A 144,179-nucleotide genomic window follows, 5' to 3' on the forward strand; every position below is an offset into this window, starting at 1 on the left:
GCACATCTTTACTGTGTTGCTCTAATAAACCCATTGTAAGCAACCTGCCTGGCAACAAATGCCAGATAACGTTAGCAGCTTGCTAACTAATGAGCATTTAGCTGCTTAAGAGCCAGATATTTTCCCAGGCAGTTTGTGGACAGCAACATAAAAAGGCTAAAAGGTGACTCAACACTGGACTCTAAAATGAATGCTAATGTTGTGCCACATCTGCCGAATGTGTGAATAAGAAAGACGCCGTCAATGTTATGTTCATAACTCGTTTGTTGCCCCAAGAGTAAAAAATATATCTATTAATGCAGCTGTGAAATAATAATAAATAAAACAATAAAGGTTAACAATTAAATGCCAGATTAAAAAAATAGCAACTTGGTTATTTATGTAGATTTTTTTTAAGAAATACATATAAGTGGCAGTTTGGGGTACAACACAGTACAGCTTCAGTGCTTCAGCTTCAATAGTACTGCTGTAAGATACATTAAACACACCATATTTTTCCATCTACGTCTTCATTAGGTAAATATGTGATTGGCTTAGAAAAATTTTCCTAAAAGAGTTTATCAGGAACAGGAGGATTAGAGATCCGGCTCTACACGCTGCTGTTTCTTAAGCAGAGGTTTCACCATCGCTGTTCTGAAAGCTTTGTGGAAGAGGTCTGAACTCAGAGAACACTTTGTCAAAATGGCTGTTTCCTGGGAGAGGCACTGGACGCTGCCTTTAAACAGCTCGGCTGGAATAGGGTCAAGAACACAAGTGGATGAATTCATCCTGCTAATTGCAACACTGATTGCGTCTTCTGTCATCGTATTATGGAATGACACTCTAGATGGAGGTTCACGGACACGGAAATACCACGGAGATGGTACATCAACATCAGCCTTATTGATTCATACAGTGGCCATTGTTTTGTTTTAACAATATAATAATTCTTGACAGTTGACATTTTGAAGCTTGATTGTTTAGCCTGAAAGCAGAGGATTATCTTATCTTTTACAATGTTAAACCTAAAGGGCTCCAACTTTGACTCTTGGCTTTGCAGCAATTTCTTTTTTTTTCCATTTGAAGCCAGTTTTAGTTTTTGTCCTTCATTTTTTATTAATTTGTGCAGAACAAGTAGGACCTGGTGAGAACTCAAGTTTATTATTAAAGTCTACAAGGTCGTCAACAGCCAGTGTAAGGTAGAGGCGCATTCACCGCGTGTGAAACTGTAGCTTCAGCTTTACAGTCAGGGTCATTTGACTTAAAAAGAAATGGAGTTTAAACACACAAGCACAAAGCTCACACAGTGAGTCACAGTGAATACAAACTGCTGTGATCTAATGATCCGCTAAGCATTAAAGGGGTAAAAAGTCACTAAAGAAACAGCTGGAGCAGGTGGAAGCAACCAGGGGCAATTTCACCTCCTCTTTTGATTATGTCTGGCACAAAAAGCTACACGAAGGCAATGTGACTGAGGCAGTAAAAGAAAGCCAGTGTTGAGTTACAAATTAATGCCATGCTGAGAGATAAAATCCTTCATGAAAAACTCTTAGCAAACAGTGATGTAATATTTAAAACTACTAATTTTATTGGTTCAGGCTTTGGGACTTAGTGAGTCAAGGACGGATTTTCCAGTGAGACCCATGCAGTTCATTATTTGAGGTTCTCCTGTGCAGTGCATCTGAAATTTGTTTTAATGAAACATTTAAGTGTAATTTGGGGGGAAACAAAACGAAACTTAACAATATCAGTGGAGTGTTTTGGCAAAAGTACTGAACTATGGCCAGTAGCTGAGAAGGCCAGTCCAACGCACCACATCAGGTCAAGGTGGATTTATGATGGATGATTGGGATGCCCTTGGAAGGGCACTAGCACAGCCGGCCTCCTCTTTACATGGTCGTGTATATACAGGTGATTATACACAAATAAAAACATAATTGAATAATAATATATTTCTCCCAATAGATTCCCCTAAATCCTACACACAGGTCCTTTCAGCCTATAGAGGCCAACAGCGTGGGAAATTAACTTTTTAAAATGTGAATGTACCAGCCGCTGACAAATAAATGATCAAATTCAGCAGCCACTCAGTAGTTAATCATTATGTTGTATATGAAATCTACCAGCCACTTTCATATTTTACCAGCATTTGGCTGCTGGCTGTTGCTAATTTCCCACCCTGGAGGCCAATATGGATTTTCTTGTACAGTATATCTCTGCAGTTCTCCTCCGTAAAGCCTGGAGAAGCGTTATCACCCAGTTCCCGGTGCATACATCCCATTTTGAGGAATAATATAATCTTCCAACTAGGAAGGAAATAAACAATGTGGTAGAGGAAACCCATTACAAAACATGACTGATGCTCCCAAACAACACTTTTTGAGAATACTTCAGAGTTCTTAATGTATTAATGTATTGTTAGTTTGATGGCCATGTGAAATTTGTGGAACTGCCAGTTGAAATGCAACTAGAGCTCTGAAATGGAAAGCAACATGGACCTTTGGAGATAGGCCTTTTTCACAGCAGACATTTTGACTTGTCATAGTAAGAACACCACAGATGTTACTAATAACATGAACAATGGCTCTGCTCTATTCAAGTGTCCCAGTGAGCCAGGACAGTGTGACAGTGAGCCAGCACGAACAATACCCAAAGCCTGAAACTGAAGCAGCTAAATGGAGCCATCATTTATCAACAAATTCTTGTATTATCTCCAAATGTCAAAATGTCTTCTGTGAAAAAGGCCAATTGTAAAGGGTTGTGTGTAGTGGATGGAGAACCAATATATCTACTGTAGTTTGTATTTTGTGTGAAATGAAATGTAACGTGTTCAATCCTGTGAAATATACAAAGGTTTTGCTCCATTACCAGGGGTGTGGGTTAGAAATGTTTCTTAAGGCGTATGCTCCAGTTGAGGGTAAGGTAAGGGGAATAGGATCAAATATTGATCATTTTAACATTTTAGGAAAGCTGTCAGTTACTGTAAATCATGTATTTATGCTTCGTCGGGCAGTTCTGGCTGGTATGGAGGTCTCGAAATCAAGTGACCTGGTACCTTTACTGTCCATTATGGTCATGTATGGAATTCTTTATGCATGTGCTGACCATGCAAATCACATGATTTCTACAACACACTCTTGAATAACTTAAAGGCAAATGAAAAACGAATGAAGGTTTAATCATATCTCTCTACGGTCTGCGACTCGTGACCCATCTAAATCACTTTTCACTGTTAAGTGTGTGTCATTAGAGAAGTAATTTAAAGTCGTATTCCAGTTGACAGGGCCCGAGTGGGCTTTCAAACCTACTAACAAACATCCTATTGAGTATTAAGTTATAATACATAATTAAACTCTATGACAGCATCTCAGTGTGTGTGCTTAAACTGCATGCATGTATTTTCAGAAGGGGGGGGTGATGCCCTGGAAAGTGCATGACATCTTACGTGCACGTATGGATTAATGGTTCAAATAAACAACTGACATTTGTCGTACATTTTCCATGATTAAATCAGAAACTTGTGAGGAAGTAATACCACAGAGGGAAAATCAATATGGACTGTATGATAGAGGACATTTAAACCTGCAACACGCTCAGATGCTGCTGACTCCATCAAAACTGCTGAAATGAAAAGAAAAAAAGATCTAACATAGATTGACCATGGATGGGCTGATTACTGCTTACTTTGTGGTGTTTTATTTAACATGTTATGATCAGAGAGAATACATTATCATACATTAGAGCCCATCGTGGCCAATCACGTGTTACTTTCATGGCCTGAACGCGCAGGGCTCGCACTGACAGCTGGAGACCTGTCGAGTCTCCCTGAGAAGGAACTTATTCTTATCTAGGACATGCAGAGGTTCACATGTGAAGACAGCAGCTCAAACATGCTGCAAAAAGCAGATGATGACTAGTTTTAGTTGATTTCACCTTTGTGGACATGTTAAAGATCCGATGGCTACCATATATTCTGTGTGTACTAGAGGGCAGCATGATTTGTCGTCACAGTGGTCCACACAATAACCACCTGCAGTTCATTTATGTGGTCTAGTTTTTGTACGTTCTTTTCTCTGATACTGCTTTCAAAGTTCATTTCAGTTGAATTTTACTGTTTTTCTTGCAAAAAGACATAATTGCTCACAATTTGGAGACAAAATATTTGCCTCTCTAGTCTTCATATCGCCACATGCACAGTGGTAATAATCCACATAATCCATAAATTGGGATTTTGAAAAAAACACCACTATGAAACTGAACCCAAATAACTTCCATCACAGCCACACGTCGACTTGTAATTGAATTCAAAATGCAGAGCTTCAGGTGACTTTGGGAGATTTACTGAAAAAGGATGACGTGCGCAGCCTTTACCTCAGGTAACCTGGCGTTTGGAAAGACACTGTGTGAAGACTGGCAGGAACGGGTGGTCCTGAGGGAGAGACGGCAGGTTTGACGCCACATATGCACGGAGCCTTCTGTGGTTATTTTATAACAGTCTGATGATGCACAAAATTTCACCAATGGATTTGCCCTGCGGAATTGTGGCCTGATGGTGTGCAACAACACTTAAGTTAGAGACTACAGATGAAACTGATACTTGCTGCCTTCAGATGGCTGCAAAGAGAGTCACCAGTGTAAAGAGAAGGCATCAGTATAGCCTAATAACTGTCCCAGATGGCAGGGCTGGTAAGAATCACTCATTACTCTTGGCTCTGGCATTGATAAAACGTTCTGTGTGTCACATGTCAGCTGGTTGTAAATCGTAGAATAAAAGTGGAAAGACGAACGAAAGCAGAACCAAAACACTACGGTACAATAGAGGCCTGAGAATTTGTTTCAGCAAAATAAGAAGACAGTGGATTTACAGGCAGCGTATCCAGCAGGCAGCGTAAAAAGCAAAGTGAATTCTGCACCAATGTGCCTGGGGACGGACAGATAACAGCCTCGCTCTCACTACTACACGCATGTGTCCCTTTTTTTCATTTTTCTGTTGGCTTTGGAATATTTTAAGTGAATAAATATGTTATTTTATGTCATTTTCTGTGCCATTAGTTTACTATGGCCAGTTATGTTGAGCAGCTCCCAGAGGAGAGCGATGTAGCCAAAGTCTTCTATCACAGTATATGTTATTTTATATCACTCTAACAGTATATATTATGGTAAATTCAATTCTAGAAATAATAATAATAAAAAAAACATACCACACCATTAACAGTAAAACTTACATCCTATCATTATCACCACCAACTGTTGCTCTCACATCATGTGGGAACTTCATAAACAGTCCTGCTGCCCAAATCACATGACCTTTTGAGGCAGCTGGACTGGTACCTTGCACTGCCAGCCTTGAATATACAGGAGACACACCAAAGCGGTTCTCTCATTTGAACTCCAGACAGCGTCTGCAGATTCAGGTCCAGATGTAGTCTAGAAATGGCCTTTCACACATGCAGCACATTCGTCCATGTCAGACACATTCTCACTTTCAGGAAATACTCCGACTGATTTAAGAGAGGGATGGCGCCTGGGCAGAACGTGCAGGATGAGGAGGACTCATCCACAATGATGACTGTTTTTGCGTTGATATCAATACTACATGTATTTGCATGTATCCGCAATATCAACGCAAGAGTGGAAAGTGATATACAGGCAGGCAGAAAAGAGCATGAAGCAGCTACACTGAGCAGTGTCCTCAAAACGTCCACTCGCTCTCTGCTTGGCCTATTCTGAAATAGTTCAAATCAGAGTATGTGAACTGCGATGGACCATTTAGTATCAAGTGAACTCAACTTAACAGATACATTTGTGGTTGTATTAGCGAATGTGATTCAGTAACCTTTTACATCTTCTGGGGAGGGTCTCAGTTAATAATATGCAAACTGTACCATTAAAATTGGCCTTTGGGTCATGTGAAATGTAAGTCACAATGAGAGAGATGATGGAGAGAGAGCAGCTGATTTCCAGCCCCAGGTTAATGGTTGAGAGAAAATAAAATGTCCTCTCTTCCAAAAAGTGTTCAGGTCTGTCACTCTCCTCATGGCCCCTAAAGGCCATAATGCTGCTTACACTGCTCATGTGACTAAAGTGCTTTAAGCTGACCAGTCCATCAAGCAGCCAATACTGAATTTTTTTCCCCTCATTTCCAAGTGCTGGCCGAAAGGCTTACCTGCAGTCCTGACATACATGAAGGAGATGAGGCACTTCTGGGACGAATTCTGCACGCTCCAGGCCTCCATCAAAGGGCTAGAGTCAATCACCTTTCATATCCTTCCCAATTTAACTCAAAACTACTCTCATTTAGATTATAGGGCACTCTGTAGCATAAAATCAGCTCCTCCCTCCCCTCAGTTTCTCTCCTACTGTCTTTTTTTTTGGCAAAAACTCATTTATGTGACATATTAAAGGTCTTTTTGTTGTTTTCTTCTGATTTTATTTTATGATGGCAGATTTTCCAAAAACAACACTAACTTAATATATCTGAAAAGGTGTCAATGCCATGGAAAACATCAAGGGAGGATGCATCGGCCCATTTATGAAAGCACAATGTCTCATTTTCCTGATTGTCCAAATCCTGAAGATCTTGAAGAATTCCTGCAAATTCTCTGCATTATGTTCACGGAGGGGAAGCTCTTGTGCAGGTGAAAGCTGATGAGGAGTGCATGTAGTGAGTTTGTCCTGAACACCACTCGCTGCTCACGGCGCCTAAATGAGGCGTCTGAAGACATCAAATAAACATTGTTGCTGTAGTCAGTTATTTCGAATGGAGTGTTTTGAAGCCAGCCCTTTACTGCACGCAGTGAAACATGTCTGCAGAATTTGAATTTCAAATCAGGACCCTTTGAAGATGAAAAAAAAAAAAAATCCTCTTACTTTTGAGAGGTGGATATGTCCCAGTGAGGACTGCATGGCGGGGTTTCATGTGGTCAGACAGCAACACTGGGTCAAGCAGGTACGCGAAGAATCTGCTCTGAAAGTGGATGATGATTACAGGGTCGAAGGAGAACGCACCACAATGCAAGCCAGATGAACAGCTGGACATCTGTGATTGAGGATTCAGAGGCAGGCAGAGTCACCGCCGGACGAGGAGGCTGGAGACTTCTCCATCCGATTGCGCCCTCATCTAATTGAGCTCGTTTCAGATGCAGCGGCCACAAAATGAAAACAAGATTAAATCGATAACAGAAACATCTTTTACAGCTGAACCTGTTTCCTCCTCCTGCTCTGATATCACCGCAGATGCTTCTGAAGTTAAAGAGCTTTCTGGAGGTCAGAGGTCATTTTAGGAACACTTCTCTCTTTATGTTTTATTTACTTGCATGCCAGGTAAGGTGAGGGGCTCAATGAGAGAGAGAGAGAGAGCGGGAAGTTTCTGTGGGTACGTTACTGCAGGCAGTATCTGAATTCTCCTTAGGAGTTTTATTGAGCTATAGTGTTGAGTACTGTCAGGTTAAAAGATAAAAAAAAAAAAAAAAAAACCTTAATTTCCGGCGCTAAATTGTCATATATCTAAATTAAAAGGCAACACTTTTGGGCTCAAATAAAAAGTCTAAAGTGAAAATTAAAGATCCAAGTTCCCAAATTACATGTCTGGTGATACAATGGGCAGTTAATAACATGTTCAGGATTACCAGAGCGCATTCTGATTCATAATAGACTCCCAATTTTTTCCCTTCTCTGAGAAAAGGCCGCTCCTGACCTGAGATGTTCAAAGAGAGATTTAGAGCCGGTGGAGGAACAGCGCATGAGAGAACATAATAATTAGCGGCTCAAATGTCACCGTCACTGACGAGCTACCAATTTAGCATGCAGACATCATGTCTCTGACTTCTTCTATTGAGGACAGAGGCAGAGAGGAGACAGATGTGAAATCCAAGTATCACTCTCTGGAAGTTAGATAGAAACAATCATGGGCAAAAACAATGTCTGCAGGGGATGTGACCTCCTGTACATTCCTCCCCGGAGAGGTTTCCCAGCCTCTCTGCCTCCCAGAGGGCTCCCATCTGTAGGCACGGCTAGGCTCTGCCTGTCCTCCGGGGATATGGGCCCCTCCTGCTGCTGTACAAATACTCATCCACGAGAGGATCTCTGCTCTGCGAGGCAGCAATGAGACTACAGCCCATTCACAGTCGGAGCCACAAGAGCAGTGATTCTATTACACAAAGTTCGACAATACCATGTTATCTGCGTGTGTCTGCGAGCAGCACGCCGTGTTCTCCGTGTGACGGGCGTCGTCTGTTTGAAGTGAGGGCTTAGCGTCGGCATGTGTGGCATGTGGCCTGTGCGTACAGGAGTGTTGTGGAGTGCTATCTAGGAGTACAGCTCAGCAGAATGAACTGCACTCACGTTTCCACACTGAGCTCTCGTGATTAGATTCTCTGAGGGCTTCAGTGAAAAGATAACACTTGTGAGGATAAGCCTTTCCATGGCGCGGTATGTACGGTGTGTGTGCGTGTGTTTGGGGGAGGAGCAGGAGGTGGTTTTGGTGGTGGGGGTCACACACCTCACCTGGTGAGCATGTAATGTTGTTGTCAAGGCCACAAACACCTCCACAGAGCACATAGAGCGCAGAGAAGATGAAGCATGCGTCTCCGCTGTCATTTATAAGCAGATTATTTCTCCTCTGTATTGAACTCTCCCTGCGCACTTGTTGTGCCCTCTCCAAAATGCAGACAGGAAGAAATGCTAATCTGGAAAATGAATCGTAAAGGTTAAAACGTCAGAGTCAATATCAAATGAAAACCTATTCAGTGCCCGCCACTGAATCCTGGGGCAACACTTTGTGACATGAAGCCTGGAGCTCCAGCAGATCCAGGCATTACTGGATATCACACTGCTACAGATTTAGAGTATCGCATCTTTATCACGTTAATCGGCTATGGCCATGAGGAGCAGCACCTCCTATTCACCTCACATATTAATTAGCATCAGCATAAGACAGGTGGAGTGGCAGAAGAGGACACGCAGACGCAAGACGAATGAGGCAATGCTGCTTGACTTATTTCCCCACAAGCGACAAGGTATGCTCCTGTACCATTACTTTTCATCTAAAATGGTACAAAATGTTAGCGCTTATTGAAGAGTAACTTAATAAATGAATTTGTGAAGGGGTTCAGGCAAACACCCGGCGTCAGGTTGCTCTTCAATAAGCTGTGCAGTATCTTTTACACTGACATAAATTGTAGCTTTTGCACACTGGATTGTGATGTTTCAGTCAAAGATCTTCTACAGTTTACAAAGAGAACACAGAACAAATGGTACTTAAATGTACAGATGTTCCGGTGAGAACCCCCAATGCAAAACACCCCCCACACCCTCAAATGCTGCAACCAGTTTAACTTATCAAAGAGAAAGCAAAATGTCTTAGCAATGCGTCTTTCTTCTTGCAAGAGACATCAGGGGTGTCTTATCACTGTCACCTATTCAGTTTGTTTTTTTCTAACTGCAAGCAGCATCTCCATTTCCTTTATCAGTAAAGGCACGGGACAATAGTGTCCATCAGCAGCACAGTCAAAAAGGAAAGCAAAACACTGGCAACTTCCGTATTTTGTCAATTTCAGTGTGAGGACACTGCATACTCAATCACAGTCAGCCGTAAAAATGTTGGGGAGAGGATATTTCTGCATCAACAGAGTGAAGTCTCCAGACTTGTTTACTCCTCAAACTTTTTATATATATCTGGCTGGGTGATCATAATTCCATCCTGCCTGGATGGAAACAATTAGAGGTTTGCTGGTTTAAATGTTTATGTTACCAAGCAACTGCTTCAATATCAGCAAGAGTGTAGTGAAATGGCCACACACAAAGTGAAGAGGCCGCTCCGCCTCGAGATGCAACTGATTCAGTGAAGTGCAACCTGGCAGCTGCTAAATGCAATATCCTCACACACCGTCAGCCACGCACACCCTGAGTGAGCGACAATTGGAAAATGTTGGGCCACAACAGCATCCCTCTTCACTTTGGCAAAAAGATGACTCCCTCCCTGATTGTAGATTCAAGCTATTGAAGGTTTGTTAATGCTGCACTTTGAGAAAAATGCTATTTTCAGGAAGTTGCAGCGATCAATCCAAGGCCTGTTCCTCTTAGAAACGCACTCAATTGTCTTTCTCCCCCATGCCTGACCTTCTGAACTAAGTGTATATTTTATTGTAAGAGATGTGAAGTGGACTCTTGCATGCTTCAGCGGCTGAGGCAACCAGGGCTGGTGCAGCTACACACCACGTCTCCATGCTGAGGCCCCAAGGCAGCAGTGTTGGCGCTAAATTGACAAAGCAAGTAGATGTGACAGGAGGAGTCATAAAATTGCATTTTGTAGGATCAGTGTTTTCCCGTCCTCTCTTGTCCCTCAGCACTTCAAAAATTAGATCATTGCTCAATTCAAACCAATATGATTTATCATAGGCTGGATCCACGTTACCCGCTCGTTGAGTGAAGATGGAAGAGAAGGAACCCGCGAGCCTCTGGGGACGGAACATGTAGATGTGCTGTGGCTGTAGTCACTGCACAACAATGCCATTTCTGTCTCGTCACTGACAAATGCACATCATCTTTGTGACTCAATGACTATAAGATGTTTCATCAGAGCCGATATTTTTATCAGCGTCATCTCAGGCCATTTGTGGCTTTCAGGTACATCTTTTTTTTTTTTTTATAAGGTGAGGTGATGACTGCAGGAGACAGCGGCGTGTACAATCATTTTTAGAGGGAATGAAATGTTCGCCATCGGCATCAGATGTGTTCATAATCTGGAAGATGGTCATGTGGTACGCCACACCACAGTTGTGCATGCATTCAATACGATGGAATAATTGTTGCTTCCCAGGGAATAGCTATAAAACCCCAATGGCTTAGCAACAACTCCTAGCTCTGTTTTGCAGGACACTCTGGCTGCTGGGGCCCAGCTTCTTTATCGCATGAGAAAGACAGCCCTCTGAGCAAAGATGAAATGTATCAGCGCTGCTGTGGCTCCCTCCCTTCCCTAATTTCTTGGGTGCTACAGTGTAGTAGATTGCAGAGAGACTCTGTGAAGCATGAAGCCCTGACTGAATACTGGGTCAGCTAACAATCTCAGACCCCATAGATACAGTACAATGGGCCGAGTTTCATATTGGCCCACACCTACTGTCAGGCAAACTGAGATGAGATATAATTGAAAACATTGGACTGAAGCTTTCTGTGTCTCTCAACTGCTCGTGAAAACCGACCCCACACTTGGCCTCTCATTGCCTTTCAGTTGTACGTGTATGTAGGTCAGATTTCCTTTTGCAATTATTTTTTTTAACCGGAAGCTGCACTGCCGCATGCATGTCTTTGCATTGCTTAAACAGCTCATGGTGTGAAAGGGCCAGAACCTCCTGCCTTCCATGATGAATTGTGGTATGGTCTGATCATGTAAATCATCTGCTCTTTATGCAAATCCACTTCCAGTTAATAGCTGCTGATTGCTGTGCTATTACTGATTGTAGGTGTTTAACATGATCGCAGTGAAACACTGCAGCATTTCCATTTATTGTCAGCTGTAACCTAACACCTCTGCACAGCCACGTGCAGGCAAGTGCATTTCACAACATTAATATCAAGGGCTCTAATAAAAAAGAATGATGCGATGAATACGATGTCCACACATTCGCCGAGCTCTGAGACAAAGGACAAATCCATTTCCATTTGTGGTAGGATGTCTACATAGCTGCGAGCATGCATGAGGAGGATGAAGGCACATTGGGCTGCTCAATTAATTTTAAAGGTTTTTACACTATTAAGCACAATGTATCCAGCAGCTATTACATCCTCCCCCTCTCTTTCTTGTTTCTCTTTGATATTTTTGTTGCACTAGCAAAATTCCTGTATTTTAATCTTGTGTATTAATATGTTGGTTGAGAGTCAGACTGTCTGTGGAGCCGGGCCTGTCTGCAGTAGAGCGAATCTGCACTTTGCCGTCATTCTTATGTTGTGGCTGGAACCACCACCAGCACTGCTGCTAACACTACGGCTCCTCATCATTATGATAATCAACATAATGAGTGTAATCATAAACATATTTTAGGGATAAAAATGAACGTCTTCTCTGGTGTATAAACATTTTGACATCTTCACAACAATAGAACGTTTATCTTATCGTCTTGCTATGTGTGAACTCTGCTTTCAATACGTGACAATTTCAAGAGACTTTAAAGAAAGGTTTGCCAAAATGATGAACACAGATGTTGAATGCAGCCTCTCAAGAGGATCACTTTCAGCTTTTCTGTTATGCTATGTGGACTTCTTTGAAATGTAGTATATTTTTTTCCCCACTGCTTTCAGCAACATGAACAAAATGTCAAACCCATTAAAGTCAGCAATTAACACAAAGCAACGTCGCACACATGTAGAAACATGTTTTCTTCTTTCCATTTAGATCATAATTTAGATCCTTTAGCGTTTTCATTTCATTTAGATATCTGTCCTAGCAAATATCAAGTGTTTTCTCAGTAAATCAGATTAATCACATCAACTGATAATAACCAACAAATAGCCAAGAATGCCAGAATTAAGGGAACTGGTAGTGACATCCAAAACTTAAGAAATGATCATTTCACCTAAACACACCAAATGTGCCTTTGTGGTGCCGGACACTGTTGGCCAGCTACTGTTTTTTCTTGACATGCTCATAATGTGTATTTTTACACTGTTTTTATGATTGCTGCTCGTGAGATGAGAAAAAAAGTATACTGAAATGAATTGTCAAACTCTCAGCACGTAAAACTGAAGCTATTTGCAAGGTGAGACGCCACCGAGGGGTGAACAGACCCTTTGATTAAACAATTTTAAAATGCTGCAATTGAGCCTGTTTGAAGGTTTAGGTGCCATGTGTCAACAGCCATTAGTGGTGTCTATAAAGTTTAATGCTACAGACCTCGAAGTAGAGACCAGGGTGTACGTAGCACATCAAAACCACCTTGAAAGAAAATGTGGTTTGGCGTGAGCACACACTGGCATGTCTCATAAAAAAAAATTTAAAAAAAAACGCAGAAAACAACAACAACATAGAGCCACTTGTGAAGCTAAAATGTGAACAACAGCACCACATTTCAGCTGCAGATTTGGTTGTTAGAAGGCACCCCTGACATTTACAGTTGTTTCTTTTTGCTAGTTTTCCTATTCAGCTCTGCGGGGAAGCAAATGCTACACTGAACCATACCTGTCTTCAAGAACTGTGACAGCAGCAGGATGATTGCGAGGGTGATTTGCTTCCGCAGAGTCTTGTTTATTGGCAGCCATTTAGCCAAGCGTGTCATCAAAACCTCAACAGAATAATTTATCAGTTTGTAGTATGCAGCAGTATTCTCACAGAGATACGCTCCTGAGCAAAGGAACTACAGGCAGGAAAAATGTCGGGAGATTAGAGATGATCGTCTGGTCATACTGTGTGCAGCACTGGGGATTCAGCGCCATCCAGTTTTGTAGGAAAATATTCTAATTTCTTTTCTGGCAACAACATGTAAGCTGGTGGAGGGCTGAATAGTAACAGAATCAACCCACATTTGCTGATACCAACACGTGACTCTATTCATTCATTATTCTTCTTTTTTCTTACTTATTTAAGATATCACATTTCATTAGAAAGGACCCTGCCCCTAATCCCAACAACAAAGCCACATAATGGGAAATGGCTCGTGTCAAGTGGTGCTGCCATGAAGGGAAAGATTAAAGGATAAATCCTGCTTTTTGATGTGATATTCACACAGTTCTTTGGCTTGTGAATAGTCTAAGAAGCAGATTAAACTGGAATACAAGTGTTGGCTCTGTGAATGAATAAACTGAACTGCGGTATTCCACATTTGCCAGGTCCTTTGGAAAGGCTCACCTCAGCTTTACGACAAAGTAAAGCTGCAGCATCTCTAAGGAACCATGTTAGCTCTGCAACTCCTGCATTATTTGCATGCTTTAATGTGAAGTGGTGTCAGTGTAAGGAGAAAAAACAAACTGCACTTTGCCATTATATAACATCTCAGTTCTCAAGAAACCATCACAACACATCACACGAGCACGTACCAAGAATGACAGCATTTCTGTTTACAGTTATTTACAATGTGCTGTGAGATGACATACAAACAGCCGTCCTGCCTCATGGCACACAAACAACAGTACGGATTTTATCTCGCTGAAAAAAATAAGGGAAGAAATCTGAATTTCCATCTTAGACTTAATCTGTTCACACTGCCTGGGGCTTGGTGTCCAACCTCAGGGGAGCCCTGGCAATCCCCTGACTCTCTCTGGAGACCAGCAGAGAGAAATGTGCAACAGAATGGAAATCACAACACTCTCAGCCCTCCCAGATTGCTATTGAAAGCATTTACAGTACACTGGTTAAGACACCCAACCAAGCATTGATAATGAGGGAGAGAATGAGAGAGAGGGGGAAAGTGTTACTCGGGCAGTATTTACAGGCAAATACAACAAGTCAACTCTTCTTTTTTATTTACCCCTCAAGTGGACTTGGCTACTGGGCTTTTCTTTTGGCACTTTTGGCCAAACCGGGTCAAACCACGTTGATTTGCATTTCTATTACTAGTTTAAACATGCTGAACATGCTGAATGCTGAGTTGCACCCGAGATGGACCATCTCCTGATTCAGGTCAAACCATGCCCGACTGCCTCCCAGCGGGTTGTGGTGAAGTCAGAGGGGCTTCGTCATCATTCAGAGATGATTCATTAACATGTTGCTAGACACAGCAGATACTTCGTCAGTATAAATCATTCCCATCTCCGTTTTTCAAGCAGTAAGTGGTCGATGGCGAGCAAAATCATAACAACAGCCTGAAAACCTACAATGATAAGTTGCTGGCGACCAACAACTGTTGCACAGTGCAATAGTAAACAGCAAAGAGGGTCCTGCTTTTAAGCACCATTGATTCAAGACCAGCACGTCATCAGCTAAAGCCACACCTTCAAGCAGTGTTCAAATCCCTGCCACACTCTGCTGACTTGAGTCAAACCAAGTCAAACCAGGCCAGCGCGTGTGCATCGAAAAGGGCTATATCAGCAGTGACCTGTGTGCTTCAGCCCTTTGATGCAGTGTTAGTGATCTTATGAATGACCATCATGGGGTAGGTGTCAGGGGATTACAGATGCAGGAGGACTGGGGAAAAAAGCCCTTAACCATAGGTCTACCTGAATTGTGCAATTATCTGCCAGAGAGAGAGAGAATTAAACACCGGGAGAGGAGAGAGAAAGTGAGAGCAGCTTCCATAAAATAATTATCATAGACAGGCGTGACATGCCTTCTAGGGCTGATTGCCTCCCCGTGCTGGTAACAGAGGGGTTTCAGAGGGAGCACACTCTGCAGATGACTACATTATTTATAGATGAAAGAGGATCCAAAACAGGGCGATCAATGCACAGATGAGACCGGCTACCCTGTGACTCCAACCTGGGCGTTTGAGTGCACAGCAAAATGAGATGTGAGCGCTGCCGAACGGGCAGGTGTGGGGCTATTTTAATGGCTCCCTGCCCCCTTTCCCCTAAAAACAACCAGCTATTAAGCGGCCACTTCTATCATTCTGACTGTGGGGGGAAAAACTCCAGTCTTGTCCTCGTTTAGGAGGACCAGTAAATGAGCCAGCGTGAGCACCGAGGAGTTACAGCCATTTGGGCAGATCCATCAGAGCAGTTTGCAGCCACGTTTCCAGGTTTGAACACGTTCCTGCACACAAGCACCCACACAAATCTTTTGTTATCACCCGAGTGGCCGCTGTGAAACCACTACACCATGTGTGATACGGACTGTTCATGCTAGCCAGGGGAGTGCAAAGGGACAGGAAGCGGGACCTCAGAGAGTACATTAACCTGCACCGATCTGCCAAATACAGCAGCAATTTCACACCTGAGTGGATAAAAACATGACCATTCATTTTTGCCAGTGACAGGGAAAACCTCGCGGTTTAAATTCAACCATCATGTATGAGACATATGTTCCCCATCATTCAGCGGAGCGTTTGCGGCGGCTGGCAGAGACATTTATTTCATTGGAATTATCTACTCAATTATTTTCTTCAATTATTCTTCTCACAAGCATCGTCGGCGTTTAGATGTCATTTCACAGATGAGTGTGGTCACATGACTTCATTCTTAGTATGACTAACTCTAATTGGCCATGTCTGATGTGTGCGCTGGTGAAAGGCAAAACAACAGCTTTGAGAGGGAGCATTCATTCATGATTGCAGTCAAACAGCAACTGCAAACAAAGTTTTCAGTATGCTAAGCATGGTGTTCACTTACTTGTCTTATTTGATGAGAGAGTTTGATAAAAACTGTTTAACATTCTTCAGAAAATGGTTACAAATTAGGCAGGACTGTGATTTTCAGGGGCATGAATGCAGTCTGCTGTACCACACAACATTCTGCCTTAAGTAATACAGGAAAATCTTGCTTCTTTAACATTAAAGGGCATGTGTCAAGTCTCATTGGAGTAATAAGTGGCACCACTGTTTTGCTCCTGTGTGATTACAGAGAAGCTCTGAATCACTCTGAATGTGTCAAATCTCTCTTAAATGTGAAATTTCTCTTTCCATTACAACATTCAATACAAACCGTTGTTTGAAATTATTTCACTCCAGTAATTGCAGTTATTTTTTTAACAATAACAAGACAGTGAGCGCGTTCAATATTTTAGAGATTACCTCAAAAGGCCGATGGAATGAACGCTGTGTAAACTTGATGTGTACTGCAGACACAATGCTGGCTGGCCCCAGTTTTCTCCTTTCCCTTTCCTCAAGATTTTTGATGTGCAGCTCCTATCAGGACCTCAGTGGTATGAACTTTAAGTTGACACTGCAGGAGAGGAGGTTTTAGATGCTTTGATGTGTGATTTCAAGTGAACAAGGGCGAATGTGATGTACATGCGAGAAAAGACACCAATTAAGGAAGGCGCCACACTCCCAGGGAAGTCACACCATTATTTCTTTGAGACCCACTCAAACTCTGACAAAGGGCATGAATCAAACCAAACCCTTAGGCGAGGGCAGGAAAGGAAAAGTGTGCGTGTGTGCATGGTGTGATGTGACTGGCCCTGAGTCTGTGTCTATATGTATGTGTGTGTGTGTGTTTGTGTGTGTTTGTGCATGCGTGCGTGCGTGTGTAGAATGTATCTGACACAGCCGAACTCTGAGACTGGGCAGTAACAAACAAGATAAGACAGTCAGTCAGTGAAGGAAAAGAGGAGAAATTTTCAGGGGATCTTCAACAAGAGGAAGCTCTTGAGACATGCCAGATGATACTCTGAGCCATAAGGCACAAAAGCACGTTCACAGCAGGCACTTCAGGGGCTGTTTACTTGAATTCTGGATAGGTTATTACTTTAAATCGAGCTACAGGGCAAAAACAACTGCAAACTACTTAAGGCCACAAGTATAAGGATCTTGACAAATAGTCTTAAAAACTAGAAAAGCTGGAAAACCAAAAATGAATACAGTCTAGAGCGATCACTCATTATGAAATATGGCTGTTTTCAGTTGTGAAGGTAAACGGTGAATCGTATGGTTACATCGTGGTCTGACAGGTCACCAAAGTTCAGTCCAGTGAAGGAGCCCTGTGTGAGGCAGTGGAGCTTTTCTTTGCCCTTTTTGCTTGTTATACAGGAAACATCCTCTCTACATTATACTTCTGCATCGCAGTTCTTCTGAATGACACTCTTCTATGTCCCTGAGACAAATACTTCCACTCATGGCCGCTACAGAAAAAGCCAAGGTTTAATCTTCCACCATTGTGTAAACACAAGCTGCATGTTAACCCGCAACAGCCCAGTAAGACAAAGCTTCATGGAAAACATAAAAGTCAAGGGTAAATCTTTGTTATCCACCAACTCCGCAGTTGACAACATGAGGATCCTGCACACCGCTATTACTGACACAGTGGATTTGGTCATGGGAACCTCCACGAACCAAACATAAAAAAAACCTATTAAGTTAACCTTTCACTATTCCTATTTCTGTCACAGAACACTTCTCGGACTCCTAATGAAAGGATGAGCACGGTTTGCAGTAGTAATGGCAGGGAGTAATAAATAAGGGATGGGAATTTTCAACTGCCAAGTTATTTAAAGATGTCAGCATTGTGAGAGTCAACTTCAAACAGGGGAAAAAAAAGGTTATAAGGATCCCCGCTTTGTAAATGAGCCATGTCCAGGTTAGCAATGATTGGCCTGTGCAGCGGCAGTGACAGCCCATCAATAACCCCAGCAATGGCAGCTGGGCTGGTGTTATCTGAGAGCCGAGCACTTCAGTGCTACTGAGAGTCTGTTTTTCGGTGCTTATTATGCTTTAGTAAGTAGCTGCAATAAATTAGGAGCCAAGCAAAGCCACATCTGTATGGGCTCCAGTTTGGATTCCTTTATATATCAGTTAATGTAAATGTATGTCTAAATGTCAATAATATTAAAGTAAAACTGCATCTCTATCGTAAATATTGTAGATAGTTTCAGCGACATTCACTGTTGTTGACAGTAAAACTACATCAGGACTGTGGAGTGTAAACTGGGGCACAAAGCTTTGGAAGCAGACTGATTCTGAAATTGCACCTTTTTTTTTGCCTACTGACATCAACACTGTTGGGTGCAGTGTACCACAGAAGGCTGTAACAGTTAAAGACAAGGATCTTGTATGAATTACAATATCTTGGTATTAACTCATTACCATAATTTTAGTATGAATGAGTGTCTAATACCCCATGTGATTCACAGTTTTGTGTGTCAACGTGGTATAAGACATATCAGCTAAAACAGTGTCACTAGTTGTCAGAGAGCCCAGAATTCATAGTGGCTCCTCTCCAGACAGCGCTGCATGGTTGTGCAGAACGGACATCAGATATAAGTCACTTACTGCATTTTAATAGCCTACACCTTAATGAAACAATGTACTTTCTATATTTTACATGAAATTACAAGTCAGCCAAGTCAATTTTAATGACTTAACTTCATCTCTAAAGACCTCAAATTAGCATATCACAAAAGGGGTTTTGTGGGTTAGGGTTCATGGAGAGATGGCTCGATAGAAATTCATAATAATGTAGCCACTGCTGGTTTACTTCATAGTTTCCTGAGTTTGAAAGGATAAATAGAGAAAAATAATAACATTTTTCAGAAGCTCTCAAATGGAAGAGGTTTAGCAATTGCTAAGTTACGGTTGCTATGGTACAGGATAATTAGAGAGCGTGCACATGAGGGTGTGACTCAGCACTATCAGTGTACGAATGGGAGCCAGTGAATAAACACTAAGAGGATGTGAAATAAAGCATTGTTTATGCAGCTGCTGCCTCCGTCGAGTAAGTAGCCTATGCCAGAATCTCAATTCTATTCCTGTTCTTCAAGACTGTCCAAGGAAGAGGGAAGTAAAAAGACCAGAAACCAGCTTTTATGGATGCTTACATAAATGCAGATGAGGAGTCCAGAGTCCTTAAATCTGTGAAAAAGTGAGTATACCCTCCAGATAAGATGCAGGGGTTTGTGCTTTGAGCTGGGAGAATGCAGTGATCTGTTCAAAGCGCTGATATATTTAGCAGAGATTAAAGAACCATGTGATGCAACAGTAACACAGACGGCTGAAAGATGCACTTTCTGTTTTGTGATTTTGTAAGGTTCAGTGTGTAATTCATTTCAAAAGAGGACAAGTCGATTCCACACAGTGGCAGGTAACATTTAAAGATGACTCGACACTCCTCTATGTCAAGGTTCCCCTCTTACTTTTTCCCTCCACTTTTTTTCCTCTCCACTTTAGGATGAGCATTACAGTCTCATAATACCTGTCATGCATATGAAGGCAGACCTCCGTTTCCTCAGCTATAATCTCTGTTATCTACCCTTTTCATTTTTGGAGGAATATCCTCTCTAACATTACATTTCACTTAATGGTATGTGAGAATTTATGCCCCAAAGGATTTTTTACGCTAGGACTATGTAATAAGCACACATTGAAAAAGCAGCTCCAAACATCCATCATTCCCTGCTCTGCTATGATCCAGTTAAAACACTACTGGGCTTGGCAGCGAAGCTGCAATAAAAGCAACCTGACATTGTACACTGTCACATGATTCCCTGCCTACAATAGTGTTTCTCTGAGAGCTCAGCTCGAGAGGGATAAATCTGAATGAGCACTGTAAATATATAAATAACGTCTCACGGCAGATTTTCCAGGAGATGATATTTGAAAGTTTTGTTTCATCTCCTCACTGTGTTTCTGTCGTGTAAATGACAAACACTCTAAGGTTTAGGGCACTTTTGTTCATATCTGTAAATCCTCAGGGTCATCCTCAAGGAAAGCATGATGTACTTTAGTGGAGGCAAATGGAGATCCGCTGGTGCATGACCTGATCAATAAGTGAGACACGGGCTCGAGGTTGGGGTGTCACGGATTTCTTTCTATTTATCTATCTAATTCTGCCAGCAGCAACCAATGCTTCACTGTCAGTCTGCAACTGGAAGGCTATAAAAGAGTAAGACTCCAGTTGCAGGTCACATGGGGTGAGGCGCTGGACTTCACAAAATTCTCTGAGCAGGACGGGAGAGAACCGCCGGAGGCAGTTTGCTTTGTGGTGCAAAGCCTCGGATTACACCCTGGTGGAGAAGCTAATTGGCCAGTAGTGCGTTTTAAGTCTAGTCCGCTCACGATTTAACTCCTTCATTAATTGGTGCTTGTGTGTATGCTCTGCGGTCACAAGAAGCTAAAATGAAACGGCCTATGGAAACGATAACCACAATGGACCTCATTTATGAAACAAACCACCAACCCCTTGAGTTGGGCGTTGGCACATTTTAAAAAGGAGTGTATTACTTTACACACAAGGAAATACAAGCAGAGATGACACTTTGAGTGACTCATCTTGTGGAGATTTGAATGAGCTGATTCTTCAAATGTGCCAGTTCAGAGGTACAAAGATGGAACAAGCAACCTTCAGCATGGTGAGAGAGTTTAACGAGGAGTTCAGACCCAATTATTGACTGAACAGATGTTGTATTCTATTTCAGGGCACGGTTGTCATGTCAACCAACAGAAACCCAAAAGAACTCATCCATTTCACTTTTCAGGCCGACACTTATTGAGGGACAAACTAATAAGCTTCTGAGATGTACTGTGGTACTGTTCCCGAACAGAGGCCTGTTTTTAAGGCTTCCTCGCCTGGAACAAGTCTGATGAAAACAAAAACAAGATGAGGACGATGCGTTTGTCCCTTTATAAATGGATACGTCAGCTTTTCAGAATATATTTGGACTTGTTAGACCACGCAGGGAGGCAAAGATGGGCCGCTGACCAGCATTACCGCAGGTCAATTAACCAGTGATTTTTGCTGTCATGGGCACGGAGCTCAGCACAGCATCAGTTATGACATGCAGCGGTTGGCGGTGCAGCTGTCGCGCTGAACACCAGCGAAGTTCAGGTGGCCGCTGCCTGGTCGTGGCTGACTGCTGCAAAACATTACACTACAAACAACACTATCACACCTCACTAAAAGGTAATTTAAAATAGATAAAACCAGATGGCATAAAAATAAATGCATTCAAAGATGAAGCCAGCCGTTTGCTGTTATGGCAGAACTTCATATCGAAAATAAAGTAGACATTTATGCAAATGATCGCTCAGTGTAACGCTTAATTCAGATTGGTGCCTCTGTCCTTATCACATATTCATAGGGCCACTCAGCATGCTATGAAGTATTTACATTAAGACCCTTTGTAATGCATTCTACATACTGGAGCACTTCGAGTTAGTTGCACCGCCTGGGGCAGGAGCAGAAGCAGGAGGCCCTCTGCAGATGCCACCAACTCCCTGATTATAAAGTCCAGAAATCACTGTTGCCACTAGAAACAGTGTGTGCTCTTCATTTCGCTGCACACCTATTACTTTGCACTCCGTCTGTCTGGGCAGAATCTATAGGGCAACAAAAATTACCCGCACGTAGATGTTTGAGTGTTTCTCCGAAGCGTTTAAGGCATGATGTATGCCATTATAAAAGCAGTGTGACGGCGGCTGCATTGTCAGCACTCTGCTGTTCCACTGGCTGATGGGGGCTGGGAGCTGTTTGAGAACTGGCTGACTGAGGATATGACAAGATAGAGAATATTAAATTACACAGTCCCAACAATAATTACATTTTAAATTAAGCATCTACGTATTAAGGGATATTGGTTAATTTTTAATGATTCTCTCGGGACAACTTATACTTGTCTCTTCTCTTTTTTGACGTGGTAATTACAACATCTCCAAATGTGCTTTTCTTTTCCCCACTATTTTTTCAGCTGATGGCCAAAATAAAAACAACACATATTTTCAGCAGGAATGAGTTGCTGCAAAGGAAGCGCAGCATGAATTCACTGATCCTCTGGCATGACAGACAGATATAATATCATCATGTCTGTCATATCGTGAGAAAAAGAAACATCCCACTGTTGCTTAGGAATTGAAGATATGTCTGCAGCATCGTCCACGAAGCGGCGAGAAGTAGTTCTAATGAGGCTGAATCAACGTGTAATATATGACTTCATCCTAAGCCTGTTCCTGTGTGACAGAATCAATCTCCAGGAAAAACAGGATGAGTGTTAGTGTTAGTGTGTGTGTGTGTGTGTGTGTGTGTGTGTGTGTGTGTGTGTGTGTGTGTGTGTGTGTGTGTGTGTGTGTGTGTGTGTGTGTGTGTGTGTGTGTGACATATAACATAAATGATAACATTTTAGGATGGAGACTTAAGGTTAAGTCTAGATTAAGGTCAGGAAAAGTGACAGGCTTTGGCAAGAAGTAGTGATGATTATCTTTAGGGTAAGTCTCCAGAAAATGAATGCAAGTCTATGGAATGTCCCCAGAAGTGATGGAAACACAGCTCTGTGTGTGTGTGTGTGTGTGTGTGTGTGTGTGTGTGTGTGTGTGGATGTAATGCCATGACAAGTTCACTCAACCGTTCGATGAATTTAAGTGTGCTCCCTCCCTCCATGTTCATATTGAACTGTCGTCCACATTACGCAGTCTTCAAGGAACAGAGCAATCAAGGACAGTCACCCTGATTCATTCGCCTTGTAGGTGGGTAGGGGTAAGGGAGGTGGGGTTAGTGTACAAATCCAACTGTAATGCTCTGGATTAAATCAGGAGAGATACATACTTCCATTCTGATAAATACAGTTTGTCAAGTGTGCACAATGACTGAAATCAGGCGTGGAGAAGAGCACCAGGTCGTGCTGTGAGGCTGAGCTGAGTTCACGGCACCATCACCAGCAGAGAAATTATTTAACATCACTTTTAATTAAGTCAGCGTACACAGTGGCTCATTACAATGGAAGGCTGATTTACTCCAGCTCAGCTCAGCGTTTATGCCCGTGTCTGTGTCCACTCAGACTCGCCCCCATGCTCAGCGGTGTCACTGCAGGCTGATGAACATTACAACATACATGACCGCAGTAATACGGGAACTGACAGCAGAGTAACAATATCACTGGTCTTTGTGATGCATTATTCTCAACGACCTCCACAGAGATAGTAAAGGCGGCATAAACATTTTGTGCATGCATTGTTTTTCTGAAGGGTAAACTTGCCCTTCATGGAATTAATTCATTCTTAATGCACCAGCCGGGTCCTGCAAAATGTTGTTGGATAAGGAGGATGATGCGTGCTCCATGTACAAGTGAGAAACTTTTCTCTACATGGGGGAACTAGCACAGCACTGGAAGAAATGCACAAAAAGAAGGCTGTTGTGCTCGGACACATGAGTCACTACACTCTTCAGCGTCACAACCTGCATTCAACTTCCTGCTTGTACCATCAGCGTCTATTATACCTGAGGCAGACCTTTTCACTGACGTATGTAACGCCGACCAAAACCTGACATTTACTTAAGTTGAATTGTTGTAAATGCGTCAAGGATGGTGCAGAGTATTGTTAACCTGAACCTTAGTTTCATAGTTTTGCCCTTGACTTCAGCGTAATAATGTTTAACTATAAATTCAGTGATGTTCCACCATTTTCTTGCTGTTACTGTATGAAGATTAAAGAAAACATCAGAAATGATGAGCCACATTGTTGCACAGGGTAACATGTTCCCTGATTACTGGCAACATGGGAACTTTAATTTATTTTGAGTCAATCCCACAAACACCGTCCTGGTACGATGAATATGCACTCATGTACCAAATCTGCGTCTGAAAATAGTCTGCAACAAATGTACTAATTACTCATTGCCCAGCTTTCTAAGGAAATGATTTAGTCCTGAAAATAGAAACAATGTCCTGTATTTGTGACTTGTTTTTAAAGATTTTTATATCCCGATGGACCTGGAGCTAACACATTGTTGGTTCTTTATGCTTTACAAAATGAAGGAAAAGGGGAAAAGAAAATAAATTTAAAATGAAGTGAATTATTCTTTAATGACAATTTACTGGCCCATAACCACAGTCACCATAACCACAGTTGTTCTGGTTGCTTACACTTGACTGTGAGCTAATGCTTCCACACGCACAGATGGAGATAACTTGTCCAATTTGTGCTGTTGCCACAATCCAATTTGTGGTGGGGGAGCATCGTCATCATATAATTCCTGTCCACAGGAGCTAATTTTCGTCTCAGAGTTTGTGCTCATTTCACAGAATTCTATGACTCTTTTAGAAGCATTGGCATTTAGCTCATTAAATATCGAAATACACATAACGCGTTAACTCCCCACCTGAGGGCTGCATTAGCCACTTTCATTTGGATGCAGATCATTGAGACCAACACGGCAAAATCGTTGCTTCCATAGCTGGCAGAGAGAGCGCTCTTAGTGGGGAAAAATACAGAATAAACAATTCCACCAGTGTAGAGGAGCAGGTTTCACAGCAGATAAAAGTCGAGAACTGAGGTGAGATCATTAAGTGAATAATAGGACGGCTGCTTTCCTGCTGGAGTTATCGTTGCAGGTCTTGCTTATGATAATAAGCAAAAAACGGTATCACAAGGAACGAAAGACCAATTAGTGATTTCTATATCGTCGCTGTCCTTCAGTTCTAATCCTGGCTTTATCAGAAATAGCTCTGGACTAATAAATTGGTTGTCATGTATGTTCCTGCCTGAATGTTACAGGTTTGACAGGTAACCATGGTGACAGAGACAACCGCAAAGATTGGTAAATCATCTCCTCCTGAGAAATGCCACGATGCTGCTCTCCCCCTCTGGTATAGTAATAACCACACTGGATGCTGGGCTTTTCATCTGCACTCTGTGCTGTATTGGATAGCCTTTGCTCCCTATCTGCGAAGGAGAGCCGGTCCCGCTGCGTACTTTGGCCTTTGTTTCACCGCTGGCCGGCCAACTCGCTGCCCACCAGCAGACACACATTTTTGTGGTCTGACTAACTCTCGTCCTAATTAGCCACAAATCACTGAGTGCATTTGAAAATCATCACTAACCTTACCTATAAAGAACACCAATAAAAATGAGCAGGTCTTCGATTAAAGCATTTAAAGCCCATATGTAGAGTGGGGCAGTCAGTACATTAAGTGATTGTACTGGATTTCTATTGCCATTATGCTATGAAGGGAGAGAGAAATGCACACACACACACACACACACACACCGCTGCAACCACACAATACTGCAACCACGAACTATGAGGTTCATGGTTTCTCTGCTAAATGTAGTCCTTCAACTCTCAAAAACAACTCTCAAAGTGCTCTTTTGCTTTACTTTTTTTTACTCTTTTACTTTCAAGGTCCACATAAATACTTCTCTTCTTTCAGGACCAGATGTCATTCAAGACTGCATGTATTCGGTACAGTCTGAACAATATCAGCAGCAATATCAACAATCAATATGTCGCAAAGCATGTTTCCCAGCAGCACACACATATATATAAATAACCCTCACTCTGGCTCCTGTTCAGAGCTCTCTGAAACCCTCTTGCCCTGTCAAATCTGTGTACAGTATGTGTGAGACACTTAACTAATAACGGCGCTGCTTCACAGGCTGTTACCACAGAGGGAGACGTGTCGGACACATTCTCTCAATCTTCAGATGTGGAGAATATGTCTGGCTATTTGATTAATGCTACAGCTGGGAGCGAGATCTAATTGTAAAAGCAGGATAAACACTTACTCAGAGAAAGGAAACAGTGCAAATCAGACCACTCCCCAGAGTACTGAGGAAGGAAATTGGTTTAAGGATGAGACACATGCTTGCGTACCAATGCAGAGCCCTGTCACCCCTCTCTTACTCTCTCTATCTAACCTTCTCCACCCCTACTGCGGCACCTTTGATTCAAATTTTCACAAAAAATTGAGAATGTGACACAGCTCTTTTGCTTTTTCCTCCCAACTGTATTAGCTATGCTTGTCCTGCGAGCACTAAGTCAGATCCTTGGATCTGATTGTAACTGATGACTTGAGAAGATATAAATCACACTTGAATTGCAGCCCTGAGATGTCAGCCATTAAAATACAGTGCTGGGTACCCGGAATACATATGAGATGATTGGTAGTCTGCAATGCTGTATGACACGACTGGGTAACCTTATGCAAAGGTGTTCAACTGAATGTTTAATATCTGGGTCTGTTTAAATAGCTGTCAGGATGTATTTCAAGTAAAGCAACTGAGAGTATCATTGAGGGAATCTTAACACATAGAATAAGGAATATATATTTAAAGCAGTTCTTCCTTGTAGAAATCACTTCCACACAAGAGCTGAAGAGCTGAACGAACGGGTCCAGCTCAAGAAACTGGATTTAGGTGTTTGCAAGTAATCCGCCGGCCTTGACTGAAAACAACGCCGTGCCACAAGGGAGAAGCTGATCGCCACAAATCACTCTAGCCAAAAGTCAATTAAAGAGCTAGCTAAAAAGCATTTTACATCTAATTACATCACACAAATCGTCCTGGACAGCACACACATGTTCACCAGAGCCATTTATTTGCAATACAATGACAGCAGCCCTCACAGCAAGGCTTACAGTATTAAGCTTTTTTCCCCCCAAGCATGCCTAGTGAAAGCAGTTTTTAACATAATTACCTATGTCTGTTCCACTGCTGATTCTATTACTTTTTACTGCCTTTTTTGTGATTCCATGGGAGCTGATTATAAAAGTGACTTTAAATGAAAAGATAGTGCTCTTTTTAATGCTGGCAGCATTTCACTGGATTACATAGCATCCAACTCTACAACGTTTTCAGACCCACAACCCCAGAGATAAGTACCCTGGACCTGCACTCACATTAGAAAGAGGTGATTTTAGGATATAGATTTTATGTAACTGGTCTCAGAAGCCATGCCATAGAAAGAGGAAGGTATGAAATTGTGTTTAGTGAGACAAGCGTGTGTGAGGAGGTTCTTTGTCAGGGGAAAACCGATGGATTATGTGAAAGATCTGGTGTAATTTATTTTAGAACCGTGATTTTCAACCTGGAATCAATGCTTCATTTTCATAATCATCACAAATATCAATATCAGTGCACCAGTGAATGTCTAATTTTAATGCAATTTCCTTACGCTAGTACTCAGTCACTGTCTGACCAGCATAACCAGTCCTGACAGGGTGAGTGGCAGTGCTGCATGTTTTGCTGAATTCCTTCTCGTCTTGGGCTGACATGGCTCGCCATTGGTGGACTCGTGGCAATAAAAAGACTGGCCCTAAGATTCAACAAAAATCTCTGACCAGCCAACAGGGGAGGAATTTTACACTTTATGAGATGAACACTGGGGAGATTGAAAGCCCCGTACCTCATGACTAATCACACTTCTACCAAGAAAAACTAAATGAAATCCCCCAAAGAACAATACTTCCATTAAACATGATAAGTGGGTTACTAGGCTACTATAAACCTGACACAGGCAGGCCAGTATACAATTCAGTACGTACAACAGTTATCATTTCTCCTGCTGGCCTTCCAATAATTAATGTTCTCACGAATTTCCAGCTCTCAGCCTGGAGCTGTGGCTTTGGTGGACTTCTAGAGCCTTTTTCCTCCAGACTGCCCCCGGCAAAAAAAGAAAAAAATTAAGTGAAGATGTTATTAATGACACCATGGAAAGGTTAAACTCATAAGGTAGCTGATGGAAGACCTTCAAATTAGATTAAATAAATCCCATTTACTTCTAACTTTCGGCTCTTTCCAGTCATGCCTGGTGTTTGCTAAATGGAGAAAAGACACGTCATTGTCTGTGCTGCTGAATGAACAGGCAATGATCCAATACCTCGTTTGGTTTGTTATTGTACATGTGGAACCTGTCAAATGATTCCACTACAAAGGAGCTCAGCACAACAAATAAAAGATGCTCTGGTGTGTTTGTAGGACTGGAGAGCATTAAATCTCCCTGGCTGCCCTGGTGGACTCACTGGACTCTTGGATCCTGTGTACAGCTATTGGCGTTTCAGTAAGATGACCTGCTTTGGCATTATGACAATCTGGTACGTGTAGGGTCTGGTTCACTTGGTCCTTTCAACCAGTTTAACACGGTACACCAACAGAGCCAAGTCCATCTATCCGAGACATCCCCCTTGGCTCCGACAGCAGTCTGTGTTTATTGCTAGTTCTCTCCCACACTTGGTTCACAGCTCATACTCCAGCAGCCTCTCTATTCCTGTGTTTATGTTAAGCATATCCCACCCCATCCCCTCCTCACCAACCTGCTCTTCCTCCCTGCCTCCCCCTGTCCTGGCCCTCTAATTTCAAAATAATGGGAATCTCTGGGAAAACTTGCCTCATTGATTAAACTGTCACACTTGGCCACTATGATTGATAAAACTTCATTCAAACATGCCGTGCACTGACAGCAGTTTGACTTTGAGTGACGCAGCAAAACATCAACAGGGGGAAACTAGCAGCAGGGGGTTTGACACGAGGGGCTGCTCTGTGCTGTCACCTTTGCATCATATCTGCATTCAAATGCCTCACACGGCCACACCGCACCGTTTTCTACTTACAAGGCAGTGGAAGATTTAGGTCTCCTGTTTCACATCAGAGTTGAACCCATCTACTTATTATCTGTCAAGATTCGGCAAGTCTGTGGAGACCAGCTGTATTTACAGAGACGTGTTCGTCTGGGGACAACTGCAGTGGGCTCAGGCTTAAACATGAGGTGAGGCTTAGAATCTATAAGCCTATAGCCACACACCACTATGCATACAGTTTTGACATGCCTCAGGCAACTTCAACGCTAATCGTGTTTTGTGTGACTACCATTTTTCTGTCCTGACTGGAGGTCTTGCCCAATAAAGCACAACTTTTTCTGAACAGCTGTGATGGCAGAAACGAAGCAATGAGCCATTTTGAGGCAGGGCCCTGAACATGTGTCCTGTCTTTATGAACTAACACTCATAAAAACTGCAACACCAGGTCTTGCCAATGCATACTCCCTTTCCTACTAGATGGGAATTGTCATGTATGCTTTCGCACTTGCTCGATAGCATCAGTTAAGTCAGATGTTTTCTACAAGTACTCAGGATCACTCTGCATAAGTCAGCTAGGGTTGGGAAATATGGATAAAATTCTCCATAGCGGTATATGAAATTCTGTATTACAATATTAACATGTACCATCATATAGTAAAGTCAATAGATAAACAGTAATGGTCGATAAAATACCTGACATGAATGTCTGTTTTTGGCTGATCCAGTGAATTAAATTCCTTACAAAATCGTGTAAACGTCAAACACTATCACAAACCTGTCCTCACTGATTTGAAGTTTGTAATCTGATATGACCCTACACCTCACCAAGTTATTCTGATAGCTAAACCTAACCAAACTGCAACCATTTAACCCGATGTTAAAAGGGCTCTCTGGCAGGAAGGCATTGTGCATAGCTTTGATAAGAGGAATGTATAAGAGAGCCGTAGCAGTTGCTCTGGGCGTCTCATACAGCTCTGGATGGGTTTACACTGGAGTTAGTTGAAAGCCCGGTGAGTCTCATCCAGACGCTACACAGTACCTTGTGTGTCTGTATGAAGCGCCAAGGGGCGTGACAAAGTGTCTGTATATGATACTGTGGGAATGAGCACAGGTTGTGTAAACATGACAGTTACTGTGCAGGGCCACGGAGGGTTGGACTTGCACTGGTATGGAATTGCACAAAGACAGCAGCCGTGGACAGCTCCAGGGAGAACAATTTGCACAAGAATGCAAAGAGGCAAAAACTATTGCAAGGAACTGCAAATGTAATTCTCAACATTTCATATTGTCTTTTAACAGTATTACAAAGTGTATGCAAACAGTAATGCAAGAACAGTGAATAGTTGTAATGTAAAAATCATAAGAAAAAAATCCAAATGTGACCTCAAAGGCTTAAAAATGTTACTCCATAGAAAGATACACTGTGTGATAATACAGGCCACCACAGCAGCAGAGTGTCGGAAATCTGCATAGCTGTTGTTACATTGAGGACGATTTTCTATCCCTATAATTTTCATTGTACTGTTAATCTTATTATCCAAGGTCAACCTGTGCGTAGTTGAGTGAAAGTCGTTTCAACTTTCACTCAACTTGTTTTCTTCATGCACTGCAACTCTCCGTCAACTCGTGTCAAAGGCTCCACCAACACACCCTGAAATCCACAGGAGATTTATAATTACAATTTACTGATGTGTGATGCCTTTACAGCAGGGGTGTCCAAACTACGGCCCGCGGGCCAACTGCGGCCCTTAGTCCATTTTTAATTGACCTGGAGAAAATTCTAAAAATGGAATATAATGGAATATGGCCCACACATGAAACTTGCACTTAACTGTATCGTACTTCTTTGTTTTAACACAAGGTGGAGCTTCTGTCTTCAACAAGGCACAAAACAAAACTAATCAAAGAAAAAATTTGGCACGGATGAACAAAAATGGCAGAAAGCCAGCAAGTGATTGCAGAAAACAAGACACAGTGGGAAAAGGAATATTTGTCCGTAGAAATCAAGTGTGTCTGTTTGATTTGCAATGAAATGTTCCAGTGTTGAAAGAGTAAAATGAGCGACGACAAAAAGAATCTGAACACCACACCTACACGTCCTACACTGGTGCTGAACGAGAAAGGAAGTTAAGCAAATGGCAGCTAGCCTGCTAGCTCAACAACAGTATTTTTTCCGTGCAAACAAAAAACACAAGAAAATACCACAACAGCCAGCTACGAGGCAGCTCAGCTCAGGACACGAGATAATGTGTCGAATCTAAGGCTTGTCAGCTTACTGAAAATATGACAGTATCACAAAAGCTTGGTTTTGATTTTTACTCAATTGCATGTCGATGCCGATGGTGAATACAGGGACCTGCGCTGGCTTGGTTGCAGCTCCGTGCTGCAGCAGATTTATTCCCTGAGATCAGAAATTGACCAGTTTTTGAAAGAGAGGGACCAACCCCTTCATGAACTGAGTGACCCTCTATGCTTGGCACAACTTACTGATCATCTTAACACACTGGACTAAAGCCTGTAAGGCAAAGACCAGCTTGTACCACAACTTCATGCACACATGAAAGCTTTCTGTGCGAAGCTTCGTCTCTTTGAGACACGACTGCAACTTCAATGTTGCGCATTTCCCCACGCTGTCAGAAATCGAATTTGCTTCTCCAAAGGCCAACCTTTCTGCTCTAAAGGGGAAATATGTGTCTGTGATCACATCTCTTATGACAGAATTCAGTCGGCGCTTCCAAGACTTTTCTATCATTGAGAAAGACATCAAGCTGTTCTTGACTCCCCTCCTGATGGATGCAGAAGAAGTGGAAGAGAGTCTGCAATTAGAACTTATAAAAATGCAGCGTGATAATTCTCTGAGGAATCAACATCAGCTTCTCTCCCCATCCGACTACTACCTGAGCTTGGAAAAGGCCAAGTTTCCTCCGATGAGACTCAATACATGAGCAAACATTTTCTCTGTTAACTCTGAACAAAAGCAGCTTGACAACCAAAATAAATACCCTTTTCTGTGGCAGTCTCTCCATTTTTTCACAAACATTAGTTGATGTGTTAACCCCACTAACTCATTTGCATAACTATCTTATACAGTATACCCATCCCCTTGTCCCCTTATTCCCCCCCCCCCCACACACACACAGATGGATGTGGGATTGCCATCTTGACTAAGAAGCAATCTGAGGCTGCTGTTGAGAATGAGCTGCCAACCCTTCCTGTAACTATAAATGAAAACCCATTGATGGAAAGTTGTGATGTGGGCTGTTTTTTTTTCTTTAAGCACATTCAATAATCGAGCAGAATTTACCTACATTTGATTGATTTTCTTAACTTCAATACACAATATACTCTGGCCACATACCTGAGTGGCCCAGCTGTTCATATATTTTTCTGTTCGCGGTTTGGGCGGCCCTGCTTTACAGTTTCAAACTTTACAGCCTCTTTCCACAGGCAGACTAATTCCAACCACCCTGGATATATTAACATTGTAGGGAGCAGATTTACTCCTGCCGTAGCCACTCATAATAGTCAGTGAGGGCCCACTTTACACAGAGATGAAGTGGAAGATTTATATTTTAAAATTCTATTCATGATAATGAATATGAGTAATACTGAATGGGTCATTATGGGACTCCAGTCCTACAATGAATTTAGGGCATAATCCTAAATACCACTGAGAAATGTACAGCCCATGCTGACGAGGTCTGCCCAGGCAGTCTTTTTCCTTTCCCTCTCTTTTTTCAGACAACAGTGTGTGCATGGTACCACATACTGATTCGATTTATAAAGTGCAAGTTCAGTAAAGATGTCAGGGGCCTGGTGTCACTGACACTTCTGGGGTGAGGAGGATTGTTCAGAAAGTAGCAAGTTAAGAACTATGGATTACAAGTCCCGTGTTCAAGCTCATACTTGAAGCCGCATTCAGACAAACCTAGACTGAACGACTAAATACTGCACACTATCAAATGCACCAGGCATGAGCATCCCACTGTGTCACGACTGCATGAAAAACCAGATTTAAAGAACAGCTTCAAGGCTGCTGAACAAGGAGGATTAAGCAGATTCAAGGCCGCCATGCAGGCTTCTGTCGCCCAATCAGAAACGCACAATAAAACATGCCAAAACACAGTGTAGCACGTGTGCGCATAGTGCAAAAACACAACAGAAGCACAGCACCAGTTGTCAAAGTAAAACCAAAGTTTTCTCACCGTTCAAACTGCTGATGGCAGCGAGTGGGCGTCGGAGCAGCTCAGATAACATCACTCCGGTGTTTGGCGCACTCGCAGGTGATGCTCCTCTCAAAGGTCAGCTGGACCCCCGGCTATCTCGAGCTGCTCCTTCGGGGGGCATGTTAAAGCAACGGCTTACTGATGTTCATTGAAAAGGCTTGTTCAAGTTAAAATGAACATTTCATACAGGGAAATGGAGGTGTCGGCAGTCTGGACATGTTTGCTGTGCTGACTTCAGGCTGTCTGGGTGCACTGATGTCCGAGCAGTGAAGACAGCAAGCAGCAGCGTTTGTTTCACGACCTTGACGGTTCCTCCAGCCAGTCTCTGTACTAACACAACGCACTCACACCAGAGCGCATTTTAACTTTGTGAAAGCAGACTCGTTAGGTGTGACAGGCTCGGTTTATTCGTCCCAATGCTCCCCACAGAGCAGCAGAGGCGGCGGGGGCGGACAGCTAGCCGCCCGTTAGCCCCCAGAGAGTGGAGTATGCTAGCTTAGTGGTTATGTTTGAACTCCGCAGGTTTTCCTCACTTTTTGCTCTGGCCTCCTTCGCCAATGTTTCCTTGAGTGCTACAACAGCTCACACCGCTTTCGGTTTACACTTCTATATGAGAAAAAAAGTCTATGGTCCAAATCTATACACCATGGACGTCGCTGTTGCACATTTTGCGTTGCGCATGCGCACCTACTGACGTAGCTTTGCAGGAAAAGTACTCCAGCAATACTTGACACTACAACAAAATTCAAGTCTCATATGTAAATACATAGACTTATATGTGAGTTATGTACAGTTTATGTACAGTTTAGTTATGTAAAGTTATGTTCATTTTCAAGTCAGTCTATTATCAGCATTGTTGCCATACATTTTCCAAATATCGCATATTGCACTATGTGACTTAATGTTAATTGTTACTCTCCACTTCTGGCTTTGGAACACTAAAATCCATCCCAAAGTAAAGGAAGAACAGTTTGATTAGAGAAGTCTTCAGGGCAGGGTACAGGAATCTTCTCTCACGCCTGCCACAATGCTTCTCTTGGTCTATTTCTCATCCATTTCCTGTGGCTCATTCAAAGCTATTCTGGGAAACTTAAGAAAGAGCAATCTTAAGTGGATGTAGATGAGATAAGGTAAGGGGTCTAACAACTAAATAATTAATCATCAGAAAAAACCCAAACATAGTGATACTTGAAATGACCTGCATGTGTTAGAATCTGAAAAAATGGATTTGTCTTGTTGGCGGCGTCTCAGTGATGACTCAGACCGAGTCTGATGTGCGATTACCGACAGCACTTTGGGAAAAATAGGCCGTTCATTGCAAATACTTTGTAGCTTCAGATAGATTTATCAACACAATGTGCGCTATCTTGGGTCTCCCACTGCATTTTCTTCACAGGCTGATGTTAAAGAAACACCACCAGAAGACAGAATGTGTTTGATGTTAAAAGCTGCACTTATTTCACTTACTTATTATTTTTTTTTTTTTTTAAGAGAAAATAACCCACAACAGCAGTACAGCAACCCAATTACAGAAGTTACAAGAGCATACTGTATATAGCCCTCAAGTCAGTAATGCAGACTATATGGGAGGTATGCATACATGATATAATGCCTTAATTATGCATAGCAGCATATTTGGCTGTGTGCTAAAACTCATTTTACCTTTGAGAGTAGAAATTATTCTTCTGGGATTTCACTTTGCAAGTACTAAACCTTGCTACTACAACTCCAATCTGGTATAATTGTAAAACAAAGCGTATAAGGAGAATGTGAGTTCACAGGAGGGCAGAAAAACAACACTTCAGCCTGCACGACAAATAAGAAAGCAAAAACAGTGGTTACATTTCAACTGTTTATTAAGATGTAAAGCAGGCACATGAATACAAGAAACGTGTGCACTAATAAGTCAGCTCTCAATAATAAAAAATCCACAGCAAAGTAGTTTGATATCACTCAAGAATCAAATCCAAACTCAAATACAGCAAGAGACAAACTGTGAGGAGAAACGCACTGACATACTCTCTCGAAAGGCTTGCTTCTACAGTACAGGGGAAAAAAAATCCACCTGTCAAATAACCTTACATACCCATCCTTCTTTAGCTCACAGATGTCAAACGAGCAAGACAATGATTCGACAGCAAGACCAAAGCAGCAGGATTTCGAAGCCTCACTGTACACCAATGCACCACAATGCAGGAGTATATCATGTATGACAGGACAACAATCCCACCGATGTTACCTGAAGTATCTCCTGCTCATTTTAAAGCTCCAACACCTGGCAACTTGTTTCTAATTTCTTATAAAGACTGTGCATGACGTAAAACCTTGATTAGTGTTCAAGCTTAAGGACAAGGAATACAAACAAAAAGCAAGAGTATAAAGTCAGTGAAATCCCCTCATCTCTTCGCCTAACTCTAAGCTCTGGAGAGAAAACATATTGATCCCTCAATTTGGACACATTCTTACGATTGCGGAGGTGTTTGGTCTCATTGACGGTTAATGAAGCTTGTCGGCTTTGGAAAAGGCCGACATTGGGTCTACTCATTGTTTAGCCCACTGGGTTCTCCCAGACTCTGAGGAGTCGAGGCTTATTTACAAAGTCAGACTGAACTGGGTGGATCTGTGCGCCTTAATTGTAGGATCGAGCACATGTCGCACCTGTGCAGAAAAACAGAAGGCTGGAAGGAATACTCTGCCACCTTTGGTTTGCTTTATCGTGTGAACATGAAAAAAAAAACATTACAAAAAAATAAAACTTGAGATGTTTAAATTACAAAGAAATGATAATTACCGATCCAAATATAAAGGGGTACAAAGTCAGCACTGAAAATAGTGTTAAAGGTCAGTTTAAACTCATTCGAACAGTTTCTAGTGGCATAACGAAGATGTATAAAGTTATTAAAATGCAGGCACACATGGAAATATACTGACTTTGGCTCCTGAAGGCTGAACCAAAACATATTTAAAATCTTACCAGTTAGCCCAGCACACCCAAATGAACTTAAGTTATTGCTCAAGTTAAAACAAGGCAGTTGAGATTTTGCATAGTTGATATTTGCAGAACAGATGATATTTAGCCATAATCAAACATTATAGTGGGAAACATCAGAGACCCCGCAGTATTACTATAAAACTGGTTAGAATACAAAATAATCAAAAGCCTCTTGGAATTAGTTCTTATAACATCTATGAAATCTACTCCTTTTCCTCCCCTAAACAGGAAAGAAAAAATGGGAAACATACAAACAACTGCTTTTTGTCCAGTTGATTTCCCTCTAACTGCATTTTCCAGAGCAGAGACCGTTAATGCTACAGATTAGAGCAAATGTGAACTTATGGGATAGAAATGAGGCAGTGGAGGAATATAGTGGGTCAAACAGACAAGCCGTCTATGCAAAGGTGGATATGATAAAACCTTTTCTTTTCAACTGGAAGACGAGCTCTATCTATCTATATAAACTCATTGGTCATTGTTTTGTGTTTTCTTGAATCAAAAACAAAGGAGTCTAGATGCTATCCATGGCTTTAAACTCGCTCAGAGCCTGCACAGGGTTTACATGCTTCTTGTGAGAGGATCTCTTGACTCTGTTGGTTTGGCCATCATCCTGCTTCTCTCTCTTCACCAGAGGCTTTTTCTCAGGGGCTTTCATCCTCCAGGAGATAGCGGGCATGTTGAGGGCCTCCATGCCTTTGTTCTTCTGGTACTTAGTAGATGCAACGTAGGAGGCCTTGACGGTGGACACCACCGTGTTCATCAGGTTCTTTGCCGCCTGAATAAGGGACATGGCGCTGTCCAACTGAGCATGTGGAGGAGACAGGAGAGAAAACCAGAGAAACAGTTAGCTTTGTACGATGGTGAAAGCAAAGCCTGTTATTTGCATCGGTTTTGAATTCAAGTCTAGTGAAAGTCAACTGTTCTGTCTTTCAAATGTCTTCCAGTTTTGTACTGCAAGTTTTCGGGGGGGGAACCAAGTGTTTGTACAGAAGAATTAACGACCTTTCTGAGTCTGTCTGGCATACAAACAGATGTGAAGAATTTGAGAATAGGGGAAAAGGTCACACTAATTTAATCTCCACAATTTAATAGCCTCAGAGACACTGGTGACACTTGACTGGAAGTGTTGGAAGCATCAGCTCATTTCAGCTCCACGGAAAGGAGGGAGGAATTCATTATTGACTGCACACAGAGGTAACTGGTTTTAATTAATTGGCCTGGCAACTAAGTGGTTAATTACCACTTTAAAGCATCTGTAAACATTGGTCTTGCTGCGTTATCTTAAGTAGTAAAACATTTTGGCAACATTAGTCCTTTCTAGAGCAGAGAAAGCCATTATTTCTGTTTCCTGTTTATTCTATAGAAAATATAAGCTGCAAATTACAATCAGAGAATAAATCGTGTCTAACTATTTTTTATTGATGTGAGCAACACCAGATAATAAAACTTTAGGAAGTAGCCAATGCATTCTATTGATTTAATTATCTTTCTAGGTAGGAATGAGAGGTACCCCCTTGGAGAGTTCACTGTAAACGAAGTTCTGTTTACATTCATTACAACCAATTTACAGCGGGTATATCCTTAAGGCTTCAGAAAAAGTCAACATTTCTAAATTCACTTGACATTCACATTTTGACCCTTTAGTGTGAAAATTTTGAAACCTGCACTATCTCTATGCACTTTTGCAGAATGAAGAATCAAAGACAGTGTGTCCAAGGTTCAAATGGTGTTAGACTTACCCCAGAGACAACCAGCTCTCCTCCCAGGTTCTGCACCTCAGCCTTGACTTTGCTGCAGATGTTGAGCTGGTGGCAGTACAAGGCAATACGCTGCAGGTAGGCAAGCAGGTCCTGCTTACAGGTGGAGTCAGGGCACTGCAACAGAGAAATGCACATGCCAATCAATGTGCGCAGCGCAACAGGTTTGTGATTATAAGACTACCTGCTTGCAAGTCAAACAATGAATCAATTTCTGTCACTTCAGTCATTTGGTGGCACAACTCAATCTGAATATTTATGTGATTCTAGAGATGCAATGATCTCACACTTTATCAAGATGAGTTAGTAGCAGTGTGACAGGTAAGGTAGACACCCACATTAGGGATGTGCTCAGAGCCAAAATGACAAGCGCACGCCTACAACCTGGTAGATTGATAACTCATCTTCACAGGGTTAAGCATGATCAAGTCATGCAGAATGCAAATTCTATTAGGAGGCAAACACGGCTGTCAATCAATTTTCTTTCAGGTGATGGTAATAATCTTGTGTGAAGTCTTTTTGGAAGCAAAAATCCTTGATCTTAAAGTGTAAACAGCAGCCCTGTTTGTAGTCAAGAAACGTTTTCAAAACCATCAAAACAAAGTCATCATTCCAGCTGTCAGTTATCTGAGTTCTTGCAAGAAAAATGTTTGTGAACCCTCCATCCCATGGCAATGAATTCAGGTGTGATGGTGTGAATAATCTGCTTCAGGTTGGAGAAGCACTCAAACAGGCTCCAATACATTCAATTAAATCTCAAAGGACACATGCAATGGATGTGACGAAGTTTAGTTTGTGTGGAAAAACAATTTTGACACCATAGGTTCAATACCAAGTTGGAAAATCCTCTTATTCTTGTGTCCGACAAAGCATTAACAATATTGTCAAGTGTCACCTCCAAAAATACACTGGAGCCATAAAAAAACATCAGCATCAAGAAATCCAATAAATAATCAGAAATCCCACTTGAAAGCAGCAGCATGAGAAGCGTCCCACAAATGCATCTCATTTATCATTGGCAATCTTTTTGAATTATTTCATCTCATAATTACACTCGGGTTTTACCTTGGAAAACCATCTCCAATCCCTCTCTTAGTTTACTAAACAAGCCCCCTGCCAGCAAAGTAATTAGGCCACAGTACTGTTCTTAGCTGCTCATCAAATGAGGGATGTAAACACCCTGATGAGACTCTGACGCTTTACATCAGATGGTAGATCTGAGCAGAGTGACTTGACATACAAATGGTATGTCAGCAAAGATCATGACAGGGTGAGACTGACTCTGTCACACGTAATCAGAGGCTGGCAGCTTTTCGCATAACCTACTAAACTAACTATACCTGTGAAAAGCACTGGGGTGACCATGTGAGTGAGCAAGATAAGACAAAACACTGGCTAAAACACAGTGTGCAGATGCTTGGCTGTCTGAAGGAGGAGTCCTTTAGCAGCTGTTGATGCTGAGTGTCTGTCCTGTGCTGCTGGTGACGTCAGTACCTGTGCTTTAATCAGACAAGAGCACAAGGTGGCCGGGGCGGCTTGTACACAACCCAAAGCTATACTGTCTGGCCCTATATGGTGTGGGGCTGTACTCCTTTCCTTGGAAGGTCTGGCCACGGAAAGAGGACTAAAAATCTACGCCGTAAACTAAGATTACTGAAACCAAATCCACACGCAATTGTTCTCACTTAAATCAAGCAGGCTACGATAGGCCCAGAACCTGGAGAGAGCTAAGAATGCAAGCGTGCAAGACTGTTATGAGTGAGCAAATGACATCTCTCAATCATGCCCATAATCACTATTAAAGTGATCTTATCAACAGAAGCTAAGGAAATCCTAGTTTTCTTTTCTCTGTCCCAAAGGTTTTGGGACAATTCAAACAGACTATGACGTATGCATCTTATGTTGCAGAGCACATTGCGGAGTATCCCTGGTGTAATTGTGCGCGCTCCACTGAATAATGGACTCAGTCCCAGATATGTATACCCATGCATCCAGCATGACTGCACTCACTCATACACAGCAAACGTCAGAGTGATGGGGTGCAAAAGTAGGATAAGGACAGTCCTTTCACTGCTCTCAAAGAAATCCAGCCTGTGTACACGCATAATCACAAAGTAAATGTCAGAAATACAAATACAACTAAACCCATTACAAGGATGCCTTTCCTTACTGAGAGCTTTATAGATGTCCTGTGACAATCTAGTCTTCTCCATCACTCCCATCCATTCCTCATTAATAGCAGGATGGGCTAAGTAGAGAGGAGGGAAATGTAAGAGTTGATATACTATTAAAGAAGGGAATGCAAGAGGAGATGAGGGGAAAGAGTGCTGGAGGGGATGATCATCATACAGGAGAGGAGTTAATACATAGCTGAGACGCTGGAGAAAATGGAAGAGGAAGGAAGGTTAAAAAAAAAAAAAAAGCAGAAAGAACCAGAGAAAAATAAGCAGTTGGAGAAAAGATGAGGATGAAGAATGAGCCAGAGGGGGAACAGTATGGAGGAGTAAATAAGGGGGAGAAATCCAACTGGGGAAACGGGACGCAGACACAAGGATTCAACTGTAGTTGGGAGGGGGCTGTAAGTAAGTAAGAGTGAGTGTATGTGTGCGTTCGCAGACACACACATGCTATAGCAAAGACCTGGGATGAGGCTGAATGCAGGAGCCATGCTAATGAGGGCTTGGGGAAGTATTCAGACGGCTGAGAGCAGGGCACTGTGAAAGCATCACTTGTGCTCATACTCAGCTCAGCTGCTGGCTTCACTCAGCACTCAGGAAACTCTGCAAGGCTGCTCTGACTGTGACATGTGAATACATAAGTTGCACAGAGAAGAGACAAGAACACCTTGGATTGTTTTGGTAATGCATATAGAGGGCCTGTGTGTGATTAACTCGGGTGGTATTCACAAGATGATCATTGCTTCAGAAACCAAAGTACCTCACTGACTACCTTTATTTTAATGTTTCCACGAGCATCATGCTTCAGTAGGTAACTCACATTTCACCAAGTAACCTAAGGGTCTCTTAGGTCTTCACCATGGGAGTGTGCACTGCTACTCTGCTACACAGCAAGCAAGTGGGCGTGTTGATGACATTGCAGAGTGTAGCTGCTTCGTACCCTTTTCTGCTTTCCTGTATATTGGTTTCCACTCCTTCATTGACATGGCCAATAGGTCCAAATATATGCAGCACTGACATCAACGCAAAAACAGTCATCATTATGGATGAGTCCTCCACCTCCTCCTGGATGTTCTACCCGGGCGCCACCCCTCACTTAAACCAAACGGAGGATTTCCAGTAAGTGAGAATGTATCTGACACAGACAAATGTACTACATGTGTGAAAGGCCATCTCTGGACAACTTCTGGGCCCGATTCTGCAGACACTGTCTGAAGTCCATATGCTAAAACTGCTTTAGTGTTGAGCGGTATATATTGAGGGCGGCAGCTTGATGCATCAATCCAGCTGCCTCGCAAGGGGCACTAGAGACTTCATCACACAACTCTGGATATCTTTTCAAGGAAAACTAAAAGAAAAGGTGAGTCACCATGTTTCAGAAGGAGCCAGCAGGACATGTAGAAATGTCAGTGATTCTTGTGGAGTTGCCGTGGTCTCTTCACAGTTGGCTTTAAGTGCCTTCTCCGAAAAATGAAGGTGTAACATCAAAGTTGGGCCAAAGGGTAGTGGATCGTTATTCTCGTTAATTGAATCTCTGAAGTAACAATGGCTTCCATGGCTTGTATTATATTCTGTATTCATGAGGGTATCACTTCTGCATATGTGGTTAGCTCTTCCTTTATTTTGCATTCCTTAACATTTAGGCTGTTGCTCCAGAGACAGCTCAGACTAAAACAAAAGCAAAACTCTTTCCTTTGACAACACAAAGCTCACGGAATGAGAAAAGGAGATGAGGCAATAATATGACAGAGCAGGATGTTGAACAGAAGGATTTCACTGTGCTACGTGTTGGGTAATGTCCATGATATAAATGATGATCAGGAAGGTCAGGTCCCATCATTGGAAATGCCATGCAGTTCCACTGAATTCCATTATACAGAGCAGAGGCAGAGGCAGAGCCACTGCGCTACTGCCGCCCAGCACTGACCTTTCAGGACGCATCACCCTGAGGAAATGCCAATTTCCAATATTTACTGACACGGCAGCATTCTAATGTGCCGCTGCCAGCAAACTGCTGGGGAGTGCCACAGGGCCGTGAACACGGACATGTTTTGTGATACGTTTTGTTTTCCAGTCACTTCCTGTCATGAGAAAAAGGATACTCCCTCTGTTCTCAGATCTAAGCGAGGTGATTCTGAGTAATTTTGCAGAGACTCTTCAATGGAGGGCCTGTTGCTTTATCCTCTAGACTTTGGCCTGGTTATCCCAAGAGCCAGAAAAAGTACATCTAAACAGCTAAAAAGAATCCATTTTTATTTCCAAACGTACACTGAAAACTATGCCTCACCCCTATAAATAATCTCGTATCACACCACAGTGACAGCCCAATTTGTTCTCCTGCCACAGTAAAAAGACAAGCTCAAACAAACACAAAAACTCTGGTTCAGGCGAGCTTTGCTGTGTGGTGTTGTGGCTGAATCTTCACAGCTCAAAGGAGAGAAAACAAATCCAAAACCTTAGACCAGGCAGCACATTTCACCACGCAGCTTTACGAGCTCTGACATATAACACATCTATCAGGTGGAAAGAAAAAAAAATAAGACATTTGTGTGACTGTGTGCGGTAGAGGTGTGTGGATAATTAACTGCACCTAACCGGAGAAAGAAACTTCAGGACAAGAAGCCAACAGGAACCTTAATCTGCCATTACACCTCAGAAACACCACGGGGGTTGCAGGGATGCAGAGATATATATATATGTTACAGTGTGCGGACTGCCCAGGGGAAAACAGGGTGACGTAGATCCATGGCATAGTTTAAGGAGATACAGGAAAAGAAGCACTGGAGAGACCATTCTGTTACTGAAGGCAGAAACTACGTAGAAGACAGGTCTACACGGGGATAGGAAATGATTGATTCCAAGCTGAGGTCGATAGACACTTAAAGATAAATACAATGTAACAGAAAAAAATGTTTACTATATTTAACAAACTTTAAAACTTGAAAACAGTGGCAGTGAATACCATGGTGAAAAATGACTGGAAACTTCAAGTGAAGATAGATGAAATGGCTTCAATCCGCTGAGAAAAGTAAGAAATCTAAAAGTTTTACTGAACAGAACAGATTTCCACAAGACCTCTGATGAAGACGTGCTCATGTTTTCTGTGCACAGCCTGGCTAATGGGCTTTACAGGTAATGTGCTGTACATTAGATTTTGTCCGTCTGGTGCTGATTCGGTTACACTTGATGGCTAAATATAAATCTGCCATGGCCTACCAATATCAAACAAGATCAATTTCAAACAGTGATGACAGCCAGATCCCCTCTCCTCACTGCATTTGCTAAAAAGATGCTCCAGATTTGCGTGGGGCCAATTCAATCACACTGGCACTTTGGAATGTTAATGTGACACTGAAGCGGACAGGGACTCTGGATATGACAGGAGGAAATCAAGCTGGGGGCGAGCCAAAAATGGGCGACGTTCGAGGTAACCACAGGGACCAATTAAATGGCCCTCATCAATGTTTAATGTTCACGCTGCACCTGTCAGTCAGGCAATTCACTGTAGTACTTGTAAGCAAAACTGATAACTTATCACGGCTACTGCAGAATAGACAAGTACAAACAGGCATATTTAAACATTTATATTTTCAAATTTCTGACATTCAGACTTAAACTCGCTTCTTTGGCCAGACCCTTTACTCCTTTTTCACCCACTTGATACCTCTCAATATGATGGTTGGCTGTTCTTATCATTTTCCTTCCAAGCAGAGTCTGCACCTCAGGGAGCTCTTTGGTTAACAGAAGTGGCTCTTTCGAGGCCAAGCTATTTTTACCTTCAGCATTGACAAAAAACATGAAAATATTGACATCGATTGGGACTTGATAATTTTTCTCAACAAGCAAATGAAGAGGGCTTCACTTTGTTGGGCTAAACTTCAGTTAGCTTAGGGCTGACCCTTGAACTGCTGAGCTGAGAATTTGTGGACTCTTCGTGTGATTCTGCTTCTCCAACACTGCAGTAGGTAATTTACAGCCCCTGTCTGCTGTTAAGCGTCTAGGGCCAGAGCCGGGATTAGACTGTGACCAGCAACAGAGGCCATGGATCACCATAAATCTCCACTGATTGAATGCAAATTGGAAAAGTACACTATGTATGTCAGTATACATCATGAGAATAAAGCTTGCACGTACACACACAGGCATGCATACGCACGCACACAAGCACATATACAGCTAGCACGTGAGCCTTCCCTAAATATGCAAGTCTTATTTTATGTGCATGTGTTTGTATGTGTACATGTAAGTGTTTATGTGGTGAGCAGACAAGCAGCAAAAATTTATGAGCTACATACTGGCTAACACATTTGCATTATAAATCTCAATTACATAGCATTATTTGTTTACCAGCCTGCTCAGATGGAATTCTCATAAGGTGCCCTGCAGAGGAGCGTCATAAATTCTTAATAAACTGCAGTGCAGACCTTTGTACGGCTCTGACCTACATCCTGCAGCTCATCTCTGCACTACACTCATTTCTTAAAAAATTAATAAGGCTCTATTACACATATTTAACTGTTTTTCAGAAACCCCGAACTAGACCGTGTCCACCTGCGTATCTCTGTTGAACAGAATATGTATGTACCAAAACACGCTACAACGCAGTCTTAGGGAGGAAAATGTGGAGTGAGACGCTGTGCTATCAGTCTGGGACCATCTGCCGATGTGCTTTATATGAGGAGTAAACCCTCATAGACCCTCCAGGCCAGAGGCACAGAGCACAAGTGATTAATATGCCTAGGTTAATGAGCAGTCCCAGCATTGCATTTGCTCCTCTGACTCTCAGTATGTGTGCATCTTGGTGGTGATTCAGTTCACTATTGCTGCTGGAGAATGTAGACCATCCCAACGTGCCATGCTTTTGCTATAAGTGGGCCTGTGGCATCTCCTGCTTTCTTAGAGATATGGCCCTAAATATAAACTGTCTGTGTAAATAAATAAATAAAAAAATGCCACCTGGCAATTATACTGCTAATTAAAAGGCGAAGCACTCTTAATGGATTCATCTCTCAGGAGGGATGTTCCTCTCCCCACACAAATACACTCCCCCTTTTTTCTACCCTTTCTATCTTTCCATCTCTCTCACCCCCCTCTACCCAATGTCCATCCCTAGGAGCCCTGGCTGATGTGTTACGGGTGAGTGTTGCCTGGTCTGCTAGTGTTTTGGTCTCTGCTGAGAGAGAAAGGCTAAGAGGGACAGCTGGATGGGTTCAGAGGCTGGAGGGGTCCTCACTGTTGGCAAAGACTTCAGTTTCAACAGCCAAAGCTCTTCATTTATTCATACTTTGAGTGCTTCAAACCCCAAAATCCCCTAATAGTGTACACACGCACACAAACATACACATACACAGAAGATAAAGAAACGAGTACTTACAAATAGTTGGGGACGGGAGAATAAAATAGTCACCCAACTCTAACACATCCATACACATGTGCTTGGGGAGAGGCAGGCCATTCAAACGGAAGTGTTTGCATGTAGGCATAAACACACAAATATATGCATGCTCACACACTCACACACCTGCACAGTTGCCCATCTGTTTTCTTTGGGGGATAACACTGTTTTCATTAAAGTGAATAAGCATCTTCAAAAGCGGCAGTGAGGCATAAAAAAGTCACTTTCCAGAACGGCTTATTCCCTATTCAGATGATTCGGATGCAATTAGGTCAGAACAGATCAGACTTTTACTTGGTGATAAACGTGGGCCTGTAATATTAAGGATCTGAGGGCACCTTAAATAAAATATCAGATGTGCAGGGCTCTTGGAGGCCAGCAGCTCATTATGTCAACCTGAGGGAGAGAAGATCTATGCTGAAAGCTAAATGCAGATGTTTCCAGTGTATGTTCGCATAATTGAAACCCCTGATCATTCACCACTGAGACAAAGGTACTTGGCATACCTCTTACGTCCCCTTTGAATCAATGTGCACCAATATCTTTTTTTCTTTGTTTTTTTTTTCTTGCCAATATCAGTACATGTGCAGTATACTTCACAAGTGCCCCAGCAGTCCCATCTTCTCATTACACAAACAACTGATTAAAAAGGCTATGATGTAAAACTAAATAATCAAATCAATGATTAACCACAGCATTGTGTATCTAAACCTGGGCTGTTTAGAGACAAATATTTACTTATGGTGCAAAGCAGATTCAAACAGACTTGTTAATGGCCAATTCATAGCTTTAAAATCCATGCGTTGTAGTCAGCCCTGAAACGCTCAATCAATCTCATTACTTAACAAAGGCTTTCTGCTGTTGGAACGTTTTGCCAACATATCAGTAGAGATGTCAACAAAACCAGAGTAAAAGAGAGACTGCCAAACACCTCTAATGCTATCAAAATTGAAATCTTACAGCAAACATCTAAAGCCATTGTATGCCTGACTGAGCGTGTGTTCTTGGATAGAAATGAAAGAAACCCACAGCTGGTACATCTAAACCACATAAGCAAGCAATGTCTTCGCAGGAGAAGACCTCAATCTGACAACCATGTCTGGTTGTGAACATCACAACTAAACTCTTTCATGATTTAACAACAAAATGTATACATATTGCAGTCACAGAGGCAATGAGTCTCTGCCTAAGAGACGCCCCATGAATAAGTTGGGGGATAAATCATGTACAGTGTCTCCCTGAGGTGTGGTACAGTGCAAGTATTTAAGTGAAATATGAGGCCACGGATAATTGAATGTGTGTTTCCCTATGTCAAGGACTATAGTCTCTGGGGTAAGGGATAGATGTGGAGAGATGATGGAATCGGGAATTGGGAGATGGAAAAACGAGAGAGAGGGGAGAGAGTGTTTGATCCTGAAAGAAATTGGTAAAGACTAGTCAGGAGTGTCTCATGAATAACACAAATCACAGTGGTTTTTAACATCTGAGGGGCTGCACCATGCCAGCTTTTTTCTTAGATTTGCTGCTAAACATGCAAATGAAAAAAAAAAAAAAATAATGAAATAAAAGGCATGTCTGCAAAAAGAAATTGTATGTACTGAATGTTTTTTTTAGCAGCTTCTAGTAGAAAGAGTACAAAATATTCCAAAACAAAAAAAGTTTGCCTCCCATTCTGAGTCTTTAAATCTGCCTCGCATACAGACGCTGTTAAGGAAAACATTTAAAAACAAAAGGAAGGGGTGTCAAGATGCAATCACTATGAAAGCCTCGCTTTTTCAAACTCAGTGTGAGCGCAGCAGCATACAGAAATGTCAGTTCCTTCAGCAACACAGTGTCTGAGAACGAGATGTGCATTTCAGTAATGAAAACCTGCCAACCTATGTACCGCAGTCTGAACATTCATGGCTTGGTAGACAGTATATTTAACGTATGTACTACTCTTGTCTTCTAACAGAGAAATTACACACATTCTGAGGTTCTACATCAGTAATTCACAACAGGGAAGTAAAGTTAATATGATACTGGAGCAGGGTTTGAAAGACGTCACTTTACTGCAGACATCACGGTTATGTCACAAAGTCTGTGGTACAGTTTTTCTACACAAGTGAGTCATTTTCCTTTATTTGCCCTTGCTGCTGCACTTAATGCTAATTTATTGGGCTCTGACAGTGTCGATGTGGCACATTGGTACAATTCTTATTATACTGGGGTAGCTGGCACAAAGGTGTAGTCTATATGAAACTCTTGTGGGACGGAGCTTCATTAATGACTTACATTGTCAGCGATGGTGCGGCCCAGCTTGTCCATTCTTGATCCTGCCTCGGCAATTTTCTTGGCAGCGCTGATGACATCAGAGGTATTCTTCAGTGGTCCTTTCCCCCTGAGAAGAAAACAGTGAAAAGATCAGTCACTGTTTCTGATCTACTGCAACCTCATCCAATATGCAGGAGAAGCATCTCAGTCATGGAGCAGCAGTTTGTTTTGGAAAGTTTTGTTGTTGTTGTTGTTGTTGTTTTTTTTCGGAGAGAGGTAAGCACGTCTGTGGAACTACTCTGGCATCATGCTGTTCAGTCAGAGCTGAGAACGTTTTATCATCCATTAAATGCAGAGGGGCAGCTTCACTCTCAGGGCAGTCTTTAAAGAATGAGACTGTGACAGTGTGCTGTCACACTCTGTTGTAGCACCATCAACTCCACTTAAAGAACAAGGTGTTAAACTCACTTTTTCTTGTAGTTTGAGAATATGATACATAAAATATAGTTGTAATATGATTTTAAGAAACCGGCAGTGCTATCATATTGAAGAACCCCTGATTCATGGTATAGCAGTCACCAGTGCCATAAGCTTTCTATCACAGCAGAAATTATCAGGTCAATTTATTTGGCTCCTTAAATTTAAGCAGCTTTGAAGGGTTATTAGAAGGCTGAGAGGCAAATCGGACTTGTTTCATGTCTCTTGGAGGAGAAATATTGGTTGTCCTGAAAAATGCATCACACATATACACACACTCTCCTCATTTGTATGGTCATTATCATCCAGATGTGGGACACAGAAAGAGAACCAAAGAAAAAAGGAGAGAACTGGAAGCAAAGAGATGAGAGAACAATTCAATTTGAGAGGGTTTGGACATTGTCCTAATGTTCGACATCCAGTCTTGACCCTTGTTGGGCCAAACAAGTCGCGTCCCAACATGGGTCAGTTCGGCCCTGACCTGACCCACTGTAAGCTTGTCAGCCATTTGCCACTTTTTTTCTGCCCCCACAAGGGACTCTGGGACACAGTTGGCAAGAGACACAAATTGGATTCAAAGCTGCTCTCTCTAGGCTAAAAAATGAGCCATCCAACCCAGAACAGATGGAATTTTGTGTTCTGTTCTCTTGCTTCCTCTTCCCTCTGCTCCCATCTCCAACCCTACCCCTCTTTTGCTCTCTCCCTGCTGTAAAGCAAGTCAGGGTCCTAGTGGAAGAGGCCACGCATCAAAACACAGACTGGCAGCTCTCTGGGGACCAGACAACCCCTGGAGACAGCACTGGAGGCATTGTGATGGGCTCCGGCTGGGGGAAAGACCTGCATGGAGTGTTTTAAATAGAATGTTGCTTGTAAAATGTTGCAGTTCGTCCCAATAAAAAATATCCCACCACAATGCACACACAGCAACGACTGATTTCTCCCCAACCACTGATTTCCTTTTTAAAACCGTCCCTTCCTTTAGCCTGAAGAGATGAAGGGCCAGCTGCTTAATTTCCACACCATGTCCAGCCGTGCCTAGGCGGTCAACTAATGCCAGGGAAAAGCACAAAGAGGCCATGAAAACAGACAAGAGGTCTCCTGACAAGAGAACGTCCTTGTAAGATTTTCGTAATGGATTTATACATGGAGGAGGGACTGAGGAATTCAGGTCCGGTGACCGCTGCAAGCCTTCAGGTGGGTGTAAGCCACATCGGGCCAAGCACTCCACAGCACAGAATGCTCTAAGATAGGTGCCTCCCAAATATGTTGCATGTTTCCCAGCCAGACATGCCTTATTCATGAGAGCTGCCATACAGCCAAAAGCAATGCAGGAGTCGAGAAGAATCTCTCTCACTCTCTGCAGATTTGTCAAGAGAGAGGTCTACAACAATTACCTCACACAGCATTAACCTTGGCAGGGCTTTGGGCCAGCTCAAGGTTGAAGGGGCGATAATTTGGGTGCGGGCTGAATTAGCAAGCTACTGACCTTCCATGTGCGACTGCAGCATGTGAGAGTCAAGGCATAATGTGGAGATATATGTTCAGCCTGACAAACATCCATGTGTTCTGTCAGAGATGCACGCACGCACGCACGCACGCACGCACACACAGGCATACACAGAGAACTATCCAAAGTATCAGAGTGCCAAATAAGAAAATACTATACTACTATATACAATACTAAGAAGTGGTATTAGCTCTTAAATTAACAAACTCTAAATGTAACTGTACTATTAACAGCACAGGCACAAAGGCAATTTCCACAGCTTTCTTTTATGAACTCTATTTCTGACAGCAATAACAGAGCACAGAGAATATAATGTACTCATCAACACTGAATTCCGGCCATATTCACCGTCACTAAGGTCAAAGACATTAAAGCTTGACCCAAATTACTCAACAATATTGTATTCAAGGTATTAAATCCCTGAGCTAAAAATTACGACTTCTTCAGAGTTGCCATCTCAGTTAGGTTTCTAAAGTGCAAATCCAGATACTGCACAGACTTTTAGAAGCACATGAAATCAGAAGAACCATGCAAGCAATGCAGATAAGCTCAGGATGTCTTATGAGTGCAGTTTCTAGGTGACAGTGGCACAGATTAGCCATGGTACATAACTTCCAATACATTTTTCATTTGGAAAACCTTAGCTGTTGGCGGGATTCGACTATGGAACAGCATACCAAATTAAAAACATCTTGTTTTTCTAAACAATTTATGGTGATGCTTTGTTGGACCTAATGTTCAGCACCAGCACAATATTTTTTTGGTACCTTGGTATAAACAACCTAAATCTGACCAAATATTCACATTTAGCATTCATGCTTGACAGTTTGATACAAGCATGTCAATACTGGAATCTGTGCTGCAATTCACAAAAATGTTTTCACAATTGAGCCCATACTGGTTTTGGTTTGTTTTCTTTTCTTCTGTCTCTCTGGCTTGGTTGTTTTTTATCGGAAACATCCAACAAAACTAAATTTAAAATACATGTGGAATTAATATTCTTACATAAGTAATGCTCAGCCAGTGATAGTAGGCCTGTAATGGAGCAAATGGACAAAATGTATTCCAGTAAATGCAGTATTGAACAAGCTTCAATGGGCTGTTTTCCCTATGGTTATGGATTTTTTTTTTATGTCACTACAATCAATAACCTCTTAAAATATATATATACACAGCTGACACCATCTAATAAACAAACACAGATTGTACTCTGAGATGGAGGCAGCATCATTTGTATTCAATTTACAAGTGTGTCCAACAGATGAAATGCAACAGACAGAAAATACACAAAATTCTTTTTTCTTGGCTCTTCGGATGAATGAAAAGCAAATTGAAAATTCCAGGGTTCTGTCTAAGTTAGATCTCTGGCTATGTTAATAATCTGATTCTGATATTCTGATTTTGCTGCAGCTTTCCAGTATTGTGTGTCTTTCGCCAAGGAGACTGGATCTTTGACCCATTCAGACGATGAAGACAGAGAGGCAGTATTTCATAGTCATTACAGATGTGACTCAGAGTTAAGCACAAAATGTCCTCTGAGTAATTCACTTGAAAATTTAAAAAGGCACAGTCATACAAATACAGTCAGGCACAAATAGAGTCAGCCACTCAGATTGTCTCCTCACATCCTCCACACACCAACACACAAAGGCACACACCATGTGAGCTAGACGATCACGCAGAGCAAGAAATGCTGTCCAACACTAATCAGAAAGTGGCAATCTTATCAAGAATTCCAATGTTATGCACACAAAGCATGCACACAAAATATTGCTGGGGTCCTCACATGGTCTGCTAGCGAGGCTTCAGTCACATTTACCTAAAAAAGATTTTTGGACTCCACCAAAAACAGTCTTCATTACTGTCATTTTTTTATTCCTTAAAAGTCCCTAGATGTCTTGTTTATCAATGTCATATCCCCTGGCAAAGGGCTGTCAGAGGAAACAAAAACATTAGGTTTTTATTGCTGGTTAGCTACAGGCACAGGCTAGTGGAATGCATAACTATGGTGTATGAAACTGGGATGGCTACACGTGTTTTGGCGTACGAGCATACAGTGCACTAACAGACTTGGCTTGTACAGCCAGTGTACTGTCCAGTGGACACATGCATCTTTTTTTTTCATGATGCAAAGGTGTGTTAGACCTTGAGAGAGTTTAAACACTGTGAAACCATTACATTAATATTGGCTGGGCAAGAGTACCATTTAATTTGGAAGCGGTGGAGAGGTTCCAATCCTCTGATTCCAATCCTTTGTTTACATCTGGATCATCATGTTACGAAGACTGTGTGATGTTGATTAAATTCAAATGCATTCTTCATCTCTCTCAAGTAGTTGGTTACACTGGCAAGATGTGCAAACAACAAGTTTTTCTGGAGAAATCAATACTTGGTGATGTATTAACTATGAAGAAAGTTTTCAGAAAATACCCTGAATGTAACAATCGAAACTTTCAGACACACTCAAAATATGCCTCTTTGCAGAGGCATATTTACATACTTACTGCAAAATTGTTTGATGCTGTTACTTCATAATATGTCATGATTCCTAAGATGTTTTTCCCAACCATCTCTCTATTGTCTCAACAAACCACTGACAAAGGTGAATATGGCCACCCTGTAATAGCTCTGGTGAGTGAGACTGTCCATTTAAGGTTTACAGTGCACACCCATCTTTATTCATGTCCCAGAGAGAGGGAGATTCAACGCGCTTCTAATGGTTGTGCACTTTAAGATTAGGGGAGGATGAAAAAAAAATAATCAAGGAGAAAATCCTACCAACAGTGCTGCTTATGAAAATGGAGAGTGTTGATGCATGAACAGCCATGTTAAACTGGGTGCAGAGTATTGTCTAGATATGGGCAAATGTTTGGAAACAAATGCAGGCTTATTGAGTGATTGTATTTGGCTTAACTTGAACATGCATTCTGTCTTGGGGGCATTTTGGTTGAACTACACAACTACTGGAATATTAATATGAGGACAGTAAGATGACAATACTCAAGACTCAACAATTAATACAGACACTACAAATTTAAAATGTGCAGCCACATTACAAACCCTTCATTCAGATGTCCTCTGAGACCAGAAAAATATCTACACTTCCAAACAGACCATCAATTGCTGGGGAAGAAAAGTGGCTCCGGGTGTGAGCCAAGCTGTTAGTCCAAACTCACCTGGTGAAGTCCGTCATCTCCATCATGATCATGCACATCTGCTTAGCCAACACAATGATGTCATTGCCGCTGTCATCCCACTTGGACACCTCAGCATCCAGCTTGCTCTTCTCTTCCTGGAAGCTAGCCACCTGTTCTGCAATCTTCGCCTTCTGCTCCTGGGGCAACTGGGCCATGATAGCCTGGAGGAGGAATTATGGAAAGCACTAACGGTTAGCACACTAAACCTCAACATACTGTTATAGAGGCCATTTCTGTCTCCAGGGTATGTTGTTTTACATCGTCCCCTATAGCTTCCATGGATGCACATGAGACCTCTTGCCAGGCAGCCTGTTTGAGATCAAAGCAGAGAATCACTGTGGTACCATGATGCACTGCACTACTGTGACCCTCGATTAAACTCTGGCGTGTTAGCTAGTATATAGCCGAAATTATATACTGTAGCTATAAAACGTGTTTCTAATATGATTTATAATATGTTATAAATGGAGAGGGCAAAACATTAGAAACACCTCTTAATATAATGCTGTCCAGTTCAACAACACTGCACACTATAACTTGAATAATAAACATTTAGCTATCAAATGAATACCTCCCTAAAAGTATCAGAACAGGACATAATTAAATGCAGAATTTATGGCTGACCCGTTATATTGGATTACTTTTTTTTTTAACTCTTAAAAAGCTAAAAGCCTAAAAAGCTTTAAGACTGCAATGGCTACATGAATAAATGCCATCAATGTCTCAAATGGACATTTCGCTGATTGGCTAGTTAAGTGGCGACTGTTTTTCTTTTTTTAACTACAAAAGATGGGTTCAATACAGGGTTCACAGCCACTATGTAATATTATGAGACATCTTCAGAAAAAAAGATACATCTATTGAACTCTATGCCTCTGGCCACTGAAGAGGATCAATATAAGAGCATTTGCTTTCACGGTACTTAATATCATGTGCAAATGTGTTTAGCACCATTTCTATCCTGCCTCTTATGCGGGATGGTTAAAGGGCAGCTTCCGAACAGGCAATCAGATATTCCATGAATGAGCTTGTGAGGCCACAGTGGGCAGACACTTAAGAGCAGGAAATCAAATATCATCGCAAGAGCATTCATTCAGTTCCTGGTAAATAGGTTTCTCTCTCTAGAGTCACCTAAGCTTGAACAAAGCTGTTCAGGGCAGTGCAAAGATGAAAAGCCCCCACCTAATAAAACAGTCAGATAATCTGTGGCGAACAAGACATATGGCATGGAAATGTACTGATAGACCACGCTGCTGATAAGGATTTTTTTGGATTAACCTGTCACTCTATACTCTTGAAATCATTAATGCAGTTAACCTCTAAAATTACAATTTAGTGTTAGCTTAAAAGACACAAAAGCTTTTTGGTATCAAGCCGAAGATCGTATAGTACTCAAGACAAAAGAACAGATGTGTGGATAATTTGAATTTTGAAAAATTCTCAAAGAGTAGACTATTAAATGATTGTGTTTACCTACTGCATGAATAGGACAGGAGCAAGCAAGTCATCATGTGAAAGATAAACAATCTCTTATGGGATCAGAGGCTGAAATATACTTTTGGCCTTGTTTCATCCTGAACTTGACTAAGGTGCATGTTTTTCCAATTGTGGGTAATGACTATTTCCAATACAACAAATGAGACCATGCTGTAAACAAGAGTTCTATGAGGACAAACTTTTCACAAATACTTGGGTCACATTTGTTATGGTGGCACCAAGCCAACTGTGCGTAACCAATTAACAGCAAGCATGGGGGTGGAGTGTTTGAAAAAACAACAGTGGCTCCAACAACATTAATATGGGCATACTGTTAAATAGGCCTGCACAGCTACAAATGAACAAAATACAGACTATACTCCTCTATTTTCTAAAACGACAGACATGTGAAAGAGATATCAAACTGCTCTACTGATTATGTAGAATTCTAAGATAGGTTTCACTTCACCAGACAAGTGATTTCCTCTGATACTGTCAAACAGGCCACATGAATTTACTCAAGTTGGATGGCAATATTCAACTCAATAACTAAGGCATATAACATGAGCTTTTAAAGTCAATATCAAATCACCTTCAAGTATGCCTCATTCCCCTTGGGCACAAATGAATGCAATCTCCTCTATGGAAAATATTAATATCAATGCATATATATATATATATATATATATATATATATATATATATATATATATATATATATATATATATATATATATATATATATATATATATATATAGAGAGAGAGAGAGAGAGAGAGAGAGAGAGAGAGAGAGAGAGAGAGAGAGAGAGAGAGAGAGAGCGAGAGAGAGAGAGCGAGAGAGCGTGTGTGTCCTTGGCACATATCTCCCATCTCTCACAAGGTATTTTTGATGGCATCTGAAAACTAAACATTTCAATGGCAGGAGACCAGACTCAGGAATGTCTATAAATACTACAAGAAACAATGGACAACTCACCCGTGCACTCTGGCCAGCAATGAGCTGATCATCCTCTGTCTGCACGCTGGTCCTGCTGCGAACATCAAAGTCTTCGGTCTCAAAGTCAGAGTCGTCCAACTCCTCTGGAGTCTGTAATGGGACAACAGAGAGGGGAAAAAGAGCCAGTGGCCAAATGAACGGGGTGGGGAGAGGAAACAAGAGAAAGGGTAGAAAAAGGAGAAAAGGGTAAGCTGTTAGTTGTAAGTGGAGAACATAAAATAATATTGGCATACTACAGCCTTTTGAGCACTATTAAATAACCAACCTGCTTACTGTCTATGAGAAATGCCTTGGCTCTGCCAGCGAGGGCAGCATCAAATAAATGTCTTCTTCCCCATTGCTTGGTACAAGAAACTGTAAACTCTAAATGAATTTGTAAATCAAGCGTAATGTGCTGCCTGTGCATTTTGAGAGGGAAAATGAAGGAACAAGCTGGTATGAAACATATTGGGAGCAAAACGCTTAAGTCCCATCTGTCACATCTATTTGTAGACAGGCGGGTGAGGCATGAGTTGTGTTCTTCTTGAGTGTTGCTACTTCATCTTTGATCCTTCACCTCTTTCCCAGTTCTGAATGCAAAACAAGCTACAAGTATTCTTCCATAAATATTAATATTCAAAAGAATTTCTATCTCAACAGGTCATGCTTAAGGCAAAATACAATACTGACTGACAGGGAAATGTATTTGGTGGTGATATGGGCACTGGGAAAATGATGTGGACAGATAGAGGTGCATTATCACGCCTGTGCCATACTTGTGCTTATCCAGCTGTCTCAATACCTCCATTCTGTAATGGATTTCGAGCCCTCAGATCTAAAAATAGCTGAAGGTCCCTGAACAACCTTACACTGCTTTATGGGATGTAGAGATGCTCTTGTTCTCAAGGGAAGAGGAGTATGGTTTCGGATACAAAGCTGTAGTGACTCATAGGCATCTCTTTCAACCCAGACAATGTTGTTCAGTGGGGCAGAGATATCACCTGCTGTGGCCTGTGCAACAGATAACCTGTGAATGTGGGAGGCTCAGAAATGATAGCTCATGATGAGCACCCAATGGGATACTACTGTAGAGAAGTGACAACAATAGCCTGCAGTTAAATTAAAAAAGGGTTTTGCCAAGGTGATACTGATGTCACAGAAAACTCATTTTTAATACCATTTTTCATGCTGTGGCAAAAGACGTGGATCAATATTAATTTCTGTAATGTCCTGCATCTCCACTGTGGGTCTGAAAGCTGAAATATGCAGTTCCACCTGTATCGTCTCTATACAGCAAATCTGACCAGATGGGAAGAGGAGACAGTGAGAGACCTGAAATTACAGTATCGTGACAATGCTGGAAAGTAGGCCTTATTCTTATATAGTATTTTTTGTCTGCTGCTGTAGATATGGAAGGGCAGTCCAACAGTAAAATCCCCCATTGTTATTCTTTTTGTGACATTCTGCTTATAGCCTCTGTGAGCACAGCAGATTTTTTTTTTTTTAAGGACAGAGCCAGCAAAATCACCTTGGGCCGTGGAGCACAGCACAAATCATAAGGTAACGACAGCTGCCCCCTGTATCTCGCTGTCAGCAGCTCCCTGACTTCGAGGCAGTTTGATGTCTGGGAGGCATGTTCTCTGATGTCGCTGTAGGTGGGGAGAGGGTCCTGTCCGCCTGTCAAATATCCAAGGGACGTCCAACATAGGCTGCCTCTGTACCACTTACAGAGGTTAAAGACTTGTCTATCTTAAGTAGCCCCGACCACACACTTGTCTGTTCTGATTTAAGAGGAGGCCACTGTGCAGCGCCTGCATGTGAGGGTTTATAGAAAGATGGCTGGAGAGCGATCGTGCAAGTGTAAGTGTAAGTGTGAGTGTGTGAGTGTGTGAGTGTGTGAGTGTGTGTGTGTGTGTGTGTGTGTGTGTGTGTGTGTGTGTGTGTGTGTGTGTGCGCGCGCGCGCGCACGAACATGCCCTCCAGAGAAGTTGTCTCATAGTGCTCAGCTCAGTTGATCTGTGATATTTCATATACTGTGCCACTGAAGGGCAGTTCAGCCAAGCAAAGGGTTCTTTGAGACAGAATGAATGTTTTTGTCTCATCTTTTTACAAACAACCATAATTAAGAGTAGGAAACTGCTGTATAGATGCTGTTGAATATTCCATAACTATCTAAGCAGCTGAGCTATTTCCTGCTGAAAAATCCTGTGATTATTACCCAAAGCACCTCATGAAGAAATCCTGAAAAACCTATGGGGAAATGCACAACTTTCTCCTGTAAGATAACAGATGCAGTTTGAGTTGAGTCTCACCATTATCTCCTGCTCACAGTTAAGAATGCCAGAACAAATCCGACGGATTAAATATAAGCAAGTCAGACTTTTCATAAATCCTGTTATTTTTAACACACATGCATACCTACACACACCCATCCACCAGGTAGTGTTCAGCCCGCCCCACGGGCCCAATATTAACAGCTTAATCAATCTGGATAACAAGAGTGAAGCTGGGGCAGATGGAAATTGAATGGAGCTCTCTGGCTTGCAGTCCAACTAAATAATGCTAATTAAAACCTCCATCTTAAATCAATTGCTTATTATAATGCAAATACTGCATAATGGTCCCCCTCTCATTTGGTTTTTGTCCATGTCTGAGCAGCATTATTCATGGAGCCCAGGCACAGTTCTGGAGCACCACTGTCAACACAAAATGTGCTGTCAAGACTAATGATTCCAATTCAAAAGATTAAAGTGTTGAAAATAATGCAAGATGGCATAATACAACCAACCAGCACATTGTAACTAGATGTAGCAAATACATAATTAGGTAGTGTTACACATGAGAAGGGGTTTAAACAAATCCACTTACCTCTTAATATATAGAAAAATTACATTTGACATTGTTAAGTAGTTAAACTAGTTATACTTAAAAGCAATTAGCAATTTTTCTTTATTGCTGAGGTGGGTTTTGTTGTCGGCACACTGTCAGTCAATTAGGTACCCAACTACCATCTGTCTCAGTTATAGTTCTACTCAAGCAAAAGGCCATTAACACACAGACAACCAAGGCTGCTGTTACACTAGATTGCAAGTCAGGTCAATTAGGTCTGCTCTTGCATGAGACAAGTTAATCATTGGCTTCTAGGGCAGCACGCATGTAACAGTTTCTCACATAATATTAAAAACAGCATCTGGTGCACAGACCAATGGCCATTTATATACAATTACACTACACTACAATAACCAAGGACTCTCACAATGTGTCACAATTAGATGATGTCTGTTGAAATGTTTTAAATTAAAATAAAATTAAAGCTGTCCATTGCAAGTTAATTGTGACCTTCAGAGCGCTTGTGCGGTCTTCAGTAAGTTAGCGCTTCTCAATGTGACCAATAGCAAACCTTTCCATATGAGTGAAAAAATCCAGAAGTGAAACAACATTTATTTACTCCTTACAGTTTCAACTCATGCTCATGCTCTAGGGTGGAAAAGGCAGAAAACTTTAACTCTCCAGACTACAGAGTTGGGAAGAGCGAGCGTTTAAGATTAAATAAAACATTTTTTGTTTTTGCTCATGGCAACGTGAAAATCAAGTCTTATGTTGCAGAGGTAGAAAAAACTTACTCTGATCATGAGGACAGCCTTGCGAATGTCGCGAATGCCATCATACACCAGACGGGATGCATCAATAAACTCATTCTCATCCACGGGTAGTGAGGGGTTTGCACTCAAGGCCTCGACTGCAGACTCCACTTGCTCTGTGAACCGTGGCATGACTGCAGAAGGTGAAAAAGAGGAAAACAACACTGATTCACTCCAAAAAAACACAAAAAGACATGCACATATCTTAAGTGAGGGATGGTATGTGTTGTACTGCATGATTATTAAAAAGCAAATTACAAACAGACCTACGTGTTGCAAAAACCAACTGTCCAGCACCCACTTCCAACACAGAGCCAACACAGAGCCAAAGCGTTTGTGACAGCATTTTACCAGAACAGTGTGCATACTTGACACAAAGCACAACGCAGTCAGTCTAATGAGATAATTATATTTGAGATTATTGTAAATGATCCCCACAAAGACAATAGTAAGGCCTAATTCTCCTCTATGCCAGTGAAGAGTGTCGTCTCTGAATGATTAATTAAAAAGTGTAGTCATTGCATTCAACTTTGGCAGACGGTATTTTGCATCGTTGGTCTACTCATTTACTGCACTCCTCTCTTCCATAGTTGCACGAGAAACAGGGGACAAAATGCTGAAGGGAACAGATCCCAGATTTGACATAACAGAGCTTTCCAATAGAAGGTTTCACAAAGCTGTCCCAGCGGGCATGTATTGTGCCCCACTGACGATAGAATAACAGCTCCAGAGGACTCTCTAGTACATCAGCATTCATAATATTTCAAATTCAGTTTTTACGATTCAGCTCGGCCTTCATCGGAGAGGCATGGACATCAGGTTGCAGATATGGAAGCAAAGAGCAGCAGGAGCAATAAGAAAAGAAAAGAAATGTAGTTGGTTTTGTGCTTACAGACAATTTCTAACCTTCAGGCTTCTGTATGAAAATGCTGTTCAGAGAAGAAAATTGAAAATCTGGTCGTACTGTGACAGCAATCACTTCCTTCAACCAATTACTGATCAGTCTTTCAAATCATTTCACATTAAAACGACAAAAAGCTGCAACAATGTATTGTCATTCAGGTCTAACGTTCAGCTAATGAACTAGAGGGCCACAACCAACCTTCAGTCACATTTGTCTCCTCAGTGGCACAGTCCTTCTACCAAACCCATCACAATATACAGAGAGTATTAGCATGCATAACTTTTTTCAAATAGATGCTATTGCAAAGACCTTGTCATTTTTTTCCCTGCATTCAATATTTTGTGATTACTCAGCCACCTAATTAGGATGAAGATTGCCGTTTTTATTCTTGAAGTGCATTGTGAAATACAGTCATACTCTGGATCTGTCAATGTAATCAGCTTTTTGCAACTAGGATTCTTAATAAATGCTAAGTGCCTATACAGACATTTACATATATAATCTTTAAATTAATGCCAAAAGAAAGGACCTTTCAGGCAGAAAGTATTCAAACCTATGAAATGACATCCTGACTGATGAAATCCAAGTTCACTTAATAATATACAAGTCTCTGAAGCTCGATTACAAGCATACCTACTAAAAACTTCAAATTCATGCCTAGCTTCATGCACTCATACTTGCCTACACAGATGACAGTGCATGTCAGAAGAGAAATTCTACACTGAAAGAGTGGCTCTGTTGAGTTTTAACCTGAAACCCATCATTTTACACTGTGCAGAGGACATGAGAAAATCTCACAAATAAAAATCTCGTGGCAGTCTCGATCTCCAGAGGTCACCGCTTCTCTCAGCCACCACAGAAATCCTGCTTGAACTGCAGCCTGCATTTCTTAACATTTAATGGACGCACCCTCAAGAGGGCCAAGCAGTTTCCAAATCTGACAACTGACAAATCAGTCTGCCATCTTGTTAGCTTGCTAGTTGTGGAAGCTAACACAGCTTGCACTTACTGTATTGCTTCATGATGATTAAGCAGAGCATACAGACAAAAACAGCTTGTAATTATGAAGCTCCAATTTAGTGGAAGATGTAACTCTGATATAACTTTGGTTAAAATATTTTGGGTAAGTATTAACAATTAGCAAAAAAAAAAAAACTTGAGGGTTGGGTGTGTTCACCACATCCACCTTACTGACAGAGACTAAGAAAATAAGGTAAGAAAATGTTGGGATGTTTGACTCTCTTCCTCAGAACACTGGGCCAAAATTTGGTATCACTGGAGGGTCCACTGTCTTCGAGTTTTATGTACGTATTTCGGTGAATATGAAGCATGGCTTCTACGTTTTGGATGTACCCATGAACCCCCTTGTGCATGTGCAGAATTAAAACAATAAAATAACTTTAAGACAAAACATGCAACAATAATTCAAAAGTTAGACAAGTTGCAATCATCTAAAAACTATCCATCATAAGTGTATATAAATGCAGTCTCTTGGCAGAAGGAAACTATTCTGTGGCTCGTTGCATAATTACACTTCTGGGGTACCTGTGTCAGTGAGGAGCTTCGTGGCCTCCAAAACCTTCTCTGTGTAGACTCCAGGTTCATAATTATCCATTTCAGAAGTGACCACATGGACGACTCTGGCAGCACGTCCTCGAATAGCCCCAGCAGTGCGATCCAAACCATCAACATCCTTCTCTTGCAGAGCGATGACACACTTGTTCACATCCTCCAGGATGTGGTTCTCTGGAGACATAAAACAGTGATGCAGTTAGTTGTGTATATTTTGCATTACTCAAACATGACATCAGCCTGCCTGGATGTAAAAGAGGTTAGTGTTGAAGTTTAAATTCTAACAGTATTTTCAGTTTTTCATCCAAGATGAGCATTACTCAAAGATTATATGAGTAATGGGAAAATACATATAGTCAGGGAATTCTCAGCCTTCAGTCTGTGTTTGCATAGACCCAAAATTTTGAGGGCCACTGGGAAGCTTAAGCACAGGATGGGGAGGGCCGAAGACAAATTCTGAGACTGCTTATTAATGGGGAGCCTGTAAAATGTAAATGTCCACTGTGTAAATTACAGCCTGTCCTTGGCTGGAGGTGAGAGAAGTCACTCTGCGTAATGCTTAACGAGAATTCTTAAAGAGTATGCCTGACAAACCATTTGTGTGCTTTAACACACGTGACAGGACGTCAATTTCAGACATAGTGCTGCTGATGCTTCAGTAGATTCCTCTGTTGAGCCCAATCAGCCTTGGTATGTATGGCTTCACCAGAAAAAACTAATACGACAGACCCTTTACTGTTTCACCTCTTCTTAAGAATGGCCTTCAGTGCTTTGTGCAAATATATCTTAATACTCACCCAAATTACTGTCTACCAATCAACGGTGCAATGGCTTTTTCACATTTTTTAAAAATCACAAATCATCAGCGATCACTCCAACATTTCTTTGCTTTTGTATGGCTATGATATGCAAATGAGTAACACTCACCAGACACACAAAGGAAGTCGTCAATGGATGTTATGTCATCAACAGCATCTGTGAGGACACGGACCTGCTTCTCCCACTGCTCCTTGAACAAATCCATATTGTCCTGGGCCACCTTACTGTTGGGCTTGGCAGCAAGGGCTAACGCTGCATTAATCACCTGTAATCACCCAATTACAGCCATTAAAGCTCCATTACAGCATAGCCCTCAGCCACAACATTAGCATAGGCTGATTGTGCAAAGCCCCCCCCCCCCAATCTCCCAACCCAATGTTGGGACTGCAGCATGAAGCCAATTCATTCCTGGGAGTGATTAGAGACACGGAGTGTTTTGAAGGATTGAATGAAATAAAACTAATAGCTGCTTGTTTTGGGGGAAGAAACATCTGTGGATATCAAAGCTCAGGGTGAATGGGAGTCATTAGACAAGATTAAAAGGAGCAGTGGCAGCAAAGTGGAGAGAGCTGGCAAGGCTCAAAGGTACAGATGAGGGACTGGTAGTTAGCATGGAAAGGCTTGAAAAGTTGGGCTCAATGGTGGACAAACCACTTGCAGTTCTGATATGAAATATTGTGCATCAAAACTGTTAAAACTGGAAGTACAGGTTTTTGGACATGGATGGAAGTTTTAGAAATATGGGTGTGGGGTATGCAATTACAGACCCAATGGTGTTCAGAGTTCATAGAGGAGAGGGGGAGGCACATAAAGTGAGTGAATCAATACACTCGCAAGCACACAGAACATTGTTACTACAAAAGACCATTTTTAGACATTTAGTCTTTCTACAGGACTTTTGTTGCATTTCTATTTCTTTCACAGTTTGATACAGTGTGTTGCTCCATGTAAACAGAACACCCTGACCTGTTTCATGCACAATTTGCTGCATATGTTTACATTCGTACTAATAGAGATGGCCTATAGAGAGATATTCACTGCCAGTTTTTCCACTAACTACTTTGCCCACACAGAGCCCTGGAATTCAATTCCAAGGAGCATTACCTTTGGCATGGTTGTATATTCTAACAAACAACAAAAAAGACTGTTTGAAGGTGAGAAACTAGTGGGGGGGTCATGTCTTTGTCACTGCACTGGCAACTCCAACAAGCTATTATTTTGTTTTCCCCCTTATCATTACCCCTAGCAACATTGCTTCTTTTGTGGCATGTTCGTGACTGCTTTCCATCTTTTATTTAATTTCACTGTTGTCAAAATGAACAGACTATGGGAAGAAAGAGAATACCCACACGCAGTATTGTGTCCACTTCACTCCACTACCCTTCTAGCACAAATGCAGATTCACAGCAGCGAAGGAAACGAGACTGCAGTGTATCCATGGTACACTGATTCAAAAGACTTAGTAAGTCATGTAAGCCATGTCTGTTATTTGCATTGTGCTAACTGACTTTGACATTAATTCAATAACCTAGGTGAGGTGTGTACATGGCAAATGCAAAAATGGCATTGTCCTAATCTGCTTATAAAATGACTGCATGTAACTACACATAACAGTCAAAGTCATGAATTGAAAAAAACAAAAACAACATCAGAGCTGCAATTTAAATCATAGTCTGTAAATACTGAACCGCTGTGTGTGTGAACTAATATTTTCTACATTGGCAACACCTAGTGCTCGTAGTAAAAGACAATGTGGCTCCCTCTCAAAGAGCTACATAATCAATGAGCTGGGTGGAAATGTGGGTGAAACAGCCAGGTACCTGGGGGCAAAGACTTTCCAGTTGAGATGCTGCCATGCGGACCAGCTTCACTCCCTCTTCATTGTTGGAAATGGAGCATGCCAGGTTGGCCACCTAAACAGAAAATGCACATATCTCATTTTTAGCAACAGAAAGGGACTGTGACACAGTCTTATTTTGAGAGAAACAAAGAAAGAGCAATACATAGATACATAATTAAACTTGGATAAGTTCATTATGGTATCAGAAATGGAGCAGCACTGCAACACAAGTAATCCCTGTGGAATACAAACCCACTGCTGAGGATTAATTTATAAAGCTGCTAAAATGATACAATATGATGGCCGGGGGGGGGGGGGGGGGGGGAGTAAGAGGGAAAACAAAAGCCAAGCTGTAAATAGATGAAGTAAAAGTTTTGTATTTGTTTCCCAAAAAATAGTAAATGTCTCCAAATGCAAAGTCGTAGGATGTGGCTATTCTCTGTGAACATCTCACAAGGCTGCCAGATTGCCGTTACGCGACTGGACTCAGAGAGGCAAATATTCCTGACACTTTCAAAAACGAGTGAGAAGTGGAACGCTGAGCTAAGCAAGTCTTGCTTGCAGCTGCCAACATTTGTGGTTTGTGAGTATATTTTCTTGTATTGACCAACAAATCAAGCTCTCTCACAATTATTTCTAAATATTTTTGCAGCTTCCAGAGTAACATTATGCATCTACTCATATTCACAAAAATATAGGTCAGAGACTTTGAAGATCCCCATTTGTTAGTTGGGATGCGCTGGCAACAATGCTGAAACAGAATGCCTGGGATGTGAGGAACTGTGCCAAAGTGGGATTATCCAATGGACAGAAAATGTGTTGAAACATTACCAAAAGCAAAAACCAACTCTTGATTGTACTACAGCAGGAACAAGGACTGCAAAGTTATTTTAGCAACCTGGGTATTATTTTCTTACTTTGAGCCATCAGTCTATTCAGTCATATATTAATCATTAATTTCAGTGCTGACATCTGGGTCACACAGCAACATAAGCAGTAAGACCATCACAAAGCATTCACAACCAAAGCCGCAGTTTTACCATATCTAAAATGGAGTGCAGCAGAACTGTCAATTACAATCATGCACCGAGTGTCATGAGTTGGATTTATTGTTTATTACTGATTGATTGCTGCAGATGCTCAGGATCAGAGTGGCTAATTATTTTTATTGCGTGTTGATTTACCACTCATGTGGTCCAAATAATGTCTTTCTAACTGAATCTGCAGAGTTTTTATCTTTTGTGGTTGTTGAACTTGAAAAACTTGCTAGTGATTTAAATATACATGTTTTTTGGTTTTTACTTTGGGCCTGAAAGTTAATGCCCTATGCATTGATGGCTTTTTCGTGTCTACTGGGTTCTCTGCTCAACATTCAAGATGATTAAAGCTATTATAAAATCATAGAAATGTGGAGCACATCTATGAAAATATGACTCACTGGTGGTGGAAGGCATCATCGGCTACATGAGTGGCAAAGTGAATGGGGGTATGAAAGATCCTCTTCACCTCAGTCTCAATTCTACAAGATGACACCCACCCCCACCTTGAAAGTCCTGAGCAATTTTGCTGATGACAAGCACTTACTGCACTGCACTGGTGAAGCACTGAACCACTGATATAAACACATCTACATCACTATGCAAACACAAGCGCGAACCACAGGGAGAGTATTCAGTAACCCAAGAGGAGGGGCAAGAGGGCAGGGACATAGAGAAAAAGCAGCACTTTATGGTGAGAGTTGTGTTTTTACTTTCATGATCTTTCACATAAGTTTTCCCTTCCTCTCAATGTGATACCACTGAGAAAACAGCCATTTCAGCATAAAGGGGCTGTGGCAGTCAAACAAGTAAAAATTCTATCCTCAAGTCAACTAACGCTATTCCACTTGGCATGCTGTACCATACTACTTTAAGTGTCAGGGGAGTCAGAATGTCCTACGTCTGTGCAAACATATACCAATGCACCGGTCTGATTCCTTTCTCTCTCCCTCTCTCTCCAGAAAAACAAAATAATGGAATCATCAAACAAACCAATAATCGTCCAGCAATAGGCATTCCATTACAACACTTGAAATGAGCAAGAACCAGTAATTCAATTATGCTGCCTAGACAGATACTCACAGGAAGGACAGTTCTATAAACTTTATCCTGATTGCCTCAACACAGTGTACCGTTCTACCGCACTCTTTCTCTTCAACTACCATTCACTTCACAGGGGCTTGGCTGAAATACTGTGTGCCTGAGTCCAGAAATAACGTGATGTAACTTTATGCAAGAATAGCATGTTCAATAAATCACACTGTGTCTCAAATATCATGCTAAATAATTTGTATCTGTCTTAATGAACCGAATTTTAAATGCTCAGAAAATGCAGACATGAAAGCTCAAAAATCTAAATAAACAAGGGTAGCTACCAGATCGTAAATACCTCTCCTTCACTGCCAGGAGAGGAGAGAGGACAGGAGGAGAGGAAGAAAAAGAGGAGAATGTGTTTTGGAAACTAAATATGCAATGTCATCACTCTATTAAATAACATTGGAAGGAAAAATCTGTCGCTGTATTTCTTTTTTAGTAGTTCTCTTAATAAACAAAAAGGTTAGAAATTTGATAAAAAGGAAAGTCATTCTAAAAAAACTGACAAGCATTCAAGTTTGCCCTACTGCAGGGAAGGAATTAGATTTTTTGGACATTAATTTTCCAAAATTAAATAAAGATAATTTTTCAATACCTTATTATATTTGGTTATTTTCTTTGGAAAAACAAGTTTTAGCACAGTGTAATAATACTAAAAACAAAATATCACACAATAAATTCTGGCAATTTCCACCACTGACTAACTAACTATCTAATGTCACTACCCTGTCTTCTCCTGGTTGAGAGCCTCAAAGCTCTCTTTTTAAGCTGTTAATCTTTGCATTTCATCTTTTCATTAGGATGAACAGACTCTTGTTTTTGCAATAAGGAGAAGAATTCAAATTGATTTCCAGCATCTGGTGAGGACATTGCAGATGCTGTATCTTTGGCTGTTTTTCTAGCCTACACTCTTTCTCTGCTAACTCAGTGCCATCGTTCTGAGCACCCTGGACCCTTTGAGAACATGGCCTTGAGGCAACATCACTAAGCTCAGTCTGTTTTGCTCCCTGTTCTTAAGATGATGAATTCACTGCTTAAAAATTGGAAAACAGCTAAAACACTGGATGTGACAACAAATATTACATTATCTGTCATGGTTTCCATTAAGATATGGCCACATTTGAACACATGGATGCAAGGTGGAATATTTCAGTCCAACTCCCAAGAGCAAAGGGCTCCAATGGTGGTAATGTCTGCTGTCAGGTCACATAACCTCATTCATTTAGATATGAAGTGAATTTTGTCATCATACAATTACAGTATGCGGTTGACAGCTTGGACAAGGTCTAATTTTGCTTTAACCATATAAATAACAGCTTTCAAAAGAATAATGTCCTGACAAACAAGGGCAGAGGAGCTGCTTAAAGGGGCCGACAAATGAATGTGGGTCAGTCATAATGTTGCTTTCAAACAAATGTATGTGAACTAATGCACCATTTGCCTTAAGGCAGCCTACACTTGCACAACTCATGATCTCATACAAACAGAGCCTGAGATTGGTGGCACTTTGCTGTTCCTATTTCTGAATAGGGGACATAATGTATTTACAACACACTCATTCCTTCTGTGCTAAGCAACAAAACTCTGGGTTATTTCTCACTTTGGACATTGCAACTCCAATCATTCACATCAATTGGCTCTTTTCCAGAGCAACTTACAGTACCATTTAATACCCACTTTGCATGATGCATTTGCTGTGAAATGTCAACTGTTTTCAGTCAGAGGTGGAAGCCAAGAGCACTACTGTGTTTTACCTATTGCTCGGTTGACTGCACTGATGTTGGCTTGTTCTACAGAAAAAAAAGCTAAGAGTTCATCTGAAATGATAATTATATATAATTAATTTAACACAGCCTGCCCCTGAAGTTTGCCACAATGAAGGCACTGCAACTTCTGCATATTTCATTACAAATAAAATATATTGTCTAAATAATGACCACTGCAGTATCAGTTGCTGAAAGTGTGGTGAGCTTGAAATTTGTATCTGAAATCCTACAACAGGATTTTATGAAAAATAAATAAAAACACACGCATGACAGTTTACTGATGACATTATTACTACAATCAACTCATGCAGACACATCTTTGCCTCAATTTACTGCAGCAAGAGTGAACAACCGCCTCATTGCATCTGCTCCTGCCTCTACGCTGCCTTCAGATGCAATCATGCTGCCTCTAGAATTCACTTACCTGAACATACCTTAAGATTAAGTAAGCAGTCAACATTCATGACTTTCATTGTATGTGCATGGTCATCCTCAAATGTCATTAGAATGTGGTCATGAATTTCATATACTGTATAATAGTGGTGCCTGAATGCAAGTGCTAGTTTTAGTGCCAACTTAACTGAACAAGCCAAAAAGTTCTATTGTGACATATTTAGATATCTGAAGTTGGCCAATTCTAATGACACTGAACAGCACTCATGTGCTCTTCAGTGGTGCTCCTCAGACACGTAACTACCATTCCTAATCAATTTGTGAAAAAAGATACTTCTGCTGATGAATATTTTAATAAGAGTCAAACTAAACTAGCAGCTTTGTTCCATTTTACAGACACATGGATTAGCAGGTAGTAAAATTTTGGGCATCTAATAACTTTAAAAAGTATATTTACTTAATGATGCTCATCTGTAATGTGAGAAATTTCTAATCAAACCCATGTTTCTTTGTGTATCCCAAGTGTTATAAGTACACGCACCACCGAAGCATTAGGGGAGTCCACCAATGCCATGCTCTAATGCCACTTCTGACACTTCAGGCCTTCAGGAGCTACTTAAGGGCCTACTCCTCCTCCTCCTCCTCAGCAAATTCTCCAGTGAATGCTTATGCTGCCCTGCTTTCAGTGGACCAACGGATCCAGCTAAAATCATGGTCATCTGCCCTTGGGAAGAAGTCACTTTCAAATGTCAGAATATGATGCGAATATGATGTTCTGACACAGGCATTCAAGAAATGGAAGGAAAGTCCTCTAATAAGGGACAGCTGATGTTTCTGTTAGCTTGTTGCCAATCCATCCACATCACTTGTTCCTCACACCTGCATTCTTGTTGCTGTCTATACACTGGAGATACACAAATCCTTCCCAAAATATGCTCATCTCTTTAAACACAAAACCAGCCACAGACGCACGCACGAACGCACACATGCGCACACGCGCGCACGCACACACACGCACACACACGCACACGCACACACACACACACACACACACACACACACACACACACACACACACACACACACACACACATTCATTTCCTGGAGACTTACCCTAACCAGCAGACACAGAAAATAATTTCAATGTTTACAGCTTTCTTTTCATTAGGGAAAAAAAGATCCCAGATTGCTGTTTTCTGAGGCACTCTAATCCTAAAGCTGCATCACAAGGGAATCTCTGAGAACAGAGCACAGATATTGAACAAAAAAAAACTGGACAGAGCCTGATATTTTCACTATAAATTAAGCTAAAATGTCCATCACTGATGGGACGGAATGGGTACAAATATGAATGCTCTATATTTCGGTCACATCAGGTTTTGACTGTGAAAGCGTTGAAAATCCGGCATTACCTCAATCAGCTTGTTGGCGTGCTCACGGAACACCTGTGCATATTCCTTGACTTCTTTCTCGTTGCCATTCTTGGCAGCTTCAATCAGGACCAGGAGGGGAACATTGGTCTCCAGGAAAGAGTCAGAGACATGGTCCATTACAGCTTTACGCAGCTGTGAAGTAAAACATTTTAAAATTAAAAAAGGGCACTGTTAAAATAATACATCATCCTGATAATATGGACCAACATCTACAGTACACACAAAATTAAAAATGGCAAAAAAAAACAAAAAAAAACAAAACACCAAACCTGTCTGCGAAGGTCTCTGGTCTTCTTGGTCATCCTGTCGATGGCTGTGTTCAGTGCATCACTCCTATCCTTCCTTCCAGCCTGAAACATGAACATGGGAGAGGAATAAGCATAATATGGTGGAGTGACAACTATGTTTCCAACATACATACAAGGATTAGAGTGCAGTCTACATCAGTCTCCAGACATACTGTAGCTCCAGATTTACAGTTAATAGGAATGATCTCAATTTCAAGTCATGTGTATCTCCACTTGCATTTGCTTCATCTTTCTTGCTTTTTCCTTTTCTACTTAATTACATTTTACACTAATAGGACAGTTGCACTAGGCTAAATGTATTTGTATTTGTATTTGTAATTGTTATTTTGCCAGGAATTGCATTATTGTAAGACAGCATAATTTTGTTCCAAGAATTTTCTGAATGAGGTCAGCATTTTATTAAGCTGTTAGACACAGGTGGGTCTACATATCAGAATGTTTGGTTTGTCATTGATGAATGTGACTGAATAATCCCATGAGGAATGCTTCATCTAAATGACTAGACAAAAAAATAAATCATCCATCTATCTTTCCATCTGTATGTAATACTTTACAGTGACAGTAAAAATTATCTTTCAAATTTTAGTGCAGCTGGTGTCCTGCAGATATTCAGCCTGATCCGTTTCTGATCCTTTTATTTATTGTAAACCACTGTGCTCTGGATAGATCAGCTGTCAAAAGTGCCCCACTGCCCTCTGTTAAAACACTGGAATCATTTCCTCACTCATATGATTGGGAGTGAATCACGGAGCACACAAACAAACAGTGGCCAACGGTTTCAATTAATAATATACACACACTGAAAGCATGCATCCATAAAAGGAACAGCTGCTTTGCATTAAAAAACAGCTGATTTGCATCTATATCAGTGCTATGATTCATTGGCACCACACCCTCTTAAGTGCTGTTGTAGACTGAATTCAAATCCAAAATTGTATTTATGCAGAATTCAAGAGAGGCTATCTAAATCCTACCCAAGCCTTCCTGCCACCACATTTCTTTTTGTGGATAGTGTATAGAACACTGTACAAAATACTACAGCAAAACATTAATGGCAACCTGGGACGCAGGCTTTTTGTTTTTTTGTTTTTAATGGGGGGCTTCTGAGCTGTGGAACAAATAGAAATGAGAAAACCGGACATAGTATTGCCAGATTCTAAATCTTTTAAGACTCAGATTACGACAAGGAACAAATACAACCAGATCGTAAATAAGTTGGGATGCAGTATAAAACATAATTAAAAGAGAACGCACTCATTTGAAAATGAACTGTGCTTTTACGATGTGTTCCTGAACCCATGTAGTAACATCCTTTATACAATCATGTGTTTTACAAAGTGGTGAACCAAACTGGATGCCCCTTTCATACTCAATCATGATACTATCACCTGTTACCAATGAACCTGTTTACCTGTGGAATGTTCCAAACAGGTGTTTTTGGAGCATTCCACAACTTTGCCAGTCTTTAGTTGCTCCTGTCCCAACTTGTTTAAAATTTGTTACTGAATCAAATTCAGAATACGAAGCTATTTACCAAAGTCAGTGAAGCGTAAAACAATAAATACATTGTCTTTGTACTGTACAATGGATTGAATGTGAAAAAAGACAAACATATGATCATATTCTGTTTCATTTGTGTTTTACACTGTGTCCCAATTGTTTTGGAATCAGGGTTGTAAAACTTGATTCACGCATCACTAAATTGCAAGTTTGTCTTTGTGTTTTCCATTTCCATTTAATCCACTGTTGCCTAAATCATTCTGTATTGTAAGCAATTTGTATACAACGTTGTTTTGGCTTAATAGGCCAACATGAGCAATGGCTCCCAATTGCAGAAACCCTGGAAACAGGACTGGCTTGTGTGAATGACTTGATTCCTTAACACTGTTACTACGCAAAAGCACTTTGACCATGTCTTGCAGTGGTTGACATGCTGACGATCATGTCAGAATTTTCAAAAAGCTCTACTCTCCCCATCAACACTACACCCTGAGACTGGTATTTTCACAGATGTCCATTTCTGCAGTGGAAGAAGCCAGCTTTGATGTTGTTTGTGGATAGCAATCCACAACTAAGGGGAAAGGTATGTATTTAAATATATTCACATCAGCGTGGGCCTGGTCTATTTTTTATTCATTAAAAAACAGCTGTAGAAAGGTCAGAATCACTATGACAACACAGCACTAATAATGTAAAATAACACTGAAAACATTATTATGATCTTTTCCCCAAAGGTGTTTTTTTTTTTTCATCTTCAATGAGAAATTTGTGTTGATTAAAGGGTTACAATTTACTACACATGACTAACAGCGAAAATGATGTAGAGTAACATTGCAACATCATTCACAGTAGTCACGCAGCTACGCACTACAGAAGAGTCAGAGCCCTAACCACCGGTCCCTACTGAGAGCAGAGAGATGTTCAGTCACATTCTGCAAACTGCTCAAGCAAAAATGTGGAAAATCTAAAACTTTCAGGAAGGATGGAGAGAGAGAAAGAGTGACAGATGCACAGATGGAAGGACAGAGACTGGAGAGGGCAACAGAGGAAATGCAAAGAACCAGTTCTGGGCTGATGATGCTCAAATCAAATGCAACAAAATACCATGGATGGTGGTTGGATTGACCTGCCCCATCCCCCACTGCCCTTTGCCTACCAGGGGGGGTTGTGTACATAGTTAGGGGCCAGGGAGCTCCAAAGGCACTAATCCCCTGTGATTTTGTGCCGGTTGGATGCAGTGCTGTGGTAGGGTTTTAGCCTGCTCTGCCCCTACTCTCTCAATCCTATTTCATTCATGCCTAGCCTATATTTCATTTCCACGCCAGAGGGTTCTAAAGCATTTCTTCAGGTGCTTATTATGGAGGCAGTTTCTCTGCGGCATCTTTTATGATAGTAAAGTGAGTCTCCATCCATCTCCTTTTGGACAGATTTAGGAACATCCCTTTTCTACAAAACCCCTGGTCCACAAGAATATGGAAAAATTCAATGGAAATAAAGTATACTCCAAGTCCCAAATGACCACATGAGTTTTATCATTGTTATTTGGTATTTCAGCAAATTCACCTAATTGGATGTCTGCTGATAATTCTGTTCTCTTTTAAAAATGCTTTTTAAACATCTTGAACTCTAAATGTAAATCTAGCGCACATTAAAATATGGGGCATATCCACCATGGCCCCTGGGATTTAAGTGATTTTTTTCCCCATGTTTTTCACTCTCACGTTCTGCAGAAGAGCCCCAGTGGGAGATGTAGTCTACGACTATAAATTTGCAGAATGACAGCATCATGCTAGTGAAGTGACCTGGAAAGTCTCAGCCAGATGCATGTTTTGTCATAAGACCTGACAATTATGTAATGATATTTATTAAGGAGTATACATGATAATACTAATTTTCAAGCTCTATATAAGAACTCCAATTTGAGTTATAAAAAATAGAAAATTTGTTTTAGTTACTCTTACGCTATCACACTGTCTACTATAAAAGCACACATTCTTTGCTTTCCTTAAATACAATTTCTTGCCTGTAACAAGGTGCACCACGAGTTAAAATCCATATCTAGTAACATTATAGAGGGTCATCAAAGTAATACATCAGTAGAAAGCAGGGGAGGAGTGTAGCAGGCTGCAGCAATCTGAGGCCATGCCTATGTAAAAGAACTATGAGTGAAACAAAAGGTTGGCGGAGTTACAGTGCCAAAGTAAAAGACAACAGTATCTGTGCTTCATACTGTCTCTTGCACCTTGTTTTTGGCTGCCTCAAATCTAGTTCATTGCAATTACCCTCACATCTATCTCCAACATCATTAAATAATTAAAGAAAGAAAAAAAATCAGAATTTTCATGCGCTGAACTCAACATCACATTCTGTTTAGCACTCTAAATGTTCCCAAAATATAACCTTCTTTTCCTTCTTTCAACAAAACCACGAATCAAATCAATTTGCTCAATCTCAAATAAAAAGGGAAAAAAATGTGAACCACATTTTAGTTACTTTGATATCACCTTGTGGTCCACAAATATTTGGTCTTTTCAATTACATGGTAAAAGCTAACTAAATTTAACTTCAGAGCAGCTGGCCATACATCACATGCCAGTGCTCAAAAATTAAAGCACTGCACTCAGGATATGTAAATTATGAATATGAGCCACACACCCTATGTTAGCATTGCTACAGCATAGTTGCTCCTGTACAGAGATATGGCATTGCAGCACACCTTGGCTCACCCTTGCTGTTTATATTGTCCAGAGTCACACGTTACAAACTGGATTTTGCATTATTATGTTATTTTGTTTATGTCTCTGGTATACATTCATACATAGCGCATGCAGAACAGCAGCAAGGCGAGGCTGAGATTTACAGCTGTGGTTAATTTCAACAGCAAGCTGCCGCAACACGTTCAAGATATCAATATTCTGATGGTGACGAGCTAGTGGGAGGGAAAGGGGGATGCAAGAGGGAGGTGGAGGAAGACTGAGGTGCACAAGCAGTGTGTACGAGGCAGAGAGCAAGTGACTGAGCAAGAGAGTGAGAGGGTGTTTGTGAGTGTGGGAGAGAAAAAGAGAGAGAGAAACAGTAGTGATGATCGACGCCAGGCTGCCACCACTCTGTAGCAGTGAGTGGCTGCAACAAAAAGCACAGAATAACATCCCTGACTCCCTGCTCTGCTTTTTTCTCTCTCTCTGCGTCTCAGCTAGCAGACGAGAGCTCCGCTTACAGCTCTGCAGAGGCTATGCTGAGACTGAGCCGGTGTCGGAAGCAGGATCTCTGGCTGCCATCAACAAGTTAGGGTTGGAAGACCACAGCCATGAAAGAGGAACACTTGATCTTCAATTAACCATTTGAACGGACATCATTGCGGTGGAAGGGAAACAAAAGGGTAAAAAAAAGAAAAAGAAAAAAGGAGAGGAGGGGGGGTCTGTTCATCGGAGTCGCTCTGGATGCAACTGATCAACTTAAAAATATATATATATAAATATTTATTTCAAGGATTCGTGGGATGAAGGAAAAGATTCAATCCTTTCTCTGAGCTTGGATTTTAAAGGACTGTAAGCAAAATAACAGGAATAATCATCATCTTGTGACATGGAATTTCTTATTTTGTTTCAATTGGGTGGGCTCAGAATTGCTTTATTTCCAAAGAGGTTGATTCCTTTTGTGCTTACTCAAAAGGGTTTTTTCCCTTTGGATTTTTCTTCAATCTGGTTGCTCCAAGAGTCTGCGGAAAAGGACAGTTGAATGCAGCCTCCGATGTGCACAAAAGAATGGGTAAGTTAGCCCCTTTATATGCAAGGTCTGGACATGAATAGGGAATACAAGTAAGAGCGAGAGAGGCTAAGGACTAAAAGCTCTTCAGCCTGGTCTATTTACTGCAACTGTCCTTAATTTTTCCTTCTTTGCAACTCGGCACACACATAGGGATTATATACATTTTAATTAACCTTTTGTATTGCATAACAGACCTCTTAAGTGACGAAGAACACTTGAGACTCAGTCAAAAAAAAATCCAAAGGATGAAAGCATTTGAGCTGCTCAAAAATGAAAAAAAAAGAGAACAAATATTGATAAATGAATGACATTAATCAGCAGAAATTTGAATTTAAGCCTAATTACAGAGCACAAAATGAGGAAAAAAATGCACTGAATATAAATAGCAAGGGAGTAGAAGTCCAACTCATGTATGTAATTGATCATTGATCATTGATCATTAGATGCCCTAAGTAAATGACATCTCCATTAGACCAAAGCTCAAGGAAATCATGTTGACGTATACTGTGAAAGTTGTCAATGTAAAATATCTAAACTGGTATGTGCATGAGAAAGATCGAGAGCACACAACAAAAAGCACAATCGTCACCATGAATTACTAATAAGAGCTCTGCAGAGATAATCTTTCCCGCCCCACAGTTCATTTTCCTGTCTTTGAACCCACCCAGGTTTCCATTCAAGGTGGCCATTGGTGGGACCTGCACCAGCGGCTCTGTGTCTGTGTGTGATCAGCATGCTCCTAGTGTGCCTGCTGCCTCCTACATCGTGCACAACTTGCCCTCAAAAATGCCGCTGTGAGGACCTGCAGTTCTACTGCGACACCCAGGGGCTTCAGGCACCCCCAGATGGTGTGGACAAGGGTGCCCTGGGGTTATCACTACGACACAATAGCATCACTGAGCTCAGCCCTGATCAATTCTATGGCTTCAGCCAGCTCACCTGGCTACACCTAGACCACAACCAGATTACCACAGTACAAGAGGATGCCTTTCAAGGGCTCTACAAGCTTAAGGACCTCAATCTGAGTTCCAATCGTATCACCAAGTTGCCCAACACAACCTTCATCCACCTCATTAATCTCCAGATACTGGACCTGTCCTTCAATCAGATGACTGCATTGGAACCAGAGCTCTTTCATGGACTGAGGAAACTCCAGATACTCCATCTCCGCTCCAACTTACTTCGTACCACACCTGTTCGGGCATTCTGGGACTGCCGTAGCCTGGAATATCTGGGCCTAAGCAGCAATCGCCTGCGGAGTCTGGCCCGGAATGGATTTGCTGGGCTCATTAAGCTTAAAGAGCTCCACTTGGAGCACAATCAGCTGACCAAGATCAACTTGGCCCATTTCCCTCGCCTTGTTGCCCTCCAGTTTCTATATCTGCAGTGGAATAAGATTAGCAACCTAACATGTGGCATGGAGTGGACCTGGACCACTTTAGAGAAGCTGGACCTCACAGGAAATGAAATTCGTGTACTGACACCTGACGTGTTTCAAACGCTGCCAAATTTAAAGATTTTGCTGCTGGATAACAACAAACTAAGCAGTCTGGATCCCCAAGTCATGGATATGTGGCAGTCTCTGGGTACCATTGGGCTGTCTAGCAACCTTTGGGAATGTACCAAAAGGATTTGCTCTCTGGCCACATGGCTAAGCACCTTTAAGGGAAGGTGGGAACATTCCATTCTCTGCCATAGTCCTGAATATGCCCAAGGTGAGGAGATACTTGATGCTGTTTATGGATTCCAGCTTTGCCAGAATTTTACAGCACCGGTTGTTCAAACCATTAGTGCAACCACAGACGCTACTATAGCTGCAGAGATGACAAGCTCCTTGTTTGGAATTATGCAGCCGACCCCCACGCAGGACTATGCAGAGGATTTTGGGAGCTTTACCACAGTCACTACCACAACAACCACAACACAAACACCAAGCACTGCTCAAGCAACTACCGCTACATTGGAAGAGGCAGCTGTAACGGATGACTTCACTGCAATGGACAACACTGTTATGACTCACAGGGTTATCATTGGAACTATGGCCCTTCTCTTTTCATTCTTTTTCATCATTTTCGTTGTGTATATCTCACGGAAGTGCTGCCCTCCCACCCTGCGCCGGATACGTCACTGTTCGGCTATTCAGAACCGCAGACAGATGAGGACCCAGCAGCGGCAGCCTATGGCAGATCTAGCCACACAGGTACCGTATAATGAGTATGAACCGAGCCATGAAGAAGGGGCACTCGTGATCATCAATGGCTATGGGCAGTGCAAGTGTCAGCAACTGCCTTACAAAGAGTGTGAAGTATGAACTCTTATTTATTCCTAGAGCATATGGTTTGCCATTTGACCATTTCAGATGATACAGGGTTTGCTTTTTGATTTTTTTTCCAGTTTATGTAAAAAGCATAATTTCTACAAGTGAGATTTGAGATTATGTGAGAAATAATGAATGCTACAATGACAGAAGTTGGACATGACCGTTTAGGGATGATGTAGAGATAAGTCACAAATTTATTTTTCTATGAATGCAAGGTTCATATCAGGCAGGGGCAATCATTTTAAACAAGAAAATTGTAAACTGTGAGATTTGTCTCCACATTGTCTCTATATTCTGCAGCACAGAGAAAATACTCAGCCAAAAGGCCCTCTGCTAACGGAATACACTAAGTGGAGATGTGATTTATGTCTCATTTCTTTTAAAAAGTAAATATTTGAAATGATATATCTAACTGCACCACAGGCAATGTAAGCCAATCACTCAATCACTGGGGCAAACTAATTGGATCAGTTATCAGAATGTTTTTGTTTCATTCTTTTGGGAGAACTACGATACATTAAAAGGCCATAGAGACCAAAATCTAACTCTGAATTATAACTGAAAAATAAGTAATATTGTTGAATTAACTATATGGTAATCATCCATTTTTTCCCCAAATCAGACATTAGTCAATTGAGAGATCCCAAAGGCTCTCAGTGTTTCCTGATTACAGAATTTATTTGGGTGGCCCACCCCAAAAAACAGCTGTCCTTAGCTAAAAATGATTCTTTTGTTTGTTTGTTTGTTTGTTTGTTTGTTTGTTTGTTTTTGGAAATCTGGATTTCTTGCCAAATTTCATCCGTGTGGAAATGCAACTATGAGTGTGTACTGACTGGCGAAATGGTGAATTTCTGTTCATTTTTTATACAATGGAGAAATGCCCTCTTTACACAGACCTTAGCTCATAAATGGGAAGCTGTTTTGCAGCTGACTCTCAAGTTGCTGGATGTTGGATCTCCCAGCCACGCGGGCCAACCACCACAAATAAATTCTCAACCTGTGGGAAACACTAAGCATTATTCATCTGTGGTTACTCTCCAATATATTGCACTGCTTAGCAAAAACGCTGATGTCTTCCTCACCTTGGACATCAAGAACAGAATTATTAGACCTTTAAATGTACAATGACCTGTACATGGATTCTCTAGCTCCCAAATGCCATACATACTGTGACCATAATAATTCCAACAGCTTAACCTAGTAAGTACAGTTTGCTGATTTGCTATTATGTACCAGGATCAACATAGAGACAAGGTAGTGTGAGGGCTGCAAGTAAAAAGGTAATGAAAGGCACAAATGCCAGACAGGAGAGCATTTCATTCTGAAAATAAAACCTTTCCCAGTAGTCCAGGCTCTGTACTGCTTACACACTAATCAGGACTGACAGACTCAAGATTGAACCAATTAAGGCAAGGCAAAAAGAATCTAATATTCTGTCACCCACGCCAGTGATCCAGCAACATTTAGCTTGTTCAGCCACTCAAAAATAGTTCTAGTGGAATCATCCTACGCACCACACAAAAACATCATTGAACCTTTTACTTTAAGAAATTGTTCTTGTTAGGGATACAGAGTTGTCATTTACAGTCTTAAAAAAGGGGTAATGTTGAATAATAAACATTATAATAGCTCCTTTGTTAGCAGTCACAAATGTCAAGTTAAACTGTGGTCAATACCCTGAAAGCAAATGGAGATCCAGTGATAAGCAAACAGCAAGCCTGGGTCAGAAGACATTTGTATGCAGCAGGGAGAGGATGTGCATTAGCATCAGACTAAAGCTGCTGCCGCAGCCCCGCACTTCTTTGTGTTCAGTTTGGTAGTGGGGGCAGGGAGAAAGAGAAGAGGGATTGAGAGAAAATTGATGGGACCATGGAGAGGGCAACTATGGGGTAATGTCTTAGTTTATTACAACAAACCCATCTTTCTGGCTGAGTACAAATATGAGAGGATGGACAGACAAATACTGACTAGCAGCACCTTGGGCTTGAAATGCACACTGACCACACAGCAGCAACAACTTGTCAACTGATTTGTCAACATGTCAACTGAGCTATCCAATGTTTGACCAGTGAATAATTCAAGTAAAATTCTTAACACCAAATATCAGAATGTGTCATTTTCTTGAATTCTGAACACTTGAAATCAGAATATGGCATTTTCTTGACAGTTCAACTTTTGGCTATGCTTAACGAAGTCAGCAATTAAGATGGCAAGATGCTTCTGACAGCACAGCACCTGGTTTTGAGCAGTTTCGACAGGGGTCGTTGGCTTGTGCCCCCTAGAGGTAGCCAGAGGGTACTATTTGTGGTTTGTCTCTCTATTGAGCCTGTCAAAATTTGTCTTCAAACTTCTAATTGAATTCTTGTGTCAATGTCTCTCTGCACATGCTCATAGGATGCCTACAACAATGTCTGGGAAAGTGTTTGTGTCAACCAAAAAGTTGTTACACTTCACATCTGATTTCAATGAAAAAGATTATATACACTGATCATACCAATTTCCAAAGCCATGCACCTCCACTTTGTTTCTATTTTTTCTTTTCTTCCAGCTTCGCACTGCTTTTTCTACTGCCCTTCTAATCTGTCTTGCATGTTCAAAAGTCAAAATTGAGTTGAATATTTCTTAATGTCATTGAAGCAAACATTATGGAGAGACCTCTTTGGGGTTGTATGTGGTACTCCTATAAAGTTCAGTCAATCATTTGACATTTCACTGTTGAAGACTACGGTTGTATTAAGTGACTGAAAATCCACAAAATTTGTAGAAATATGCATCCCTTTGCACTCTGGCTCTTTGTAAACTGTTTTTGTTTCCTCTTGTCATCCTCTAGCCCTGGTTCCTACCCTGCCTAAAAATAAAAAAAAGAAAAAAAAAACAAAAGAACCAATCCCCTCTCTCTTACCCAACCTCTTTGTGCAGAAATGAATGCTTTTCTCTTCCCATTTTCCTTTTGTATTGTAATATGTACAATTTCATATCTGTATAGTGGATAAGATGTGCCAAACTGAAAAAAAAAACATTTTCCCCTCAAAACATATATTTTTTAAATAAAATGGTTATAATTTACAGTGTTTGCTAACTGATGGATGATCACAACTTGGTTTGGTCTTTCATTACATTTTGGTTTAATGTGCAAATTCTTAGCTTAGAAAAAAATCCTTCAGCAAACCAAATCAAAGCGAAGCCCATATAAAGTTGATAAGCATCAGTATATTTTGAAAATGATGAAAAATGAGTCGATTGTGTGAATTCCAATTCCTTTCCATCAATGCATGTCAGCATAATGATTAGATCTGGTTTACAAGTAAATGACAAAGATTCTAATTACATCATCAAACCTTGTGTCTCTGGGGTTCACAATGTAAAGAAGCTTGAAAACCCCTCTTTAAGGGAGAGTGATGCAGTGTTATTAGATTTCTGAATGTGGCCATTTAAACAGTCAAATGGGTAAAGCATAAATATCTATACTGTTTACGGTGATGACAACTGTTATCCATTTTGCAGAAAGGGATTTAAGAAGCTTCAACAGAAGGCTGCAACTACTGACCGTTAAATTACCAATCACTTCCTCAAATCTGATTATTTGTTTAGTCTCTGAAGTGTCAGAAAATAGCTACAAATGGCCATCACAAACCAACACTTTCAAACTAAAAAGGTTTTGAATTCACAGCAACATTCAAACAGAGAAAAGTGTTAAACTCACATTTGAGATGATGATAGCAACAAATATTTCAGGCGTTTTTGCAAGGTAAATTATTAGCCTGAATAATCAATTAACTTACTGACATTTCAGTGCTATTTCAACAGTTGAGTTTGCCTTGCAATGAAAAAATAATATTCTAGTAACACTACAGACAAATCCACCATTAGATAACATTCAAGAGAACGATCAGAGCTACTGAGAACTGTCAGTTTATGCTCCACTAAAGTACATTTGTTTCTAGTGTACTGCAGTATAGCCAGTGATATATCAAACATTTTTCAATTGGACTGGCTTCACTAATCATACTGTAAGCTGTTCATGTGTATTATGTAGGAATTAAATCAGATCACGACTTGGTAGAAGCAGATATTTAATACTTTATGACTGATCAGCTTGGGGACCAAAACACAACAGCTCCATCAGGAAATCTTTAATCCAGGCTTTTCCTGTTAGTCAGAAAGTCCACAAAATAAGCTTAAAGTGTTCAAAAGAAATTGCAGCAGGTTCCATTTAAGAATTCAGATAGCCACTTTCAGGATGGTAGTTTTACTGTTATGTATACCTTATCTAAAGGCAACCTACTCTCAAAGCAGGTTGGAGCTTCAAAAGTTGCAAACATCATGAGGAATGTGGGCTGACATGGCTATCCAACTGCAAGAGCCACTTTAATTTTACCTGCTCATTTTTGATGAGGCTTACAAAAAGAAAGCATCAGTAATTAACCTGCAGAGTGTACCCAGGTGGGGGAGGCACTAAACTGATGAGTCTGACTGCATGGCTTCAGTAGTCTGCAGGGTTCAAGGACTCCACGCCCATATTTTCTTCATCAATTCATTATGAGGCCTCCAATAAATCTAGAAAATGATTAATAGGAAGGACATATTGATCTGGACTCCCATCAGGAAATACCCTCCTAATATATTTATTGCTCAACACATTTAAAGCCAGCCCTCCACCATATCACTGGGGGATCCAAGTGAAAACAACAGAGAGATGAGCAAGGCAAAAGTCCCCTCAGACTTAACTTTCCTGTAAATCTTTTGGCGAAGATGGTAACTTATCTTCACAAACAAAAAGAGCATTTGGGTCATCAACATTTTCACTACGTTCCTTAAATTCATCTTCCTTCATATCAAGGACAAGAGCAGTCAGTGACAAACTCAGACACAGAATGATTCTTGAAAACCACACTGCAGAATTCAAAGAACCAATACGGATGTAAACACGACTACAGATTTGCTCAGATTTTCTTTGTCTCGGTAATTTCTCGGTAAGTAGCCTACGTTGTTAAATGGATTCCCTTTATCTTTTTTTAATTCTGTTCATTGTTAATATATCACCAGGAGTTTTTTTTTTTTATTTGAAAATTGACCAGATTCTCTACACTGTTCCTGATCCTGCCTGGCTTGATCTGCTCTGTGCAACTTGACGCAGCTTCTGTCAAAAACAGACTCGGCCTGTATTCTTCACAGAGCAGCGCCGAGACTTCTGGGACGCTTCTGAAATGCGCTGCTGCATTTCTGGTGGAATCACAAGCACTATCTGGGAGGTCGTGATCTGCTCCTACAGCAATGCCACGTGCACAGCAGAATTTGTGGGCTAATGCTACATATTGTAAGAGAGTATATACCATGATATTAAGTTTAAATTAACATCTGACTATAAACATTTGAGAGCAAAAACTAATGAGCCAAATGCAGAACAGCACTAAAAACACCTTTAAAGACTATGTGTCCATGAAGGCACTGGCTGCAGTTAGAAAGCAGCCAAATAAGAACAAACCAGGCACTCCAGATGGCAGCTCTTCCATTGTTACCTCCCAACCAGCAAGCAATTCTCTGAAGTTACAGGAAAATGGTTCAAAATGTGTTACATTATTATTGCTGAAAGCACTTGCTTTTAAGTAACAGCTCTGAAAGCTCCACTTCTAAGTCTTAACAAACTTTATTTTCTTTACACAAGAAATGGATGACAACTAAACCACATGATCACAAGCATTAGCAGTCAACATTGTTTTCTGACAGCGAGAAGTCCCTTTGTTTGGATTCTGTGTGGAGTCTGCCTGTTCTCCCCATGCCTGTTGGGGTTTCCTTCAAGTGCTTCAGTTCAACAGTAGTTCAAAGACATACAGGTAAGGTGAACTGGAAACACCTGCGGCCCACAGGTGTGACGGCGAAACATTTAGTCTGTGTATATGTATGTTAGCCCTGTGAAAAGTGGTGGCATGTCCATGGAACATCTCACTGCATGTGTGCTTGGACAGGCTCCAGTTCCCTGGGCCCTGAGCAGGATATAAGGTGAAGATAATGAATGGATAGATGGATGGATGGATAGACAGATACTACAGTTAAATGTTTTAAAGTTTTTCTGTTGTTTTGTTTAATAATAAGCTATTGTCAGTCTCCTTGGTTGTTTAACAGCAGAGTTAAGAACAGTAATTTCCCATTGCAAAGGTCAGTGGCATGTCTGATGAAAACGACAACAGGAGTTATAAGATGCATCGATGCGGTTTGCCTCCAATCCCAGACAAATTCATCACAGCTCAATTTGCTTCCAAACTAAAAGCTTTTTTTTTCTTTTTCAATTTGCTTTTAGTCTGTGGCTAAACACATGTAATTTGCAGATTCTAGTTCTGATTTTCTTGTCATTTTTCACAATGCTTATCAGACTTTTCAGGTAAGAAACAGGCAAAAGGCAAAGATACAAAATGTGTAACAGTATGAAAATATGAAAGCATAAAAATGCTTTTGTTGATTTTACTTGTGAGTGTGAATGTTGTAGTAAGTGAATGTATTACAATGCTCCAAGGGCGGCTGAACAAAAACCACACTTGATATCTCTTTCTTTAAAGAGACTATAGTTAACATTGAATTCTGAAATTTCCTCATTTATTGTTTAAAAAAAGATGATCAGCTTCAATGGCGATGCTGGTGTTTATGATTCTGTAGTTTCCAAAAACTCAATTCACAATATTAATTTATTGTTAAAAGGTTTCTTCATATAATATTGTAAAATACAGCTAATATATGTACCTGACTTGAAAAGACTAACAGTCATCAAAGTGATTCCTTTTAACCTGAGACGTCGAAACTACTTTTACTCAGTCCTAAGGAGCAAAACAAAATTCCACTGAAAACAAGAACGCAAGATAAATTAGACTGTTCTGCTGCATTGCATCACAACGTGTGCACAAAAAGGGATATTTGGAGGAATTAAGTAATCCCAAGGGCCAAAACAGAGAGCTTTTTATGGTGGAAGGCAAATTGCACACTTAAAATCAGTACAGCAGCTTTCTATGATGACAACACATTGTGCCCCAGTCTGTACAACGAAAGGAGAAAATATCAGACAGGCAAACAATTAAATATTAATCTGAAGAAATACAGAAGCATTAACCTGCAGAAACAAAGGCTGCCAATGAAATCACCCAGTAACAACAGACTCTTTTGAGCTTATAAAAACAGCCAGCATGTTTTCCATGGTTTATTCATCCATGCAACTCTAAGGAAGAGCTACGTTAAACGTCACTCTTAGCATCACAAAATTTCCATTTGTGAGGACATGGCATTCCTTAACTGTTGCGCGTAAAAAAGGGTGCATCTCATCTACCTGCCAGCAAAGCCAATCAAAAAGCCAAGAATTCACCAGCAGAAGATCAAGGGCAAGGTCTCGGAAACGTTGCCTGACAGGCTGTTACTGACAGATCAGTGTTTTATGGGGGCTGTAAATAAACGAAAAGCCTTGGGGACACTAAATCTTTTCCCTGTACATTGTATGGAGTGTAATTTGTTTTAATTGTGCATTTAGATGAGATTACAACTAGATAAACTGCCCTGCTTTCACACTGGTCTTGATTCTTTGAAAACAACTGATTACAAGAACAAATAAAAAACTGTTATACCATACATTATACCTAATGTTTATAAACTTGTCTCAGCACAAACAAAAGGTCACAGAAAATGTTCACTGGTTTCCCCATTAGAGGTAACTTGGTGCACAGCCAATTTCTACTTGAAACCAATCATCATTTTCTCTGTTAGCTTATACATACAGTAGCTGATTATCGGATCAGGTCGGTGGTCAGAGATTCACCTTAAATGTGTTTAAAATGAACAACTAAGGAGGCACAGAGGAATAGGGATAAAGCAAGATTCTGCCACTCACCGTGGATGCCCAAGGCAAAAAGACAGCCAGAGTGAGTTGGGGAAAGAGTGAGCTGTCAAGAGAAAGGGACACAAAGAGGAAGAGCAGCATTGCAAAGATGAAGAAAACGGAAAAGAGGATTCAGCAAGGAGATAGAGGGAGAGAAATGATAAAGAGCACGGAGTGGGAGGACTATATTGAGATACACAGAAGAAAAGTAAGTTAATGGAGAGGCAGGGGCCCCACCGCCATGCCCAGGCATGTCCTTTTCATGCAAGTCCAAATGATAATGTATCACTTCAAGTTGGACGTCTTTAAATGTCAGTAGCTTAATGTCAAATCAACGTATCATCATTCTTTTATATGAAACAATCACCTGACAGATGCTGGGACCTAGAGATGCATTATTTATAAAAAGTGTCAGAAACAGTTACACTCAGCACGTGCCATGCCAAACTGTCATGACAATATGGAATAATTGAGGTCACACGTTGTGGCAGTGCTGGGGCAACATTACCCCCTACCCACCTTTGCCCTTCAATTGCTGAGTCTTGTTAAATGATCATAATAACACTGTGCACAATTTTCACTGCAGGAATGGAAGGGAAAAAACACTTGTCCATAATCCAACATCATGTAGTTTCTATATTAAGAAATTTGCACCATTTCTGCTTCCCAAATCTCAAAGTCAGCCTTCCTGATTTTGCCAACAGTTTAACTACTGCTTTTCCAATCAGTTTGCTGCTCTCCTGCATATGATGAATACATTTTCCAAAAATGTATTTACTGTACTGTTCATCCAGTGATGTTGACTGTAACTTGCATGGACAACAATTGTAAGCACATGCTTTAGTAAGGGGTGCATATAAAAGACACTGTTTTTTTATCTAATTTATCTAATACATTCCACTTCTGCTTCAACAGCTGTGCTGACACAGACTGACTGTGCAGTAAATCTGCTGCTGGGAAATGCATTAACACACAGCTTGGAAAATTAGAGCTCAGAAGAACACATAAAAAATAAAGGACATGTTATGTTAAATAAAAACCACACTACATATTTGCTCTGAAACAAAATGGAACATGGTTCCATCTATTAGATTGAAATTGAGCTTTTTACTCACAGAGTGAGTGAATGTATATTTAATCACAGAGGCATTTATTTTTACTCATTTATTTAATAATGAATGTAAAGCTCTGTTTCAACGCTTGTATTCTAATATAGGGGATGTAGCATTTGTATTAAGAGAAATAAAACAAACCTATGCATTTTACAATTCAATGAAATAATAAAAGTATTTTTGACATCATGGCAAGAGAATGACATCTTTTGCCCTTGACACTGTGTGTTTCATTTCTGTTTTGAACAATTGTCTTATCTGCTCCGATCATGGTTTAAATGTAGCCATAATTTTGCCATGGTAACACATTTCACTTTTTTTTCATAAAAATTAAACTTGCATTAATCCTCATTATCCACACAAAGATGTTGAAAAATGACTCTGACCAAAACCCCAGTTTCAATCCTTGAAATTTCTTAGGTAAGGATGTCTGACAGAATTTTTGTCAAGAGTCTGAAGGAGAGGCAGAAAAATAGAGAAGGGGGATAAAGACAACTTGTAGCTAGAGGGAAGGAAGAAGCAGAAGGGATGGGAGAGAGAAAGAGAACGAGTTAGGAGTCCATCCAACAGCCTCAGCTGTGAGTGTAATCCCATATGCTGTAATGGCAACATACTGTTCAATGACTCGCAGTGCCCCATCTACAATCAGAATAATATGCAGACAAAATCATGGCCATCACACCACATGCAGTATGTTCCCCAGCAAAACCAGTGTTAAGCATTGAACTATAGAGTATGATAAGCTCAAGGAGGGTATTTGTTTTCCTCCATGAATTACATATTTCATCACACCTCTACTTCCTTGCCTTAGAATGACAGTACACATCCATCCTAATAAAGCCAGTGTAGGGTTTGTTTAGTTTGTCAAGCTTAATCACAGTCAGCTACCTGTCATACTGCCATTAGGTTTAAGACACTAGGTCAAGACACTAACTACATGTCAGCCACAGTTCTCAGAGGCTATGCTAGGCCATTAAATGCACAAGAAGCACAATGACATATTACGCTTCTCATTGATTTCCTTCATCTGGCCAAATGAGTAGCCAAATCCCTGTCATGTCTACTCATCATCTCTGTGATGATGAGATGTTTTCCTCCATGAACCTAAGTTCTCAAGTCATACAGGGCTACATGATTGGCACAAATAGTCCAGTGAAGTAGAAAACTTGTTTTGAAGCAAACCAGAAATGCTGCATGAATGGCCTCAACCTTAAAATAAACTGGCAGTGTTCTGGATGAGCAATGAGAGCAAACCATGCCTGTGTACGGAGAGGACAGCATTGAGAGAAAATGACATGAAAACTAGGTTGACATCTCATCACTTATCATTTTGTCTGTCAATGTCCAGTGAAGACACATTTTAACACAAAGACAAAAGCGGTTTGTAAATAATGCACAAATCAAATTTAGCATGTTTGTCAAAAGTGATTTTGTAACAATTTCCAGGTTACCAATGGAATTTCCACCAGCTCTTAAATGGTTTAAAACCTGTATCTATGCGACCTGTAACCTTATGTAATGATTCTCCACATTCCACATGTATTGTATGTATGTATCCAATGAATTCCAATCACTACAAAGCACTACTTTACCATTCTGAAATAAAGCTACATTCTCCAAACTGCAAATTTACCACGCCTGTCTCAAGTATCAAGTACCACCTTGATAAGCAGTTACTATTTCTGCCAAAGAGGTTGTGTTGTCCCCTCAAAAAACTATATGAAACGATTTCTGTGACATTGCATGCAGAGTTAGGCCATGGGTCAAGAACAGAATACTTCCTGTGCAGATAGAACACTCATTTGCTCACTTATTAAGCAGACAGACTTATGTCATTGCCCAATTCTCTGCTCTTGTAAATGCCCGGGCCCAGCAACAAGCCTATTTATAACTTTATAATGTGTTTAGATAATGTTAGGTTACCTCAGCTGAGGCTGGTTATTACTATAGGCAGGAAGGTAGTTAGACAGACATACTAAAATTAGCAGCTTCCTTTTAAGCCAGTAACAAATACTTTGACAAAACTGGAAATCAATTAGCAGCATCTGCATTGTAAAGATATTGGTGCTCTGGTAGAACTACTGCTGAGTGTGTGGCTAAGAGTTAGAATCTGTACCACAATCACACCCTGCCTGACTACTCTTCCATTAAAGCCACAGGACCACTGCAACACTTCACAAATGAAATGGGCAAGCTGTGCAGTTTATGATTTTACCTCTAAAATCCAGCAAGAACAGCAGAAAGCAGATAAAGTTCAATAAACTCATAGATAGTAATAAACAATGCATTACCACAGCAATGAAATTTCTCTGGGTGACTGGCTCACACTGAAATTCAGCTGTTACAGGGAGGATAGTCTGGAGGTGGCTCAACAGAGTTGTTTCCAAACAGAGAATATAAAAATGTGACAGGGAACACAATGTAAAAGAAAATTAGAACAGCTGAAGGACAGAATGGAAAAATGAAAGATCTTTTCAGTTTCATTGCTTCATCCTTAACAGGAGTCCTGACCACAGACAGTGAGATGTGTTCTACTGCTATGATCTGTTGGGAAAGTTCTCGTAACAGACACAGATCAAGAAGTCATTATTTAAATATTCAAATATTCAAAATCATTAAAAATTCATTTATGCTGAACGATCAAATACCATTTTCTACAGCAAAAACTGTGCTAGAGCAAAACAAAAAGCCTAGGACTGAACTACTACAAAAAAATCCACGGCTTTCTGTTGTGACCTGGGGTGGTTACAAGTTTATGCCTCAATATCCACATGACAGAGCTCCCAATTAAACACTGACAACAAAACAGCACATTTTCTGTTACTGAATCTAAATCGTTAAGCAACACTGAATGTATTTTTAAGTGATATGAGAATAATACATCCCCGTAGTTCAGCAATCCTTTGATTAAACAGTGAACACTGACTTTGTAGACCCATCATTTGAAGAAAAAGAGTTCACTGCCTTTACAGCCAGCAACAACTGATAAACAAATCTAGATGGAATCTAAGTGGATTTAACAGTGTATGATCATTTAAGAATTTTGAATCAATTATGGTTCTATCACACAAGTTACACAAGCAAAGCCAACAATCTACTTCCTGCAACAATCAGATAAAATGTCATTCTTTAAGTGTAATATACGTAAAAAGAAGTAAGTCTGTAACCACATTTGCACTGATTGGACATCTGTGTATCCAATCTCAAAAAAGTTGAGTGTAAATGTATCCAAAAAGCATTCAAGATGGACTGACATCTGAGGCAATGCTGATGTTGCAAAGGTGTCCATCCAAGACACCCAAGTCATCTTCTACCCTCCCATAGTATAACTATGTCAGTAAGCAGTCAGTGGAAACACCATTCACTGTCTGATTTTCTGAATACATCCATGGTCTGTCGCCTCTGTCCATGTGATAATGGCTACAATTGCACTGACATTAGCCATTCTTCTCTCTCATTAAAGCAACAAGGAAAAACGGCTCCAGCAATTTTCACACATACAATCAAATACAAGGCGCACCGAGGTGCTGTAATGTTTGTCTGATGCCTACAACTTCTGTTCCCCAGGGGAATTTGTGGCCATGGTTTGAGCCTCCTGGGCAGACCTTCCTCTGCTTTCTTCGGTGTACAAAGTCGATTACTCTTTTTTGGAATTTGGCATTTACAGACCAAACGGCAGCTTGGGCCCTAAACGTATCTAAAGCCTGAAGCATTTGACATGTAGAGCTTGTTGGGAGCAGTACACATAGACAGAATTACAAGCAATGTACAACAATGTCAAAAGTTCAATTTCACCGAGTCAATTTATATGTTAACTACAAAGGCCTGATTAAAAGGAGACAGTGTTGATTGCAGCACAGTCTATTCAATTTATTTCTAGGCACAGCGACGGTGTTAATTTCCATACATTAATCATGTAATAGGTAGGACGACGCTATTATCAAGATAATGGCCTGGAGAGAGGGACTTCCATTTGTTCTCAAACACAACATTAACTTTCTCAATGCAGATTAAGAAAAGGTAAGGTACACAAGTAGCTGTAAGTGTATCTGACCATGATTTTTTCTACAGGGCTTTGTAGAGGCAAATGCTGGGATTCACTGGGATTTCTATTTGCAGAAGTAGGACAGTATCTGTATCACAAGTTAACATCATCCAAATAAGTGTAATTATTCGGTCTGTTATAGAGGTATTAAGCAGAGTTTTCTAAGGCTAGGCTCAGACTAAACAATTTAACCTTGCTTTTAACTAGATTTTGTCATGGCCAATCGTGAGAGACAATCAGTTGGCTGTGCTTGTGTAGTGTGACATCCTGAGCGACCTGTTGTGCAGCGTCTGGGATGCCCCGCAATGCCACGCAAAACCCCGACACAAAGTCTAGCATGTCAGAATTTTTTGTCTTGTAATCTCCCATGATATGTTTCTGAGTGTTGGCCTATCAAGTATCAGCCTCGCAAGTACCTGCTGTGCTGTCAAAACATTATACCCAGTCCTAACTGCAGGAATATCCAGTCCAGATTAAACGTTAAAGTAGCCTATTTGATGCGGTCAACACAGCCAAGCCTGCTCCATGTAGAATAAATAACTGTGGAAATAAAAGTACTATATGTGAAACTCATTGTACCTGTCCTAATTGTTATCCAGATGCTTCCCAGTAGATGTATAAATAATGACCAAGCTGAAGTTTACAGTTTAGTTTGCATTTGCTTTCAATGTTACAGTGCAGCTACAGCCATCTTCTCCTCTTTTCTTTTTCCGGGAAACAAGGCCACCAGCATCATACACAACGCAATGTCAGTTTGATTGACAGTTGCTTCACCCGTTTCCCAGATAACATCTGATGTCGTGCATGATCGAGAAATAAGGATCAGGATCATACGTGTAGTCTGGCCAGTCACCCAACCAACACATGGCGAGAGTTTCTGAAAGTGTGATCATTTGACAGTGACTCTCGTCTAAGACAAAACAATTGTATAGTCTGATCCAGGTCTAAGTTTACCTAAGCTGAAATTAATTCACTTTTTTAGACTTGTGTCTGTTGACCTTATTAATTTTGCTGTCCAACTGTCCAATAAAGGCAAATTGTAAATAAAAAATCAATTGGAAGAGAGAACTGTTGTAGGTAAAGAGAAGTGGGGTGGTGTGGTGGCAATGGGAAGGAAATGGACAGGTAAGACACTTACATTGCCCATATACTCAGAGAGAAGGTCCTGAAGAGCCTGGCGCACAGAATTGCATTCAGCCACAATGCGCTCCCTGCGGTCATCACGCGTGCAAGAAGAGTCAGCCATGAGGGCAGCACCACTGATAATGCTCTCAAGGCGCTCCTCCAGGGAGGGACGGAAGCGTTCCTCACTAAACGCCAGGGGGTCCACAATGATTTGTTTCTGTAAGGAAAGGGTCAGAAGGGAAATTACACATGGAGGAAAAAAATGCTAGAAGTCATCATGTTACACTGATCTCTTCCTCTCCGAGCCCAATGAGAGAAATCTGGCAGGCAACAGGGGGTGTGCAGGGGGGGGGGGGGGGGGGGGGGTGGGGGGATATGGGGGTGAGATTTAACAGACTGACAAGCCGGCTGGAAAACCTTAAGGGAAGAATGGGCTAAGATGTCTTTTATGTTCCTGCATCATAGTAGATACATCTTTAACACAATCAAAGGGAAGTAACTATGAGCAATGTGCCACTTTTTAATTTAATAGTAAGAGTTAAATGTTTGTGATTAAGCAATCAGGAGTTTTCAACACAAAGAAAAACATGTCTTGGAAAAAAGTTAGAGGAACAACAATACCAAAGTATTGTTTTGAGTTTTTTTCTGTAATACAGCACAATGATGGAAAAAGTGAAAAATGTAAATTGTTCTCTAACAATTCAAAACAATTCATAACCAAGGCAACATGTCCTTATTTAACCAGAAGTTCAAACCCAAAGTGAGTAATGCAGTTTTGAGAAGTACTTTAGTTTTCCAAAATTACTGTTTTAAGGCAAAGCCTTGCCTAGTGTACATACTTTGATTTGATTGGTGTTTGTAATAACACATAACTGGCTTTTCTAATTTGGACTCAGAACTGTCCTGCTCTCATCTGTCACACACAGAATAAGGCACAATCCTCCACCTGCTCCTCTGCTCGGATGATGCGCAGCGTGTGACTTACTGAAGATAAAGACAGCTTCAGTTTCTCAGTGGCCCAACTACAGAAAACAAGTCACAAAAAGTAACCAAATCATCTAGAATGGTAAGAACACAGCGACAGAAAAGCTCTTCTGAAGACCAAATGAATGAATCAACAATGAGGATAAAATAAGACAGCAGTTATACCCTGTCTGCAATGTAAACTACAAGATCGCATTTCAGACAACAGATGAGCCTATAAATATATCATTATATTTAAGCAATACATCAATGACAGGGCCGTGATATACGCTCATTATACTACAGCTAAGGGGGCCCCCTTAGCGTGGTATAATGAGCGTATATCACAGACTGGAGTGATGTATTGCTTTATAAAACAGTTACCAATAATGGCAATATGAAAGAGGAATACACAATAATTTTCATGTAGTTTTTAATTTAACAGAAATACATATTATCTAATAAAATAGCCCCGCTGTGAAAAAAATTGTTCCCACCTCTCCGTACGTTAGCTCTGCATGTCATCTATTCCTCGCCTTTTTTTCGGGAGAAAGTCACTACTCAATCAACTCTACCACTGTTAACCCTATCTGGAGGTGAAAGTTAACCTTAAACATGTGAATTCAACTAATTAAGTCTATTTGTTAACATTGTCAAAAACACTGCAGCAACTTTTTGCTACCTACTGTAACTGTTTTTTATCTTGTATTTTATATCACCTGTATATTTTCTGTACAGCGACCTTGGGTGCCCCCCCCCCCACCCCCCCCCCCCCCCCCCCACCCGCAGTTAACTACCCAAAAACCTTAATGAATGAGAGGTTTTTTTTTAATAGTTTTAGCTTTGAGTGATCACTGACTTTATTATGTGACATCGCGGCAGGCATCTGGAGACGGCATCTGAATATCATGACTTTAAAAGCACCAAATGACTTGCCTTAATGAATTTCGTTAGTAATAATGAGAAGAATTGTAAAATATCATTTCCATGAGGCTGTTCAATCAGACAGTGACAGATCACCCTATAGAGCCCTAAGTGTCATAGTCGCTGTCAAGGTGCTGATCCTGTGACTGTCATTATACGGGAGCTGTCCGTGGTACTCCGCTATTTGACTCCTAATTACTCATTGACACACAGTGCAGGATTTTATAATCTAATCTAGCTAATAATAATACGGCCCGTTGTTATGGAAACATTGTTGCTTCCCTGAAGCGGAGTGATATGCTGTGATAAGGCTTTTTAGAATAGTAGCTGTGGTATACGCTCAGTATATCACAGTTAACAGCCAATCAGATTGCCGGATTTCACCTTTCCGTTTTGTAAATATAAATATATAATCCCTTTTGTGAAAGGATTTGATTTTGCTACCTTTCATTTGAGTCACAGAAGTGCTACAGTAACCCACTCTCCTCTCTTATATATCTGCAGGATGAGAGAGAACACTTTAATGTCTGGTTTCACGGGGGCAAGCCTGTTGAGAGAGGCAACTAGTTGACATGCTGGAGAGGCATTTCAGATGGTTAAGGTATCACTATGATGCTTGTGGCTACTCGACAAAGAAAGCCAACTTCCTCAATGACTCAATGATCAATGATCGAACTCTGTGCTTCTGCAGATGCCTTATTGCTCCAAAATATTCAACAATTCAGCTGTTAGAATTGTGCTTTATTAGGCAGCCCGGCCTCTATCACAGCCACCTCCAGCCCCCTCCATTCCGTCTCATCTGACCTCCTCTGCTTGCGTGTCATATCACCATGGCAACAGGCGCACGAGAGACACAGAGGAGGAAACAGAGAGAGAGAGAGAGAGAGAGAGAGAGAGAGAGAGAGAGAGAGATAGATTGTGGGGGTTGAGGGGGTTGACTCATTTACTAATTTTGCTTTGCACTTGAAATTAGGTATCAGAATGAGGTCTTTTTGGGGGGTGACTTCATGCATGGCTACCTGTATGCAACAGATCTGAGAAACTGCATTACAGGAACTTCTTTTAGGCAGATGAATCATTTGGAATGCCATCTGTCATTCGAGATAAATTGTTATTAAGTATGAAAGGATCTATCGTAAATTTCCGTGACTTTAATACACTCACTCTGAGAAGCCAGTCTTCAGTCCATTCCTGAACACTAAAACCTGAAGATCTGTGTTTCAACGCTTGAAACAGGAAATTCTAGTTAGCGAACTAACTGATTTAAAGAATACAAAGTTTATCTCTAGTCTAGTCATCAGGTTGCCACTGACCTCAACACAAATTTGTTGAAAGAAGCAGTAACATGGTTTTAAATACACAGCACTGAAACTACTTTGGAAAGCTATGCTCACTTGATGAAGGATGCTTTAAGAGCAATGCCTAGGTACCACATTTGGTACTTAAAAAGCTCAGCTCCAGTAATTTTTTCATCCATCTTGCTATGAGCTACTGACTCAAATGGTTACACTAAAGGTGAGGCTTAGTATTTTAGCAAGTAGATACTAGGCAAAGCATATTAGCATGTAAGTAAAGCAAGTAACTCTGATATACCATCTCAGTGTTTCCTCTACATTCATTTAGGAGTGCCGGGCTGCCATTCCTAAATCCTAGCCGCACCTCCTTCAAATTTCTTCTTCTTTTTTTTTTTATTGTCTCAAATACACCACCGACGCATGTCTCCGCCTTCACAGCGGAGTCCGACGTTAATTACTTGCAAGAGCGCGGCCTTGAAAGTGACATCAAGTCAAGCACCCAGGCACCAGGTCAGAGAGTCAGAGGGGTGTCGTCTTGGAAAATAGGGCAGCGACTTACCGGAGAAAAGGTAGACTTATTAGCTTAAGATAACTCTTAATAGATTTTACAAGTTAGATAGACATTCGCAAAATATTGATGGCCAGCTAACGTTACGCAACATATCGGTAGCTTAAGTTAATTGGGCCCGGTGCCAACTCAGTATTGCTAACATGAGTAAACTAATTGATAGTATTAAGCTAAGATCTGCACGCCATGATGTAGCTGCTGACTGCATTTCCAGATGAGCTTGTTCAAATATTTCTCTAAGAAGAGAAAGACAGCTGATGAAGATGATGCTAGTCAGTAGTGATGTGTCGGCTGTGACCAAAACGGCTCTTGGAGCCAGCTCTTTGAAGTGAACGATGGGAGCCGGCTCCTGCCTGAGAGCTTGAGTGGGAGCCGCTTTGGGGGTTTTTTTTGGGTTTTTTTTTCTCGACATTTTTTCCGTTCAAGCCACACATGATTGGTCAACTACATGATGTGTGGTGGCTTCAGTGTGTACGCACTGAGCAGGAGGGGGAGGAGCGGGGGTTACAGACACAATACGCACATGTGCGTGCACGCACACACACACACAAATTCAGCCTTTAAAAAGCAATTTTCAACTGGCCATTCAATAAATAGGTTGTAAAAGTGAAATCTGCAGTCAAGTGTCATTTGTTTAAGATGCCACAGCTCCCCGAGAGCCTGCCCCCGCTCAGAGGCTAAAAAACTGAATGGTGGCAAGACCAAGGACCAACCCAGGCAAGAAAAAAACGCTTTTTTAATCTTTGTAAGTAATCTGTACAGGTTTAATTAGTATGTACAGAATAATATAGTAGCACACCAAATACACCCAGCACCTGCAGCAGTAATCCCTGAGTCATGAGTCACTGGCACGGACAAATGACCCAAACAAACCTCCACAGTGTAGTCAGACAAAACAACAAGGAGCTTTTAAGGGCCAAACAGCTCAATGCTCTTGACTGGCCAAGTCAACCTGAGTTCAATCCAAGTGAGCATGTGTTTCCCCCCCAAAAAAACCCAAAACAAGCAAACCTTGAATTTGGCCAGAGTATAGACCTGACAATCAGGAAAAATAGCAAGTATTTGATGTCAGTGGGTCACACATACTTCAGACAGTTAGACAGATTTTAAGCGAACTGTTAAATATTCTAACTTAATAATTCAGCTAATAATACATTCTATTTATATAGCGCTTTTCAGGACACTCAAAGATAAACTTAAAAGACAACTTAGGTTGTCTGATATATTTTCTGACTTCTTACGCGCTCACTTTAGGAGAAGCATTGCCTGAGAAGTGAAACAAATCCGATCGAAGCAGTTATGTGTTGCCAATGTTCACATAGGAATTACACATGTAAATGAACATTACACATGTGAAAGTGGACTTCCTGTAAATTGCTTGAGACTCTATTATTAGGCACTTTATTATAAACATCTATTTGTGGGAAAAAAAAAAAGTTGTTCTTCCAATTCTCTATGTGATCCAAACACTTGCCTCCTATGCTCCACCAAGAGAAAATCCATAACCACTGTTAAGATGCCTGCAAAAGGCCATGAGTAATTAAACAGTGCGTCATATGGCCATGGGCATGTAAAGCATGAGCATGCAGAATGCATCAATCACGTGTCTAAACAATGTCACTGCAGGAGCATCACATCAAGCTACACACTGCTACTTGCTTGATGACTAAATAACAGATCAACACAACATGAGTGAGGTGTCTAGCAAAGGAGAGCACACAATAGAAACCTGTACTTCTATAGAGCTCATTGAACATGATTTAATTTGTCACTTTGGATCTGTTCAGTGCCTTTGGAAGCTCTCTGAATACGAACAATTCTCATGTAAATAAAAAGGGGATTTTGCGTGTCTGATGGAAGTCAGTGGCAGTGAGAGGAAGAAAAACAGTAAATCATCTTTGCATTTATCACTCCAGGCAGCAATAAGATGATTAGCTCAATGTTTTATCCAGCTGTTATATCAATGCTGTTTCAGGTAAATATTATAATGACTACAGGTTTCATAAACCCTTCAGTTTGATATTTCTATTCATATTAAGCATAATTATAAGGTTTCAAAAATTAAGTTTGAGGTAGAATTGTAGTTCAACTCCCGAACAGCTGTATGGATTAGGGGTAGGTGATATGGCCAAAAGCTTTTATCACAGTATATGTCATTTTAGATCACAGTAACGGTACATATCATGGTATAGTAACTGTTTTGTAAATTAAATTAAGACATGGTTTAAAATACCCAAACCGTACCATACTTATCACCTTTAATTATTCTCTATTTTCATGTGGAACTTACCATACAAACAAAAAACAACTGCCTCACATGAGACAACATACGACTTAATACTACATGTATTTGGAACGTATCCACAATGTCAGAGCGGAAAGTAATATAAAGACATGCAGAAAAGAGTACAAATCCAGTTGCTCGCTGTGTAGCATGGTAGCAGTGCACACACTGTGACTGACAGTGCATAAATATGGCTTAAGGGTTAGCTCCCACAGAAGAAACAGTATTGCTAAATCTCTACAGGTGGACTCATTTCTAATGTTGCATGGTATGTCCCGTCATACCTCCAGCCCTAGTATGGACAATTAGATTTTGAGAGCACAAAGAATAGATAAATTCAAAATAGACAGCAACATGCAAGTGTTTTTAGTAGATTTGGGTTCCTCTCTGTGCTAAATGCCAAAATGTATTCTTTTCTTTGCAATATAAGGACCACGTCTAAATGATCTCACCTCTTCCTTAAATGAGGATATCAAGGTGTTATTTCAGCCATGCTTTTCAAATGCATTTTAGCTGTATCCTTCAGAACCAACCAACCTAACCTAACAACAGTAGAGCAAAGCTCAGGGCTACCAGCAGGAAAGGGGTTAATCTTTATTTATATAAAGTCGAGTTATTTACAATATACACTTGTAGGTACAGCCTCATGTATCTCTACTTCTGGAAGCTGCAGTTGTGAAAATCTCCTTCATTTAACATAGAGATGGAGGCAAATCAAGGAATGAAGTAGTAGTGACTCAAGAACATATTCAAATGCACCCCAAAGCCATGTTCCAATTTGTCCACATATCTCGTCCTAATTTCCACCTCGACCCCTAGCCCTTCGAGGGCTTTGGTCATTTTATGATTCAGTCGGTTTAGTTCCATAAACTAAAAATCTGACCTAACTACAACCTTTGTGAACATGGTCTCATCTCTGTCTGTTAACAAATAAGTATTTTTAGTATACCTTTGGAACTGCACTTTACTGTTATAGGGGAAAATATGATGTTAAAGTTCACATTTTGTGTTCATCTGACAGATACCTGGGTGTCTAGCTGGGAAAAGGCAAACAGGCTGTGACTTGTAAACCACTCATTTGACTTACATCAAAATTGTTGAGGGCGTAGGCGAGTTCTCCACCCCCTGCTGGCTGACTGAGTGCTGAGTCTTCAGTGGCAGTGGCCTGGGCGGCATTGGAGATGCCGGAGACTGCATGCTGCAGCTGCTTGTAGATCAGGTCACGGTTAGCCTTGTAGGCTGCCACGTCAGGGTGCTGCAGGCAGGCACGGGACGCTGTGTAGAGCATGGGGATGTTCCTCTGCAGCACCCCACGAGCAGCAGCCATTTGGTCCTTGTGGTGGACGTCCTTTAGCTCCTAGCAGAATGAGATGAAAATGATCAGAGAAAAGAATTTAAAAAATTAAGGGTTAAACTGGTAGACAGAATTCTAACAGGGAGCTGGGTGGTAATGTACTTCAGATTCAAAATGGGCCTGTCATACCCTTATGGAGACATTGTGACAGAGTTTGTTCTGGATGACCCAGATTTATTTCTGTCCCCTGCGGTAACACAACACAGTCATAATCAGGCCATTATAATATGCCTTTGCAATTTAATGCGTTGCTATTCAGGCCTCAGCATTATATTGTAATTACATCTTCATAGGAAGGAGGAGAAAAGATAGTGATCGCTGGCATAGACTTATGGCATAAAAAACCAGCTTCATACACAAAACAAAAGCCTCCCCTCCAAAAGCTCCCAGGGTTTTTTTTCCCCACTATTGCCTGAGACAGACAGAAGAAGCTTTTAAGCCCCATTACTTCCTGCGTTCACTTTGGTTAAACACATTTTGCTATCCATAAAAAAGTGCAATTACAAGTAAAAGTAATTTCTTCACAAAATCATCAGTGATTGTTTTGGCAAGTTTCCCATTTAAAAAGGGGGCAACGTGGAAAACAAGTACTGTCTCATCTTGTGATGGATTTGGAGATGTTATTTAAGTGCTTTTAAGGCATGAAGCTGGTACTCATCACTGGTTCAAATTTTTTGATGCAAATTGATGATGCAATTCCATCAAACATGTTTCATGAAACATGTAAAAATTTATGAAATTCATGACCCAACTTCTCTAAATCAGTTTTACACATTTATTATTTGTTTTGATAGTTTAGAGTGTGTGCACAGCATAAATGCAAAAATCTTATAAATTTTATGTAAACTCATGATTATGTATACCTGATGCTAGCATAGAGGATAGCTTAAAAACATAACTAAAATGTATAAAACTTCCTTTGTCGCTAGTTTGACAACAATCTTAACAAATAACGGGGAAAGAAAAGACATAAGAGCAAAACAAAAACATCATTCGCTAAGATTTCTTTTTTTCTAGTAATTAGTAGACATGTACATCTCCTGGAGCTGCACCAAGAATCTTAGTTTCATTTGTAAAATGGATCATGAAATGCACTTCACTGGTGACTACCACTTAAAGTATACCAGAGGAAAACGATATGCCATTTCTCATCACAAGGAAATAGGTTCTGGTCACATTTAGAGTCAAGCCTTCATGCCCTTTTGTCGTACTCCCAGCCCACTTCACTGCAATTGGTAATAAGAAGATTGTTCATCCTTACTGCATCTAATCGGCCAGCTAAAGCATGAGGCACTCTTCTTCGTGCCTACTCCCTCCCAGTTTTTTACATACAATTTGCTAGGTGGGTTGGAGAGCTTGTTTCAGGTGTAACAAGACCATTACCACCCATTCACGCACTTGATAACCAGACAGGTTCAGTGTTCCCCAAATTTGATCTTGCGCGTCTTTATGCACAACTGCACATTACCTGCTGTCTCTTGGCAGCCATGATGTTCAGCTTGTCCACCTCTGGTTTCAAGGCCTTATATTGGATCCCAAGGTCCTGCTCTGTTCCTGCATTACGCACTTTAACCAGATTGTCCTCCACCTAAGCCAGGTAGATGGAAAAAGTTAAACAACACAAAGTACAAATGTACAACCCTTTCTGCAAGCTAAGAAATTTAAATCCATCCAGATTTATTTCAAAGACTAATTTTCAAAATTGCAATCAAATCAAGCCAGCCAAGATGTGACTTTAATTAGCTGTAGCCTGTCATCTCAAGCTTCAAGGGGTGAAAAGTTCCAGTTGGCTGAAATAATTTTGGAATTAAATAAAAAATTCAATAGACCCATCAAGGAGCCGTTATTCTGCTCTGATAAATTCCTGAGATTTTGCCAGAGATGTTGAAAAAAACGTAACTAAAGTAACTAATACCATTTCTCTGTCAAGTACCTCATTATTTACACTCACATGGCAAAAAGTATGTCTACAACTTAAAAATCATTCGTGCTCCAGAAATACATTACCTCGGATCTAGACAACTCATATAAACTTGCACTACTGGGTGAATTGGATTTCTCCAATCCATGCAAATGCTTTAATCTAATTAAAGCCTTAATGTGGTCATCACCACTATTCAGTTGTAGTACACACAAATTGACTACCATGAAATGTCAGAGCTCGAAATAAGTGATAATTTTAATCATTTAATTTTCTGAAATTCCAATTAAGCTTGTAATATATAATATACACAAGAATGTAACTATCTCACCAGTTTAAGCTGCAGTAGAAGTTTGTATACATCAGACATGTCTGCCAGCACCAACAGATGTGTGACTGCTGACAAGAGGGCTCTGGCAGCACGAACCATATTGCCCCTCTTCACAGATGAGCAGGGGTCTTCTGCAAATTCTCCAGAAGCCTGCCGCATTGACTCACCTGAAAATGTGCGACAAAACAAGAAATGAAAACTGGTTCAAAAACATTGATTGTCTCACCAAGTATGAATTAGCTGTACTTAATCACTGGTTGTCTGTGACCAGGAAACTCATTTCCCATCTTTTGCAATCGTGAAGGAACAAATACCCTATTATCAAGCTATTAGCATTTTGATTACCTTGCCTCAGCAATAGTTTGTGATATGGAAATATCTCTATAACTCTATTTCAATGCATTGCAAAATCGCATAAAATAATTGTTTTTTCAATTCAACAAACTGCCTTCCCCTGTCATCCATTAAATCTGACAAAAAATCTTGAAGTGTGAACTCTTTTTTTTTTTTTTAATCAATAGCAGCTGTAGTAGTATTAGTCTACAGTAATAGCAATAGTACTAGTAGCAGTTGTCTCCATGAGCTGACAGCAGATGTCTGACAGCAGTCAGTCAGTTCCAGGCTATAAGTTAATTGCATCATAGGAAGTCTTCATCTGAGACAAATCGGAGTGTGTCAGAGAGATGAAACAGTCTTACACATTTTTCCCTGCCTGCTCAGGGTCAGCACGTGTCACATGGAGTGACAAAGACACACACACCTCTTAAATGTCCAATAATAATGTCTGCTTGCACCAGGACATGCACACACAGCCCTCTTTTGAAAAAAAGAGGTCACAGCAACGACAAAGGGCTCACTGTCTGGTGTGTCCAGCACCGTGCTTTGTCCTACATTGGATGGGCCTGCACAGTTGACTGGGTACACAAATGGACTTTGTAGGCTCATATTATGAACAAGACAGTAAATCCGCAAATAGTTTACTTCAGTGGAGGCACAGCCAGTTTCAAACTCTAAAAAATGCCTGGTAACAGCTACGTCTGTATTAGAGATCCAAAGCCAGCAAAAAGACAAGCACTTATCTTGTCCACTTTCCTATGATGTGGAACAGCTCTATCGACAGCAGCTAAAACAGATGACAAGCACCAACATGAAAAAATTTCTTCCAGCAATGGCGTGAGCTCTGGAAAAATACAACTCAAAACAAATTTAGCAGCAATTTGCGCTCACCAGTTGTTACCATCTTGCTAAATACTTTTTCTATGACAGTCGCGTAGATAGAGAACAGCTCTATTCCTTTGGCAACACTGCTTATGAAGATGTGCTATGATTAAGGTGCATAACCCAATGTGTGCTGAGACTGACTTCAACCACCACAAAACTAAACAGGGTAAGCACTTAATACAATTATGGATGCTTTCAAGAACAAACAAGTGTTATAAGTACCGACATTACAAAATGTTGTGACACGGCATTTCATGAAACAGACAGACAACACTGAAAAAAAGATTGCACTTTTAACTCTATCACACAAACTGACTATATGAGTGTTGCAGAAAAAGAGCTGAGTGCTGTAGAGTGTTATTTGTTTTGGGGGGTTTCCCCCAAAGTCTAAGAATTAGTGCACTCTCACTAATATAATGAGCAATCCATATTTAGATACAAAGTTAAGTGACTGCTTGACTTTGACCACTGGAATGATTTCTGTCAGTCAAACAGTCAGTGGAGCAGCTCCCTCAGGCCTGGTTCAGACTACACAATTTTTTGGTCACTGTGTCAGATTAACGACCACACTGGCAGAACTTGCCATGTCTTGGTCAGTTGACTGGCCAGACTACATGTATGATCCCTGTGATTGATTACGTCTTATTTCACCATCACGCACGACATCAGATGACATCGGGGAGGTGGGTGAAGCAACTGTCAATCAAACTGACAGACACATTTTGTGTGACGCTGGTGGTCTTGTGTACCAAAAAGAAAAAAGAAGAGAAAGAGAAAACGGCTGTAGTTGCGCTGTAAAATTAAAGGCAAACAGTGCAAATTATTTATACATCTACTAGGAAGCATCCAGATAACAATTAAGACAGGTTCAGCGAGGTTCACTTTTTGTAATTTTATTTCCACAGTCATTGTTCTACAAGATGCAGGTCTGGCTGTGTTGGCCGCATCAAAAGGCTACTTTAGCGTTTTGTCTGGGCTTGATGATGAGCATATTCCTGCAGTTAGGACCGGGGTTAATCTTAAGACAGCACAGCAGCTACTTGCGAGGTTGATGATGTGCTTCCGCTCTTTTTCTCTAACTTTTGTCTCTTTTGACCCCATTTCTCTCCCTCGAGAAAACATCAAATAGGCAGGGGTACTGTTGCCACAGATTAACAAACTTTTCCTCTCTTTTGTTGTCCCACCTGACAGCAGCAACCTCAGCATCCCTCCTCCTCACTGTCGTTACCTGACTGTGGTCTGAGGAGAGCAACTGATTGGTCAACACTCAGGAACTTGTCGTGGGAGATGTCATCCCAGACGAGGCAAGACAAAAAAATTCTGACATGCTCAGGGTCACTCAGCATGTCACACTACACCAGTACAGACAACCAACTGTCGTCCACGATCGGCCACAACTCCAGTAAAGGCCCATTTATACCCTCCGTAAATAGCGGATACGGACGCTTTCGTCCATATCCGGAGGCTGTTTCATCCGTCAGTTTGTCCGTCGGCTCTGAGCTTAGCCATCCGGAGCTCTCCGGACGAAACCACTCGAAACCACCAGAAGTCATGGGGGCAGTGTACAGTCAAAATGAGCAAAATGAGTCAAACTAAAAACCGACGAAGAAGAGAACCGGCTCTACGTCAAAAAAAAGATTTGTCTAATCTTTTTTTCCTATTTCTCAGTACTTTCATTATAATAACCTCCTCTACTGACGCCATTACTGATGCCGGTATATGCTGACAGAAGCGTTGACAAGGCATTGGCTGCCATGACAACGGCTCTGTAATTTATGACTCGACATTGCCCCCTAGAGGACACACTGACAAAACACTGAAAGCGGACGGAGGTATGAAGGCCCCCTACGGAGGCAACGTGTGGGACGGACGGACGGACGGATTTCGTCCGGATCCGGAGGGTATAAATGGGCCTTTATTCGTCGGCCACGACAAAATCAGGCTAAAATCGTGTAGTCTGACAAAGGCATGACTGCTGTTTGCTGCAAGAACAAAAGATGACAGTATGTGTGACAGTTCAGTCACACCGATTTCCAAATTTATCGGGAACTCCTCTCCTCTTATTTTCCTCCAGACCATCTCCTCTCTGTCTATTTACATTGACTGCGTCAGAGTAACTACATATTTTCACTCGAGTTGAAATACATTCCACTAGAGTGGTTCTGTTTGTTTATATTCAAAACTATCCGCTACCTTGCACTGGTGCCACCTTCACAATGCCAGCATGACTTGCATTTATGGCACCTCTAAATAAGAGATCACAAATGCCAGTCAACTGGCTGAGGAGTCAAGATATCAAAAACATGTGCTCTTTGCATCCAAGGACATATCATAAGATCAAAAAAGAGAGAGGGGTTAGACTTGTACTTTGCTTTGTGATCGATAAGTCATAGGCACACTGCTTTGCAAAAATTAAAAAGCCATTAATAAAGGGCCTTTGCACCGACACAGTTCAGCTCACAGTAGACCTGCCCTGATGAATACTGAGCTGAACCGCGTGGGCACTAAGAATTACGGTGATATGATAGATGAACATTAAGCACCAAATACTCCAATTGAGACACTAAGATTCAAATGTTGTTTGGTACTTTTATTGGGAAATTACTGTTGTCAGTTACCTTTTTGTTTCAATATTCCAGTAAAGAAACCATATTTCCAAATAGGCATTCTGCGATTAATTGTCAAATTCAGTAAAACAATGTTTTCAAGGGGAAAAAACAGAGACAAACACAAAATTTGCACTGTCAAACCTGTAACAGAAACCATTTTACCCCGACAGCCAGCTACAACAGTTTGTGCAAATGATCGACAACACAGATCTCAAACACAGTCCACACCTTCAGGCTGTTATTCCCCCCTGTGAACAAAATCAATAAGGCCATTTTCTGGGGGCAGATAGTGATCAGTGCTCCTTTAATAAACTTCCATCCTTCTAACACTCACCTGTGGTCCACAAAGTGCATGATGAAATGATTAAAATGTATATCACACAAGAAGACCCACAAACAACAGGACAACAAAGACACAGACAAGGAGAGACGGGGAAGCCAGAGAGACCAAGGGCAGGAGCTGACAGAAATGGCAAAGTAAGGAAACCCTGTAACTGTGCAGAAATGTCTAATGATTTTAGTGATGCCTATGGTAAATAAAATATGATTTAAAATACTAAGAGAACATGCATTGTATGCACCGTCATCCTTAATCGTCATGTCAAATGTTTTTTTTTCCCATTTTTAACAGCTGGTATATCACAGCTGGGTGGAAAATACTGTCTGAGTCCAATAGCCATATTATCAGTCTAGGCACGCTCCACTGAGCAGCATGGCATAGCTGACAGCCAGGCCTAGACACCAGCTAACAACAGTCACTGAATTCCAGTCCAGTGACAGCTTACCACAACTTCAGTAACATTCCTGGGCACTGAGCACTGCACAGGCTATCTAGCAACATGTCATTTACCTCCCAACCACTCAGAGCAGAGCTCAAGCAGGGGACATCTAACTCGCTTGGCATCTAGGGAGAAAAGACACCAGGACACTGATGTCCCTTCACAAGGTGATAACAGCCACCCTCAAGTCATAGCTACCAGGTCTCAATGGTCTGCTAGTGTGTCAAGAAACAGTCAGATATCCAGAGCAAAAAGGAATAAATGAGACTTGAAAGTGCGGCTGTTGGATGATGGAATCAGCTACCGCAGTACAACTGCAATTTTTACCTGCTGGTGATTTGACGTTAGATTCCTGTCTCTGAATGTAAAAGTTGTTGAATAACATGTGTGTCACTTCTGTTACACAATGAACTGACATGTCACTCAGCAAAGCAGCAATTAACCATTTACACAGAATGCCAGGCAAATCAGCATCACCACCAGCACCCTCCCTCAATGATGGACATATGTGTGCTGATTCACTTTTGATTTTGTCATCACCAATACAGACAATTTTAGGTGCTGTTGCAAACTATACATCTTCCAAGTTGACACAAAGACCCAGCAAGGCCCCATTTTTGCCACTGGTGTGAACAAGACAACACAAGTAAATCAAGCTGATTTTTCTGCTCCTAACGAAGGTCTATCAAAGGTCTGAACTGCTCAAACAAAGGGGTGAAGGCAGGTTTCTACAATAATAGGATGACTATAGTGGAATCATATTGCAGGGCTGAGTGATATAAGGTAGGGCTGGGCAATATAGTTGCAATTGTTATCACAATATTAGTAAGAATGTGTTCCTATTGTAGATGTAAATAACCTTTTGTATGTTAATTGTACTGTACATTACATCAGAAAAACAGAAAAAACTTAAAATTGTAAATCAAAAATCTAAACTATTCTTTCTATTTTTTATTGCTCTGGAATACTTAACAACACAACAGATGACATATAATATAACTGAATTATTAAACAGCCCTAATTTGTGGAATATTTTTCTTTCTGGTCCAACATTGCAATTTAAATTGTTATTTTCTTCTACATACAGTATATTCCAGCCAATCAGTGGCAGATGGCTAAATAAGGCACTTAGATCTGCAAGCCAAGTCCTACTAAACTCTACACAAAAACAAATAGAGCAAACACACAGAAAGGAACACATTATATTCAATATAATAGTCTTTCTCTCTACTGGTCTAAATGACAGTCTTCAATTAACCATCTGTCACTTTATCTCAAAGAAGAAAAGACAAGAAACAAAGAAGAGGGGAAATACTACACAATTGTTAAACCACAGGAGTGAACTGTGTGATGCTCAAGTCCAAAATATATCCTGATCAACCTGACACTGGGATAGAAGAACACACACACTTCTGAGGGGAAACATGGATAAAAGTGTATCCTGGTAGAACGAAAGGCCATGACAGTGTATAGCTTAATAGGAGTGTGAACAGACTGCATACTTAAAGGAAAAGACTCTATTAATGGGCTCCCTGAAAATGCAATTGCAAAAGGAAATCTATCAGGCTCAAAACATTCTTATTTCAAGGTCTTCCACTGGGGCAGATGATATGTACATAGCTTATGATTTATTTATCATGCTTCCTATCTTAAGAAGCACTCTGTACAAGCTAGAAACCACTGTTGCAATATGTATTTTCAATATACCTTGCTTGCGGACATCTTCCACAGCAGCCGTCAGCTCATCCTTAAGGAACTGACTTTCCTTTGCAATCTTTTCTCCTTTTTCCAGAAAGTTCTGGGTAGCAGTCTCCACCGATGCTGCCAAAACATGAGCCTTCTTGGAGCGTCCTTTCTTCTTATTAGATGGGCCTTTGTTGCTGGAGTTTACCAAAGTGGTGACCTATGGCAGGAATATAAAATTGTTCAACAGAGACAGCTGCTTCAAGACATTAGATGTATTTGGCAGACTACGGTTGTGCCAATAGCTCTTTTCACACATGAAACCTATGGCACTGCTGTATTAGCTTTCCAGCAAATGCTAGTAGTATTTCTATTCACAGGATTAGCATCAACCTGTTAAGTGTTCATGTAGGATGAATCAACACAACGAAAATCCTGAAAAGGTGATGCAAGGAAACGTGTTATATTTCATATGACTGACATAATATGCCACTTGCTGCTGCTCTATAAAATATGGCTGGTGAGGAGCTCCTTTTCAGACTGTGAAAAGTAACTCCGCTTTAGCATCACACTGAAATTGTTGTATTTTCAAGCATTTTTGTGCACCCATTCCAGCCATAAGCTATCTTCCCTGTCCCATTATTCCAAATAAAAATGCAAACTGTGTTTACATTACCTGGGTGACAAGGGGCTCCAGTAGCCTTTCCACTGCCAGAGTACGGATCTCTAGACTCTTTGGGTCCCATTTAAAGTTGATGTTAGCTGTGTTGATGCTTGTCATGGTGACTGAAATTCTGGGGTTAAAAAAAAAGACAAAGAAAAAAAGGTGAAGAGAGTCAGTTTCATTCTTCAGATGCAATGATGAAACACCATTTAGATGGCACCAAACATGAACAATCTCCACCCTCCACAATAACGAATATCTGTTGTCATTTGATAGGATTGTGGTTACATATAATAAATGACAGTCTTTTGTGTGGCCAAGAAAAAGATCATTATAAAAGATGTAGTAAATAAAAAAATGTCATGTTTAATATAGTAAGTGAAGCTTCCTTTATGATTATCAGAACAGTTAGTCTCAAGAACTCTGGACAATAGTCACAATATTAAGGTCCCCGTTTGATACAGCAATGCTGCATCACTCACTGAGTGACTACCAAAGGCAGTAACAGTATGGCCCAATTTCGATATCTCTTTTCAAGCAATGACTGCAGCTCAATTGATTAGCTTTCTCAAATGAACGGGCAGGGATAATCAGCAAGCCCTGAGGGCAGAGGGGCTTCAACTGAAAAGTTGGTCAGCTGTGCTAAGAGAACAATGTCATAGACAGCTATTATCCTACACTGTCAACAAAGAGGCTAAAACATTACAAACACCAGAGCATTTGAATGATGACAACCTAATGTTATATTGAACTGATATTTTTTGGTTGCTTTAAAGTGTGCTATCAAACATCCTGACTAATGTTTGCATTTGGATGGCATATAGTTTTTTTATTTTATTTTAAATTAAAAAAAAAAAAAAAGCAAGCCAGTATGGACGGATGCAAGATAGATAATCTTGCAGACAGCTTTGGTTTCATTTGCTCAGGTTTTCAGGTCTCCACTAACATTACTGAAACATCTGGCGGTACCCTGATACAATACATATCAATGAACCTGTTTGTTTGTGGTGCGCAGTACACTGAAAGGCTACATCTGAAGAGGTCAGCAGTGAGGGCTCTTCACAGAAACTCCACACTTACTTGTGGTAATCCTAATGATAACCCATTTCTACGAAGCATAAAAAATACTATACATCTGTGGATTATTCCAAGTACCTAGGGCCGCGGATGCTCCTGTCACCTCTTTTGAATGGGTGTGGCAAAGACAGATATTTCAAATGGCCAAAGAACACCAAACGAAATCTGGAAGGCCAGATACCACTGAGAGTATATGCAAGTGATTTGGGCGAGATAACCCCTGAAAATCCTTTAATGTTAGTCTTAGAGACGCCTGCAAGGCAGTGTAATGTATGGGAAGTTAATTGTCAATGCCTTATCCAAGCAAGGAACATTCAAAATAAAGTAATAACATATGTAACACTAACTACTAGTGGCGGAGCGACAGGGTGGGTCCAATACCTGGTCAACTGACTACAAGTGCTAACGCTAACGTTAAGTAGCTTACATCGCACCTGATGTCTCTAACTTTGACATTACGGACATTAACGTTGGTTTTACCTAGCTCAATAAGTAACGTTAATCGCCACCAAAACATCATACAGGCTTTAAAACCGGCGTTGACAAAGTTAATTGATTTTCAACGGGTCACCGTTTCCATTTGAGCGAACTTAGCTTGACGTACGGTGTTTTACCTGCTAACGCACCCTGTGCCAAACACGACACCTTGCTAACGCTAATGCTAGCGACACAACAAACACGAACGTTAGCTCCGTTAGCCTCCCTTAACGGACTACTGCGAAAAACCGTAACTGTCGTGTTAATAGGCTGTCCAATTAACTATTCCACGTAATACCGACTTAAGTATTTGCTTTGAATTGAATAATAAGTAAATGTTGTAAACTTACCGAAAACAATCCCCTGGAAAAACTGGAGTTTAAAAGTTCAAAATGGAGGAATGAGAATTACGGAGTTCCTTTCTCGAAAAGTTTTCCTCCCTTTTCCTCCCCTCAAGGACTCAGTTCAGCGCTTCTCCGAACTGGCGAGCTTGCAATGTACTTCCTTTCGAAAAAATTTACTGAGGAGTAAATTCGGCTTCAAAAGATCTTCAGCAGTTAGTTACCTGAAAAGTTTCGGTTGAAATTGTTTCGATGCCACAGACTATTGCCCAACAATGGATGAGGCGGGGGGGTGGGGGGGGCGGCTGGGGCGGTGACCGAGTTCCTGAACTTCCTGGCAGCGGGGCAGGGCGACCACAGGCCACAGCAAGCCGCGAACGAGGGGGTGATTTGGGCGTGGCGCTCACTGTATGTGTCCATATATGGATTAATTATTGCTTCCATAAACTCAGTGTACAACCAGGCCAAGTTGTGGAATACCGGTTTCACTTCTTTTTTTGTTTTACAGTTAGTCTAAAGAAGAAAGTAGCTAGCAGGATATACAAATCCTGGAGGGAGAGTCATGTGGGGCTGTGGAGTTTAAATGGTAACAGCTAAATCACGTGATCAGATACATAAATATGAAATAATTATTCCAAAATCTTACACCCACAAACCATTGGTCTCCATAGTGTACATTAAAGATAATAATTAATTTGATCCTGATTCACTTTTCTCTAGTCGTTGGGTGACTGTCATTCACTGTATAAAGCACAGGAAACTGACGAAAAAGCAGGAGTCACTGCAGAGCTAAATGGGCGGTCCAGCTCCACCTCCCTGACCCTCAGGTTAGGGGGTGGGCTGGACCCCACCTGGGTAACAAGGCAGCATACAAATGTAAATCATTCCACGGTTTGGGATTTCAGTTCTCCACTGTTGTAGCAGAATTAAATTTTGCCTTTGTCATTTCACTGTAGTATTCTAATATCAGCCAGCTGCATCACATCAACATCCACAACCAAAATTAATCAAAAAATGATCCCTTGACTTGGTTGCCTACATAATATGCAAATTTCAACTCCCATGACACGGCATATTTTGTTCATCGCAGTAAAATAATCATTTAGGTTAACGCTTTCATTTTCAGGCAATAATGAAACAGTGGACAAAAGTTCAGTAATTACCTTTTGTCTGCTTCTACATTGCTTGGGGAAAAACTTACCTTTTCTATATGACTAACATGTCTGTAATCTTCAAAGTGTTTTTCCCTCACATACACACTTATTTGGTGGAATATGTGTCATATTTTGTAAATGGTAGATAAATCGTTTGTGAAGTTACCTTATTTTTCTCATTTGCCAAACTGAAGCTTTCTGTCAATGTCAGACATTGTCTCAGTAGATTTGAAAGCTTTTTGCCACCATGTGATCCATTCTGTTTCCTCTATTTCATTACTAATAGTTTATTAATAAAATTTAGAGCAGCTTGGTTTCAAATCAGAAATTACATTCAATTGCATCCATCCTATGCCTGTTATATGTTTTGATTGGTTTTGAGGTCACACACACACACACACACACACACACACACACACACACACACACACACACACACACACACAATGAGCAAGTTGTAGCTTCAGTTTCTCATATTTTATTAATGTGTAATAAACATCCTACTGCTGCAGCACTGACATTTCAGATAAGGCTTTTATTTTAGATTGTTAGTCACTACATGCAGATGTCACAAATGCTACAGTTTCAAGGTCAAGAAAAACTACATAAGCAATGATCAGTATGCAGCAGTCACACTTTTATGGTTTGTTGCAGCTGTGACTGATAACACTGAGACATTTGATAAACAAATTCAAGAGCCGAGTATTTTAGTTTGGGCCTAATGATGTGTGAAAGCCATAAATAGATTATCTAAAGAGGCCAGGTGCCACTCCTCCTGCCTCACTTTTCCACCTTACACACACACACACACACACACACACACACACACACACACACACACACACACACACACACACACACACACACACACACACAATGGATACACAGTCTCTTTAAATAGTGGTATCATGCTAATAGCTTTTGCTTCATGGTCACATAAAGTAACTAGAAAGGTTTTGACAGTAGGTAATTATGTTTTTACAGCCTGCACCTTTTTCGCACTTTTTCATTGGTTTGTGCGCTCAATAAACCTCATTGGCTAACGATAAAAATGTAATAGATTAGAAAACACAGCAAACAGACTATAATTCCAATTATACAGTAAATGGAGAGAAATGTGCTAAAAAAAAAAAAGAAAGAAAAAAGAGGAGACGGTCGTCTGTAATTCAAGGAGGTGGCCATAGAGAACATCACAAACAACAATGGTGTTTTGTTCTACAGGCAAGTACAACCACCACACTTCTATTTGTTGGCTGGAGTAGGTGTTAATTAAGAAGCTCCACCAGTGCAGCATGAATTGCAGTCCTGAAGTGAATGAGCTTACAAATGTACTTACAAAGCTCTTAATGACGGCCTCAGAATGTAATTATCATCTGGAAAGACATTCCTGAATATTTCTTGTGCAATTATATATTGCAAAGTATTTGTTTTCTCCAAAGAGTTTTTATCATGCCAAAACTGAGGGGTCATGCATTAAAAAGGCCCAATAAATTCCCACAAACGGAGGTGTATCAGTGGACTATCTTGTATGCAATGTTAATTTCAGTCAAGAACAGGGGGACCTGCTACTTACATAGCAGAGATTTGTTTGTCCAATTAATACTCTGCGGTGAAGAGGGATTGGATGTGGTGCAATTGTGTGCTTGAATGATGAATGTTTGTCCCAAGTAACAGCTTGCTGGGAGGACAAGTTTGGGAGTCCTTGACCTTCAATCTTTTTGTACCTGTTGGGCTCGACAAATGATAAGAGCACAGCATGCTATAAATAATTCCTTCTCATTAAGAGGAAGTGCACATGTTTGTCACACACTGAATGTATAATTGAGCACATGCAAATCTGTAGCGTGTGGCACGATGGTGGCTCAAGAAATAGAAAGGATGGTGAATATGTTATGTATTGCATTTTTAATCTTAATTTACCATGTTATGTTTATGTCATTTAGTGTGCCCTTTTTTCTGAGCTTTCTGCTCAGTCGTACTAGCCTATACATTAGTTTTACATTTCATTCCAGGAAATGCAATATCATATTGAACAGAGTCTTGGCACTGTTCCATGCTGGTAAGAGAAACACTTGTGATTGCAGCCACAGGTGAGCCTTTTTCACTGTCGCGTTATCTATTGTTTTGCAGACATGAAAGTCACTGTACGTTACCGCTTCCTGTCAAAGCAGTTACTCATACTTTGACGTTGACTGAATTGGAAGCTCCCTCATTGCAGGAGGATTTTGTTCCATGACATAAGGAACACAGCGACTTTCAGTCTGCCCACATTCACCTGACTCATCCTGACAGCTGTCCATGGAGCTGCATGATGTCATCTGCAGGCTCTCCCTTCCTGAGTAAGACCTGATACCTACATGATTAGAAATGAGTGTGGTGCAATGTAGGCGTGACCCTTCCACAGCGATACCCGAGGGGTGGAAAGGACAGTCAACAGGCGCGTAACACTAATGATTACCCTCGATAACAGTCGTTCACTGTGACTTTCTTACAGAGGTGAAAGGAAACATACATTATCACAGTGAATTCAAAAAAAATCCCTTGGGAGGACATATCAGACATGTGACATGTTCACAGTTATGTATTCAGATGCTGATGTCATGGCTTCTGATGGCAGACTTGCCATCTGATTGGACCATTGAGAAGGTTGCTGCTCTTAACCGCTGCTAACCCGTTGCTGGCAGTCTGTTGAGCTCCACCTGCTGTTTAGATAATGGTATCAGACTGTTACCTTCTGTTCTGGTGTAGTTAGTCTGGTGCCACCTCCCCTCTACTGGGAAGGAAGTAACTGAGTGATACACTTCTTTGCCGGTTGCTGGACCACTGAGTAACCTTTGGTAGTGAATCATTTCCTTCAGATGGTCTATTTTTACCAAATGTAGTTTACGAAGCTCAGATATGTAAGTACTCATCTCAAGCTTCATGTTTAGTGTGAGAAGGATCTTCAAAGTCAAGCAAGTGTTTGTTGCAAAGCAAGAGTTCCACTTGATGAAGTGATATTGACATTTCTGGAAAACAGTGTTGTTGACAATACATGTTGACAAATGTGTATGATTTCTTTTTTCTGCTCTGCAGTCCTTGTGATTACATTACCTCTTGAATGTCGGATGTTTAGCAGGTGGGGAAACAATGGTATGTTCAAGATCATCTTAACACGATCAGTGATTACTGACTGAAATGCAATTACCAGCAGACTGCCGACTGCAAACATACTCGTCACTCACAGTACACGCACTATTTCAGAAACCTTGTTTTATTCCAACATTCTCCTGGGAGCTACTGCCCTAATTTCCTGCTTTCCAAGTGGGATTCAGGCTAAAAGGAAGGTGAAAGAATGTGGAGGAGGCCACAAAATGAGACATAATGCACGTCAAAGCTGTAATGAGTCATAGGTTCTGACACCCACCAACCCTTTGATCCAATAAAGTCAAGTCAATGAAGTTTATTTCTACAGCACGTTTAAACACAGCTTAAGATGACCAAAGTGTTGAACATTAGATTATAATGTCAGAAACAGAAAGAGAAACATGTCAGCAACAGGACAACATACAGTTTGAGACATGACAACAGATTAAAAGATTAGTGGGCCAGAAAGGCCAGTGAATAAAAATGTGTCTTCAGCCTAGATTTAAAAGCAGAGATGGAGGGGGCACATCTAATATCTAGCAGCATGTGGTTTCACAATCGTGGAGCAGCAAAAGATGCCTGTGTGCTTCAGAATTACAGCATACGGTGTACACTTAAGCACTAAACACACGCAAGGTCACAATATTGCCAGCACTGAAGTGCTGAAGACAGCTTATATAACATCAGACTGTACATTACTGTGTGGCATTCATTTTTTAATATGGAGCTCTGAGGACATCTCTGTGCCACAGGCTTTTTTAAAGCTGGGGCTTTTGGTGGCCAACTACATTTTTTATATTGTACGAAAATGTCAATATACATATAATAATTGAGCTTTTGTAGAATCACATAGCCAGGACATATTTTAAGTTATACTGGTATAGAAATAGAATGAAGTAGAATGCATGGAAGGATTCGAGCTGATAGAAAGGAAGACTTCTTTGAGGTTTCAAAACTAATCATGCCTATAAAAGTACCACTAGCCTAAGGCTCCTAATTAGAACACTACAAAGCAGACTAAAGAAAAAAATTGTAATTTTGAAGTTACTTCTGGATTTGTGAAAAGTTTTCAGAGTATATTGTTGCTTATGACTTCTAATGTGCCAAAAGATGTAGACTGTGTCACCCATTTAAGTTAACAGGAAAGAAACTTGATCTTAAGGCTATAAATCTTTGCTCATGACTCAAATACTATTGAAGCTTTTGCTGTAAATATGGACTTGGTACAGTGCATTTTGTTATTAAATGACACACAAAATCAAAGCAGGATTTTTATATCTAATGTAGCAAATGAGAAAGTGCCTTCCTACTTCTTTTTTATGATACATGTGACATTGTCTGTATTTTGAGCATCAAAATGTCTTTGGTCTGTTAACTTTGATAAAACGGTCTTAAGTCACACCATAGTAGACAAAAGTAGATGGTCTATTACCTTGCCTGCCCAAGTCAAGGACTCCATAGGAAACAATAAAAGAAACAGTCAGCTAATTTTCAGAGAAATTTTATAACACTGTTGGGTAGTCTCAGATAAATAGTAAGAATGACCCAGGCAGTCTTGTGGCAAATTGGAAATTGAACCCAGCATGTGATAGACACCACATCCAAGTAGGGGAAATGACCTTTCAATATTAATGATGCAGAGAGCCATGACATCATGAGGACCTGCTTGGGTCCATGTGATACACAGAAACTGAATAGACATGACTGTATGAGTGCACCAGCTCACCCACAGCCGCATTTACACCATATTTACTTTAATAAAAATGTATCAAACTACCACGCTCCAAGCTTGAGTCACTCTTTATTGAATGCAGTGGCAGAAGTGTAGTAATTCAATGAGCACATCCTCCCACTCTCCACACAGCTGATGATGGCTTGTTGAAATGCATTTTTTTTCCTTTTGTCTAGCTCAAGCAGAACTGATACCCCCCACACATTGGTTTGTTTAGTGGTCTGCTGACAAAGTATCTCATACAATGTGTTGGAAAATCAAGTTTTGTCTGAACATAAATGCAGTCACCTTCGCAGAACCGCGTAGGTCTCCATCAGGCAATGAAGCAACTGGAAAAGAGGGAGGTAACGTAGTTCTTTCTGTGTACTCGGCCATGCCTTGTTTTTGACACAGTGCAAAGCATGGGTCATTGAAAGTGTAAAATTCTCACACATCACAGAAAATGCAGCGAGGGAAAGCAATGATCTGTCGCTCTGACATTGATTCTTTCCGATCTAAGGACTCCTGGTGGGGAGGATGTCACCGGCATCATCGTTTATTTGTGGTTTCCATCTTGAGCTGTTGTCAGTCATTTTCACCTGATGTGCTGCTGTGATTTGAATGGATAATGAGTTGTAGAAGTCAGTGAAAAGTTTTTAGCAACACCTGATAGCAGCAAAGACATCTTCCCCTTTCAGGGCTTTCAAATTCAAGAGGCGTTTTTCCTGCAAAAATAGCTGTGTTTTGAATAATGAATACGAGATTGAAGAAAAGCTGATCCACTGATATGCAAAAATCTTGTACAAAATAAAAAATACACAAACTACAAATGCTACTCAGGAGATTATCCATTTCCCAATACCAACATGGTAAACAGCAATTTTTATTCCTCTACAAGTACTTACAAAGCTGAAGGGAATTCAGCAAAAATGTTTATCATCAAAGTGTGATGGATAATTACCCATAAATTACCCAGAGTGACATCCCTTACTCTCTCTGTAAATGCACGATACCTGCAAGTGCAAACAGTTTGAAGAGGTGTCAGTGCAGGCAAACACAGCAGGGCTGTGCTGCAGTTTAGTAAGAAAACCTCTAATGTTTACTTGCAAGTGTGTGGTTGCTGTGAACCGGCTTGATGATGGCTCTGAGGAGTGAGACACAATGTTGAAATACGGCTGGACCAGACAGCAATAAACGCCCAGTCGTTGCCAGGGTCCACCACAGTAAACAATCGCTGGGTATCTGTCAGCTGGATGTCTAATCAATCATGGGGATGTGTCCACTTTAATGCACTGTCAAGAGAAGTTTATGGATTTCTATTTTGACACATCAATGTTGCCAATAACAGGGAATCCCAAGCGTCTATTATCAAAATTTCATGATATTTCATAGGAGGAGATAAATCTGTTGTAGCATGAAATCAATGGACAGACTTCTTAGACTGGACATTTTTAATTCACTGATTTTGAACAATCCAACCACACAACATAAATAGGAGTTTGTTACTTTAACTGTACACATTATCACTGCTCCAAACAGCAATTATTTTCTTTATTGATTATTATTTTCTTGATGAAATTACTGAAATGAATCAAATATCAAAGTTCAGGTACATTTTTTTGTTGATGAACTAATAGATTCAGCTCCATTGCACACTTTACCCAGTTTACAGGTATGGGGTCAGAATAGGTTCAATAATTTACTGAGAAAGAAGCTATAAACGATATTTTTTAACAATAACAGCATATCAAATGACACTGCAAAAACAATGTGACAATGTGAGAGAGGTCGCTTGTAGTAATGAACCAACGGGAAACTATTACCTGAATATGCTGCTCTGGCTGCAACTTAACTGTTTTGGTTCACTCTCATAGCTCTCATAGCGTTGTAGTCAGCCACAGCAGGGGTTGTTTTCAGCAAAGAAGCACTAAAAACCCACTGCACACTACCTGCTCAGCACCAAACAGCAGACACACAATAAGAGACTTGCTGGTGAACAAGGTGGAACTAACGAGCCAGATATGTCCCCTCGGGAGCTGGTAGAGACCAAAAACAGAGCTAAAACAGAATGAATTTTGGATTATACTTGACAGTTGGTCAGAAACATGAACAAATGATATTTTTGCTCCGTAACTGCTGGATTTTTAAATACTGTTGGCTGCCAAATTCACCATATCAGCTTAAAGGCTGATGATGTATCAGTGTTGTCTTCACAATTTGTAATTTATTATTCACACATTCAGTCAAATAGGCACTTCTCGACAGTTCAAATAAATACATCAACATAAAATCAGTATTTTATTATCTGTAACACCATAAAACAATGTCTCTAATAGTGTTCTGTTTGCAAATTTGAACACAAATCAATTGTCTGGCATAGGTTAAATGCTGAGGTCCTAACACTGATAAACTGAAATAATTTGTCCAGTAATGAGGGGTGTTGCAAAATGACATTTATTTAGTGACCTTTCATTGAAAAGTCAACTGGTTACACTTGGATGTGCACAAACGACCTAAACAGAAAGACAAGGATTTATGTTCAGAAAAACCTGATCACACCCTGCCAGTTCACGTTTTGTGAGGCAGAGCTGACACCCACTCCGTAGCAGCACATCCACAGTGGGATAAAAGTACATGGCAGCGAAAACTAATCCCAGGGTTAAACTCCAGTTGAGTGTAGCGCTGACATGTCTTTGAAGACAGGCAAAGACAAGACAAAGTGATAATAGAAGACAATGTCACATTGCAATTTCATCTGGGATAGAACCATTGTTCCCCCATTTAACATACCAAGGTTATCTCATGACAGGAGACAAGACTGAAAAAATACAACAAGCCCATGACAAATATCATGCAGCTTATCCAAAAATGTGTCTACTCTTAAGTATAATGAAACCATTAAGCATGAAGCATGAAAAGGAGAGAATAACAAGTACAACGAGAAGACTGACCCAGCTGTGTTTTTACAGAATCGGAGAGAGGAAATGGGTTTGGAGGGGCAGAATAAAAGGAAAATGAGAAATGGACCTATTTAAGAGGAGGCAGTGATCAGAGCACAACAAATGTGCAGCCAGCCTGTGTACTGCAGCATCAGGGCTCCCATTGCATATATGTCAAAGAGTTGTGGTTGCCCCTTTTCTCACATGCAGGACCACAGTCTGTACCTTCAATTCATTTCTAGCTGATTGCTCAGCTTCATTTCACTGATTGTGGTAAATGTTTCATACACTGTTGGAGGGGGTATGCCCACAGGGAGGGCTTCTTTATGAAAAATGTATCCCGACAGATGTCTAGGTCTGCCGTCACTGCCACGTAACGCTCATCGAAGCCAGCAGAGAATTGATTAGAAAGCTATCTGACTGTGAGGACAAATCCTTCAAATACTGCCTTGCATCGAGTTGCATTTGAGGAATACAGAAGAAACACTCACATAATTACAAGTTATTAATATCAAATTTATTGAGCCCCTCAGTTGGCATGGAATAATGATGCCATTTGTATTGCAGAATGAGGATATTTTTTCATTTCCTAAACCTGAATAAATCAATCCTTCTGAATATAACATTCAATAAAATAATGTAGAGGTTTTTGCTCATGGTGCCAAAATCATGGACAATTAATGCTCTTTAGTGCCACAGATGTTTTTAGGCTGTTTTAGCACATTGTTTTGGTTTTTATGACTTATGCATTTACTGCAAGGTTGAGCAGGAGCCACTCTCACTAAACATGGTGACGGACTAGCTTCCACCAGAACAATGTCTCCAAATGCTAATGTAGCCATATGTCTGCTTAATGTGTACAGTGAGTTGCCCTTGTTTGCTTACATATTTGACATTCCAACGCTATAATGCTCTAATACGGTAGTGACTTTGTGGCTGTCAGTCCTTGCCAAAATTCAGCATGAACACACCTTAAATGGGTTTGTGCCACCTTAGCATGAGTCCCTTTAATTCAGTTCATGGGTTGAATACTATGACAGTCCATATGGAGTATGTGTACAAAATACTGACATTTCCTCACGTATTGTTTAAAAAAAGATGATCAGCTTCAATGACGATGCTGGTAGTGTGTGAGTGTGTGTGTGGGTGGGTGTCTTATGAGCTGGTAGATTGAGTCAACATATTTTTCATAATAAGTGCCCTTCACCCGTCACTAGATGCCATTCTATATAGAAAAATGAGCCACTTCCTAATCTCTCAATGAAAAAAGTAGAAAGACAGTTAATACTCTTGACAGATTCCAGTGTTATTTCATTATTTATTAGCAATTTTGTCCTTCTGTGCTGTCTAAACTTTCAAACATCACATAAAACACTGTCTTCAAAATCACCCTCATTTGTTGCAAATTCTTGTTGTTAACACCCAATGTACCATTTTACACTTAGTGTTCGTGCTGTAGGTGTACTGCTAGATAATTCAATGAGCACAAGTCCCCAGCACAAAGTCTCCAGCACATGCTAACTCTTGTTTGAGACACTATTTGTAAATGTGTCTTTGGTTTTTTTTATACTGCTATGCTGATGACTCTCAAATTTATTTGCCCTTTAAACAAAATACCTCCTGTGCAACTCCTGAGACGCCTGTGAATGAGCACCTCCTCAGTCATGAGAAAACATTTTTCTCACTGGAACAAGTTTTGACACTAGCTATAGCCTCTCAGTTGGTAGCACTAGCATCTCATGGCAAGACGGTCTCAGGTCGGTTTGCATGTTCTCCCAGGATCTCTGGTGGTTTTCCTCATGACGTTCAGGTCATCTCAACAGGACACTGCTGACTAGTCCAAGGGTTTTATGTCCAGTCCTTGCTGGGAAGTGACATTTAGATACAGCAAGCATATGACATACTATTAGGATTATCATTATCATGTTTATCAGATCTTGTTGATGCTGCTCTGCAAGGTGATCGCTATCAATCAATGCCACCAACTATCTTTAACAATGCCCCTTGCATTAGAATGATCTGTGTTGAGATTGGTGAACTCTGTAGATCTCTTTAAATCCAGGCTGAAAATGTTATTTGTTTTCCCTAATGTGGTGAGCCTCAGCTTTCCACAGTAACTGCAAGTGACTCAGTACCTCATAGTTAGCATTAGGTCAGGTTCCTGCTGATTGGAATTGATTTTGCCTTCCCTGCTCTCCAGTTTCTGTGTGTTTCTGTTGATTAAAATTTATACATGTATTTGAGTATGAATGAGAGTAAATCATAAGGTTCTGTGTATGTGGCTGTCTCCAGACTCACCATCTATTAATTATGTTGCAGTGCTATTAAGTTGGCCAGCATTGTTTGAAACAAGGCATGATTAAAAATATATATTGTAATGATTGAGTAAACTGAGGTAATAAGCATTCAGGCTTACAATACGCCTCAGACCATTATGTGACTGTGTTCGAAGAGTATAAAATGTTAGGCTTGCTATTGTGAGCTGTGCAATGTATTGAAGCGCTGCAATCTGACTGATAAGTTTACACATTTTTGCATTTTACCCTTTGAATTTAACACTGTTGCAAAACCTGGGCCAAATCCATCCTAACTATAAGACAGATGAGCTTAAGGAGCTGTAGAAACATCTTTTGACACTGGTTTGCTCATTGATAGGCTTACAGTATGTTCTTCCTCTGACCTTCCTCCCTATACTGCACTGAAATGCAAAGTTGTCAATGGCAGAGTGGTCAGGAATGTTGAGTAGCAGAGGACCAGAGTTCAGACACAGATACAATAGCCAGAGGTATGAGTGGGAGAAAGCGATACTATTGTCGGTACTTGTTAGTTAATGGTGTTAGAACAACAAGTATTTCTACTAATGGACTGAAATAATCTTCGTTTCAAATATGTAGGAGAAAGTTGGTGACTCTGTACGAGCTGAATGGTAGGTGATATGCACATTTTCTATTTTTCAATAATCCAACATGTTATGCAAGTCTTATATAAATGTGAAAAAACATCACTGGGTTTTCAGTCAACAGTCAGTGATGTGTTGTGAAATCTGTCTGTAGCCTGGTATGAGTGTGCTATATTAAACCTGAGAATGTGGCAAGAAACTGCTGCTGTTCTGATTTGTCTCTGTGTCTTGAAGAAAGAAGGAATTCTGGGCTAACTTCATGCTGTTTTTCTGTCTCCAAATGCTCACCTGTGCACCACTGATGACACTGCAGTTGTCTTATACCAGATCGTATTGCGTCTGCAGTAATGAGTCAATTTCACCATCCAATCGGAAAATTATTACAGGTCATTGAAACTTGTCACAGTTTAAAATAAAATTTCACTTCAGCGTACACAAGATAATGCCCTTGAGGAGCAATGTATCGGTGGCAGATCGAAGACTGCCTGAAACACGAATCTAAACTATGTTAACTGTCACAGTGCAGTACTAATACATACTTTGCATCTGATATTGGCTGCTGCCTCTGCCTCCCAACCCCATCAAACCTGCAGCATAAAAACTATCATCAAAAGAATTTTGATGGCGAATCATTCATCATGTTCAGACGCAAGGCTATTGTGCTGCAATCATGAATGTGTTTACCAGGGTCCATTTACAGTGGTGGTGAGTGAATGTCAATTGTATAGCATGGGCTGTACCTGGAGGTTGTAAATGCATAGGCATTGGACTGTTCATTCTGGGCGTAGCGGAGGACATCATAGCTGGTCTCAGCCATGCCATTTACAGTAATGTGCTGGGTTATTGTAAATAAATGACTGGCCTTAGGTGTGCAAAGCCATTTGGACATAAAGACATAAAGCAAAGGTAGGAAACCACAAAAGCAATCTGATGAACAAGTGTTACATAGAGAGTATTTTTCTCCTTTTTCTTTTCTTGTTCCCTAACAAACACCTCGAGCATTTGATTGTAATGTTCTGGCCTAACAAACTTGAGATTGGGATTTATTTTCTTTTCCATTATCTTCCTCTTGATAACAAGGTAAATTATTTGGTGATTACGGTGGATGGGGAGCCACTGAGTCAATCAGTTTCCAAATGGAAACTGGATGGAACAAATACAAATTGAATATGGAAAATCTGTCTCCAGGGACCCAGCAGATAGATAGACGTCTGGTCAAATCTAATACTAAACAACTTTTGAATGATTCTAATTCTCGCGGCCTGCCCGATGGATGGCATCAGCCTTTTCAACTGACAGTATAAACAGAAAAAGGTTTAAGTTATATCAAGACCCTGCGAACCAAAATAGCTGGGGGAGAATTTTCATTAAAGAGCAAAGAAAATGAACCACTTTGCATGGACCCTGGCTATAGTCATGGTTGAAATTCCCTCACAAAGCTTTCATCACAATGCTTGACTGACTTTGATAAATTTCATTCTACATAGCTTCAACCCAGTGATGCTCCGGCACACTCACCCTATACACAGACACAAACACACACAAGAGTGTAGCATGCACAATCACGTAAACACACACAAGAAGGGAGAAGAGAGAGACGCATGAATTTAGTGCCTTTAGGAAGACAAAGAATGAATCCAGGCTTCCTTACCATTTAATTGTCAGAGAAAACACACTTTCCTCTGTGTTTTTTAACCGTCACCCCCGCGGGGACCAGTGCTTCCTTGTTCATGATATTGTCTGTCATATCTTATAGCTTTTTACCTTTTTCATATGCCGTAAGTCTCCTGGAGAACTGCAGTGAAACGATAAGTTTCCACTATTTGCATGTTCTTGGCTGAAATCCTCTCCTTCACTCATTCTTCTCAGCCCTTCTGAAGAGCTCGCACGCCATAACTCACACAGCCACCCATGCTTTGCAGCCAAGCCCAGGAGCCTTCTCGGAGGAGATTAAAGAGGAAAATTCTGAATGCATGGAGAAGCATTTGCTCCTCTGAACACTCATCTTCACTGTCAAAGGAAAACACATGCGCAATAACATATGAAGGTAGAGGAAACTGTTCACATGTGAATGCTAACAGTGCAGATGTAGTGTTGTTTTCTGCCATAGTGATCACTGAGGCACTGCAGATTGCTGTTTTTCAAAAGGAAAAATAATACAAAACTTTTTCTAGAAAACTCTGCTCCGTCCACTCCTCCATTATGAATACACATCTTCCCATCAGCTATCACTGTGGAGACACAGGCTTGCTAAATTAAATCCTGCCTGTTGAGAATAAAGCTATTTTTACCAGCATCATGAGACTGAGAGTCAATCCAAGCTGGAGCTGCCTATAAAGAGGAGAGGCAATCTTGGTTCTGAATGGGTCTGAACGCTCAATCAGCAATATACTGCACTCCAAAGGAAATAAGGCAACCACTTCAATCCTGACATTGATTTCTTTCTCTGTCCTCTCAAACGCTGTCTTCACGATCACAGACAGTCACATAACTCCACATTACACTCACGGAAATGAGTGTCTGATGAAACATGCGGTGCTATCTGTGCACTTACATTTTTTTTTCTCATGAATTGCAGATTCTGAAGCATAGCTCAGGCTCTGTCTCAGCCTCAGTATGGTTATCAAAAGCTCTAATGACCGGGGACATTGCAACTGCAAACCAATGTAATATTGCATCAAACCACAAGAGGGGGAGGCACCACCTGTTTTATTCCCAGTAGCTGAACATCAGAGCAGGTTTAGATGACGGGCTCAATGCAAAAATGCACCACGAGAATGGTTTTGCATGCTGTCCTGTTTGAGAGGAAATTTGCAGCATGGATCAAAAAGGGGATGCACTGGACAAATTAAAAGCAGGCATACCTGAGAACAGAGACACAAATCAACACAGGCCTGAGCCAGCCTGCTTTGATAACAGCCATAAACCCCAGAGGCTGCCAGTGATATGCTCCACTGGCTGCAATCTATTATATAAATATGCAAAAATTTTACATGCGTGTCTGTTATCTGCCCAAATCTCCATTTTGTACCAGTAATTTAGATTTGTATCATATGCTGGAGAATAAAAGGGAGGAGAGAGATGTGCAGTGTTATCACTTGACCAGTAGGTGGAAATACATGCATATTAAGTGGATGAGTCAGTGCCAAAGAGCTTTTACTGCAGTGCCAGGAAGAAGACCCTTTCAAGCAAATAGATACTTTTTCTTAGAAACAATATTGCTTATTGAAAACAGGTATTGAGTTTAAAATGGCATAATATATATGTGGTATTGAAACACAAAATACAGTATATTCACTTTGCCACTAAAAACACAGCAGTTCTGTTGAACATGACTCAGGGATTTTGCTGCATGTTTTGGGTAATTGTGTCATTATTTTGTGTATGAAAGTCTATAAAACAAATCTGAATGTTTTACGAAAAAAATCTTATTTCAAGGTAAGCGTTGGAGCTTTCGAACACATCACATGGTGCCCCTCCACAACTAGATTGACTTTGTTCAGTTGCCATGGAAATGTAAATGTAAAAAGTTTCCATGATGTAAGCAGCTGTAAAAGCTCTCATCCGTGTTGGCATAAAAAGCGATCTGTATATACATTTATTACAGCACAGAGAACAGAAAAACACAAGAACACTTGAAAGGCACCCCTGAACAGGAGCTCTTCACCTTCAAAATGATAAAACGCCAGGACTAATCTGATGGATTTTTCAACCACAGGATCATGCTATAATTGTTCTAGCCAGTGGACATGATACCAGAGAAGAACTCATTTGTTCCTGTTTGCTCCTATACCTGATATGCCCCAAATAACAAACACTTGGCCTGTGTCACCCTTTGAGGTGGATGAATGCTGAACAGAACAAAGATTGTCACTTGTCAGGTACAAATCAAGTTATATATTCGGACTCTATAGGCTTAGTGCTTGTCTGTCTCTCCATGGTGGAATCATTGAAATACACAGAGGATTATGTTTGAGGTTGGCTGCAGGTCGATTTGCATGTGACCATTTGCACTGATGCTGTTCCTACCTCTGTAAAGTTAGGCGGCAGAGAGATGGTATCTTGTATCACACTGTTTGACATGTTCGTTTTTTGTCCTAAGAGCTGACAGGTAAGTTGGGCAGTTGCAGATGAACAGAATGTTATCCCTCGTCCATAACATTCAAGTGTGTCTGTTAGCATGTGCAGTTAAAAACTAATCAGGGAAACCCGCTTGACCACCAACTCCATCTGCATCAGCACCTATTCAAATTATTCATTAAATTTTATGGCTAGTGGGGCAAAAATCTGCACAGCCGCTAGTTGATAGAATGACTGTGTTGGGGCCTATGTGTTACTCATAAATATCACAATAAAATATAGATCAACAAATGGGGGGGGGGGGGTGCAGACCCGCTGGCATGTGTGCTGCATACTGATAATGCTGAAACCCCACAGACACAGGATGAATCCTCAGATGCTACAGAGAGGTGAGAGCTCTCACTGTGGAGATGGTGAGCACTAATTCATAAAGCCCACTGGGCACAGCAGGATCAATACTGTGTACAGATTTTTTTTTTTTTTTTTTTTTTACATCTTCGAGGTGAAAATAAGCTGTTTGAGCTTTGTTTATTTCAGGCAATTTGACTGATGTGCACTTCTATTCTTTGTACAACCATCAAAAGAGCAGCTAAGGATAAACTGCACGGAGGCATTTTATACGTTCGAATAAAATCACTTTGATGACTGTCAGGAAAAAAACATTTGTTCGCTCCCTGAGGCCTGAGTAATGGAGTAATTATGCCATTAAAAACTCAAAATGACATAAAAAGAATAGCACTAGAAATTTGTCAGCTCCACAATGCTGCGTTTGGCACTCCGTGTGGTGAAACAGCACAGGGCATGGCAGGGAGACGAATTGTGATTTTGTGCTTTGATTGTAGTTGAAATGGAAATCTGTTTTAAAAATCTGTGACCAAATGTTGCACATGCTACTCTGCTGTATAGGCCTACCTGTTTGATTTTCCACATTCAAAACGTTTAGCAAACATATTGACACTGTCACTGTTACTGTGACTGCATGTCTGTCTCTCTGTCTCTGTCTCTCTCTCTCTCTCTCTCTCTCTCTCTGACTGCTTTTCTGTCTGTCTGTCTGTCTGTCTGTCTGTCTGTCTGTCTGTCTGTCTGTCTGTCTCACTCTCTCTCTCTTGCTCTTCCTCTCTCACCCAACCGGTCGAGGCAGATGGCCGCCCACCCAGAGTCTGGTTCTGCTCGAGGTTTCTGCCTGTTAAAAGGAAGTTTTTCCTCGCCACTGTCGCCAAGTGCTTGCTCATGGGGGAATTGTTGGTTTCTTTGTAGATAAAAGAGCTTGGTCTGTACCAGCTCTATATGGAAAGTGTCCTGAGACAACTTCTGTTGTGATTTGGCGCTATACAAATAAAATTGAATTGAATTGAATTGAAAATTGAATATTAATACTTGCAGATTATGAAAATATGGGTGGGTAATCAGCCAGTGCTTTATATATCAGCTGGCCTGCAGGAGCAAGGACATGAATAGGAGCCCAGACAGGAGGAATAAGAATAAAAAGGCCCGTTCAAGAGCTATGATTTAACCAGAAATTTCAGTCCATCAATTTCTCCATCAGTGGGCTTATTGACACAAATGTCATTACAGTGTACTGTCAAAAAAAGAGTCAGGCAAGAGAAGAGCTATATCATTATTACAGTGATTATGTTTCTTGATCACAAGTTAGGCTAATTATCACTGGCTGTGATGTCAGAATGACTCTATGACCTATAGAAGCAGCTAAACAATGTTTACAGAGGCCTTAACTGTGCTGCGGTCAGTCATAATGATCATAAGTTGCTCAATAGGATAAACAAACCATGGGTTCCATGTTTGTGCATGTAGCAAAATGTTAATTTCAATTTCCCCCCTTTTATCTGGTATTTTACTTTTCCAGGTGGTGAAGGGAGGAGAAGGGCAGCACTGGGAGTGTCCTCATAGTCTATTGGATGTGTATTAGGTTGCTGCATTTGTTGTATAGTCTATGAGTTGTAAATTAAGACCACAGACTTAGAAAAAAAACAAAACAAAAAACAGTAGAAAACATGTATTTATCAAATGTATTCCTCTGGTTTTTAATTCAAGAAAATCAAATTACTTCCACTTGACTCCAATCAACCATCTGAGTAAAATGAAATAAACTGAAATAAAATTGGAAAACCAATAATGTACAGTGTATGTAATGTTTCCTCTGTGTGACCTAATTTGTTCAGTTATCAGCTCTTAGTTGTCTTTGTTTTAGAAACTGAACATTCCTTCGGGTTATTAGTTTGAAATCAGGCTGGAATTTATTTGCTTGCAATGTTTAAAGCTGTTAGTCAACCTTGGTTTCTTTCAGAGATCATCTTCAGTTTTGGGCATTTAGGGAACATCTGTAAATTAGAGCTGTAGAAAATAAACTAGGTTGCAGTGTCATCCTGCTGTTAAATCACCTGTGTCATTCTAAGAGGCAGTTACAAACAGTGGATTTTGTCAGCTAATTTGGAGGATTGGCGATAAATTTGTCCTCTGATTTTAAAATGCAACTTTGAAAAACAGAGAATTCTTCAGTTCAACTGCATGAAATCTTCCCAGTTGACTGTTGTTTATATGTAATGTTTGCCACATTTGGCCTGCCAGCTCAATCCAGGTCGACAGTCCCGTGAACACACATATTCTGTGCTATATTTGGCACTTTAGTCAGAAAAACATGTATACAGACCCCTCTCAAATCACTCTATAATTTTACATTTGTTTGTTTGACTTTTACATCATACAGTTGACATACCAGTAAACAGTAAACATACCAAATATTCTTATGTCCATAATGCCAGTAATGCACACTATAGATAAATGTATAATTCAACATATGCTAACAGCTGCTTACACACTGTGAACAGGCCTTCCCTTTCAGCTGATTAGCACTCCATACTATAACATGAAGATGGAGGGTACGTGTTCTAATCTGAGTGACGCACGTTATCAAAGCATGATTATGCATACCAGATTCACTGTGGCTCCTTGGTTGAATCTTAAGCCTGCAGCTTAAGACCACACACATTTTTGTGCTTATCTGCGTATAAGACTGGTTCATTATGACTTTGCATTCTTCCTTGTTTTCTAGTTTATGCAGTGGGTAGTGGAAGAATTTTGTTGATAATGAAGAGGAGCATAATGGAGATGAGTCAGTCCATGCTAATGTGTGAAGGCTGCGGGTTGTTCCTAGGATGTGCCTAATTTATAATGCATCCGGTGTGTTCTCAGACTGCCAAAGGGCCCCCTTCTCGTTAACTGACTGCAAAATATATTGACTGAAGGGCATCAAGGAGGCGTCCCAATCACATCTCAACAGGCACACAAGAGCAGCGGTCCCACTCTGGTCTCCTTATATACTGCGATGCCTCAGCCCCTCAGACGCCCAATGAAAGACATTCCCAACTCAACACGACAGCCAAGTAGACACCCACATCTCTGCAGATACCTCACCAATATACCCGTCAATGTCTCGCTCCATCTTATCCTCGCCTGCGAACAAAACCCAAAACAGCTTGAACTCGTTCACTTGGGGCTGAACCAGGCGAGTAACTGCTCACCGATAACTGGAGCACATCTTCCAGTCTCCATTAATAAAAGAAATGGCTGAAAGTTCACAGGAAAAGTCTGTGTAGTCCGTGAAACTGAAAAGGCAATGTTTTTTGAAGACAACCCAGCAATATCTACAGCTTTCTGTATCTCCCCTTGAATCTAATCCGCAAAGGGCAAATAGTCTTAGCTGCACTGTGTGACTAGCATGCTAGCTACAAAGTGCTTTACAACAGCAAGAAAATATGGCTAAAAGAGAGAGGGATACAAGTTCTAAAATCATCAGAAAGCTAAAGAAAACAAATGTGTTTGAAAATTATTATTTCAGTCTTATATCAGTCTTATTTGGCTTCTTTGAGACTGTGCAAGAAGCCACACAGAGTCAAAGAATGACAGCAGCTGAAGCCATGACCTTAAAGGAGCCAGAGGCATGAATATTTGCGGCTCCTCCCGTTAAGAAACCATTTATTTGTTTGCATCTCAAGAGTACCATTTAAAAATCAATCCAATAAGTGACTGGGAGCCAAAAGGCCCTTTTTAAAGCAGACATTTTGACATCATAAGAGGAAAAGCACAGATGTAAATGATACAATTACTGATGGCTGAATTTCATTTGGCTGCTTCAGTTTCAGGCTCCTGGTATTGTTCATATGGCTCACTGTCATCATGGCTTACAGTAATAGGACAGAGCCTTTGTTAACGTTAATGGTATCACCTGTGCTTTTCCTCTTATGACATGTGAAAAAGGTCTACAGTGTCCGATGCAAAAGTGGTATCAAGCAAAAGCAGTGCAGAACAGGTGACACAGCTGACATTTTGACTTGTCCTCATGTCATCGTAGAAAAAGGCCTATTGTGAGAGCCTCCTGTTGCTCCAGACATGCCATTCCACACCTGCCTACCAGCTGTCACAAATGAGTTTCCTGCCTCAGCTCATCATCCGACCCTGCTGGTCCTTGCCAGTATTCAGTCCTGATATTTAAAGAGAGCAGCTCTCTGCCTGTACGTGCCACACTGTTTTCTTTCTTTCCTCTGTTTATCACACATGCTCAGACTCAAACGTTTTTTAACCATCCTTTTGGGTACCACATTCACCACTGCTATACTAGCAGTATGAACTGAGTTGACCAAAACATGATATGTAGCATGCAGTATGTCAAAAATACCCAAGATGTCTTATGGATTCTGCAAAAATCGCCTACTGTGTCCCACAATGCAAAGCGGTCACAGCAACTAGTTGGGCCAACAACATGAAGATTTTTACAATTTCTGTATGCTGTTTCATCACTAAATGTTCTTCTAATGATTTTCCATGCGAGAAGAAGAAATCAGCTGTGTAGATTTTGAATAATGGCAGTGTTTTTGGAGAAGCTCCACAATTCCTGCGGGGGTTAGCTCGCACACAAACCACTGCAGCAAACATAGCATACTGCAGCAACAATGGCAAGCGAAAGGTGTTATTCTGTCATTATGTTACATTTTTGACAAATTTTATCTATTTAGTTATGCAGCTATTGACGAGGAGGAAACGTTCACACTATGACAATATGGCCATTAAAGTGAACAAAAATTCCATCAATCAACACGTTTAAAAAGGCTCCCAGATGCACTGGAGCAATGATAGCAGGAATAACAAGGATAATGTTACACTGTTACCAAAGCAAGAGAAACACCCAGAGAACTACCTCTAACTCACGTTACATTTGCAGTGAAGCAATGCCATAAAACGCTGGTGAGTCTGGCTCTCTCCAGTTGTCAGAGAGGCGTTACCCATCTCTCACGTAAATGCTCACCTTTGGGAAAATTGTGAAAATCCACACTCTCTGCTTTCAGAGCATAAGGTGACGCTGCACAGTAATGCTGCTTTGTCACTGGACTTGTTATTGCTTACTTCTGCTTTCCAAAACCAGACAGTGGCTGAACTTACCCAACCAGACTACAAAATAAATTGATTTCACAGTCTCATACTGAATGCTTTTATGAAAAACAGAAAGCGTGTAGGCTGTTCTGAATGTCAGCCCTGTGACTGACTGGAATCTGCCCAGGTATTACCCCAGCTTTCGCCCAAAGTCAGCTTCAACACTTAAGGATAAGTAGATACAGCTAACGAATGGGTGGATATATTAAAAACAAACAAAAAAATAATCCAACAAAAACTAACAGTTATTTAGGTGCTGGTGGTCCCCTGTTAGCGGTCCACAGTCACCTCAACAACAGCTTCATTTGTTTACAGTAGTTGTACTCAAAGCATTGCAAATAATTCAATAATGACAAACTGATATTTGAAGATACAACACAAAGCGCAACTCAATGAACCCCAGTTCTCTTCCTTTTGGAGTGAGTGTCAGGTTCAGTTCAGGTCCAGCACAGAAATAGCTGCATGTATACGGGCCCAAGGTTGAAGAACATTGTTTTCCTATCAGTGCTTTGCTAACCTTAATCATGGAAAACATAAAGTCATCTGATAAGACTCTTAAAACGAATCAAGACAAAATATAAAGCATCATATATGTCACTGATAAGAGTCAACAACAGCTCAGGGGGGTTTTCATTACAAACTCATTTGCTCAAGTGTGGATTCTTCCTGTTATATGACGCAGCTCAATCACTGTAATACGACATAGTCGTCAAAGACGACATAATGGTTCGTACAAAGCAACATTATTGAGCCTCTTATCTAACATCATGTGAAATACAAACAAAATTTAGACTGAACTCCATCCATGTTTAGTTGTGTCACATAGACACCTTATTGTCAAGTCAGTTGAATTGCTTAAAATTACTGCTGACAAAAGGAAATATACAACTGGAAGATGATTGTTGTAATTTTACATTTTTCTATTTTTCTTGCAGTATCCTGTAGAATGACATTCATCGCTTCTCTTCAGCTTGACTTCGAGCGTCCTTGTGACAATGAAAACACCTCTATTTGCGCTTTTATTCCCACAAAACAGGTTTTCAGGCTTATACAAGTTATGGTACATATTGCTTGTTATATCATGAAGAATATATGAGGGGCGATTCGCTTTGCGATATATTCCTCCCTCACCACCATTCCATCCTGTCTGTCACCAGTGTTTGCATTGCATCAGAAATGCATCTAATAATGGGAAATATGTTCATGTTTTCTATAAAAGATTCCAAACTGAAGCACTGCATCAATCATATAGTTGATTGTTGTTCCATATCAAATCTATACGCAGCACAGAGAGAACTCTGTTTCCATCTTCCCAAACCAGTGTTTTTAAAAGCATTACACATAAAATGAGATCAACAGCAATCTGTTGTCAAAACTGAGCTCTTTGAGGATAAACAGAGACATCAAATGTCTCCAGTAAATTCTTGATTCTTGACTTTTAGCATGCAAGAACCAGGCTAACAGCTATGTATTTGGTGAGTGGCAGACACCAGTTTGCAGTCTTTCAGCTTTTAATCCACTTCATCCACATCTGCATGTAATGAGAAGGACTTTTTTTTTGGGGGGGGGGGGGGGGGGGGGGGGGTGTTACAGTAAATTGATAACAATATTCTTCTTACCTTCTCAGTACATACTGTACTTTATGGCCTGAATCAACAGGCTATTTATGTTAGAGAAACAGGAGAACTGGAGCATCAGCAAAACCTGACTTTATTGAGAGCCTGAAAAAGAACTTTGTCACGACTGATAGTTCTTCGAGATGAGTCTCTTGTAATGTGAGGTATTTTTAACATTGGAGTAGATGTGTGGCTGCTTTATGAAAGAAAGGTTTTACCACATTCTGTGAATTAGTCTCGCTCAATTCCCCCTGAAGGAGATGCAGAAGGAGATCATATGCTTACCCAAAGATCCTCCAAAAGATCTGGGTCATCCAGCAGAGACTGGAGACCAAACACGCATGACCGGACAAAAGCTGTGTTCGGACTCACGTCAGGAGAGCGCCCGTCCATTTGGCTTTTGATCCAAACAAACACAAAGTACTGCTGCCGGAAAAATGTCTTCGGTTGGGCCACTCGACCTCTCCACAACATAGAATTTCTAATGATTATTAATATAACATACTTAATGTTTCTTCAATCACTTGTTTTATCAAATCTGAGAATGAAGACGATGATGATGAAGAAAGACCAAGAGTCAAGTAGAGTCTGGTGCATTCAGCCTATTTGACTGTATCAGCATGCAAACACAGCCAAACCCAGGCTGGTTCAGGAGCACAGACACTGAAGTACAAACACATTCTGCTGTCCTCCCAAGTGAGTTGCATGTCTTGTCTTGGTTTTTTTTTGTTTGTTTTTTACAATACTTGGGGATTTCCACCAAAATATGGTTGCTTGGGATCTGCTGTTGGCCCCTTGCCAAGTGCTTTAGCCACCTGGTCATTCTGTCACTGTTGGTGTCCCAGCCCAAATAAAATATGAGAATATGAGTATCACAGGGGCAGATCTCAGCTGGCCGCTACTTTCCTGAGTTTAGGCCCGTCTGTCATTCTGATCTGACCGTAAATGTTTTCAGGAAAAATACACCGCAGCACTCTCACTTGAACTATGAGCATGACTTGCATAATTCTGCAATCTGATAATATAAACGATTGGATGAAGAGTTTGTATTGCAAATTAATATTGACAGAAGTGTCCTACTGGAAGAGAGTCATAATCTGACCAACCATCAAATCAGAATAAATACAACCAATTTCTGTGGGCAGGCACATGCAGGGGATGTTACATCTGTATGTTATGACAGATATAAACATCTCAAAGCCATGGTGTTGTGTAGTGCTAATGTTTTGTCAGAGTTGCAGGATTATATTTATTTTTCTTCACATCTTTCTTTCTGTGTGTGAAATTTTCATGAATATTTCATCAGGTTTAATCTGAGAGGAATCTGAACAAATAACTCAAATAACTCATAGTGTTACACAACTCATACAGTGCATGTACCGAATGCGTGAAGAGCTAAACACTCCGGTTATTTATAAGTGGAACAGACCAAAAAAATGGAAAAGAACAACAAAACAAAAAACCTCCATAGGCAGAGGAGATATGTATGAGACTACACACCAATCAGAATCCCTCAAAGCAGTGTGAGAATGAATCATGACATTACACTCTACACATTTCCTCTTGACTTTGCCCTTTGTGTTCGTCACATGTCTTGGGAACACTCTCACTCTGAGCACAATATTCACCGTTGTCTTTGCTAGTGTTAAATATAACCTGAACACTGACCAGGGTATTTGATTAACATTAGCAATGGCCCTGAGGATTTGCTGAGATGTTAATCTTATCTTGACAAAAAAAATCATATGACATCTGAGGCATGTGATATGAATAACTGGGAACCAGACAGGGCGGACCACTGTTTTGTTGATTCGTGTTTTCTATTTGGACTTGTGCTCTGCTTGAACGACACAGCTTTCGGACTGGCTCAGCTGAACCTGCAGCACAGGCAAATTTATATCAATGACCATATCTGCATATGTCTGCTCTGACATCTGCAGGAAATATATATACTGCTTCACATATATGTAAGCGACTTTAATTATATATAAAACTTATTTTCATTAAAGGCGCTTTTAGACCCTGTGACAACAGTGGCATTTCAATGCACATTTTCATAATTTAATTCTAAGCCTTGGGCATACCATCAGCATCTATTCAATTAAACATGGTCTTAGAAAACGTACTTAAGCTCTCTGTTATTCGTTTTACTGCTCCTCTGCAGGCAGCACTAACTGTTTTTTGTCCTGTGTCTATCGAGTATGAGGATATGGAGCGCAAGATGTTCTCAGGTCAGTGTTGGTTGTTGTCATCGATATTAATGTGCATCAGTATTCGTGTCTGTCTGATAATGATAACTGACTGTATGCAGACTTTGTATAATCAAAATGTGGTGTGGCACATTAAATCACAATATGTGTGCATATAATGTGCTGTATCTATATATGTATGTGTATATTTTTGTATATATTCTCATAGTGTAGATGTGCGGTTCTCTAAATGTACACGTTAATGCTTTTTTTCTCTCTGTATGTATGCGGAAAATGTGAAGTGAGGTGTGTTTCACAGTGCTACATTCGATGCACAGCACACTGCAGCTGATTCTACCTGTCAGTCAGATGAAAAACACAACACAGCAAGGCCAAAAACGTTCTGCTATCCCATCACCTTTGAAGTGACACACAAAGCACAAGTCAATGAAAAACACACACTGGTGTTGTTTAAGCTGTCTTGTTTACAAACCCTTTAAACACTTAACTAAATGCTACCACTGCTAGCGCACACATAATGCATGAAACAGCTCTAAGCTACAGTACCCTTTCCTTCTCTACCTGTGCAGAGCAACTGCAGGTTAATTCTCTCACAAAGGAAAGAGTGATGATCCCACTAGAAATCAGTGCAAACTCCTTTAAGCTCCTGTCAAATAAGTTAACATCACAGGCAGTTACACTCTTCACGTTAATGAGTGCAAATCAGGACTGAAGGGAGAAAAGCGAGCAGACACAGTGACATCAGCTCAAGACAAGCATTTTGACCTGTGGTGGAGAGAAATCCTCTTTTTTTCTACATTTTTTGACATTTATGCTTGATTGAATCAACACTGGATTACTTACTGGGCGAAGCAGGCAGTAGCTGCTGTGCAGGTGGGTAATTAATTTGGCATAAATTAAAGGAACAGTTTGAAATTTGGGGAAATAAACCTATTAACCCAGGATGGATGAGAAGATCAATACCACTCTTGCGTATGTACAGTAAACACACAGCTCAGCGGCCAGTTAGCTTAGCTTAGTTTAATCTTAGCTAGCCTGGTTCTGTCCAAATGTGTAAAATCTGCATAACAGCAACTCAAAAATTCACTAGTCAACATATGGCATATACCTTGTTTGTTTAATTCACTCAAAAAACAAACAACAGTTTGTTGTTTTATGTGGTTTGTTTTGTCAAATTATTCCTTATGGGGAGCAGTTGGCACCCAGAGGTGAATCCATAAGTTACTGATCCCCCCTGACTTGGCTCCTGCTACATATTTACCATATGGAGATGAGAGTGGTATTGATCTCATCTGTTACTCTGCAAGAAAGTGAAAAGAGTTTCCAAAATGACAAACTATTCCTTCATACAAATACATTTTCTTATTTGGGGATATAGGTCCCCTTTAAACTCAATGGGAATGAAAGGATCCAAGTGAAGGGACGATTTCAAACCAAGTCTTCAAATTTTACATTCAACAAAAGCCACCAAAATTCACATTATTATCTTTCATGTGCAAATGATTTCTTTCAGTCATAAATCTGTGCATCTCTGCCTACCCCTATACCTGGTGAATGTCGTAATAAATAAAATTAAAGCAGCATTTTAAACCAAATGAATTCTGTCTCTCACACATGGGCTGGAAAAACCTTAGATTGACACTAGCTGACAATAAACTGAACTGATTTTCTTAATGAAAATAAAGACTTAAAGCAAACCTCCAACGAAACAGAATAATTCCTGACTACTTGGTCTATTTTATTGCACAAGCCGTGGAGGTTGTAATTGGCAGGAACTACACACACAGTCATTTTGCTGAAATTATTTTCCACCACGACTCTCACATTCACTGCTGAAGTGCATGCATGCATACAGTACATTGTTACCCTATCACAAAGAATAAACACGTTCCTTCTCGACGTGCTGATCACTTTGAAGGTTTTGTGTTTGTGATCATGTTCTTTTATCTGCTTCTGTTGTTGTGTCTGTCCTCTGATGCCACCATATTGTGGGCTTTATGTGATCTTTTCCATCTCTTATGAACCGCCTCAGGCCACTGCGATGTGCATATTATCTCATTAATGAGGAATAACATACTGTGGGTTGTTACAATTAAGTGGTCCAGGAAGTAAGTAAGTAAGTGGTTACTTCATTGTCAAGAAGTAACCAATCCATATGTAAGGTGTCTTTTACAAAGGCAGGATTTTAAAGCTAGGATTAACTGCTCTCAATTAATTGAATTGTTGGTTTTGTGTAGATAAAAGAGCTTGGTCTGTACCAGCTCTATATGGAAAGTGTCCTGAGACAACTTCTGTTGTGATTTGGAGCTATACAAATAGAATAGAATAGAATAGAATTGAATTGAATTGAATTGAATTGAATTGAATTGAATTGAATTGAATTGAATTGAATTGAATTGAATTGAATTGAATTGAATTGAATTAAGAGCTACTTTGGCTGTGATTCATGCCCTGAAAGTAGTCATAAAGATCTATTGACTTTAACAAGCTGTCATTTATTGTGTTGATCCAGGGTGGAGTTTTATAGAGTGCTCATGCTCTTTTTCAGCACAGGTGCACATCTTCACACTCAGGAGCTGACCAGGGCAATCACCATCCTCCAGTGTCAGCCACTGAGCAGATGGGAAGTATGACCCCACTAACCCTGTTACACTAGTAGTCACAGTGGCAATTGTTGAAGGAAAGAAAAGACTCACTGCTCAGGTTTGGAGATTTGTAGCAGCCACAAGTCCAGTTTTAAGGCATTGTAATCAATACTTATGCCGACAGTACAGTCTTGTGAAGAAAGCTCAATTATTCCTTTGCAGTAACAGGCTACACAAAACCAAACAACAACTTTTATGGCTATTAATGTCCCATAAACTTGCATTGTCCACTCACTGCAGCTTTGAATAAACCGATATGTGAGCGTCCTCTAAGACATAACTAATAACGTGATGCACGGACAGATCCGGAGCACTTTATTCCTTCTTCTTCATAATTTTTGAAAGCAGAAAGAAATTCATTTCTATAGTAGAAAATGTATCAACCGTCTCACAATCTACTGTCGATGGAATTCAACATTTCATGACTTTGGCAACTGTCTGAGTTGCTTTAGACTTTGGCATCATAATTGGTTCCCCATCGTTGCTTTACTTCACTGAGAGATCAACACCAGCCTTTCCCAGACATGACTGGATGAGCACACCACTCACTGGGCTGTCATTGGTCTTGACCATCAAACTGACAAAGCATGGCTGCTACTTTGGAAGTTTCTCTTTGATCTATTCATCCAAACCAGTTTATCCTTTCACAGCAGCATCACCTAAACTGGGCTCACAATAGCTTTAATGATGGTATGAGCTTCAAGCTGCAGCTGACAAATAATAGATTAATGTTGTCTGAGGGCTGCACGGTGGCGCAGCAGGTCGTGCGCGTGCCTCACTGCAAAAAGGTTGCAGGTTCGATTCCCGGGTCGGGCCTTTCTGTGTGAAGTTTGCATGTTCTTCCCCTGCATGCGTGGGTTCTCTCCGGGTACTCCGGCTTCCTCCCACAGACCAAAAACATGCTCATTAGGTTGATTGGTGACTCTAAATTGCCCCTAGGTGTGAGTGTGAGTGTGAATGGTGTGTGTATGTGCCCTGCGATCAGCTGGCGACCGGTCCAGGGTGTACCCTGCCTCTCGCCCGTTGACAGCCGAGATAGGCTCCGGCCCCCCCGCGACCCCGAAAGGGATAAGCGGCATAGAAAATGGATGGATGGATGGATGTTGTCTGAAAAATATCACTAGAAATGATGTCATAGCATTTTTGTCACAAATCAGTTTGAACAGTTATACTGTGAGGCTGTACTTAGGGGATTGCAGCCCCTCAGGTGGTGGCTTTACTCCTCTCTTGTTTTCAGTCTCACTACACCTGCGAATACAGTCAAAACCAAATAGACTTGGCTGGATGTTCTGCCAGTAAACATGTTTTTGACTTGTAGATACAATCCTCATACAACACCGTATGACTCTTCTTTCTATCTCTGTAAACCGTGGTTATGCACGTGGATCTAAATCCAAGAGATCAGTGTGATGAAATATGAATTAATAATGTGAATTCAGTTCAGGGGGGATTATTTGCTGTCAGAAGCAGACAGAGTTTAAAGTGTTCATTGAAGCAGGTCTTCTATGTGTTCTGGACCAGTGAGACCGAAAGTCCCAAAGTGTCCCAGCCTGAGCGAGAATAATTATTTTGTGGTGTATTTTGGACAGTAGTTGAAACACAAAGGGAATGAACCATAGGTACTTAAAGCCAGCGTGAGATAAGCTCACATATATTCCCACAGACCTGTGGTCAGATCCCTGCAGAGCCCTCTCTGCTGAGCCGCTTCAAGCTCCGGATCAGATACTGTCCTTTACAGCTGATCCACGATGATGTCTGAACAGAGCTCAGGAGAAAATCACATCTTTAGTGTGAGAGTTATGCAGCAGCCTTTGGGGCATATTCACCATAAAAGAAACTTAATTGCTTATGATAGCATGAATCAGTTCAACTCCCTAAAGCTGAAACAAATGATAATTTGGAGAAAAACAAAAGTGGGGATGTTTAAAAGCCCTTTGGAAATGTGGATTAATTGAAAGGTAAAAAGTAACACAAATCTCTTTTTATATAAAAGTAACTGAAGCATGTTGTTTAATTGTACGTTTATATTCTGTTAGAAAAAAAAAATCTGTTTTTCTCACAATTTCATCCTCCCACTGCCTTAAGCCTTTTAAAGTAACTATAAAGCAGTTATTGTTGTCTTCAGTCTCACTGATTCTTCCATTTTGCTATTTTTAAGTTTTAAATGGAATTCTTTGTTATCTTTGTAAGTATCACACTTCAGAATGGATCATTTTACACTAATATGAAAGAACACAATAAACATGTTGTTTACTCTCCTCCTTAATTGAAATGTATAATCAGGGTGTACCACTGTCTAGATTTGCGGCGTTTAGGTTCAGTTTCGGTCTTTACACATTACAGAACAGAGCGAGTGATCTATGGAGGGAGGGGACTCCCGCACCCTGAGGCGCACGCTGCGGTTGGCGCCGCGGATGCGCACGGCAAATGGTCAGATCATAGATTGCTTCCATAGATAAGCATGTTCTAAGGACGACACTTGATTAGATTTTACGTTTCCCTCGTTCAACCAGTCTTGGTTGGGGGAACTAACGCCGGGAGGAACTCAAGCAGAAGCGACGCGCTCCTGGAGAGTTTACTACCCAAGTTTGGAGACCAAACGCCGTCTGAAGGGCGTTAATTACAGCCACACTGAGGCGATTTTTTACCGGATCTGAAGATGAATGACACGGGCGTATTTTGCAAAAACCATACAGAGAACTTGACCGACAAGTCATGCCTGAAATCAACCTCCCCATCATACAGCCACATCGACATCGCCACTTTCATGCACATATTCCCTTCAATTTATGGCATCCTGTGCTCAGTAGGAGTTATAGCCAACGCACTGGTCATCTACGCGGTGAAAGCATGCAAGAAGAAAATGGTATCGGACATCTACGTGTTGAACTTGGCAATAGCCGACATGCTGTTCTTGCTTGTGATGCCCTTCAACATTCACCAGCTGGTCAGAGACAGACAGTGGGTGTTCGGAAACTTTATGTGTAAAGCGGTTGTGGTGGTGGATGTCAGCAACCAGTTCACCACGGTGGGCATTGTTACTGTGCTGTGCATTGATCGGTGAGTTACAGATCATCTATATCACAGATCTGATGCTAATTCTTGTCAATTAATTATTTTCTCTTTCAGAAAAAAAGAGCTGTACTAATAACAGTACTAATACTTAAAGTTCTACTAATACTACTTGCAATAATAATACTAATAATAATGAGAATAAACATAAAGGTACTTTACCCAGTGTACAGGTGCCATCACTCTAAAAAAGGTAATCACTAAACAATGTAGAAATAAAAATATACAGCACCAGTACAGTGGGGTAGTCAGTTGTGCAATCATTTACGGTCTGAAGACACTGAGGACAATTGATTTAATCATTTAGTTCATGTCAAATGTTAGACCATAAATGCCTACATTTGAAGGTAATCACTTGAGCAGGAGTTGTTCTCAGAACCATAATGTCACACACCTTCAGTATGATATACATATGCATTTTTGTAGGGCCACTAGGCCAGCTAATTGTGTGCTGTTGAGCAGCAATTAAAAATAGCCTTTAACCAGCTTCATATCTTTGACATTTTATCAGCACTGTTTGGACTATCTTGCTTTGATATCGCACCCATTCAACTCTGTCCTTTCCAATTACTTTCATCATTTCTGTGAAAAGTGAAAAGGGTTGGCTGCAGCAAACACTGAAAAAAAGATCAGCAGCGCCTTCAAAACAAGTAAATAACGGCTGTAATCTCATGTTAAAAAGAAATAAAACTTAAAATAGCAATAATCAAACAAACGCGCACAAAAAAGTCGAGCCTGTCTGACACCTCGATGGGAAAAATACAAAGAGAGACATAATTACAGTGTTTAAAATGTTTCACTGGGATGATTAAACATCTTATTTGTCATCCTAATTCAATGAAACTTGTGATTAGAGTTTTTCCTCCAACAGCTCCAATGATACCCCTAAGGCCTCCGTCCAACACCATCAAAATCACATTTCTTTCTTTATCAGAGTGTAGAGTGATGCACAGTTTAGCCACAGTGACAAAGTTAACTTCTAATAGCAATTATCACCAAGTTCTATTAACATCACGCAGTCACTGAGGACTCAAATTGCTCTCTATATTTTTCCTTATCAGCAATAAGACACCTCATAAACTGACATTCTGATTTTGTTTGTATTCCCATAGTGATGCTAACAAAGACAGGTTTGGTTTCATCAATACTGGACAAGTTATTTCTGCTCGTTCCGCTTCATCTCATGTCAGGGCAATTTTGGTGGATAACAATATGACTCTTTTTCTAAGCACAGCAGACTTAGATGTAAGTATTGAACCTTTGCTGAAAAACAACAGTATTTGCGGTTATAAGAAACACTTAAGAGATACTTGCAGTGTGCAGGCTGTCAAAAGAAACCTTTTTTGACCTGAATCTCTTTGCTCTGATGCTGTTTTTCCTTCCAGTACAGCAGGATCAATAATCTCCACACATGGTTGGTACAGTTTATGCCCTTTATTGCAGCTGAGTCTTCCTCTATAGAAACCTAAACTGCTGCAGTCACATCTACAACGACAGAGCATAAAACGTTCAGTGTGCTGGAGTGTACTTGTGTAAGTGTAAGCCTTTGAACATATCCGTATGTAACTTGTAGAGGTGGAGCAGTGATTTTAAATGGGTTGCGGTTCTGATGGTGGGATGTGTGCACCTGTAGCCCCCGCCGTCACCCCCCCCCCCGCTCCAGTCTCTACAGCATGCTAAATCAAAATGAATCTCTTCACCACTCTATGCAAATACTATTAGATTCAAAATGTGCATTATCACACCATCGCCTTTCACCCAAGATACTATGTACACCAGCATTCAACACACCATAGTATTAAGACATGATTTTGACAAAAATAGAAAGAATAGGATTTCATCTGTTTTCTTGTTTCACCAACCTTTGACAACCTTTATAACAGTAGCTCAGAAAATTTCACTGATCGCAACACACGACATTGAAAATCATTACTGACCACATAGTTCTGCTCATTTTTATTGTATTTTATATGTTTCTATTTGATCTATTGCTGGATTGTCCTCTAGTTTATAGTGAGATTCATTGTTATTTTCTTGATCTGTTTGTTAGACTTGTTCTGGAGCGAGGCACCTAAGAGTTTCATTGTGGGTTGTGCTGTGTATGTTAGGATTTTATACAGTAACTGAGGTCACAGTTATATCGCCCTGTGCAATGAAAATGTCACTGAGCTATGCTGTCCAACTTGGCATGACATGACAAAGTTACAAAAGGAAATTCCACATGACTAACTAATTAAAAAGCTTTTTCACACCTCTGATTTGTTCTTATTCTGTCATCACAGCCGCCGACAGATTGTCATGTACTGGGAGCTCATTATCTGAAGTACTGTTTATGCAGATCATCAATGACTATCTTGGGAAAAAGTGCCGGGTGGAATTATGCTCCTGTGACAGGGCAGGTGTCAGCTGCAGGCAGCATGCGCCTGCGCCATATATGCTGGAGACTGGGTATTGATCTGGACTTATTGATTGAGCCGTCACACTAAAAGTATATTTATGCAACTTCAACAGACGACACTAGCTTCTGTTGATGACCTGAACCATTGATTTATGGTTGAACATCATTACAAGGAAGGATGTACTGGAGAAAATTGCAAGAAAGTCAGCATCTTAATAATTCACACACCTGTTAAATCTCATGAGGCAGAGTAGCAACTGGAAATATGTAATTTGCTCCACTTAAATGACACTTGGTGTAATGACAAAGTAGTCATTTATTTCTTGCAGATGTCCTAAAGACGGAGGTCAATTTTGAATAAAATAGCCGAGCAGCTTCTTAAATTGAAACACAATCAAATGCAAGATCTAAATGGAAATGTGTTCATTTTCTACCCTGTCTAACTTAGACTAATCTGTCACCGCATTCATCACGTAACTGAGCACGTAATATATTGAGAGTGTATCTCTGACATGCCACTTGGTTTCATCATTCCCCCTCGAATGACTTGATCCTCTGAGCTCGTCAAACATGAAAATGACC

The 144,179-nt window shown here is 40.7% G+C and overlaps 3 protein-coding genes across 3 annotated transcripts in view; 2 read left to right on the forward strand and 1 right to left on the reverse strand.

Annotated features, from left to right (window-relative positions):
- Positions 1 to 34,910: 34,910 nt before the first annotated feature.
- On the reverse strand, positions 34,911 to 110,579 carry ctnna1 (catenin (cadherin-associated protein), alpha 1). The gene is made up of 18 exons (XM_070962595.1): positions 110,312 to 110,579; positions 108,420 to 108,537; positions 107,768 to 107,963; positions 101,452 to 101,618; positions 100,668 to 100,787; positions 98,933 to 99,202; positions 91,825 to 92,028; positions 70,048 to 70,128; positions 69,758 to 69,910; positions 64,035 to 64,127; positions 62,323 to 62,479; positions 61,369 to 61,569; positions 58,902 to 59,053; positions 55,279 to 55,389; positions 52,804 to 52,985; positions 47,665 to 47,770; positions 37,801 to 37,935; positions 34,911 to 36,863 (listed from the first exon to the last, which is right to left on the reverse strand). Exons 2-18 carry the CDS (start codon positions 108,522 to 108,524, stop codon positions 36,573 to 36,575), a joined length of 2,724 nt encoding a protein of 907 aa, XP_070818696.1. The 5' UTR covers positions 108,525 to 108,537; positions 110,312 to 110,579; the 3' UTR covers positions 34,911 to 36,572.
- On the forward strand, positions 74,760 to 80,757 carry lrrtm2 (leucine rich repeat transmembrane neuronal 2). The gene is made up of 2 exons (XM_070962879.1): positions 74,760 to 75,354; positions 76,023 to 80,757. Exons 1-2 carry the CDS (start codon positions 75,351 to 75,353, stop codon positions 77,663 to 77,665), a joined length of 1,647 nt encoding a protein of 548 aa, XP_070818980.1. The 5' UTR covers positions 74,760 to 75,350; the 3' UTR covers positions 77,666 to 80,757.
- Positions 110,580 to 140,659: 30,080 nt separating the features above from the next.
- Positions 140,660 to 144,179, forward strand: part of mchr2b (melanin concentrating hormone receptor 2b) — a 4,267-nt gene continuing 747 nt past the window's right edge. The window contains exon 1 of the mRNA XM_070963041.1: positions 140,660 to 141,187. Within this exon, the coding sequence (XP_070819142.1) occupies positions 140,787 to 141,187 (401 nt within the window). The 5' untranslated portion in view covers positions 140,660 to 140,786. The remainder of the gene's footprint in view (positions 141,188 to 144,179) is intronic.

Source organism: Chaetodon trifascialis, chromosome 5 (assembly GCF_039877785.1).
Source record: "Chaetodon trifascialis isolate fChaTrf1 chromosome 5, fChaTrf1.hap1, whole genome shotgun sequence".
Classification (NCBI taxonomy): domain Eukaryota; kingdom Metazoa; phylum Chordata; class Actinopteri; order Chaetodontiformes; family Chaetodontidae; genus Chaetodon; species Chaetodon trifascialis.

Bases quoted from the DNA above. Each gene is read 5' to 3' on its own strand.
- ctnna1 (XM_070962595.1), bottom strand. From the start codon at position 108,524: ATGACAAGCATCAACACAGCTAACATCAACTTTAAATGGGACCCAAAG. The intron at 62,480-64,034 runs GTACCTGGCTGT...GGGTGATTACAG, and splicing joins TGGAAAGTCTTTGCCCCCAG to GTGATTAATGCAGCGTTAGC. The intron at 61,570-62,322 runs GTGAGTGTTACT...TTATGTCTCCAG, and splicing joins CGACTTCCTTTGTGTGTCTG to AGAACCACATCCTGGAGGAT.